This window comes from Acipenser ruthenus, chromosome 14 (genome assembly GCF_902713425.1).
Source record: "Acipenser ruthenus chromosome 14, fAciRut3.2 maternal haplotype, whole genome shotgun sequence".
NCBI classification, from domain to species: Eukaryota; Metazoa; Chordata; class Actinopteri; order Acipenseriformes; family Acipenseridae; genus Acipenser; species Acipenser ruthenus.
The window spans coordinates 26184486-26309048 of NC_081202.1; the positions used below are offsets into that span (position 1 = coordinate 26184486).

The 124563-nt window shown below is 37.2% G+C and overlaps 4 protein-coding genes across 6 annotated transcripts; 1 reads left to right on the forward strand and 3 right to left on the reverse strand.

Annotated features, from left to right (window-relative positions):
* The first annotated feature begins 16477 nt into the window (after nucleotides 1-16477).
* On the forward strand, nucleotides 16478-79394 carry si:dkey-97m3.1 (fatty acyl-CoA reductase 1). Its single transcript, XM_034033676.3, has 12 exons — nucleotides 16478-16626; nucleotides 32225-32462; nucleotides 49070-49245; nucleotides 56956-57135; nucleotides 59611-59788; nucleotides 63349-63393; nucleotides 64113-64231; nucleotides 65317-65384; nucleotides 75042-75213; nucleotides 76152-76281; nucleotides 76704-76831; nucleotides 77076-79394. The coding sequence occupies exons 2-12, from the start codon at nucleotides 32253-32255 to the stop codon at nucleotides 77236-77238; spliced, it is 1569 nt and encodes a 522-aa protein (XP_033889567.1). The 5' UTR covers nucleotides 16478-16626; nucleotides 32225-32252; the 3' UTR covers nucleotides 77239-79394.
* Nucleotides 79395-84991: 5597 nt separating this feature from the next.
* On the reverse strand, nucleotides 84992-100543 carry LOC117419366 (endoplasmic reticulum-Golgi intermediate compartment protein 2-like). The gene is made up of 15 exons (XM_058986241.1): nucleotides 100479-100543; nucleotides 100281-100393; nucleotides 99328-99476; nucleotides 98577-98685; nucleotides 97389-97435; nucleotides 97019-97089; nucleotides 96021-96061; nucleotides 95802-95903; nucleotides 94107-94202; nucleotides 93721-93776; nucleotides 93209-93307; nucleotides 91802-91899; nucleotides 88471-88633; nucleotides 88099-88178; nucleotides 84992-86626 (listed from the first exon to the last, which is right to left on the reverse strand). The coding sequence occupies exons 3-15, from the start codon at nucleotides 99434-99436 to the stop codon at nucleotides 86561-86563; spliced, it is 1137 nt and encodes a 378-aa protein (XP_058842224.1). The 5' UTR covers nucleotides 99437-99476; nucleotides 100281-100393; nucleotides 100479-100543; the 3' UTR covers nucleotides 84992-86560.
* A 197-nt stretch (nucleotides 100544-100740) lies between these two features.
* Nucleotides 100741-110146, reverse strand: LOC117419647 (kxDL motif-containing protein 1-like). Of its 3 annotated transcripts, XM_058986242.1 has the most exons (10): nucleotides 109922-110146; nucleotides 109696-109833; nucleotides 109487-109602; nucleotides 109026-109148; nucleotides 108593-108724; nucleotides 107911-108046; nucleotides 103413-103523; nucleotides 102915-103067; nucleotides 102492-102538; nucleotides 100741-102294 (listed from the first exon to the last, which is right to left on the reverse strand). In XM_058986242.1, the coding sequence occupies exons 6-10, from the start codon at nucleotides 107946-107948 to the stop codon at nucleotides 102044-102046; spliced, it is 600 nt and encodes a 199-aa protein (XP_058842225.1). In that variant the 5' UTR covers nucleotides 107949-108046; nucleotides 108593-108724; nucleotides 109026-109148; nucleotides 109487-109602; nucleotides 109696-109833; nucleotides 109922-110146; the 3' UTR covers nucleotides 100741-102043. The 3 variants fall into 3 exon arrangements, with proteins under 3 accessions (XP_058842225.1, XP_058842226.1, XP_033888510.1); XM_058986243.1 differs by lacking the exons at nucleotides 108593-108724; nucleotides 109026-109148; nucleotides 109487-109602; nucleotides 109696-109833; nucleotides 109922-110146 and adding an exon at nucleotides 108379-108395; XM_034032619.3 differs by lacking the exons at nucleotides 107911-108046; nucleotides 108593-108724; nucleotides 109026-109148; ... (1 more) ...; nucleotides 109696-109833; nucleotides 109922-110146 and adding an exon at nucleotides 104100-104312.
* A 2261-nt stretch (nucleotides 110147-112407) lies between these two features.
* LOC117419380 (ovochymase-2-like) lies at nucleotides 112408-119561 on the reverse strand. The gene is made up of 19 exons (XM_058986240.1): nucleotides 119528-119561; nucleotides 119308-119419; nucleotides 119107-119211; nucleotides 118779-118885; nucleotides 118432-118529; nucleotides 118168-118340; nucleotides 117645-117740; nucleotides 117068-117219; nucleotides 116657-116846; nucleotides 116022-116042; nucleotides 115555-115645; nucleotides 115331-115464; nucleotides 115009-115149; nucleotides 114251-114381; nucleotides 113938-114031; nucleotides 113554-113682; nucleotides 113322-113384; nucleotides 112803-112981; nucleotides 112408-112481 (listed from the first exon to the last, which is right to left on the reverse strand). The coding sequence occupies exons 4-18, from the start codon at nucleotides 118860-118862 to the stop codon at nucleotides 112842-112844; spliced, it is 1737 nt and encodes a 578-aa protein (XP_058842223.1). The 5' UTR covers nucleotides 118863-118885; nucleotides 119107-119211; nucleotides 119308-119419; nucleotides 119528-119561; the 3' UTR covers nucleotides 112408-112481; nucleotides 112803-112841.
* Between the last annotated feature and the right edge of the window lie 5002 nt (nucleotides 119562-124563).

The following is a 124563-nucleotide window of genomic DNA, read 5'->3' on the forward strand; positions in this document are numbered from 1 at the left end:
ATTATTATTTGTTTACTTAGCAGACGCCTTTATCCAAGGCGACTTACAGAGACTAGGGTGTGTGAACTATGCAGTAGCTGCAGAGTCACTTACAATTACGTCTCACCTGAAAGACAGAGCACAAGGAGGTTAAGTGACTTGCTCAGGGTCACACAATGAGTCAGTGGCTGAGATGGGATTTGAACCGGGGACCTCCTAGTTACAAGCCCTTTTCTTTAACCACTGGACCACACAGCCTTTATACTAAATTATTTTTAAATATAAATTAATTCATCAATATTTCACAAAAGTATTTTCTTTGAATGCAGAATGACTAGGGGAAGTGCATTAATGCCGCCTAAGAGAGCCTGTGAGAGACTGAGAGAGACTGAAGCCTGGGAGTGATGTGGGGCAAGAACCCAAGGGAGAGTGAGAGCTCGAGAAAGTGAAAGCAGGGGTCAATAGGTGAAGGAAGGAGTTAGGGTCTTTATATTTTGCTCTATTTAACAATGCCAAGATATTTAGTCAGGAAGGGGGTTATGTAAGGTGAAATGATCAATAAAGGCCTCAAACCCACCAAATCCAACAGGGTAGAAATGCACACAGTAAAATGGCCGGGCAGTGCATATCCTAATGCTTTACTGTGTTTACATATTTTAAAGGCCTCTACACACCGGAAGCGATGCGACAAGCGAATGTGTCATACGACACGACAAATAAATAAATAAATAAATAAATACAAATTCTGTGTGTCAAGAGGACTTTGCTGCCCTTCCTCTGACATATTATTTTGTTTGCTTTGATTTTCGTGCTCCACAAATCTCACACAGCTCCTACTGAGTTATGTTATATGCAAATAAGATTTTTTTCTTATTTAATTTGTTGTTTCACTAAAAAAATATCACATCAATTTCTAATTTTTTTGGAACCCAAATTTGTCCGCTTTCTGTAGAATGACCCTATCACAAAGCACAAGTTCTGCCTTTGATTGGTTGTACTAATACAGGCTACAGGTCAGAACTGAAGTAATATTTTATTCCACATTCCACATGGATATAGCATGGTGGGTGGCCAACAGTTCTAATTGGTTTCATTTTCATGCCTGGAATTCAGCGTATGCAATTGACATCATATACGGGTCTACATTCTGAGGACCTGCATTTTTCTTTAGCTGTAATGTCTGTTGATTATATAAAAACAGCAGAATATGCACAAGCTCATTACTTATCAAAAAAAAAAAATATATATATATATATATATATATATATAGTAATAAGATTGCACATCACACAGGTTCGTTGCCCCTTTAAACCAGACCCAGGACACCAGAATTGAATTTTCACGCGGTTACACGCTATTTTCAATAAGCACAAACAAAACAAAAACAACACCTAGCTCCTTCGGAGCGCTAACTAAAACTCAGGAACACCCTGACTATAAAGTGGGACGGCTAAGCCGTTTCCCCACAACACAAAACACACAACACACAGGATTTCTACACTTGACATCTGCTTGGAAGCAGAGCACACCTTCCTGCCTCCTTCTCCTCAGCAGCCTTGAGCAGACTAGCTGCCTCTCTTAAATACCCTGCACCTGGTTTTAATTTAACAATAGCTACCAGGTGCAGGGGATAATTAATAATAAAACAATTAACAAATCAATTAAACAATAAAGTAAAACAATTAAACAATAAACCGAATACAATTAAATTAAACAAATGTGCATTCCGCACATGTTTGTTTCTTCAGGGAGGCTTTAACCCCCTCCCTGCTGACTTACAATATATATATATATATATATATATATATATATATATATATATATATATATATATATATATATATATATATATATATATAAATTAGAACTGACAAAAAATAGAACCACAGTATTTATAATAAATGTTTGGCTCTAGACAAGAAGCGTGTTTGCAGAATGTAGTATCCTTTGTACAGTTTTTGTACGCAGCAGATGTGTATGATCCTTTACTATTAACAGCATTAAACACATCCATTAAATTATTATATTTTATTACCAGTCTAGCCCCAACCTAATGGCATGCTGATAATTAGTGTAAACATGTGAGGAATTGATTAAAATTCAACAGCAATGGTGTAAATACTAGCTTTCTGTGATTCTACTGCAACAGAGTGTCACGGCTGACCCCGAACCAGTTATTATGTGTAGTAAGAAATTGGATTCCTTTGCATGGAGAATTTCAGTGGCTAGAGTTCACGGCTCCTCGATTGATTCAGATTCAGTTGTATTAAGTCTGCCCACTAATAATGTAGAGCAAAATAGGTATTGTGGTGTTTGCAGAGCCGACCCGAGCTGAACCCAAGACAGAAGTGGAGTCCTGCTGGGAACGAGCTGAAACATTGGACACGGACTGGATGATTTAAAAATGAAATGTATTAATGAGATGATATGTGCTGTAACCATTTGTAATGTTTGAATAATCTTTAGTCTGTAACAAATACTGTAAAGTGCTCTCTCTGTAAGACCGAAAAACAGAATCTGGTACAACTTGATACACTGGCCGGCCTTGAGCAGTCTCTTATTAAAATTGGCACGATTCCCAGAATTTAGTGCTGAAATCTCTGTTAAGACTTTTCAGCTTGAATACAGAATAATGCTGTACTAATAGATGTATGTTAATATGTTTGCTTTAAATGGTATAGATTGCTGTGGTAACATATAATCATAGGTAGTGATAATTATTGTTAGTATGAAATACTATGAACAATTTTTATGTATAAGATCATATGATTCACTTTGCTTAATATGATAGCATACCTGAAGCTGTTTTCTATCAAGATGAGCATAGTTAAAAACGGAGTCCTAATTCAAGGAAAAGAATTACTGTGTGCTTACATTCAAGAATTATAACTTCTGAATATAAAGGGAAAAGGAGTTAGGAGTATTCTTAAGGGAAAGAGAAAAACAGAAAAGGATTAAAAGACCTCGCTTTGAGTAGGTTTCTGCTTGTAATTCAGTTTTAAAATAAGTAGGTGAGTAAGAACAACCTAGAGTAAAAGCAGACTCTAACTTAAGAAAATAAGCATTGTCAGAAGATACACCACAACTAGAGAGCAGAAAAATTGAATAAAATCCTATTGTAATATTGCGGATATACTGCTGCTAGCAGAAAGTAATAAGGTTAGCAGCCATACGCTATAAGAAGTAATGTACTAGTTTGACTCTGAAGTTAAAAGACGCAGCATAAAAAGATGTTGTGTTTAAAATGCAAAATAAAAGGATTGAATAAATAATGAAGAATAAAAGCAGGAGATAGGTTTTAGGAGAGTAAACTCTATGTGACCTGTCTTCTTGAACTCTCTATCAGCCTGCCCTTGGAGAAATTAATATTAGCTGCTGGAAGGCCTCTTTGGTGGGAAGAAGCCGGAATTTTTTTATCAGAAGGCTTATAGTATCGGGCCGGACTGCAAAAATAGGGAGTTAGAACGGATGGTCTTAGCACTTAAGATAGTTAGTTGTCGGGCGGAACAAGCACGTAAGATACAGGTGTAAGGAAAGTTCTAGGGAACATTAATCACTATTAAACTTGGCAAGAAAAGAGGTGTCTCCAGCAAGCTGGTTTTAGCCAGTATGTGTATAGCTGAAACATACAGGGTCATCTGGATGTCAATTAAGTTCAAGCTACCAGGGGCCCATAGGAGAAAAACATTACAGCTTTACAGCTCAGTAAAATAGTTAGGTTTTCCATAAGGAGAAAACTCTACATTAAAAAGATATAAGATGGAAGTTCCCTATAATACCTGCTAAACACACACCTGTAAGGAAAGAATGAAATTAATTTGAGAGTGAGATGACATGAGGGAATATATTTTTGAAAGCCAAGTTCATGTAATCAATTATAATCATTATAACTATAACTGCTATATTATCATATAACTATTGGTGTTGCATATATTCAAAAAACACCACTTTTCTTATATTGGTGTTGCATATATTTAAAACACCACTCCTTTTTATAATGCACCCATATTAAGTAGTGAATCAAGGTTGCAGGGATTTTGTGAACTCTGCTTCACCTAACTTTTCAGATGAAGGAGGGGGGCCAAGAATGAGTGGATGAGAACATGGGCTAGTGTTGATTTGTTGGCATATGACTTTAATTGAGTCTGAGGAGTTGGTTGAATTCTTTAGAGATTACTGTTTGCCAAGAGATAAGGACTGTCAATATAGATTGATGACTGGATCTAATTGGGGCTTCCCATTGCTTTCAATGGGACGAAAATTGTATAAAAACCCTGGGCCGATCACACTGAGACCACCACAATCAAGCTTGGCAGGGCTATGTGTGGTCCATCCTTTGCAGATCTCTACAGAACAGTCCTTCTCTTTTGTTCACGCTACTCTTCCTTATAATGGGAGGTAAGCATATTAATGGTAATATTGTTATCTCGCATTTATTGGTTATATTGCTATGAGGTTTTGAAACTATGTTTTGGTATTAAGAGTGTTATATTGAATGTGCTAAAACATAGCAGTGGGTGCTTGTAGGCTTTGTGCTTAACCAGCCTGAGGGCTGCACTGAATACATATAATTGTATTATGTTATTGAAGTATTAAATGCTGAAGCTTGTAATAAACTTAGGATTGCTAATTATTGTTACATGTTTTTGGGTTTTGGTAGTATGCGCAAACTACTAAACCAATATTAAAGGCATTTTAATAAAACGAAGGAGCGCTGATGTTGCTCTGATTCGTGAAACTTTGAATAAATGAGTCTGAGTGATTTTCTTGATTAAATAAAAAGGTTTTAAGGACACACCGCTCGTCCAGTGCTCGAACATAAACCACTAGGAGTTTTAAACATCTCTGTCCTCCTTAACGTCTCCCCTGAGTTAAGAGTGTGTGCAGAGCAAATAATATAATAAAAGAGAACGTGAAAAGTGAAAACGTGACAGTTGGCGCCCTAAACGTGGGGCGAGCGAAATAAACGGTCCACAAAATAAACCTAATCTAGAAAACACTAATAAATACGATCGACCAATAAAAATTAAAATTGTTTAACATTTTGAAACGCGTTACTAAAATAGTTTAAACATTTTAATTCCATCACGTAATTTTGTAAGGTAAATTGCGTATGGGCATTTAAACTCCGGAAACCCGACGTTGTGACGCAACCCCAGATGCGGCAACCTCACTTGTGCACAAATCTTCCGGTAAAATAAAGTCTAGCAAAAGAGGGCGTTGAACGGGCTATTATAAATAGAAAAACGGGCTACTCTAAATGGCATCTACAGGGAGATTCATAGAAAAACTCCTTGAAATAATTTTGTGGAAGAAAGGGTTTATGCAGTTATAAACAGATTGTCTCAGACTATAGACAGAGAAATGAATATTGATGATAATCTGGAAAGCGCTTCGGATAGGGGGGAACAGGATGAGATGGAGTCTCAACTTTCCTCCTCTGAGTCAGAAATGGGGGAAGAAACTGCTAACAAAAAACGAGTATGTGAAAGTAAGCTGTTACTTGCCTTAATGTGTCCAAAGAAAGAAAGAAAAATAAGTTAAGCAAGCAAAGGAATAAATCTGATGAAAAAAAAAAACTGCAAGAGTAAATCTGCCTTGGGAAGCTGCAACTAGCAGAGAGGAGAGAGCACCGGCTCCACCCACTAATTCATGTGACTTGCGATCATCAGGTCCTAAAGGGATACGAGCACAGAAAGTAACAAACTCTGAAAAACTTAGAGCGCTGAATACGTTAGACAACCAATGTATAATTTATTGGCTGTTACAGCTAATGTCTGCCAAGAAATAAATAATAATGAAAACCTCTTACATGGAGGAGGTGTGGTTAGAGCCCTGTCTGATGCAAGCGGTTTAATAATTCAGGAAGAAAGTTACGATTGGATTTAAAAAAAAAAAAAAGGTAAAGTTAGAAGTGAGGAATGGATGTAACTGCAACCAGTTTGTTACATGCATTTCACTTGCTATGATTCATGTAGTCCTAGAGAAGGAATGCTGAATTCAGTTAAAAAATTTAAGTGAAGCAGTGTTAGCAGCCTTGATACAGCCTCTGCTTGTAATGCAAGTGAGGAATGTTTAGTTCACCCAGAGGGGCGGTAACCTGCAGGGAGAGAGAGAGAGAGCTCACAGACTGCACCAGCTTGTGAGTATAAGGAGGGGGTCTTGGAGAGCCCAGAGATCGGGAATGCACAGAGAGCAGACCTAAAATAACAGACTGAAAGACATAGCAGACGTTCGATTTTTAACCCATTAGCAGCAGAAGCAGTTGAGATTATGATAGAGAAGGTGGAAGATTATTTGAAATATTGGAATTAATAAAGATAATGATACAGAAACAAATAATTATATTACATTAAATAATTTAATACATTTAAATAAAATAAATAAATAAATAAATAAATTAGAATTAAATTAAATTAGATTAAGCATCAGGGTATGAAGCTGAGTACAGCCTTTAAAGAAAAAGTTAGCAGTATTTCTTCCCCAAAAACAATAAAGCAACTCCAAGCCGTGATGGGGTTGTTTAATTATGCGAGAAACACTGTAACAGGATACTCAGTCCTGGCAGCCCCGTTGTATCGAAAGATTTCCCACGGTAACGCTGAGGGAATAGGGGTCTCGTGGACAGAAGAAGACGAACTTAGGCTAACGCAGCTTAAGACGTTAATACAAGAAGCGCAGGATATTACCACTCGAGTCAGTGGTAAGTCCTTGGAAGCCTACTTCCATATTGGTGAACAAGCTGCAGTAGGGGTGAAAAATAAAGGGGATGAAATGCCAATAAAGAATTGGGGTTTCAATTTCACCTCACAGAACAGCAGTTTTGTTATGAAAAAAGGATGCTAACCGCTCTTGCTAGAGTAGCACCGTCCTTATTCAACCTAGCTCAGGATGATCTTATTGAAGTTTTCAGTGATACCCCAGGACTAGCTACCCTAACAAAGGGATCACTGATAAACACGAAAGCGCTTAAATTACGGTGGGATAGATGGGTCACTTTGCTAGCAGACCCTAGAATAATCTTCACTACCGTCTCCGAGCTAGCCTCTAACCTCAGAAGTAAATTCCTTCACCTTCCCTCGTTTGAAAAATGGGAGGAATGAACTGCCCCAGCAGGACAGCCGTTTGTGCCTGACTGGTTAATCTTCTCAGATGGATCCATTCCAGTTTGTGGAATAGGGATATCCGTCGGAAGAAATCGGAATGGAATTTATGAGGAAACGTAACACCACTCTGAAGTGGTATCAGGTCGATCCGCTTAAGTAGCAGAAGCTAAAGCCCTATTGAAGGGATTACAAATGGCTCAAAGTTTGGGGACGCCCAGTGAGACCATATTATTGATTACAGACTCAAGTTACTGCACCCAAGCATTCAATATTCACTCTCTAACATGGAAAGAGAATGGTTACTCTGACCATAAGGGTAAGCCCATAGCGCATGCCAATATATGGAAAGAGATTGAAACATTGAGGAGCAATAGGATCAGTGTTCAGCATGCAGCAGGTCACCAGAAGGGGAAAGAAGTAACTATAGTGGGAAATAATCGCGCTGATGAATTAGCGCAAGGAGCAGTACAAGGTCATCAGCATCAGCAGCAAAACTGATCAATTTGCTAGCTGATAGCCAGCTGTTGTCTGAGTTCCCCCCGGACGGGGACAGATACCAGTTGGAACAAGGGAATTCTATACCGACTGTTTAAAACAAGCAAAAGGATAGTACCCCCTAAAGCAAGTCGACAAGCCATAGTACACTTAAGGGAACTTTGCATCAGTTGCGAGATTAATGGTGGACTGAACTGCATGCTGAAACTGTGGAGATCTGCAGAAGATGTTTGCCCTGCCTACAACACATTCAGAAACCAAAAGGAACAAAGTAAGAATTGCACCTGGAAATATTTCATTAAATATTTTCATGAATGAGTTTTTAAGAATCACAAATACATATTTGAATTACAGACTGCATGAAAAATTAAAGACTTTATTCATTTGACAAATGATTAAGGAAAAGAAAGTATACAGTATACTATTTAATTCTAGAGTATACATTAAATAAATGAAATTCTGTTTATAACAATTTAAAAAGAAAAATGTTATTGCAGTTTACTAGTAATTCTGTAATGGTTATAAGTAAAGCCTAGCATGGTTTCGTCTTATTTTATTACATGAATTGGAAAAAACAAAAATAAGAATAAAACTTAAAAATAAATAATTAGTAATAATACATTTGAACAGTAATGAAAGTAAAAACTTTTATATTATAAATGTGATTATTTTACTGGTTACATCGTTAAAATAAAACTAAAGCTTTTGTGTTTTGTTTTTGCAAAAGGAATGTAACAGAATTATTGCCTTGACTTGACAGGTAAAGCAAAACCATGCAATGAGAATGATAGGGATTTAAGAGAGCAGTTTGGAAAGTACAAAATGCTTATGACTGTTTATTGAGAAAGTGTGTTAATATACACTTTGCTTTTGAAACACAGAAGGCAGCTTTTGTATTGCAGAACTATTGAAAAAAAAAGTACAATGAATATTTTTTTCTTTTAACACTTTCTTAAATTCAGTTTTGATGTACTCTGGGTGTTTTTGACAAATGGAAAAGATAAGAAGCTTGGTCTTTGTGTCTTAAATATATACTAACTTTTGTAAGTCTGTAACCAGAACTGAAAGGAGTGAACCTTGCTTGGAAACCATGACAACACTGATAAACAAGTCAGCTGAGAGCCACTTTAACTCTTTAGGTGCAGGTATAGTGGAAGAAGTTGATAGGTATGCTATTGCAAGCAATGAAATGTTATACGTTTGAAAAAATAACTTTTAACCTGTCTTGGTTTTAGTGATTATATATAATTGATTAACAACTATGGGTTTTTGTAACATCAATTGATAAAATAACATTAAGAAATGTGGAAGTTTATTCTTTAAGTCTCGGTGATATATTCATTTTAACAGATATATCTGCTTGTAATAAGACAAAGAAAAACTTGCACTCATATTTCAATAGAGACCTTGTGAATAAATAATCAAACGATGAAACAGGTCATTGAAGGAGAAGCAAGCGCTTTTTTCTCTGTTACGAGCTGATTTCCAAGAGAATAATAATAATAATAAAAATACATTTAAAAATTATAATATAAAATAAAATAAATAAGCAAGAACCCATAGCATAGGCATTGGAAATTGCTGAACAGGTTCCTTATGACCCGGTGATTTATAGGGATTCATTTACATAGGATGATATTTAAATACTTTTCCAGCAGACCCTACTGTATAGACAGACATATATTTATGAGCAGGGAATGACAAACATCCATTTCATAAAGCAGCAGGGATTCTGGAAACTGTTTGAAATATTTAATATAACAAGAATAATGAGAATAAAAAAAAAACATGTGAACAATGTTGTTATACTGCACCTTGGCTTTCCTCTGTTCGTGTTCTTTATGAGGAGCAGGAGCCGGTGTTTGAATCTGAGTCTCTCGAGGAACCTGAAGGGGGATCTGTCACGGCTGACCCCGAACCAGTTATTATGTGTAGTAAGAAATTGGATTCCTTTGCATGGAGAATTTCAGTGGCTAGAGTTCACGGCTCCTCGATTGATTCAGATTCAGTTGTATTAAGTCTGCCCACTAATAATGTAGAGCAAAATAGGTATTGTGGTGTTTGCAGAGCCGACCCGAGCTGAACCCAAGACAGAAGTGGAGTCCTGCTGGGAACGAGCTGAAACATTGGACACGGACTGGATGATTTAAAAATGAAATGTATTAATGAGATGATATGTGCTGTAACCATTTGTAATGTTTGAATAATCTTTAGTCTGTAACAAATACTGTAAAGTGCTCTCTCTGTAAGACCGAAAAACAGAATCTGGTACAACTTGATACACTGGCCGGCCTTGAGCAGTCTCTTATTAAAATTGGCACGATTCCCAGAATTTAGTGCTGAAATCTCTGTTAAGACTTTTCAGCTTGAATACAGAATAATGCTGTACTAATAGATGTATGTTAATATGTTTGCTTTAAATGGTATAGATTGCTGTGGTAACATATAATCATAGGTAGTGATAATTATTGTTAGTATGAAATACTATGAACAATTTTTATGTATAAGATCATATGATTCACTTTGCTTAATATGATAGCATACCTGAAGCTGTTTTCTATCAAGATGAGCATAGTTAAAAACGGAGTCCTAATTCAAGGAAAAGAATTACTGTGTGCTTACATTCAAGAATTATAACTTCTGAATATAAAGGGAAAAGGAGTTAGGAGTATTCTTAAGGGAAAGAGAAAAACAGAAAAGGATTAAAAGACCTCGCTTTGAGTAGGTTTCTGCTTGTAATTCAGTTTTAAAATAAGTAGGTGAGTAAGAACAACCTAGAGTAAAAGCAGACTCTAACTTAAGAAAATAAGCATTGTCAGAAGATACACCACAACTAGAGAGCAGAAAAATTGAATAAAATCCTATTGTAATATTGCGGATATACTGCTGCTAGCAGAAAGTAATAAGGTTAGCAGCCATACGCTATAAGAAGTAATGTACTAGTTTGACTCTGAAGTTAAAAGACGCAGCATAAAAAGATGTTGTGTTTAAAATGCAAAATAAAAGGATTGAATAAATAATGAAGAATAAAAGCAGGAGATAGGTTTTAGGAGAGTAAACTCTATGTGACCTGTCTTCTTGAACTCTCTATCAGCCTGCCCTTGGAGAAATTAATATTAGCTGCTGGAAGGCCTCTTTGGTGGGAAGAAGCCGGAATTTTTTTATCAGAAGGCTTATAGTATCGGGCCGGACTGCAAAAATAGGGAGTTAGAACGGATGGTCTTAGCACTTAAGATAGTTAGTTGTCGGGCGGAACAAGCACGTAAGATACAGGTGTAAGGAAAGTTCTAGGGAACATTAATCACTATTAAACTTGGCAAGAAAAGAGGTGTCTCCAGCAAGCTGGTTTTAGCCAGTATGTGTATAGCTGAAACATACAGGGTCATCTGGATGTCAATTAAGTTCAAGCTACCAGGGGCCCATAGGAGAAAAACATTACAGCTTTACAGCTCAGTAAAATAGTTAGGTTTTCCATAAGGAGAAAACTCTACATTAAAAAGATATAAGATGGAAGTTCCCTATAATACCTGCTAAACACACACCTGTAAGGAAAGAATGAAATTAATTTGAGAGTGAGATGACATGAGGGAATATATTTTTGAAAGCCAAGTTCATGTAATCAATTATAATCATTATAACTATAACTGCTATATTATCATATAACTATTGGTGTTGCATATATTCAAAAAACACCACTTTTCTTATATTGGTGTTGCATATATTTAAAACACCACTCCTTTTTATAATGCACCCATATTAAGTAGTGAATCAAGGTTGCAGGGATTTTGTGAACTCTGCTTCACCTAACTTTTCAGATGAAGGAGGGGGGCCAAGAATGAGTGGATGAGAACATGGGCTAGTGTTGATTTGTTGGCATATGACTTTAATTGAGTCTGAGGAGTTGGTTGAATTCTTTAGAGATTACTGTTTGCCAAGAGATAAGGACTGTCAATATAGATTGATGACTGGATCTAATTGGGGCTTCCCATTGCTTTCAATGGGACGAAAATTGTATAAAAACCCTGGGCCGATCACACTGAGACCACCACAATCAAGCTTGGCAGGGCTATGTGTGGTCCATCCTTTGCAGATCTCTACAGAACAGTCCTTCTCTTTTGTTCACGCTACTCTTCCTTATAATGGGAGGTAAGCATATTAATGGTAATATTGTTATCTCGCATTTATTGGTTATATTGCTATGAGGTTTTGAAACTATGTTTTGGTATTAAGAGTGTTATATTGAATGTGCTAAAACATAGCAGTGGGTGCTTGTAGGCTTTGTGCTTAACCAGCCTGAGGGCTGCACTGAATACATATAATTGTATTATGTTATTGAAGTATTAAATGCTGAAGCTTGTAATAAACTTAGGATTGCTAATTATTGTTACATGTTTTCGGGTTTTGGTAGTATGCGCAAACTACTAAACCAATATTAAAGGCATTTTAATAAAACGAAGGAGCGCTGATGTTGCTCTGATTCGTGAAACTTTGAATAAATGAGTCTGAGTGATTTTCTTGATTAAATAAAAAGGTTTTAAGGACACACCGCTCGTCCAGTGCTCGAACATAAACCACTAGGAGTTTTAAACATCTCTGTCCTCCTTAACGTCTCCCCTGAGTTAAGAGTGTGTGCAGAGCAAATAATATAATAAAAGAGAACGTGAAAAGTGAAAACGTGACAAGAGTGACTCATAGAAATAAGTATCTATTATAGAATAAACACATCATTTCTCATGCACATTGATCATTTGGTTTACAGTTTAAGGTATCTGCTCTATATATCTGCTCGGTATATTCTCCCCAGGAGTTAGCAGCCAGTTAAAATGCTGTATGGTTAAGGTATGCTGCTGTTTGATTTGGAGACTGTTCAACCTGATATTTTACATCTCAGGCAGCCAGATAGGTCTGAGGTGATATCATTAGAACGTGCAAGTCTCTGATTTACTGCAGTTAAACCAACATTTCTAATATGAATTGGTTTTTTATGATCTTTCCCATTTTTTGCAGCAAATTGGCACAGCAGGAATTGGAGACAAGTTGACCTTTCACACTGTCCTTCACCTGGATACAATGCTTTGCGCACTTGTCAAAAAAGAACTTTAAATCCAATCTTATACTAATAATAACTGTTCAAATTGAAAATGGAACTGCCTAAGATAAATATATTATTTTTTAAAAGTTTTTAAATTATTGTGGTGGAGTCATTTTGCATGAAAAACGAGTCAGGAAGTGAAGTGCTCAAGCCAATTAAGAGAACTGCTGTACAGTATATTACAGTGACTGGCTTTTACCAGAAGAAAGGATGTGTAGTAATTAGTAATTAGTGTAGTAAGTAGCTGTTCACTTTACAAACTAAGAATGCAACACAGCAAACATTTTCTCATTACAAGCATATTTACAGAAATGAACTCAGCAGTAACTGTAGATTGGGTGATAGAAGGTCTCCTGTATAAGACACCCCGCTTTAGGTCAGGAAAATAATAGTTATGGGAACTGATTTTCTAAACAGGACTTCTTTACAGTATGCATGAGTCATCCACCACTGTATTTCCTTTGATATGTTCATTTTGAAACCAGTGGGACGAATAAGGATGGAAAATACAAAAATAGGTTCCACTCTGGAGTAACATAGCATATAACAAAATATGCAGGTCACTTAAACAAAAATGACAGCTTTACAGGATCCTTACACCACCTTAATAATTGCACCATTTTCAGAGAAAGGAAAAAAAAATAATCTATTAAGAAACCTAGTACGAATAACAACCCAGATAGTTATTTTAAGGCCAGGAAAGTATTTGAAAGTGGTTTATTACTTACTTATCGAATGTGTTAATTGCACTTTGGTGTAAAAATCTTTATAAATCTGGACCAAAGTATCTGAAGGTACTGTGGCTGTAAAAAAGTGATTGGAACTAGCACATGCATTTCGTATTCTATGATTTTTACCACTGCGCATGTGTGTCTTTATCTTGTAACCTTCCTTGCCCCAGGAACAATGTGACTAGTCTCCTGCTCTTCTCCTTAAAAACTGAATAGCACAGGGACTGGAATCTGCCATTGCAGTGCATCACACAACACTGCCCGTTACTTTAACCAGAACTGACTGAACAAGTGTGACTCAACTGACTTGTTCCTCTGGCAGTCCTAAATAACATCACCGAGGTCACCGATGACCTTGTTAAGGCATTATGTATGGTCTGAATGCCAAAAATGAACCAAGTGAGACTTTCATGTAACGTAACCTCTATTTTAATACACTTCACATCAGCTGCATGAATGCACATCATCCACATGGCATGCTGGTTCAGCTTCTCTTCATACAGTCTCTGATTTCTTGACTTTTTTATCCCTGTAATTTTCTATGGTGATGATGACATCCATTTGCTGTGCTTACCTGTGCTTTTATCTGTGTATGCAACAACCTCAAAACATCCATGCAGTACTTACACAGACAATGCATACTGTATGCACTGCCAACATACTATTGCCTATAGTGCATATGATCCTTTTACGATACAGTTTGGCTTTGTTTTTACATTATCCAGTCTGTTCCGTTCAAACTGGAGTTTCAGTGACTGCTGTTTAATTATTCTGCTAACAACATAAAATGTACCAGATGAATTTTGTCCATTGCAGTTTGTTCATAACAAATGCTTTCTTAGTGTGTAGGACTGGTGGCACTGTGTCAGTCTCCTCTGGGTATGTCTGTGCCATGTCACTGTTAGCAGAAGAATGATGCAGTCCTTGTCAATATTGTACATAGTATGAGGTGTGTTCAGCAGGCACACTGGCATTTGACATAAAACATTCAAAACTGCACTAAAGACTGCTAAATTCAAGTGCATTTGTTGTTTTAAAACAGAGAATGCCATGGTTTTGAAGATCTGTGAAATTCCAGTCTCTTGTTTAGAAGATGTTTATTTCCTTTGTAAATTCTTGTTATATTATATTATTTGTTTATTTAGCAGACGCCTTTATCCAAGGCGACTTACAGAGACTAATGTGTGTGAACTATGCATGAGCTGCAGAGTCACTTACAACTACGTCTCAACTGAAAGACAGAGCACAAGGAGGTTAAGTGACTTACTCAGAGTCACACAATGAGTCAGTGGCTGAGGTGGGATTTAAACCAGGAACCTCCTGGTTACAAGCCCTTTTCTTTAACCACTGGACCACACAGCCTCCTTCAAGCTTCTGAATCATAAATCCAGTAATCTTTCATTTCTTTATTTATTTATTTATTATTTAAATTAACAAGCGAGACCTGGCTAAGAAAGGAGGCACTCCAATGTGCTCCATAGCCATTTGTTTTTTCTATTTGCTTTTAGAAGCAGGATTTCAACCTTTTTTGAGAGATGATCAGGGTGCATTTTAAAATTACTATCCTGCAAAAGATATACAACTTCTAGCTTTTTATTTCTACTGTCATAGACAGTAACCCTATATTCCCTTTGTTTTTTTGCTGAAGCTGAAAATCTAACTTGTGTGAAGTACTCCATTTATTATTATTATTATTATTATTATTATTAATTTCTTAGCAGACGCCCTTATCCAGGGCGACTTACAATTGTTACAAGATATCACATTATACATTATTTCACATTATACAGATATCACATTATTTTTACATACAATTACCCATTTACACAGTTGGGTTTTTACTGGAGCAATCTAGGTAAAGTACCTTGCTCGAGGGTACAACAGCAGTGTCCCCCACTGGGGACTGAACCCACAACCCTCCGCTCAAGAGTCCGGAGCCCTAACCACTACTCCACACTGCTGCCCCATTTACAGCAGCATTGTATTGAGTACTCAGGTTTTATGGCACTACAGTACACACAATAATGATGCTGTTTTATTTTGTTTAATAAGCTGGATGTCTATTGATGTCCATTAGAAAATCAATTAAAATGATTATATAATGCATTTAAGTTTTTCGATTTCTTTTTTAACCGTTAAAAGCATTATACAGGCATGACATACAGTAATTACAAAATAAGGAATAGGGTAACAATAGATGGTCTGTTTTAATGATCTAAACTGTGATATACTGTAAATACAGCCACCCTAAACCTAATAATCCAGTTCTGCTTTCATTTGTATTTCTATTGCTCACAACTGAGTTATGCTTGACTACTCTATGTTCAGTTTAATTATTTTTTATTTTTTTACAGTTCACATCAGAATTGTTATTGGAAAAGCTATTCTGAATCACATTACAAAAAATCACATTGCAAGTGAAGAAGCAGGGTGACATTTTACTGTGATGCATTACAGGTTTGTTCACAGTTCTTGCTTGTCCTGAATCCGGGCTACGTTTCATTGAAATTACATTTACAGCAAACATCATTCAGGGAATATTGACTTCAATGAAATACTTATCTGTCTATTTAATATCTAGTCGTGATTTTTCTATAACACCTGTATTCTGGAACAGGGCCACAGTAAGTTTTAAAAATGTATTTATCATATCAGACCATGTTTAAATACGGCAGCTGCTAAGCATTTTAACTTAATGATCTCTTTACTGATTTTAGTCTGTAAAAGTATTTTAAATTATGGTGGTAGTTAGATGGTCCTTGTTTCTTTTTTTCAGGTTGAGAAAGTCCCCTGGGTCGACATTGTTCATACCTTTCAGAATTTTGAATCATTTGCAATTATTCACCAATTGAACATATTTCAGTGTGAACAATGTATCATAGGGATTACACTAATACTAGAAATGTGCAAAATGTACTAATACAGACACCTTATTAATACAGTAACTGGATAATCTGACATATCTTAAAGACAATTTACTGCTGTGTCTCAAAGAAGCTCTGCCTGCTTGTTAGGGGTTGGCTGACAGCATGGTTTGACTTACACACGCGCGGAACCTAGTGAAACATACTGAATAGAGGGAGGGCGGTCTGAACAAGCCTGCAGTCTCTCAACTGCAGCATGCAAGATCTATTTCGTTTTGATCTCTGACACCTCAGTTAAAACCTATATAGGGGAGAAAGATCCCGGCCAGGAAACAACCCCAATCACACCCATGATCACGGTAAGATACAATATGGTTTTTTTTTGTTTTTTTCCCCTCTGGGCTCAGTTCTACGCGAGGAATAAAGGCTGGTTTTTAAAATAAATCTTTGCTTTTAGGGTTCATCTTGTAAATTATATTACAGAATTATTACTGTACCATCCTACAGTACATTTATATTGTTCTGTATATTCTACAGCGATACTGGGGAACTATCAAATATATACGATATTATGTTGAAAACAGATCATCTGGTAGTTCGGGTTATGGTGTTCCATTTGGAAAATGCAGAATGCCGTCGTTGTGTCTTGACATCATTAATAAAAATATTGAATGTCATTTTATTTCATAATGCATATCAGTCACAAGTATATTGATTGTTTTTTTTCAACTTGTAAATCATTGTATTCAATGCAACGGCAACATTATCAGTATTGTGCCGTAAACACTGGCATTTTCATTTGTGTGCGGTTTCAAGCGCAATACTGTGTGTGGAGTGTGCGGTGGCAAGGGCAGGGTCCTGCTAATCTACAACAGTGTATCGTGCATGTGGCTGTTTGGTATCTCGGGTCTTGAGCAAAACAGGCAAGAGATTTTTATACCCACTGTGTTCACAATACACTTACTGTACAGTTTATTATATTCAGGGAGTCTAAAATCTGGAACAAAGGGGCGCGTATATTCTTCCATTCGCTTCCCGTTTCGAATAAGACCGTGTGCTTCTAGTTTTGACAGGACACTGTGATGCTATAAAGCACATTTATATGACAGACTGAGTTTCGCATCACTGCTCAGCAACATGTAATGTAAAATACCGTAGGGCACGACACAGCACTTGAACAAGCAGTAAATTCATAATAGCCGATGTGCTCTACACTTCGAGGGCAAATATGACCGAGTTTCAACTAATGTTTGCACCTGCAATGGTCCAGCAAGAGTTCTCGTCAGTATGCATCGATATTCTGTGATTTGTCACGTAATTAGTGATGTAACGTAATTAAGCATGGAAGGATAAAACAAACAAACAAACAAACAAACAAACAAAAAACACAGACTGTTTATATTGGAACAGGTATCACCTTATATTGGGTATCTAGGTACTTATTGATGCTTCAATTAAATGTTTACAGTCCAGCAACTACTACGTTTTGAATCTGCAGATTTAGTTTAGAATAACCAACTAGCCTCAATAACATACTGTATATCTTTATACACTACAATAACTGTATGCAGCTTTCTAGCACATGCTGTGCAACACTACATGGAAACAACCGTCATTATATCGGCGTAAGACATTCGGTGGGTTGGAAACTGTTTTAAAACTGTGTGTTTTAAACAAAAAGGGTGCATTAGCATTCCACTTGTTAGCATTAACAAACCTGTTCTTGGCAGGTATGGAATTACACACAGGACGAACCTCCCACATGTAAAAACATTAACTAAGACTTTAAATAATAATATAAAACTGTATTATCTTGTTTTATTAGCACTTCTGTTGTAAATAAATTAGGAGTAGTGGCCAATATCTTGAAAAGCAATAGTCATCTCTGTGTCAGTGAGCTGTTGCATTACCTCAAGGGAGCCACCAGGGGCAGTGCAGACACTGACGAGAAATACCAAAGGGCTGATACTTTCTCCCTTGACTTTTTGAAATGGGCCATTTTATGCAGTGTCCACTGAACCGTCAAATCTCCTCAGCTGTGTGGGGAATTGCTGCAGTAAGGAGAAAACATTATTGGGGAAAATTGGGGGTAAAATAATTGGGCACGCTTTATCACAATTATGTCAGAGGAGGGAAAACGTGAGTTCAGTAGCTTGATCTACCAATAATATTTCAACTGCAGCCTGACCAAACTGAATATATATATATATATATATATATATATATATATATATATATATATATATATATATATATATATATATACAGTATATCTCTGTATATATCTCTGTACAATGTAAACTGTGTGTGAGAAGTAACTATTCACCATTACAATTTTGTTCAAGTAACTTGTAATTGAAGCAGATTACTTTTTAAAAGTAACTTCCCCAAGACTGACGGACACCTAATTTTTTCTGTATGGCAGACTCTTTGCTTGAGGCTCCGAAATGTTTAGAAACAGTCAATAAACCTTAATTGAAACATGTAACACATGAATGTTTGCTATTTGAGACATGGATAACATCTACTCCTTTGTTGCCGCCTTTATAACATTGTCCACCTGCCAGCTCTTTGTATGCAGTACATGGCAGAAGACCTGTCTATCTATGGGAGGGGCATCCTTGACTCAGAATGGACTGTATAGTCTGTTGCCATGGCAGGAGTGGAGCTCTTACTCTCCATGGGAATGTAATTGCATTTGATCGCAAGCTAATTTAAAAGCATAAATCAAGCAAAGCCACATAAGTAGGGTAAGATCTGCAGCTACTGCAGAAAGGCATATTCAAAGGAACCGTAACACACACAAAATAAAGCAAAATAACACAGTGATGTTGCAAGGTAACTGTCTGATTTGAGGACTGGTCAACATGAATTATAGACACTAGCCTAGATAACCATGCACCAAAGCCAGTCTGGAATGGAAATGTTTTAAGGATAATAAGTCTCCAGTGTTAACAATCCCACTACTCAAATAAAAGCCATGACAAAAAATAGATTTAAGATAAGTATTTCTTTTGTATCCTTTTCTCATGCAAATACATGCAAGTGTGTGATTCGCTGTCTTGTTGATGCCTGTCATTGGCAATTTCCCAAGATGTCAGAGGTTGCCACACTATATCACATCTCGATGGTTTGGAAACAGAAACATGTACAGGTGGAACTGGATGGCCCTGATGTGTCCATAACCAACTGGGCCTCGTATACACACACTGCGGTTAGCGCGACAATCGTATTAACAAACTGCACTCACTGTGGTTGTTCGTTGAACACACACGCCTTTCATTACTGAATTACTGAAGTGAGTACACTCCCTGTTTAAACTAACAACTGAATTAGACCACCACTGCATGACATTCGATAGATTTGTGTGGCGGCAGTGTGGAGGCTGTGTTTTTGTTTCTGCTTTTGGAAGAAAGTACAGTACATAATTGATCGAGAGCTCGTCAAGCACAGCTATGCTCTTTTCTGAAAACCAGCAGATATGCCATTTTGGTTTCTAAATACAGTGGTGACAGTCAGCAGTACCATGACTGTAGATCGAAACATTTGGGTGATCTTCCGACCAGAAGGCCGGTGTGAACTACTTAAGATGTCTCCAAATAATTGAATAAAAATGTACGCATGTCTAAGGAGTCGTATATAAGAACATAAGAAAGTTTACAAACGAAAGGAGGCCATTTGGCCCATCTTGCTTGTTTGGTTGTTAGTATCTTATTGAACCCAGAATCTCATCAAGCAGCTTCTTGAAGGATCCCAGGGTGTTAGCTTCAACAACATTAGTGGGGAGGTGCCAAAACACACAGATGAGTCGGTATCGGTGGAAAAATGAGGCGTTTGGGGACACGAATTGTCACAAATTGTTTTATTTAAGTTGCAGAACTATATATATATATATATATATATATATATATATATATATATATATATATATATATATCAATCAACTTGGCTCATCAAACACCTATCTCTTTTTTTAGCCATGTTTATCACATGGAAATGTCTGATAAATGATGACATCATTACTTGCGCAGAAATCCACTGAGCACCTACTGCGGTTCTTTTAGTGAAGTTTTAATACACACACACACACACACACACACACACAAACACACACACACACACAGTTGCTGCGAATAAAGTAACCAAACTGAATTAATACCAGAACTCACTACTTGACCTGAACAGGATTAGCTAGTACGGTTGTTGCTGCTTTTTGCAACCGAACTGTGTACTTAAATCGTATTAAGGGCAAAAGGTGAACTTGCAACCGCATTTAGGCTGTGTGTGTACGAGGCCCTAGTTATTAGCATGTATTAACAGACATTAGTATTTAAAATTGTCAAGGTGCTACTGTGCTAGTATTTGGACTAATTAGCAGTTTAAGATGTGGACCATACTGTACATTGGCACGTAATATATGTTTAAAAATGAATACACTCAGAGTCCTATTTTTTAGGTAGTAGTAGAAGGTTGAGTGCTTCAGTTAAATCTTGATATGATTTACAGTAGAGATGAGTCATCTTCAGTCAATTACAGCTGGCTGTATGTTATACAATGTAATCTATTGTTTACTCCAGGCAAACAGGGGTGCAAGCTTTATCTGACTATATGTATATAAAGCAGCCCCTTGTGTATGATTTTGTTGCTAATGGAACAGTTTTAAATTTACCTAAATTAAAATGTACTATGAGATAAGAAAGCGTGGTTTGTGGGTAACCAGGGTAGATGACACATTTGTTCTCTCATGGCAACTAACTAGCCTAACTTGTTTTCAATAGCTGGTCCTATAACTGCAACAACTATATGAGCAGAATTTAGATATTTTATTTAACACCATGTAATCAAAGAAACTACAAAATGATTATCAAAAGTCTACCAGAAGCTATAATAGTAGTACAGTAATTCAATGTCAGTTTTTTTTGTTAAGCTGTATGTAATTCAATATGTTAACGTAACATTATTCAGCAGGTTTCATTCGACTTTATTAAGCAAAATTAGTTAATTCTATAGGGTAATGCAAAACTTTTGGCCATAACTGTACAATGTTGAATGTTGCATGCTATGCAAAGAAAAAGTATTTGTTATTGCATAACAAATGTGCAAAATAAAGAATGAAAAATTATGTAATAGGCAGTGTTAATAATAACATAATATATACTTAGGACCTCATTTACAAAACGTTTACTGTACGCAAAACAAAAAAGTACTATTCACATTTCTGTGCAGAAAACAAGGATTTAGCAGATGCAAAATGAAAGGGGTGGAATAGTGCTGCTGCCTCATTTGCATTGAATTAATGACGTATACGTATATAAAGCAACATGTTAAACACAGATAATGAACTGCCATACATTCATGAGCTATTTACAGTCTGACAGGGATTTTGCGCGGCAAAAATGACCCAAAAGTTCTGCCGACTGCTGCTGCAAAGTGGAGAGCATAGGCGGCGGAAGCTGTGTATGATTGCTGAAACAATTCAGTTTCAATTAAAAATAATATTTGATTATCTACGCGTCCTATAACAACATGAAGCCTACAACGCATCAGGATGGTTTGTCGGACACCTTACATTTCAAGCCCTCTTGCCACATGTATATCAGCTCTTAAAACAGGATAACTATGGGGATTGGTAGAGGACAGATGTAAGTTGTTTGTATCAGAGTCTGGTCAAACTAGCTCAAATCATTTGTGCGTAATGGAGAAAAAGGTAAAAAATGTTACAACTGTCCCCAGTCTCCCCTACTTTAATTGTAGTCCTGAGAGGTACACATTATACATGTACGCAGTGTGGAGTAGTGATTAGGGCTCTGGACTGATGACCAGGGGGTGGTGGGTTCAATGGGTACCAGAATTTGTATGTAACATAAATAATTGTAACCCGCTTTGGGAAAAAAGTGCCAAATAAATAAATAAATAAATAATTATTATTACAATTATGTTAAATAGATGAGAGCACCATAGTGCTGATGAAAAACCCGCCCGAACTGACTGTTATTTCACATACTTTATGATAAATACCTACCTTTATTCATAAAACCGTCCGGAACACTCGGTTCCGAAGTTCCATTTGGGATGAAAATGGTGCACATAATAAAACTAATTGAGCATAACATAATACTACTGAAAAACCCTACCCAACTGACCTTTAAATACCTTTATTGATCAAACAGTGTCAGAAGCAAATTTCAACTGTTTGACACAATGTTACAAGATTCATCACAGTTGTAATTAAACATAGTTACTGAAACTGTACATAGTTAAAATGTACATTTTTCTGTAGGTTCTTTCTGGCTTTATCAAAGTTGTAAAGTTACATTGTAACAATGAATCTTGATGAATCTTGTAACATTGTGTCCAACAGTTGAATTGAGTTAAAATTCTGGTACCTATTTATACAGTTTTTACTGCCATTGTTTTTTATTATTTTTTTTTCCTTTATCTCCTCCCTCTTCTTACACCACTGTCTCTCATATTTTTATCCCTGCTGCCACCATTAAGTAAGCTTCTTCACCTGTTGTCAAAAGGACAAGTACCGTGTGCAACTTCAGATTTGTTGCCTCCCACAATTTGTATGCTAATTAGAATTTTATCCTGTATTTTTGCTAATAATTAGTTAGTAAATAGGGCGTGACATTTTGGGAAATACCATGTGCAGTCATCTCAATTTTCCTCCCACAATTCTGGCCAAATTAGTAAATCAGGACCTTAGCTCCTAAATGGCACAGCATTACACTCGCTATACAGTAGGTTATGCAATTACTGTACATAGTTTTCCTATGCCAATCATGGACTGGCTCAATGTCTTCCTATAATGTGACAAACCACTTGGGGGAGGGCTTAGGACTAGATGTCACACCCAGGAGGCGATCAGTATAGTTATTACAAGCTCAGTATAGTTACTGCAAGCTCAGGCTAGTTATTGCAAGCTCAGGCTAGTCATTGCAAGCTCAGGCTAGTTATTACAAGCTCAGGATAGTTATTATAAGCTCAGGCTAGTCATTGCAAGCTCAGGCTAGTAATTACAAGCTCAGGCTAGTCATTGCAAGCTCAGGCTAGGTATTATGAGCTCAGGCTAGTTAGTACAGGGAGCACCTTGTAGTCCGACTTCTATATAAAGTCAAGGTTGTTGTAATCAGAGAATGAAAAGTCTTCTCACTTGCCAAGGCTCTGCAACATAAGTAGCTGTAAAAGACTTCATTTGGTAATTCTTTGCTTGGCTTTAATCAGTCCCAGTTATTGTAGAATGCGAGCGGCATGTGGCTTGATTGCTCTCAATGCTGACTAAGGCATTCGCTTTGACAAAGCTTTGAAAACATATGCCATGCCTACAGTAAGTGGTCTAACAGAGCAGCTGATAAGTTATTGAGCACCAGGGAGACTGGAGCGGTGCTTTCTAACCCTAGTAAGAATTACCTTGTACCCGGTTGCCTCCCAAAGCTTCTTTGAAATTTTCTGCAATGGCCTACATTTACCAAGTACAGTGAATACTTCAAAAGCAGACTCTTTTATCAGGATCCTACAATTACTGTAGGTAGTAGATTACAACAAACACATTTATGTGGTGTGATGTTGTATTAATGAAGATTACTTGATTTAGGTGTGTGTCAATTCATATATAAAAAGTGGTGTGGAAATTACACTTGATTGCACCAAAGTGTTTGTTGAATAAATATGTACAGTGCAGGGTTTGGACAACAATATAGATACTTTTGCTATCATGCTATTGTCATGGGGTAGTGATACGAGGGCAGTTAGGACAACAGTAATTGAATGTAAAAATTATGCATGCTGGTACTGCATTCTCAGAATGGCTAAAAGTAATCACATTTGAGACAGTTCCAAACTTGTGATTTTGCACTGATCAACAAACGGGAATATGTACAGTGTGACATAAGTCGACAGAAGCACAATTCAACACACACTAGATTGTACATTATGTGTGTTTTAGCTCCAGCTAATAACAGTGCTGGATTATAATTAAGAAGTCACCGAATCAAACTTGATGGTATAAGAAGGTCAGTTTGCTGGTATCATTGTAGTTGTATTATTATTATTTATTTATTAGCAGACACCCTTACCCAGGGTGACTTACAATTGTTACAAGATATCACATTATTTTTTTTACATACAATTACATTATTTTTTACATATTGTTTTTTACATACAATTCCCCATTTATACAGTTGGGTTTTTACTGGACCAATCTAGGTAAAATACCTTGCTCAAGGGTACAGCAGCAGTGTCCCCCAACTGGGATTGAACCCACGACCCTCTGGTCAAGAGTCCAGAGCCCTAACCACTACTCCACACTGCTGCCCGTATTGCTGCCCAAACCCACACTGCTGCCCAAACCCTTTAATTCCTTTTTCTTTTCATTTTTACAGAATGCCATCTGTGTTTTAAGAAGCTATACATGTGAATCTCAGCATGACTTTTCTGACAGGCGTGTTAAATGAATGCGGTTTCTTTGAACACGCTGTGGCGGCTGGCAAAGATTATGATGGGATTTGGAAGTTCATGCATTTTTTCCAATATATGGTCCGATGGAGTACATAAACAAGGGTGTGGTAGACCCTTCTTTTAAATCATCTCGACAACCTTAGTCAACACTCATTTGCTTCTACTGATGGTCATTTTTGCCTGTATTTCCAATCATCATAATGCTGTAGGGAGCTACAGTACAGTAAACAGCAGAAATAGACTTGAGTAAACATATCTTTAGGCAGACTCGTGTCCTTCTGCAGAGGGCAAGCTTTGTATCCTCCAGTCGTCCGCTAACGTTTTTTGGCCATGTAGTTATAGTGCAGTATGTGTAATCCTCATGATGTCAAAGGTAGGATCATTTTGTTTTCTTGTCATTTAACTAACTACTTACTCCAAAATGTAAAACACAAAAACTGCTGATTAAACCAAAGACTAATGCATAAACCCAGAAATGTGCATGCTGTTTGACCTAGTCCACAGTCCATTAGTGACACAGCCACGCTCTCGTTCTGTCTGTAGATTGCATACTTTATAAGATTCTGAGTACTAAGAGATTTAAAAGCTGTGTATATTGTTGCTGACTCAGAAAGCTTCACAAGAAAAATTGCAGCTAAGAGCCTTAAGGACCATCTCATTTTAATTTGCAAAATCTTTTAGCATTCAGTGCCTCTAAGTGCCCTCTCTCTGCAACAGTATGATAGTCAGCGAATTCATTTTTCGATCACTGCTATGGTCTTTTATGAAGATTGCCTATTATTGGCACATAAAATGACTCACAGAGAGAGATATGTGTATTTGTAAACATGATTAGCTTAAAATGGCCACATTACTGCTGTGTATAAAGATATGCGTGTCTAGTTAAAGTGATGCATTTGTGTTAGGGGGAAACATTTTAGAAGGGTATTTGTATAAAAAGTCTAGTCAGCAACAACAGCAGATCTAAATACAATATGAATATAAATATCTATCTATCTATCTATCTATCTATCTATCTATCTATCTATCTGTCTATACATGTATTGTATGTAGTTATGTTAATCCGGAGGAGGGGGCAATAAATCATTCAAGGGTGAGGATTTTAACACCAGTATCAGTAAGTCTTTCTTGCAAGGTTTTTAGGACCAGCCGCAGAATGGCTATTTGGGGCACTTTCTCTTCTTTCCAACTATACATCTCTATAGTTATTGATACTATCTTTCAGTAGTTAAGGGAATGAAATACCTAAGGTTAGTGCATAAGCCTTCATTATTTCACAGCAGTAGCACTATACATTGAAACCCAGTCTGGATAATAAGAGTGCATGATGCCAGGGAGTCCTTCAGCTGGAAAACCACATTGAAGGCATAATTGTGTGATGGCAGCAGTATCATTTAAAGTACATTTCTAGTTTCAGTTTGCCCCTACAAATAATCTGTGTCATTGCACACTTGGCAGGGTAGATTTTCTACTTCCCTTTTTTCTCTCCAAAAAGTTCATTTCTTAATTAATTTCATCATCCTATTCCTTGGGTCATCTGTGCACAGTCATGCAGAACTGAACTAAAGGTGTTATGCATGAGTGAGTAGGACAAGCTTCCAAGGAGAAAATGAGTTCAATACCTCTGTACTTCCTTTATTGGGTATATTCACATGCAGTCTTTATGCATGCATATTTACTCAAGGAGGGTCTAACCAAAGAATATTCCTCCTTCAGAGTTTTGATACTAAAAGAAAGCATTTTCCTGTCTTTGTATCAAAACTGTCAATCAATCGGAATTACAAGGTAGGCCAGTATATTTTTTGTATTGCCGTGTTAGGATGAGAATTCCTCTTAAAGACTTGTATTTGAAGTATACTCCGAAGTCTGCATTCAAACACCAAATCAGAAACCCTAGATTTAATCAATCCTGAACTCACATCAAGCACCTTTGCAGCCATCCTACCAAGCTTTAAAAACATACCCCCTACCCCATGTACAGAAGTTGATTTTTCTGTTAGGCTTCCCTTGAAAGATAAATGAACAATCTTTCTTGGTGGCCATGTATCACTGTGTGTAGTGCGCTGAATGAGAAATCTCAGTCCTGAACCACTCAACAGAAAGCAGAGATAAATGGATGCTCATTACTCAAGCTGTTGACGTGGAGCGTCAGTTAAGTATGCTGTGTGTTCACTGTGGGGTTCACTGTGGTCTCAAGTAATCTGATTTATTTAATCAAGCAGGGTGTCCAACCATCCCCTGCAATCCAGACATATTACTTACAGAGCATGGCAAGCTTTTACACTTCTGATTAAGGGCTGCCTGCTTTGCTAGAACACATTTTCTTTTGTACGTTAATGTGTTGACAGTCTGCATATCACAGGTAATTGGGTTCAAATCTCCGCTCCGTCTGTCATTATAATTTAACCTAAAGATGCGTGTTGTTTCGTGGTTTCTGATCTGAGACACCCAAGGTTTGGAGAAGGGAGGAGCTTCTTGCACACTAGGTTAGTAGTTCTCTACTCAGATTCAATTTAAGGGAAAAATATATAATGACATATCCTGTTTTTCTTGTTGCTGTTTAGGGTTTAGCTGTCTTGCAGCTACTTTTTCCCCACCTCTAACAAAAGCAGGGATTTTGTAGAATCTACAATAGTTTTAAAATAATGAAAACATATGTATATTATTTATCATTACTATCACCATCATACTAGAAACTATTGCATTTATTTTTAAGATAGGGTAGGTAAGTTAGTTTAGGGTTAATGTTTAGTTTCCTCTCCTACAGTAAGTGTTATTACATTAATCAAATGTCTAATCAAAGGTTCTGTCACCAGCTGTGCATAATTCAGAGCTTGCATCCCGTAAAATAGCATGCAGGGTTGCTGGCCTCATTAGGAATGAGCTTTTTGTGGTGTAGCGTGAGAAGCCATCAGTCCTCCACTGTGCCACTGCGTTGTGTCATTAGCTCCATGATTGAGCAAGGCCAGGCAATAGCAGTGAAGGATCAGATACATCCTATGTTCTACATCCTACAAACACTTCTCAATAAACACATTATAAACCTGTTAGTTATTATACTCTTAAAGGAGGGAGGGGGTGAATAACCGGAGACAAGGAAATAGTGGTGGAGCCCATCTGCATGTCACAGTGGGACATATTTTCAAAGGGTTTACCAGTCTTTAATTAACTCCTATTTTTTTGAAGAGGTAACACACAAAACTAGAAGCAAACAATTAAGGTATATACCTCAAGTTCTCTTCAGCTTTTGTTTTTCATTTTGTAACATTAACATGATTTTTTTCTCCTTTCAAAAAGTAGGAGTTAATTAAAAAATGGAGGAAACACTTTGAAAATATGGCCAATGTGTCTTGTCGACCGCTCATCCAATTTGGATGAAATTTGACATGAGCCATCCTTAGCACAAATTCTAAAAGGCTTTCAATATAATTATCACATGCTGCTGCCCTCAGATTATAAGACAAATCAAGGCTGAATCAATTGCCAAAATCTTTGTGTACCATTACAATAAGTTATTTCACATACTTTGAATGTAAGAAAAAGTCTGGCAATTGAACTGTACTACATAAACTTGGGACTACCATATAATAAGTAATTGTGTTTCTTGTTTTTGTTCTGCTAGCATAAAGAGTTCCTGTTTTATGAAGACTGCTGGTCTGCCCAGGCACAATCTGATTAATTGTATTGAAGAAGCCCAAATAGCCAGGCACAGTCCATTAGTGTACTGATTGATTCAATTAAGGTACAATAAAAAAAAAATGTTGAAGGCCATCAATGTCAGAATATATAGGCCTTCCGGAATGCACCTGCTTTCCATCTCCTGGGCTGATTGCAATAATGGTCCATCATAGAGTGGAAGGGAAGAGACATAAACATTGTGAAATATATTATACCACTGTAGCAATGCAGGCGTGCCAGGATCAGTAATTGGCAAGTAAAGGGCTTGTCCTCTGAAAAATGGGGAAGACAAACAAATGAGACGTTGAAAAATGTCTGCAAACACAAATTAATTTGTAGGTTCTTAATAGAAATAATCCTTGCCCCGCTGGGGGAATTTCATCTTGATATTAATGCATCCTCTCTCTGGAATTGTACATGTTTATATACTAAGATTCACTGTACACACCCTTATAAAAGTTTGCTGTGGTATATTATGATAAAAGCATAAAGTAGCTTGTTGAAGGAGTAAAAGCATGATAAAACATAAGTAAGCATGGTAAATCAACCATAAGTATGGGAAGAACCATGGTAAAGTACAGCTGATTCATAGTACGAGCATGGGGAAAAAAAACTATGATATGAAACTGCGAAATGACTATGAACAGTAAATTACCCTTTTAAAACTTTTATAAGGGCAAATGGCTGTTTTTTTTTTATATAGATCCACCACTATTAGATACTTGAACAGTAGAGCCTTGACCTTTGTTAGTAGGATCTAAAACTCAACTCAAGAATCTAAATATAGCTGCCCTGAACCTCGGAAACTGTCTGCTGCTGCCTTCCCCCACAGTACGAAGGCTAGGTGTACTTGACAGCAACCTCTCCTTTGATTCCCACATCTCCTCTGTGGTCAAATCTTCCTTCTACCATCTTTGAAACATCTCTAAAGTCTGTCCCTACTTTTCCCTCCCGAATGCGGTGATACTTTGTCATGCATTTGTCTCCTCTCGACTCGACTACTGCAACTCTCTACATGGTGGTCTCCCGGCACACGACATAAACCGACTGCAGCTAGTTCAGAATGCCGCTGCCAGGAACCTTACCAGATGTAAAAAATGTGATCAGATCACCCCCCCCCCCCCCCTTGCCCAGCTGCACTGGCTACCTGTAAAGTTCAGGATTACTTTCAAAACTCTCCTGCTCACCTACAATGCCCTTCATCACACAGATCCTGGGTACCTCTTCAACCTCATGACCTGCTATGTCCCTGCCCGCAAGCTGAGGTCCTCCGACTCTGGCCTGCTTGTTATCCTTAAGCAAAAGTGCACCACACTTGGAGAATGCTCATTCAGCTTCATGGCTCTGACTCATTGGAACTCTCTCCCAGCTTTGGTGCGTGATGCTCCCACCGTCGCTCGCTTTAAATCAACTCTCAAGACCCACGTGTTCTCTCTTGTTTTCCATGCTCTTTAAGCCTGATATCTGCTATTAGCTGCTGTGTTGCTGCTACTATTCCATGTATTATGCTACTATCACGTATTATGCATTTCTTTGTATTTAAAGTATTATGGATTTTCTTCTTGTTACTGTGTCTTGTAAAGCGCTTTGTGATGGTGGTCCAGTATGAAAGGCGCTATATAAAGTAAAGATTGATTGATTGATTGTTTGTTAAATGCCTGATTTGAATTGCTTAATCCTTTGTCTATTAGCCTGGTATTGTAAGACAAATTGTGTCTGGCTTGATTAAGGCTTGATTACCTAGGTTAAGAAATCTGTTTTTAGCAATAACACAAAAAAAGTTTAAAGGGTCATTCAGAGAAAATTAGCCCTTGAAGTTTTATCTGCAAACTGGAACTGGGGGCTGTTGAAATGAACCACATAAAGAGTTTTGTAACCAATGGAATGTATTGTATTAAAAAGCAGTGCACTGACAGTCTTCAAATCTTAAGCTGGGTAAAATCAGCTTTTTTAAATTTCTAATACATTTATTTCCCTTTTGCAAGTTTAGTTCACACTTATTAGAGCTCCCCATACTTTATTTGCCGAACAGTCCCACTAACATACATCCTAATTAACTTTCCTTTGAAGTGTTCTTAAGAGACCATGCATTGCATTGCTTACTGTAGTAGTTTGGTTTAGTTGGACAGGTGAATGGCACAGGTTACCAAAAGGTACAAGTGCATTGAGGCATGAACCATGACCAAGGATAGGACTGTGCTGTAGAGTTACTCCTTCAGAGATGTTTCAGTGAACAGGGGCCAGTAAAAAAAAGGGTGTGGTACTGAAGCAAGTACCGGTTTAGAAACAGGTGATAAACAAGTTTGTTAAAGTTTTATGAAAATGAAACCAAATCCAACCCTCCTGATTACTACGCCTTCCAAGTGTCAGTACAATTTATCAATTCGATCTGCCGGATTTACTGCCTCCAGGTATTCAGCTACTGTAGCAAGCAGTCTAGATGAGTGATGTTACTAATTAAAACCAAGCTGATCAGGTTTTAATGACATTCTTGTCAGCTTGTAATGCTATTTCTCTGAGAGCACTTTAATTGCAACACTGACAGTGATCCCTGCCCTGAGCCCAATACAGTATGCAGTCTGTCCATAGAAATAGAGACGGGTGGTGTGAAAAAATGTTAATTAGCAACTTTTAAAGGACACGTGCTGCTAATTGTTCTCAATTATAAAAAACAAAGCCCATGACAATTGCTACTGTGCTGTCTTTTCAAATGTATTGAGTTATTATGCACTGCGCCATCTGTACTGTGCCATGTTTTAGTTTTATTGCTTGACGATGTTTTTTTTTGTTTTTTTTTTAAGCTATTCAGCAGTCTTTTTAATTTTTCATGTTTCAACTTCAAGTGGTTGCTGTTATCAGAAATATTGACAACAATACATTACCACTAATGTTCTGGTTGATTTCAAACTTCTTTTTAGGTTCAGCCTACATAAACATTCAGGAAGATGTATTATGTTATGTGTCCTCTTTCTTTGCTAATATGGCCCTCGCATTCAGCTCTGTACACAGTCTATTTATACAGTTCAAGAATAGCAGAAGTAACTGAGAGAAAGGGCTCTATTCTCTGAAGCTTTGCACAAGAAGAAACATTATTTGGTGCCGCCCAACCCCTAATGAGAGACATGCTGCATTTTTTTATTATTATTTATTTGATTAACTGTATATTGTAATGGAAAATACGTTGTAAAACACTTAAAATAACTAACCCTAACCATAAGTGCTAATATAAGATTACCTGCGTACCTCCACGTTTATCTAAGGGACTTTAATGCATTAAATAATGACACCTTTCTTTACTGTTTCTGAAGCAGGTTTGGCAGCTTCATACACTAGAGGTTTAACCTTGGACATCATTTAAAGGGGAACAATTTTTCTCTCCAGGTGAAATAACCTGGAAGTGCACATGAGAGTTTTATCAATATGATTCTAAGTACACTTCATACACTTATACAAGTTTTCTGTGGTAATATAAAAGTATAGCAAAGTGTGAAAAAAACTATAGAATAGTGATAGCACTGTAAGCATGATAAAGCATAAGAAAGAATGGTAAATTAACAAAAATTAGATTAAAAAAAAACAGGATAAAGCATTGTTCAATCACGGTAAACTGCAAAATTACTATGAAAAGCTTCTCTGTCATTTACGCACCCAAGCAACTGCTATTTTTCACACACACAGGTACATTTGAGACAGACAACCATGTCCTTGTATTTGCATCAAAAAGAAGAATATGGTGCCTGGTATTTGAAAACAAAGAGGCTGGTGCGCTAATAATGCCAGTCTGGTATTTCATTTCCTGATCCCCTCCTCTCTCTGCAGGTCCCATTAGGACAAGGCTGGGAACAGGATGGCAGAGAGACAGAACACTGTGGTATCCATTGCTGGTTACTATGCAGGAAAGGACATCCTCATCACTGGAGCGACTGGCTTCATGGGTAAGGTGCTGGTGGAGAAGCTGTTCCGGTCCTGTCCTGATGTGAAAAATATCTACATCCTGGTAAGGCCCAAGGCCGGCCAGTCCACGCAGGAACGGATTGAAGACATGGTGAAATGCAAGGTAAATAAACTGCTCTTGATTAGTGATCTGAACAGAAAGATCTTCTCAGGACATCATAACCTTTCACCAGTGAGGTGCTGTTTGAGGCACCTCTGTAGATGTGACCACGCGTTATTCACATCCATGCCATGTAAGCCACTGGAACATTTATTAAAATGTGATTTCTTATGAAGGGGTCTGCTTCCAGAACTTAACCTTAGCATATGGACAGGGCCTCTGTGTAATCTGAGTTTGCATACTCACTATTTAAATATCTTCAGATACAAATCAAACTGGATGTCTTTGATTCTTATAGTGAGTATATAGATGAAGGTGAAAGTCCATATACCAATACTGTCTGAGTTTACCTTATGAACAACTAAATCAATATCCTAAATCAATATTTAATAGTCCTTACAGATTTGACTATTATTGCACAGACTCAGCGGGAATAACCCTCAGTGTAGTTCTGAGCATGGCTTGAGTTTGCAGTTTCTAGTTTCACTCATGTAGTAATGCTTTATATCTAAAGAAGGTCAGTTTCAAAATAGCTGCTATACATACACTTGGGAATAAGGCTTCATATGAAAGATAAACTCATTCAATGCTTGTTTGCCAGTAGAACAGCTCAAACCAGACACCAACTACTTTACAAGTAGACCTGGCTGTGAAGTGAATAGGTGCTGGATGCAAAATTGGAGAAGCCAAAAGGACTGTTTATAGTATTGCAGTGAAGACTGATTCCAGATTCAGTTCTCTGTCCTTAAGTACAGTGGTATGTATAAGCACTTGATGTAAAAATTGAAGGAGACTAAGGTGTTCAGAAACTACCTTGCTATCTATTTCCAAAATGTTTCTATTCAAGTCTGTATTTAGCCTTTAAATAGACATAAAGAAGCAAATTATATACAGCTGTATAACCCATGCCAGCAGCAAACAGATTCGGTGTTGTCACCTTCAGTTTTCAGGCTGAAATGTTTGACTACTTCATGTACTAGTAGTAGTGATCTTCCAAACAAACTCTAAAAACTGGTTAATCTGCATGTAACACATTAATAGTATTAACAATTACAGTATATTTTTCATGATGGCAGTTGCCCCTTACCAAATGATCACATCAATGCAGTGGCACTACTGTGGAAATACAATGGTTCTGTATGAAGGAGAAATGATATTGTAGCACAATGATAGTGTTCATGATTTACCTGCACCATGCAGATTTAAAGGACTATCAAGGGTGGAGAAAATAACTGGGGATAATCATTTGTTGTTCTCCCACTCTCATTGACATGTGATCTAATGTCACTAACTACAGTATACACTCTACTACACATGGACATGCTTCGATCATGGGAATGGGATCTATCAAAGCTGTTTTATTCCTGACTTCCTTATTATGGTTGCCAACATAATGAATACACTGTTTTACCTTGACACAGGATACTGTCCTAAAACACATAAAACATTATGAATCACGTGCAAATGTATGGATCAACCTGTGCAAATATTGGCAGGTTTAATTCAAGAAAATAATCTGATGAAAATATTTGAATGGTCTAAAATGCATACTCCTGGTTTGTAATGTGTGCTAACTACTATATGTGTTTCATTACTGCTATATCTGTTTCATTACTTTTGTATGAGCAGTGATGCTGACTTGTCATGTTTTTGAAGCAGATGACAAGAGATTGCGTCTTTTGATCTGGCGAAACCCACCAATTAATCAAGCATTGCAATTGTTCAAAGCTATTGTTTGTCAAAACATAGCACACACAGCAAGTGTTCCGCTTGACAGGTTTTTAAAACCCACAGTGACACTAGATTCCTTTAAGTGCTTTTGGAAAGACCACATACTATACAAATTGTTGATTAAACTAGGATGTGGGTAAGTCAGTGGGGGTTTTCAGTGATGCAAAATTATGCTATTTGGTTACATTTCTTTAAAATACAATAAAAAGAAAAAATAAATCAGTACAAGCTTTTTTAAAAGCATGTGTTGAGCAAACAAATGTGTCAGGATGTCTGACCACTTTGGCAAGTTAGTCCTCCCAAGCCTATCATACTGTAATTAGCAGGGGAGAGTACTGGTTGCTTAACGGGTGTGGTTGCTGAAGGGATGTATCTTATCTGAGGTTATGCAATAAGGCCCTAAGGTCAGCAACTAGGAACAGAAAAGCCAGACAACTCTTGCAGTTTTGTCTAATCATTGCTCCACATTCAGCTAATAACAAACACATGCTGTACACTTGAAGCTGGAAAGGATGTTTGTTGCTTTTCCTTAAACTGTACGGTTTCTCTGTTTCTAAAATGATGGGTTATTTCAGGTATTTATCCGTACGGAAAGCACTATTAGTACATTGTGCCTTATGCCTGACTTACTTAAACCAGTATTAAGGCTGGCACTCATTTACAAAGTGTGGTCCAATGCAGATGAGTACCTGGAAGTTTCCAGAGTGAGAACTGGCGGAAATAAAACCCATTTGACCATCTTTTGTCCTTTTCAGCTGGTGGCCTTTTTATATTGAGACTTTCACCGCTCTGTTATACAACTCGTATGTGGAGTGAATTAAGGTTTGCTAATTGGACTATAAGAAATGCCATTGCCATAACATTGTCAGTTTGATTCAATTTGACACATGCAGTTGTACAATTAGCACAACATCATTTCATATTTGAAAACAGTGCTGAGCCCTCTGGTGATCCTTCTGTGAGATTTTTCACTCTGCAGTTGTACATTGTGCGGTGACCTTAATGAAAAGCTGGTGTTAAAATGAACCCCCGGCTTTTAAGTGAGTTTGCACTCAGTAGGATGGTGTTTGGGTAGCTAATGCTTTCATGCCACAGGAAATTTCATCATGTACAGACTGCATCACAGAGTGTTTCCTGAAGAGCACACTGTCCATCTGCCACATGAAACTGCCTTCCACTTGTTCATGCCAATTTTAAAACCATTTCCCTGCACATATCTTTTTTTAACGACAGAAAAGGCAGGGGTGAGTAGTTGTGATTAGCGTGACAGCTGAGCTGAGTATGTAATAGATTATTAAGCAGAAATAAAAGCGAGAATTATTTTATGTTTACATTATGTTGTGAGGCTGTTGTTGGAAACACAAACTCTTGAGGATTAAACAAATATTTAAGCTTTTTGCCTTGAGGTAGTTAGTGTTTAAAGTAGAAAGTACTGAACTGAAAAAATAAACAAGTAATTAACAAAAAGTTATGAAAGACAAGAGACATTAACTATAACTGCAATGCAGGATGTAAAACACTTTGCATTGACCTTGGTCTAACAAACAATCTAAGGTAATTGTTGTTCATAAGCAGTAGATTGAAGTCTTTGAATCACATAACTCAGTTCTGACAATTGTCAATCAAGTGGTGGTTTTATTGTTTCATCCCACAAGAAACACAGCGTGATTTGAACTAGCCTTGAGCTTGACATAATACAACTTCTGACGCCGGTATAGACTATCCTCTTCAATATGTACTGGGACTGTTCAAAATGTACATGTCTTTACTACAGCATGGTTCTAATAGTAAGGCTGCCTGTTTATGCAAGGGCTATGGAGAAATACAATGAGTTAAGGGAGTCATTTTGTTTTAATGTTTCTGTACAATAATATTACAAACCCTTAGCAGGCAAACGAATAATGAGCTGTACACAGTACTTTCCCCTTTTCATTCAGGGAGTCTGCAAATTAATGTGTCTTTGAATTCTTATAAAAGTTGACTGTCTTAAACCACAGTGAAGCGTTGAAAGTATAATCAAATCATAGAGAAATCAAGGTAAGTCATAGATGAGCATATCAAGTCATACATACAGTTATACAAATCTTAACTGATGTTGTCACATTATTGGGAATATACCATAGTGTCTGTTTATGATTTTGCCAACTCAGTCTTTTGCTGGAAAAGCTTTTATAAAGGATTAAGTTAACCCGCTTCTTTCTTTATTAGTTAGTGGAAAACTGCATTGCCTATACAAGTCCCATTTTTATTTGATCGAGGGATGTTGTCTTACATGATTAGGTACAAGCCCAGACAAAAAAAAAACATGTTCCTAATTATTATTATTATTGTATTTACCGTATTTATCAAAAATACCAATTGTGGTAAAGTGACTGGCGCTCAAGGCAGACAACGGCAGGAATAACACTCACCCAGAGACAGAACTACAAGTTCAGCACTTTCGTGCACTTCTACTATTTACACAAAACAAAAAGGTTTAAACAAAACACTATACCCAAACAAATAAACAAACAAAAACCTAACTCCACTGGAGTAACTAAACTTTTCCCAATGCCTAAATTATAAACCAGACACAGACCAGCCTTACACATAGCCCCCACACAAACATTTCACCCTTCTTTTACCAGCCTGCTTAATTGCAGGCAGGTGTCCCTCATTCCATTAGATCCAGGTGTAACTCATCCTGGCTCACTCCTGTGGCATTCTGGGGGATGTAGTCTTGCACCAAAACCCCCAGGACTACATTTTCTCTCTTTCCTCCCCCTGCTCTGCCACACAATATAGAAGTTGAGCTTGTTTATAAATCAGCCAGCACTTTATTCAATGAGCATAATCTCTGGTCATTATAAACCATATCAACCAATTACCGTTGTATTAGGTTTTTGGGAACCCTGTCTAGGATAATACAGCATATAAACAACATTTCCCTTTCAAACACAAACCATTCAGCATACAAAGTGGTGTGTGGGGTACTAAAAGCACTGGCAGTAACACTAAATAATAGCTACAGTATCTGTGTATGTGGGTTTTCTACATACCCAGCATATGCTAGTGTGCCAAATGTGATACAGATTGATTTTTCCAGGGATGCAGAAAGAGATCTTGCAGCACACAGGATGAAGATAATGACAGTCCCACTGAAGAACAGTGGAAAACTAATTACAGAAAAAAATAGAAAGGTTTTTCTCAACCTGAAAATTTGAAGATATCTTCAAATATTTAAAGATATTTCTAAATCATTTTAAGATATCTATAATATATTTAGAGATATCTTAAAGATATATGATGTCCATATATCTTTAAATGGAGCTTTAAATGTGCTGTATTAAATGCATTTTCAGATATCTTTAAATCATTTTAAGATATCTCAACGTGTTTTTGAGATATCTTTAAATAGTTTTCTCTAAATGAACAGGAAGTTATTTCGAGGTATCGCAAAATGATTTAGAGATATCTCTAAATGAAAAGGAAGTTATTTTGAGCTATCTCTAAATGACATTTTGACATGACATGTTAGCAAAACATTAATTAAAGATATACGTAAATCCATTTGAGATATCTTTATTTCATTTTTAGATATCTCAAAATGAAATTAAGATATCTTCAAAAGGGTTCATTAACAGATATCTGATATTCATTTAAAGATATCTGCAAATTATTTACAGATGTCTCTAAATATTTCAAGAAATCTTAAAGTGCAACTTGAGATATCTCTAAATGATCATTTGGCTTGCTATAATATTTATGCTATGTGTATTGTAGATCTGTTAGGAGTCTTAATTGTGGTGCAATTAGGGGGATGCGAAAAGCTGTTAGCTAACCACATGGCAAAGTGAAAAAAACCATAAGCCTTGGATTTTATTCAGAACTAAAGTTGATTATTTAATTTTGCAAACAGTTGACAACCTGGCATCTTTCTTGGGAGTTGTCTCCTATAACAATTAGCTGATTTGTTTTTCAATGTACCTCTGATGTCTTTGCCTCCATTCCTTGTGAAAAGTTTCCCCCTTTTTTTGAAGGAACATGTTAATATTCAATATGCAATCCCAGAAAATCTATGATGTTCAAATGTACCGTCTGATGTGTTTACAGGTATTTGAGTAATTTCCCTTTAGTCTAATAGATAAGGATGGATTTCTTGATGTTTGGGTTTTTGAGACAGTATTTTTGGCACCACACCATAACTTTAAGTGCCTCTCCTTGAAGGCTGTGAATGTTTTTTATGCTAGCTGTACTTAGGCCTACAGAAACATAACATACCTGAATAGATCATTGTCTGTTCTTAACAATGAAATACAAAATGAGTGTTTCACAGTTCGTAGTATGAAAAGAGATAGGGCTTAAGTCTTCAGGAGGGGGAAAGTGCCAGTGTGCCAGTAATATCTGAATTTATAACAGCTTTCCTAAATTTGATGAAACTTGACACGGAAGTTATTCCACATACTGTCAGTGTAGCTGACATTGATCACAGAACTGAAACTTGGCAGAGATTTTTAAGGCTATATCTTGAGAAGGACTACTCTGGTTTTAAACTATACATGGACATTTGTTATGAGATTCTATTCTAAATGCTGTTGATGATTTTTTCATTATACTGCTGTGGCACCTGCCATGTGTTATTTATATACCTGGTATGGAATATGTTTGTTTCCTTGACATACCTTGTTTCACTCATTAATACCAGATTAGCACACATTTCCCTGGTTTACCCTACTGCCAATTCTCAGACTGGCCATAAACTGCTGTCTTAATTATGGCATATGTTCCTGACGAGAGCCTGCACTGGAGCAGCTGTGAGTTATCATTCAGTCAGTGCCCATTAATGACTGTTCCTGCTTCTGCAGCACCCTCTGGATTAAAGCAGCTTTAAGCACCTGCAGTCTTCGCTTTCCTAATTTAGAGTGGACAGCCATTCTCTCCATAACCTCCTTCTCCTAGTAGTTGTGAGACAGCAGGGAGGGGGTTAAAACCTCCCTGCACAGAAAACATGTGAAAATGCACACTGGTTTTAGTTTAATTGTATTTGTTTATTGTTTAATTTAAATTGTTTAATTGTTTTATTGTTTAATTATCCCCTGCACCTGGTGGTTGTTATTAAATTAGGACCAGGTGCAGGGTATTTAAAGAGTGAAGCCAGTGTGCTCAAGGCTGCTGAGTAGAAAGAAGCATGATAGGTGCTCTGCTTCCGAGCAGTTGGGTCAAAAGGTATAGTGCAAACCTGTGTGGTTTAATTAAGTTTTGGGGCACCTATCATGCTTCTTTCTACTCAGCAGCCTTGAGCACACTGGCTTCACTCTTTAAATACCCTGCACCTGGTCCTAATTTAATAACAACCACCAGGTGCAGGGGATAATTAAACAATAAAACAATTAACCAATTTAAATTAAACAATAAACAAATACAATTAAACTAAAACCAGTGTGCATTTTCACATGTTTTCTGTGCAGGGAGGTTTTAACCCCCTCCCTGCTGTCTCACAAAGTCTATTTGTATGCTGTATGCCTTTGCCAATAGCCTCAAAGTGTATGATTTTAAAATTAATAATTTTTTTAATATATATTCTGAAGTCGTTGATGTTCTGATATGGTAACACAGGCTCCACATAGAAATAAACACATGGGTAATGTCTTGTATTTTATTGACTCATTTTATGCTGTATACAGTATTAGGTAGACCTGAGGATGCATTCTGTTGCTGAAGTTATATTGTGTAAACATCACAAAACCACAGTCAGAACCTTCAAGAGATTCAATAGGTGTGTTTACACTTGCACAAATATTCCAGAACGAGGGGCCAAGAGGATGTGTTCCTCTACATTTGCTGGTGTAAACGCTACCAAACGCGTTCCGGAATGTGTCTTTTTATCCTCTTAAAAGTTGGGTTTCGATTCCTGCAGAGCCGGAATATTTGCTAGTGTAACCACACTGAGGATACGTTCTGGAACGATTTGAGAAAATTCCCAGCAGGCACTGCACACAAGCCAGCCACTTCATCACCTTGCTGGCTTCATGTGATTAACTAGGCAGTAGCATTAAATACTGTGATTAAATATGCACTGCGTTATATACATGACCATAGTTACATAAGATGAAATATATGCAGCTTACCTTTCCAAACGTTTTTCTAATCCTCTTCATCAACGTTTACCGCAAGCACTGTAGTATTTTCAAATGATGGTGCTCGAGGATGTCTTCTTCACCTTACAAAGTGTGCAAGCTCATTCTCTTCTCCTGAGAGAAGTACCCCCTGCTGTTCCATACAAGTGTAAATCACCCTTCCAGAACACAATGTTTCAGAATCTGCAGTGGACTGCTGTAGTGGACTGCACTGGGCCTGTTACAAGACCCACATTCAGGCTCACCACAAAACCACCTGGCCCCAGACTGAAGGGAAGTATGGCAGTAGATCACAAGAAATAGATAATACATTTAACATAGAAGGGCTATTTGGGTGCTGAAGTTATTAATCAAACATTTAACAGTGGATTTGAGTCTTTTTAGTGATTTCAAAAAAATCCATTGTACTAGCATGGTACCATATCAGTACATGAATGCTACTTTATATTGTCTACAGCTAGCTCTGCAAAGGTTTCTTCAGGGTAATGCACTGACATATTAACAGATTCCCCATGGTATTTTTTTGAACTTCTCTAAGGGTTGGAAAGGTCTTTACAAACACAGGCAGGACTAGACATTGACTGACACGAAATGCAAAGGAGCTTTTGGCAACTGAAATTCTCTGCTTTCCCTAGAAAGGCTGGTATTGAAACACACCAAGGACATACTTGCAATTCAAAGGACAAATGGAACAAAGAGATAGCGATGAATCTTAGCAATCTGAACATCAGGGGACTAAACAGCACAATAGTACCATACTCCCTTATTTTTATAACCTTTTATTATTGTTCTTACAGTATAAGCCTGAAGCCTGTTACGTGGTGATAGCTGTTTTCCACTGACACTGTTAAACTGCCTGCATGCAGTAAATAAAGCATGAACTTAACTGGTATTTAGGGGGTTGTTCAGTTCCATTATTGGTATTATAAACAAGTGTGTTTTTTGGCAGAAGGGCCAAACAAAAGGTTTAAACACAAAACCAAGGCTTTCAACAAAACACTGGAACAAAATAAATCAAATTAAACCGGTCTCTAGACACATTTTTACAGACACCACTTACTCGGTATCTCTCTATAAACAAACCACTCCACCAGACAAAAGGTTGCAGCTGTCTTTTATGGTCTGTGGCTGGAGCCCAATTAACCAATAATTAACAATGAACCAATTAAGGCTCCAGCCACATTCTCACATGTATTTTACAGGGAGGAATTTAACCCCCTCCCTGCCGATCCAAAATAAACAAGAATTATAATGGAAAACATAATGAAAACACCAGTGAAAATAACAATAATAAACACAAATTATAGGGATGAGCTGGCACCCCATCACAAGTAGTTATCCCTAATATTTGGACAACTGTGGGGCCACAATGTCTTCCACAAGTGAATCTTTTCATTTGAACTGTAAGCCCATTGTTCTATGCCACAGCCTCACAGCTTTACTATTCATCCTGTTAGTCTGCACTGGTGCAGGAACCAGCAAATGACTGGCACAGCGCAACCAGCCTGTGTTGCAGTAACAGTGTATTTTTACAGGTTGAGCTTTCTGAATTGTACTGTGGAAGAAAAGAAAACATTTTTTTAATATTGAAAATCAGAAAGTTTTTTTTAGTCCCAGCATTTTTGAGGCCCATGCATCTGAGTTGTAACACTAAAATGAATTCTGAATTAATTTCTCATAACAGAGTCCTGTGGGGAAAGTTTCCAAGGGTGTCCTGTGGGGCCTACAGGACAGGTGTTTTAACATAAAACCAATTCAAAGTTGTAAACACAAACGGTGCTACTAGTCGACCCTGTTGTTAAGTGTGACTGAATGTTTTTAAAGAGTTAGCTGCTAAGTTATCCAACTTTTTTATTTCTTAACAAAGGGTTGAGTACAACGTGACCAACAGATGACTCTTGGGAACATTTTGTACCAGTATTTTGTAGTTTTCACTTTGCAGCGGAATGCATTGACCTGGTTTGAATTTGTAATTTTGCATTGAACAAAAGCTTGACAACATATTTAGATTTCAAGACTGGGATGTTATGCTCCCCTAAGGCTTTATGTAAAAAATAATAGGGTTTAAATGTACTGGGTCCCCTATGCATCACCTAATTTGTGTCATTAAATATGCAATGGCATGAGGACTCAAAGGAAATTGGTGTGACATTACATTTGCACAAAATGCATTTGAACATAAGCTTTTACCTCAAGAGGCATTCCAAGATGAGTCACATTAGTAAGAATATCTCCTTTGGAAAATTGGAAAAGATGATAGCCTAAGACTTCCATTTTCCTCTAGCAGGGCTGGCCCAAGAGTGGAAAGAAGAGACAAATGCACACTGTCATTGAGGGCTGGGTGATTCTACAGCAATGAAATTGTGGTGCTAAGAACGTTGTGTAGCTGCCCAGTTATCTAATATTTAATTTGTGCCTGTGACAGGATGAAAAACCCTCACTGTACATAGTGTTTAGTTTTGTTATTATTTGTGTTAATAACTTATTTTGTACCAGTACTTGTTTTGTCTTCCATATTCTATCTGCAGCATAAATGTGCATAATTCCACCAACTACGTCAATAACAGCATTATTATTTATAGCCTGACTTCCTGTTTTTTTTTTGCCTGATTGCTTGTGCCTAACCCTCACTGCGCCTGTCCATGTATCAGTAGAATCACAAAATGAAATCGTCAGTATCTTATATTTTCTATCTGTATATCCTCTGCGTTTCCTTTCCATTGTCCACACAGAAAGCACAATGCATTGATAAATGCTTGATGCGTTTCTGTAAACCAGCCCAAAGTATAACAGTGCTTAAAAAACAGCTACTGTAACTATAACGTCTGCTAAGAAATATAATACTGCCAGGATAACAGAAAAGAGGTTTCTTTATGGAACAGTGTGAAGTCTTCATTGCAGCTTGACATGCTGCTTGTCAGAAGTCATCCATGTGGCTTGCTGGAACTAGGTGATCTCAGCATGGTGCCATGGGCTGTCTGCACTATACTATTAATCACCTTAATACTCTGGATTTGCACGTCCAGTGCTACAGAAAAAAACTTTTTTTTTATTTAAATGAATATGTTTAGTTATTAATAGATAGGATCCCATTAATTGAAAGTGGGACGCACAAGACATTGTACTGTATATGACCTTGTTGGGAGAATTGGGGGTTACTCTAGATGACCCCCAATAGGAGGCTGTGTGGTCCAGTTGTTAAAGAAAGGGGCTTGTAACCAAGAGGTCCCCGGTTCAAATCCCACCTCAGCCACTGACTCATTGTGTGACCCTGAGCAAGTCACTTAACCTCCTTGTGCTTTGTCTTTCGGGTGAGACATAATTGTAAGTGACTCTGCAGCTGATGCATAGTTCACACACCCTAGTCTCTGTAAGTGCCTTGGGTAAAAGCGTCTGCTAAATAATAATGACTGCATTGTAGGAAGCATTACATAACCCAAGCAACCAAAACTGAATGTTATCTCTAGCTTAAATGGGAACAATTTTGAATAACAAGCCTTTTAATTTTCTATGTAACTAATAAATAATATTATTTAGCATTGCTGTCCCAACATTTGATATGTGGATCAAAGCTCTCAACTGATAGAATGCAATTGAAGATGTTAGGGAGGACTGGTGATTTTGCTGCAGTTTGGCAACCTTTCATTGATTACGTGGAGCACACTGAAAAGTAAGGCACTTACCTTCTGAATGAACTGTACAGCACATGTATTCTTTAGGTATAGATGGGTATCCCATGTTTGTACCTGTAACAATCCCTGTCTGTTGACTTGTATAAACACTCACTCCGTAGATCTATTTATTTTATTATTTTCTATTCTGTACCAAGAAAACAAAAACAGTGCCTCAATAACCCATATGAAAAAAATGGTAGCTAAATAAAAGATTTAAAAAAAAAAAGAAGTCTTCCAATTCGTGTCTGAAGAACCTGGTTACCTTGGCAATAAATGGCTTGTGTTGTGTGGCTTTGTTTTCATTGCAGTTACGGTATCTGCTGATCCCTAATTTGCAATCTGTGGTCACATCCTCAGCTTGTGTCATATCTGTTTATCATGTTGCTAGGTTACAATACTTAAAGGAGTTGATGAAATCAAAATATACTTTAAAGGAAATGGTTGCAACTTAATACCCCAGTAATTAGGGGCTCTTTTTTTATCAAACAGTCCACTGCAATTGACAGTCTTACTGTATTTGAATGTAAATGTAATGTAATGTAAAGTGGAGTTACATCTCATGTAGGTAATGTGTTTTCTGATAGGCATGGATTGTACTAATAAAACCCACTTTTCAGGTGGTTTGAGTATAACTTTCCATTTTGTAGATTCCTTCTGAGAACTTATAGAACCTTACATTAATCCTGAAAGCTTTGGTTTTAAATATATATGTTGGTCCAGGAAATGGTATCAGCATTGTTTGTACTTGCTCTTAATCTCAGCAGCCATGTTGTACGTGCAAGATATTGGACCTTATCAATCTTCTGTCATCTAGCTGGTAATGGCAGTGGTGTAAGATATTATTATTATTATTATTATTTATTTCTTAGCAGACGCCCTTATCCAGGGCGACTTACAATTGTTACAAGATATCACATTATTTTTACATACAATTACCCATTTTACAGTTGGGTTTTTACTGGAGCAATCTAGGTAAAGTACCTTGCTCAAGGGTACAGCAGCAGTGTCCCCACTGGTCAAGAGTCCAGAGCCCTAACCACTACTCCACACTGCTGCCCTAAGATATGCCCACACATGGGTTGGAATTCCATTTACAAGGTAAATGTGTTTTTTCTATTGATAAAGAATGTAAATGAAAGCTTTTGCTCTGCCTTTTTAAAATGCATTTTATTAGTTTATTAGATTTTGGATACAGAAAAGTTTAGCACTCTGATTTTCATTTCGGTTGCAATTCATTAATGCAATGTTAAATGCTTTGCTGTTAGATTTTGGTGCAGTAGATTGAGACACTTAAGTAATTTATGACTGTGGAGTAAGGGTTTGGGGCCAACTGCTGAGAAGAACCATCATTAATCCTGGCCCTGGACAGATGGTTGGGGATGCAGGATCTTAGATATAGTGTGTATACTGAAACATTCCACCAATCCACAGAGTTAAAAGATCCAGGATTACCGTCAAGTCAAAAGATTTATTTAGCCCATTTTTACTTGCAGAAAGTTTCTCAAATGTAGTAATTGAACTGCTTCCTCAACTAGGGAAGGTGCACTGCTGTGCTTATAAGAAGGATGTTAGCTTCTCACTGACTGCTGCGGTCTGGCAGTATGAGCTAAGATACTCCAGTGTAGAGCTCGATGGGAAACAAATGCTTTGGCAAGTTGTTTAACTGTTATTGATTTTGTAATATTCTTTAGCTTTTCTACAGGGGTCCAATCAGCCAGTTTCAGAGAGAGAGTTTCAGCCAGTAATCATTGACCAGTATTGTGCTGGTAGCTGATCCAACTGAACCAAACAGACTTTTATAATCAGTCGCTTAACACAATTTGCAAATGGTTGTGGAATGGATGCTAGCTGGAGATGGGTTTGGGCTCAGAGGTCAGAGCAGTGCATTTGGAAGTCTGTAGGAAGGAACTAAGGCTTGAAATGACAAGCAGCTATTAGAGGAATGAGAACGAAAGCAAGAGACTTAAGTGTTGTGGTTTTTTTTTTTTAAATTAATAAAAACAACACAGCATAATTTGATGGAAAAGTTATGCCTGGGATATGCTTACACAGTACAAATGGAAAAAGGAAGATTAATTACCCATCAAAGATATTTATGTATTACTTTGTCAGCAAGTAATTTTACCACCCTGAAGTATACAGTATTTTATCAGCCTGTCAACTAATTAGACCATTGAAATAAATAAAAGATTGCTTATTCTTATTAGCAATTTGCTTTCTTGTTACCTGCAGAGCAATTAACTGTTTCAATGATACACACTACAGGCATTAAAATTGCCATCATTGTAATGAGCCAGCTCCTTCAGGGTGGGTCATTATACAGTACGTGGTCAGACCAGACCTTCCTGAATCCTGTATGTGGATGAGAGACTGCTTCAGAATACAGGGGTGTTGTTACATTGCTGAAACTGAGCAAGTTGAGCAGCTGTTCATCTCAAAGGGGCTCACTAATAATGTGCTTTAGCAGTGAAGAAAAAACAAATAAAACCAAGGGTTAGCCTTGGGGATGCCCTTAATGCACATTCCAGATGATCTGAAGAGATTATGAGTCATTAATACACCGTGTCGTTATTTGCCTTGTTAAATCCCAATGCAGCGTTTCTGTATCTGGTTACATGAGCCTGTAATACCAACAAGGAAAAGACCTTGAATGAATACTAAAAACATGCACCTTCAAAACCCAGCAATCTCTTATCAGATCTCGAATAGTTTTCAAATGAAACTGCAACTAACCACATTTTACTGCTTTTCAAATCAGTTACAGTGGAGGCTACTGATCGCCTTTTTCTTAAAATAAATGATGTATGTACTGTACAGTACCACTCTTTGGCTGCGTGCATTTTAAAGTTCCAAATGATAGGTTAATGTGCTGACACACAATTGCTTGCTGACGTGTGACACATCATTCTTTGGAAATATGGGTCTGGTAGCTGCTTGGCTGCACCTTTTCAGATGAGGTTTACAGGGGATATAATATGCAGATAACAAGACACTTTGCACATTGTTTGAGAGTTTTAGAGGAAACACATCTCCTGTAGTAGCCTGGCCCTGGAAATGAAGTGATTCTGTGGTAGCTACAGGAGTGGTTCCTTTTGATGCAACAGGTAATCTCCCTCTTCTGTCATCCGCATTCCCAGAAAACAACAAACCTGTCCTAATATTAGCAACCATGGAACCATTTAACTTCTAGGGATTAGCATTTCTGTAGAAGTCATTGCCTGCAAGTATATGAAACATGTTTTTCCTCTGTTCAAGGTGTGTAGAGAACTTCACACACGGTGTATCATTCACATGCTCTGTACACTTGATCACGTCTGAAAAGAATTTGCAATAAACAAGGTGGACTGCTTGCAAAAGCCCCTTCTCCTGCACCGCCCTTCCTAATCCACCAGATAACTGACTAAAGGGTGATATTATGTACCCTGGGGTCATTTCTGATTTTACTCCAGTCAGCAATTTACATCTGTTAGTTTTACAAAGCAAGAACCAAATTACTCAGTAGCTTAATTTAAAGCCTCTCTTAAGCTTTCTTTTTTTTATTTTTATAAATTTAGTCGTTGCCAATTATTTTTTATTGTTTATTTAGCAGACGCCTTTATCCAAGGCGATTTACAGAGACTAGGGTGTGCATCAGCTGCAGAGTCACTTACAACTACGTCTCACCCGAAAGACAGAGCACAAGGAGGTTAAGTGACTTGCTCAGGGTCACACAATGCGTCAGTGGTGAGGTGGGATTTGAACCGGGGACCTCCTGGTTACAAGCCCATTTCTTTAACCACTGGACAACACAGCCTCCTAAGAAAACTATTAGGACAGGTTTGTTGTTTTCTGGGTTATTTTCTCCCAATTTGGAATTGCCAATTATTTTTATAAGCTCAGCTCACCGCTACCACCCCTGTGCTGACTCAGGAGGGCGAAGACGAACACACGCTGTCCTCCGAAGCGTGTGCTGTCAGCCGACCGCTTTTTTTCACACTGCAGATTCACCATGCAGCCACCCAAGAGCTACAGCATCGGAGGACAACGCAGCTCTCGGGTAGCTTACAGGCAAGCCCGCAGGCGCCCGGCCAGACTACAGGGGTCGCTAGTGTGCTGTGAGCTGAGGACACCCTGACCGACCTAACCCTCCCTCCCCCCGGGCGACGGTCGGCCAATTGTACGCCGCCCCCTGGAGCTCCCGTCCTTGGTCGGCTGTGGAATAGCCTGAACTCGAACTCGCGACGTCCAGACTATAGCGCGCATCCTGCACTCCACGTGGAGCACCTTTACTGAATGCGCCACTCAGGAGCCCATCTTTTAAGCTTTCTGAAATTGCTTGATTTGTAAAATAGAAATTGATTTTTTTGTTTGTTTTTTACTTTAAGAACAGAGCAGTGAATTACAGACTGGAATGGTGAGTTTTCAAAATAGACGTTAAAAAGTGTGGGTGGGTCTTGTGAGTGGTCCATCATCTATGGTTGCTGAGGCGCCAAATTTGCACCCATGCTGTTATGAGTCAGGTTATCTATAACAAAATGGGATAGGGCTTGTCATACAATACATTTGCTGCCAGTTGTGATAGTAACAATGATTTTTTCCCATGTCAAAATATTAAAACAATCCTTAAATACAGTAAACATAAATATATTGCTTCTTGTCAACCTGTGTGAAAATGCCAGTAATGTTTGGTCAAATTGCTTCTTATACAAACTAGTTTGACTTGATTTGAATCATTTCTACTGTTTGCACATATACATTAACATTGTATTAACTTGTTACTAGTGTTGAGGAGTCAGCTTTTCAGTTATAAAGTAATAAAACACAAAGCTCTACAGCTGAGAAAAGGGTAAACTTAACCTTTTAGATTGTTGTCATGCTGCTTTACAGAGTAGTTTGTGTAAGCATAGCATAGCAGTTTGGACCATCCAATACATTAACTGTATATTAACTATTGAATGTGTGGCCTATACCTACTGTATGGCTAAATGAACATGCAATGGCTCACGCTGCTGTGGAATGGGAGTCTTATTTCAATCCCTACAGCAAAAACAGCTGCTGTTGAAAATGCATTTATTTCTGTATTTATTTATTCATTTTGTTACTGTTTCAGCTGTTTGACCGTGTGCGGGAGGACAATCCTGACTTCCACAAGAAGATCATTCCTATCAGCAGTGAACTGACCCAACCCAATCTGGCCATCAGCCCCAAGGATGTAGAGACGCTAACTGCCTGTATCAACATTGTCTTCCACTGTGCAGCCACTATTCGCTTTGACGAGCCTTTGAAGTAAGACCCCATCCTAACAGTAGATATGGTTCAAGTTACAGAAACGGGATACCTTGGTTTTATGTGAATACAATTGAAGGGTGCAATGGAACATTGTGTTAACCTGCAAGTGTTAACCCTCATTTTTGTATTTATTTATTTTTTATTAAAGGGTTATTTAGTGAAAATACTGGCGATGAGCTTGCATCATTGTTATTATTATTATTTATTTCTTAGCAGACGTCCTTATCCAGGACGACTTACAATTGTTACAAGATATCACATTATTTTTACATACAATTACCCATTTATACAGTTGGGTTTTTACTTGAGCAATCTAGGTAAAGTACTTTGCTCAAGGGTACAACAGCAGTGTCCCCAAATGGGGACTGAACCCACGACCCTCTGGTCAAGAGTCCAGAGCCCTAACCACCACTCCACACACTTAATGGTTATCTAACCCAACCTAACTCTAAGATATGGGCTACGATAGTACTTTTCATAGTTTTAGGTGTTGGGTATTATTCATTGTCAGATTTGACTGGGAAAGCTTAGTGAAGTCAGTTGACTTAATAGTTCAGTAGCAGTGGCCTGAAAAGAAACCACAGGGTCTCGTTTGGAATTCGAAAGTACATTATCAACCAGATCAACTGCAATACTTTTATTGTATTAATTTAATTCCTTCTGGTCCAAGTGAATCACCCTTGTTGACTCAGCTGTGTGAAATTGATAAGAAGTCAATATTTTGTTTAAAGTATGAATGATGAATAATGTATCGGTTGTGGTGGGAGTGGTATTCAGTTTTTTTTTTTTATAAGCTTTTCTATAAGTAAAATAAGCATGATACTATGTTATTGCATACTTCTTTGTTTTATTTTCTGTTGAAGATAAACCCTTTTACATGCATTTTCAACTGCACTTGGAGGTTATATTTAAATGAACACAATGGTGCTTACCATTGAGTAAGTGCGTTTTTCAGTAATTTTACACAATATTTAGATTTTTAAATGAGAGTAAGTTGTAAGGTTCTGTGTAGACCTATTAGTTTAGATTTCGTAACTTGCAAAATGATGGAAGCAATATTGAGAGGTAAGCTTGAAGACTTTTGTACAGCATCAATATTATAGAGGATGGGTTCAGAAGAGGGCGGTCATGCTTGACTAACCTACTTGACTTTTTTGGGGATGTTATGGCAATGATATAATTTATCTTGATTTTCACAATAAAATGAACGGGATGGAAATATGGGATGAGGACTGTGAAAAGGATCTACAGTAGATTTGGCAAAAAGCGTTGAATATAAGTCTAGAGAGCTTATGCTAAGATTAAAAATGTCCTCGTAAGAGCCCACCTAGAATACTTTGTGCAGTTTTGGTTATCCCACTACAAAAAAGACATCATTGCACTCGAGAAGGTAGAGAGACGGGCAACTAGGCTGATATCAGGACTTAATGACATGAGCTATGAGGACAGCTTAAAATAATTAAATATCTTCAGCTAAGAAAAAAGAAGGGAAAGAGGGGATTTGATTGACGTCTTTAAAATAATAAATGGTCTAGATAAAGTTAACCCAAGACACTACTTCAAATTTATCACAGAGAGAAGAACAAGAGGGCATAAGTGGAAGCTGTAAAAGCAAGTTCAGAACAGGTAGGAAGCACTTTTTTACACAGAGTTATAAATGCACGGTATAGGCTGCCAGGTGAAGTAGTAGGATCTAAAACACTGGGAAAATTTTAAAAAAGATAGATTCTGTGCTTTTAAGTGAGTTCCCCCCAGTATGGGAAAAGGATGTGATAAGAAGGGACAACAAGCCTGAAGGGGCTGAATGACCTTTTCTCGTTCTCAAACTTTTCTTATATTCTTAAATACATAGCGTTTTTTTTTTCAACGTTTATTAAACAAAGTGCTTTATGTACACCCGTGTTTGTGAAAGTCTGTTAACAGCTCATATTACTATGAATTATGGGTCGCAATCCCATTAGGTGTGATACAATATAAATGCATTATTCATATCCTATCGCTGGATAAAAAACAAGGAGGTGTGATGAATTCAATCGTTTTTCATAGCCTGTGCATTTCAGAGTGCCTTGGCTGAAAGCCTGTGCTGTGTGCCTGATGCGTGTGCAGTGTGAGGTGTCTGACAGTGAATAACAGTAGTTAGGAAGTGCACCCTTGACCAATGTGACATGCGGCTGGGATCCATGAAAAGTGTCTATCAATAAAATACAAATTCCAAAATAAAATGCTGACTTTAGGTAATAAATAAGTGGTGGAGCAACACCCCACAACATGATTGCAGCACAGCGATTTTTTTTTTGACATTATGGTCTAGAGACACTTGGCTTCTTGGTAAGTGTACATCATATCTTTTTTGTTTTTTAGAGCGTACAGCAATGCAATCAGAGTTATCATTTTGGGCTGTGGTATGATCATTTCAAACAGTGTACCAGTATATGGTATGTATGTGTCAATCATAATAATATAGTAGGCTACTGTTAGCATCCGTGATACTTGTGTTATACTGTTTTACGTCCCTATTTTTTTTTTATCAGAGACCTGTGTGCAAATTAGACCATTTTAACAGTTTAAAGATCTTTCATTAAATTTACATTGAAGTTTATCTGCTGTGCGCTTGTCTGTGCCCACGGCATTAACCATTTCAGCTATTTCTCTCCATGTTTTGTTTTGTGTTATGCCCAACTTTACTGCTTTTCTTTCCAAATAGCACTTATTTGTTTTTTGTTAGCTAGTCCAACAAAACATGTTGCTGGCTTTTGTAAAATGTTCTTGTTACTATCGTTCTTTTCTGTTTGTCTCACCTTCCTCCTCTGTTCCACCATTCACTTCTATTACGTTTATCATATCAAGTAAATGCTTTCTCCACCCAAAATAAATATTAATTAGGTGGGTGGAGACAGGCTTCTTACGTGATAGTAGGGCAGCTTCATGGTAATGTTAAAAGACTTACTTAAAAGTCATATTACTGTACTATGTTTTGAAAATACTTGGTAATTTGAAACAAATGTGCCATATCAATACCTGCTGTAATTATAAAGACATCTATTTAGTATATATGTGACCACATTGATATAGACAGCCACACTCAGAGATTAACAAACTGAATTGTACCTGAAAAGAACTGTTGGTTTAAATCATTTGAGTGTCCCCAGTCCTGGGTTTTTTATTCCAACTGAGCTCTCAATTACTTAACTAGACCCTTAATTGAACTGATAATTTGCTTAATTAGACCTTTTAATTGTTTTCAGCTCTCAAACAGTTGCAGAGTTCAAGTTACTTATAAAATGTTACAGCTAACTTGAAACATGCAACTGTTAAGAGCAGAAAACAATAAAAAACATGTCTTATTAAGCAAATCATCAGTTTAATTAAGGGTCTAGTTAAGTAATTGAGAGCTCAGTTGGAATAAAAACCAGCAGACACAGGGGGTCCTCAGGATCGGTTTGGGAACCAGTGTTCTAATGCATGCTGTAGGTGTGTTCTATAACATCTCACACCCCATGAGAAGGTCCACTTGTGCTTTGACCTCTATCCTCCTGAATGTCATTGTATTATTTATACATAATCTCCACATAAAGTATACATACTGATTGTAGATATTTATTGTAAGTTTATTTTGTGAATGTTGAAAGGGTCATTTGCAGTTCCTATTGTATGTGTACTGATAGTGAAGCACATAACTGGGAGGGGCCCTTTCTTTGTAACTGAATGAATACACTTAGTTTAAGGTCAGTTGCCATGAGTATAAAGGTTTCAAAAAGTAATTATTTTTTCTTCCACCCCCATGTCATTATTATTGTCAGTTTGACAAATTGAAGCATCATGGCATGATGGTGTGCAGAAGATCAGGTATATACTGGTGTGACAGGATTGACCGAGGTTTGAGACTCAGAGACAGTTTGAAGTTCAAAAATAAAGTTTTTAATAAACACAAATACAAAATAAACCAGCACAAGGGCCAAACAAAAAGGTTTTAAACATAAAATACAAACACAAAACAAAAACTTACAAAATAAAGTTTCCAGGCTGGGCGTTGCCTTCACTGGAACAGAAAAACAGCACATACAAACACACTCTTGCTTCTAGAACTCTCCTTACAACTCTCCCTCCTCCTAGCCAGGGCCTCTCCCCTGGCTTTTATCCCCTGTGGCTCCAGCCACATTCTCACATGTTTTTCTGGCAGGGAGGAATTTTAACCCCCTCCCTGCCAGTCCCAACCATGATCATAAAGACTGGGCAGTCCCCCGTCACAACTGGTATATTCGTTTATGTTCCTGATAGTTTTGCCTTAGCAAAATTAAACCTTTACCATGTATCTAGCATCTAGTACGGTTAAAGCGAAAACACACTTTAGCTGTGCACACAGTTTATCAATAAGTAACCTGAGCTGAAAGCAAGCTGAGGATTTTAAAAATCAATTTAGTTTGGAGGCATTTCTTCCTGGTTGTCCGTAAGAGCAAGGCTTTTATAACAAACCGATGATAATTTAATGTAACTAAGAGCCAGTGTATTTCTGATTAATATCAAAGAGCACAATTTCATAGCACATTTAATCTGAGGGAGTGTTAATAGGATTTTTAAAAAAAATGAAATAAAAGGTCAATTGCTCCTGGCTGCCAGTAATGTTTCGTAATCTCGAAATCTCTCTGTGTCTGATCTGATGCCTTAGTGAATGTCAGGTTGTGGCTTCTCTCACTCCTATATCTAAGACATGCGAAGTGTCCTTTATAGCGTGATGATGTCAGTCCGTGTTTAGAATGGTGCACTTTCTTCGACTCTGCTTAGCAGTTATTATTTTCAAATACAGTTATGGCCAAAAGATTTGCATCACCTAGAATTTTAGGATTGAGACATAATATTTTTTTTAAACTATATGAACATAATTGAGATTGTTTGTTTAACATCATGTAGGCTTAATCAAAGAAACTACAAAATGATATCGCAAAAGTCTACTGGAAGCCATAACAGTAGTATTTTCGAAATGTCACATTTTTAAATGTGTCAGTTTTTCATTAAGTATATTGAAAACTAGGTTTCATTCAACTTTATGAAGCAAAATTAGTTAATTCTGGGTGATGCCAAACATTTGGCCATAGCTATATATGGTGCTGATTTAATCACATTTCCTGAGACAGAGGAAGGGGCTGTGAGTTGTGATTCAGCCAAATCTTTAATAATAAATGTACTGTAGCTGGCCAGACTAAATAGGGTAAAACCGCTCTGAACTACTGTGACGCTGTAATCAATAGTAGTGAGAAAAGCACATTAGGTTGAACCATGTTATGCTGGTTGGAATGTATGGTCTTGGCAAACTATTAATGAACAGATTACGATGTTAAATAATGGTGTGTCCCTAAGAACACCTAGAAAAATAAATGAAAAGACACACACACCCAACATATTTGTCTAGCTATACAAATTGAGTCATAGCATACCACAATACATTATCTTATTCTGGAGGGGAGCTGACAGCTTTAGTGTTTCTCATTAACATTTTACGAAAGGTAGATAAAAAAAAAAAACGGCAACCTTTCTGGTTGAGATTAAACATTGGGCTCTATTCACAAAGCTTTAACTCTTTAGTTCTATTTTTAAAAAGTCTATTTTGATTTAAGGGATAAAGCTTTTTATGCAAATACTGTATTTTAAGCCTACTGTCATTAAAGAACCCAAAATACCACAAACACAAAACTATATTAGAACATGATATTAATGTAATAATTAAAAAAAAAATTAAATATATATATTTAATCGTATCCTGATGTAACTATCACTGACACTGTTATCTGCTCTGATATTGATTCGTATTTTGTAATATACTTGTACTTACTAGAACTGAAGTCATTGTATTTTATCTTGCACTTAATTGTATTAATACTTGTACTGTGATTCTTGAAATGTATTTTTTGTTTATGACTGTAAGTTGCCCTGGATAAGGGCGTCTGCTAAGAAATAAATTATATGTGTGTATATATATATATATATATATATATATATATATATATATATATATATATATATATATATATATATATATTTGCGTAGCACTTTGGCGCTTATCACTAACTATCTGCCATTTTTCTTTTCCAAACTGTCAGCTGCATTTATGTGACTTTCTAGTTGTTACTTTGTTGTCCCAACAACAGCTGCAAGATTTACGTCACAGCAGAGCATAGACTGCAACTCCCAGAGTGCATTACAAAACAACTGCAACTCCCAGAGTGCATTACAAAACAACTGCAACTCCCAGAGTGCATTATAAAACAACTGCAACTCCCAGAGTGCATTACAAAACAACTGCAACTCCCAGAGTGCATTACAAAACAACTGCAACTCCCAGAGTGCATTACAAAACAACTGCAACTCCCAGAGTGCATTACAAAACAACTGCAACTCCCAGAGTGCATTACAAAACAACTGCAACTCCCAGAGTGCATTACAAAACAACTGCAACTCCCAGAGTGCATTACAAAACAACTGCAACTCCCAGAGTGCATTACAAAACAACTGCAACTCCCAGAGTGCATTACAAAACAACTGCAACTCCCAGAGTGCATTATAAAACAACTGCAACTCCCAGAGTGCATTACAAAACAACTGCAACTCCCAGAGTGCATTACAAAACAACTGCAACTCCCAGAGTGCATTACAAAACAACTGCAACTCCCAGAGTGTATTGCAAAACAGAGCGGGGGAATTTATTTTGAATGGTCCAGGTCAAGTCGCAATTAGATGCAGTACTGATTAGATGAGATGAGCTGGACAGAGAGAGAGGGAGAGAAAGACAGCTGGACAGGGTGCCTGAGAGAGAGCTGGAAAGGGAGACACATAGAGATGGAAAGGGAGAGAGAGAGGGAGTTGGGCAGGGAGACAGAGATGGAGGTGGAAAGTGAGCTTGAGAGTACTGTGCTTACCGCTTCTTTTTGTTTCCATTTCAAGCACTGATCAGATCCGACTTGAAACCAAGGTTCCATCTGCTTGGTAGTCTTTTCAGATCCTGAAGCACTTGTTTCAAAAAGGCAACACTCTTCAGAAACAATGCAGAAACAGTGAAAAGACATTTCCCAATTATGATCTCTTGAGACAGAAGTGGAAACAGACCCCTTAAAAATCTGAACACTGGCAAGCATTCTGAAATCAATGCGTTTATCAACTCAGTACAGTATGTCATTAAAATGAGTTATGTTTTTACTAAACTCAGAACCCTCTTGAAAACTACAGTAGGTTGTGTCTAATACTGAGTTATTGTATGCTGGTAATAAAACAATAAATGCTGTATACAGTACCAGAGACCAAGCACATTCAAAATGTTATGTGAACTTGGCTTCTCTGTGTTATCTTGTATTCAGAATTAATAAAGAGACTACAGCTATGGATAAAGGTTTTGCATCACCCTACAGAATTAACATAACATAAAGTCAAATCAAACCTGCTGAATAACGTTATGTTAACATTGAATTACATACTGCTTTGTAGTTTTCCATATACTTAATGGAAAACTGGCAAATCATTTTGTAGTTTCTTTGATTACATTACGTTAAATAAAATATCTAAATTATGTTCATGTAGTTTAAAAAATAAAAATCAAAATGTCTCAATCCTAAAATTCATGATGATACAAGACTTTTGGCCACAGCTGTAGATGATATACGAGCATTTTTAAAATGCAAAGTTTTGAACGATTTCCCCCCCTGTTTCCCTGTCTTTTAGGCATGCCCTGCAGCTGAACGTGATCGCGACACAGCAGCTCCTGGCTCTTGCACGTCAAATGCAGAAGCTTGAGGCCTTTGTCCACATCTCCACTGCCTATGCAAACTGTAACCGAAGACACATCAACGAGGTCATTTACCCTCCTCCCGTGGAGCCCAAGAAGCTGATTGATTCCATGGAGTAAGTCGAAACCCCTCCCACTGATTCCATGAGTCAGACGGCCATGCCCCTGTCCTGGCCCTTCTTGGAATGCTTGCTTGTCAACTCAGCAGCAGCTTTCACTGTCAATTTAATAAGGCGGGTCTTCTTTCCACAACAGCAAGAGCTGGGCTACAGAGACATTTTGTAATTGTAATTTTGATTCAAGAATGATTTGCATATCCTTCTCAAGCTGGTTATGTCTGCTCCTGGTTTGTTTTTTATAAACATGCCCTTTACTGACAATTGCTTTTTTTCCCCCCGCGTAAATACAATATACAGTGCCTTGCGAAAGTATTCGGCCCCCTTGAACTTTGCGACCTTTTGCCACATTTCAGGCTTCAAACATAAAGATATGAAACTGTAATTTTTTGTGAAGAATCAACAACAAGTGGGACATAATCATGAAGTGGAACGAAATTTATTGGATATTTCAAACTTTTTTAACAAATAAAAAACTGAAAAATTGGGCGTGCAAAATTATTCAGCCCCTTTACTTTCAGTGCAGCAAACTCTCTCCAGAAGTTCAGTGAGGATCTCTGAATGATCCAATGTTGACCTAAATGACTAATGATGATAAATAGAATCCACCTGTGTGTAATCAAGTCTCCGTATAAATGCACCTGCACTGTGATAGTCTCAGAGGTCCGTTTAAAGTGCAGAGAGCATCATGAAGAACAAGGAACACACCAGGCAGGTCCGAGATACTGTTGTGGAGAAGTTTAAAGCCGGATTTGGATACAAAAAGATTTCTCAAGCTTTAAACATCCCAAGGAGCACTGTGCAAGCGATAATATTGAAATGGAAGGAGTATCAGACCACTGCAAATCTACCAAGACCTGGCCGTCCCTCTAAACTTTCAGCTCATACAAGGAGAAGACTGATCAGAGATGCAGCCAAGAGACCCATGATCACTCTGGATGAACTGCAGAGATCTACAGCTGAGGTGGGAGACTCTGTCCATAGGACAACAATCAGTCGTATACTGCACAAATCTGGCCTTTATGGAAGAGTGGCAAGAAGAAAGCCATTTCTTAAAGATATCCATAAAAAGTGTCATTTACAGTTTGCCACAAGCCACCTGGGAGACACACCAAACATGTGGAAGAAGGTGCTCTGGTCAGATGAAACCAAAATCGAAGTTTTTGGCAACAATGCAAAACGTTATGTTTGGCGTAAAAGCAACACAGCTCATCACCCTGAACACACCATCCCCACTGTCAAACATGGTGGTGGCAGCATCATGGTTTGGGCCTGCTTTTCTTCAGCAGGGACAGGGAAGATGGTTAAAATTGATGGGAAGATGGATGGAGCCAAATACAGGACCATTCTGGAAGAAAACCTGATGGAGTCTGCAAAAGACCTGAGACTGGGACGGAGATTTGTCTTCCAACAAGACAATGATCCAAAACATAAAGCAAAATCTACAATGGAATGGTTCACAAATAAACATATCCAGGTGTTAGAATGGCCAAGTCAAAGTCCAGACCTGAATCCAATCGAGAATCTGTGGAAAGAACTGAAAACTGCTGTTCACAAATGCTCTCCATCCAACCTCACTGAGCTCGAGCTGTTTTGCAAGGAGGAATGGGCAAACATTTCAGTCTCTCGATGTGCAAAACTGATAGAGACATACCCCAAGCGACTTACAGCTGTAATCGCAGCAAAAGGTGGCGCTACAAAGTATTAACTTAAGGGGGCTGAATAATTTTGCACGCCCAATTTTTCAGTTTTTTATTTGTTAAAAAAGTTTGAAATATCCAATAAATTTCGTTCCACTTCATGATTGTGTCCCACTTGTTGTTGATTCTTCACAAAAAATTACAGTTTCATATCTTTATGTTTGAAGCATGAAATGTGGCAAAAGGTCGCAAAGTTCAAGGGGGCCGAATACTTTCGCAAGGCACTGTACATTTCCCTCAACACTATTGCAACAGTACTGGGACACAAGGTTTGAAAACACAAAAGAAATCATGACATTTAATTTATTAGGCTTCCCTGTGAGGAGAGCTTGTATGAATTTGCTCCCACAACCATGTCAACATGCAGCTTTCATGTATTCAGTGTTTTGGAAACAACACCCTTCACTTGAACCTGTGACCTAATCTTTGGAGATATTGGCTTCATATTCAGTACACAGCTGTATACTGTGATTCTATATACTGTGAGTCACTCAGTTTTGATTAAGGGTGTCATACATGAAAAAATAACCCTTTCACTACACAGTTGAACAAGACAGTAGTAATCCAGTGGAAACACAAACAAGAGATATGTGTAGAATATAGTAGATATGAACAGCAACACACATACGTTTATTTGTCCTGTAAAAGCTGATTTTATGCTATAGTCACGTAAAAAAAAAACACACATTAAAGGGAGTGTTTATGATGTCTGTTGGGGATTCACCTTCATTTTTACATCAGATGTCATACAGCCTGATAATCTATATGTTTGCAGGTGGATGGACGATGGTATAATCCGAGATATCACCCCTCGTCTAATCGGGGACTGGCCCAACACCTACACTTACACCAAAGCCCTGGCCGAGTACGTGGTCCAGCAGGAGAGCAGCAAACTGAACATTGCCATCATCAGGCCATCCATTGTGGGGGCCAGCTGGCAGGAACCCTTCCCAGTAAGTGAGACTATTAAACAAGCAAGCAGAGAGAGGTTTACTGAGTGAAGTCCAGCACACTCACTCAGAATGAAAGGCAGACACACACAAAAAAGACAAAAGCAGTGTAGAAGAAACATAATCAAATGTAATGCAGCAAATGAGACTTAAATATAATTGTAATCAGAGAATAACAAGCAAATAGTATAAGAGGTCACAAATAGATTGGGAATTACTGTATGAAAGACATTTTTATATATTTTAAAACATTTTGTGACTGTATGTTTTAGGACTGTAGTATGATCTGATTTGGGTAACTCAGAAGTGCAATTACTACACCTTATGTCACTTCAGATAAGCCATATATTATGGATTTTCTCCCGACTAGGATTGTCAAATCCAGGCAATGAATAACAGTGACAGTGAACCCCATTAATAGTCTGAATTGGAGTTTGACTTCTACAGTGATCCTTATTTTACATCCCCTGAGGCTGGTGCGGTGTAGGTCTTTTTTGATGTATTGATGTCATTTCTTGATGTATTTTTTTTCATGAGGCACACTGGAATATTCATTTATTTTTAATGTCGCACATGTCTTTAATTTATTTGTTTAGTATGCCCAATTAGTTTGCCTCCGATATTGATTATATCACCCTTTATAACACATTTATATTATTATTTATTTCTTAGCAGACACCCTTATCCAGGGCGACTTACAATTGTTACAAGATATCACATTATTTTTTACAAATTATTTTACATACAATTACCCATTTATACAGTTGGGTTTTTATTGGAGCAATCTAGGTAAAGTACCTTACTCAAGTGTACAGCAGCGGTGTCCCCCAACTGGGATTGAACCCACGACCCTCCGGTCAAGAGTCCAGAGCCCTAACCACTACTCCACACTGCTGCACACACAGAGGCATCATTAATTGTTATAACCAATTCTTACACTGTCACCTTTTAATGATACCTCTATTGTATTTTTTTATAAGCCTCCTCCGAATGGCAGATCCAAGACTCTCCTTTGGAATAATTGTTACAAAGCTGCGGTAGAGCAGTTCTGTTTCTTTATCTAATGTGTGTGTGTAAAAGGTTTAGACGCAAGCTAACACTATCTAGCATCTCTGAAAGGGCCTAACAGCGAGTTAATGGGAACGGATATAAATTATGCAGAATCTGCTTGTAAGATGTCAAGTTTAATTAATAAAAAATAAACGTGGTCTTCAATAGCAATTACTTACTGGAACTGTTAACAGAACCTTCTGTAAACTACAGAATCCACTCAGTCAGAAGTATCTAAAAATACACTGACAGCGACTTTGTCATGAATCTTGCTGTTTGAATCCATCGAGGTTTACCATACTTAAATTCATAGCATGATATAGATTCCTTGCTCCACAGATACCCTTAACCTAAAGGGTCATATTATAAGAGGATGTTTTATTGTTTTGTTTTTAATGGTTACAATAAATTTTACTATCAATGCATATTTCACATGGTGGTAGTTTTCTACAATATAATGTATTTTCTTATTATGCTTTTCTGCAAGTTTATTATCACATCCACCAGTGACACATTGCTCCTTGATGTTCTAGACAATAGTCCATCGATCTCTGCGATCAGTCTTTTGCTTCAACCCAGTTTATGGCCAGCTACCATCTCACTGCTACTGGTCTTATAAATCATGGGACATGTATATCTTTGTTTTGGATGATATTTGTTTTTATTTTTGGCAGTTATATTTGTGAATTTGCTGCTTTTAATTATTCGTGGCATCGTCTTTGTTCATGATTCTCTTTATGGATATGCTGGTTGGCATTTATTTCTGGAATGTGAGAAAGTGTTATCTTAGTTGTGCTTTTGGCTCTTCTTGGGATTCTGTACTATTAGTTTCATTCATTTGGTTTTCTGTCGTACAGGCGTAGACAGATTCCTTTCTCTGCCCCCTTGGCAATTTAAAAATAATATACCAAAAACTGTGACTAGAGCATCTGTATGGCTCACAGTGGCTGTCAGCTCCCATTATTCAAGTTCAACTATGTACTGTCACTGAAGAGAATAATTTCCCCCAGCAAGCTGCGTGGTCCGGATATCTTTTGACATTTAGATGCCCTGTGAGTTATAGTGCTGGGATTCATCGTAACGCAGTTAAATAAAGTCAGATTATTTTTATATTTTCAAATTGATTTTTTTTAATTTTTTTTTTTAGTTGCACATTTTAGTATCGTATTATTTTAATGGTAGGTTCTGTTGCAATGCCCATCATAGTTAATCATTGTAAGGCTAATCATAATAAGCCACAGGTGCAGGTAAAAGATGCTGTATATTGTTCAATCAGAACTTCAATGCAACCAAGCTGTCAGGAGAGCTTAGAAATATGACTGTGGTCCATAATGCCAACATATACTGTAAATATCCACAAAATACATACACTGGATGGGTTTATTAGAACAACACACCAAAAAAAAACGATTAAACTCAATAAGTCAGTGCAGTCCAGAACCTACAATAACAAAAGTGCCTACAAACGTACAGTTCATTTAAAAAGATATATTGCAGCCAACAAAAGTCCTAGTTTTGCAGTTTGATGGGGCCATATGCATCTGTGTAGTGGTTTGTTCCATTGCTCAGTCAAGGCATTACATGAACACACACACACACACATACACTTCTGCAGCATTACATTGGGAGGCATGCTTGAGAGGCATTCTAGCATGACTCACCATCATCGACCCAGAGGCAGTGAAATTCTCAGTTATAGGATAATTTAATTAACAGATGGATAGGACAGGAAGAGCAGGTGCTGATAGAGGTCTCTGCAGGTTAAAACAACTCCATGATCAACCATTTACACTGCTCAGCCCTACTTGCAACATTTCAACACTCTCTTTCATGGGTGACTTGGGAGTAGTGCTTACTTCAGGGGTCTGGATTTCCATAACAACAAATAGCTTAGTATATCAGAGGCCATTTTCACAGAACGTATCAGCTATCTATCACCGGCAAAATAACATAAAATAAACAAATGGACTGCAGCTCATTTAACTTGGGATGAACAGGGTAATTGGAAATACTTCCTGTGACTTGGGGTAAGCCAACTCAATTGGGCACATAAGGAATTTGCAATGTGCTATACAGTACATATTTGATATTGATGTCTGCAATTGTATATTTGTAATGTGGATATGGCAGTGGTCTATTATTTATTATAATGACATTATAGCATATGTATTTTTGAAAGTTATACCATTATTTCCAACCTGTAGATGATTTTATTGGACTATTGTGAAAAAGAATGTTGTTAAACATGATTAATAGCCTTTTCTTAATAAGTATAGAGAATTTCCAATTAATAATAACAACAATATTGAAGTAGGATGACATTGTTATAGCTATTTTATTGGGTAAAATCCATCCTAAGGAAGTCAAAGCTTGGTCTTAAACATTCTGCAGTATCAAAATCAATTTTTGAAGTAGCATTGTACATCTACTTATGTGTGATATTAAAATTGTTCTTTACTTATTCACATCAGAAGAAAGGCCTAATGATTTTTTTTTTGTTCCTATTTCATCAGGGTTGGATTGACAACTTCAATGGACCAAGTGGACTGTTTATTGCTGTATGTATTTATATTGAAATGATTCAAGTCCAAAAAAATACATATCTGTATTACTGGTATAAAAAACTGAATTGACGAGGTTCTAAAGGGGCTGAAATAGCTGAATGGGTTTGTCACTTCACAGAGACTGAAATACAATATGTACCTCCACAAATGAAATATACCATGGATCAATAAGAAAACATTGTCAAAAACAAATGTAGTACACATTTCTATAGGACTTATAGTGAGACAACCACAAGTGAATATGTTTGTTAAGGTTATTTTGCACCAGTTCCAGTAGTAAAATGTAGTCTGGTTCAATTCAGTTTGAAGACAAGCATTAGACTGTGATGTAAAAATACTGAACATAGCCTTTTTCATTTTATGTAGTTCTTTCCAGATAACAAGCAACCGTGACTTGTACTAATCCTCCTACCACATTTCATCATTTGTTTTTCTGATTTACACTGTATCTCATCGAAAGTGTGGCTTTTACAATTGATTAAAAGAAAAGCTTTGTGAAACTGTCTGCGTGGAGCATACTTAAACACATCGATATTCCTACCAACACCCTTGAAACATGCAGAGCAGTTCTTCTTTGTCTTCTTTGATGGGGAGGTAAAGCTTATATAACTATGCTCTCCAACTCTGACACTTTAAAATGATGTTTTATGATAGATATTCCATTGCTGTATTGTATTTGTATTGTATAATATAGAAGTGATTTTTTTTTCCAGGCAGGAAAAGGGATTTTGCGGACCATGAGAGCCACTAATGATGCTGTGGCAGACCTTATTCCTGTGGACATAGTTATTAATCTCACACTGGCAGCAGGCTGGTACACGGCTGTACAGAGGTAAGGGGGGTGTTGAATACAGTTGCTTCAGGCTCTGTCCACCTACAGTACAGCTATGTCAGTTTATCATTAAGTATATGGAAAACTACAAAGCGGTATGTAAATCAATATGTTAACGTAACATTATTCAGGTTTCATTCGACTTTATGAAGCAAAATTAATTAATTATATAAGGTGATACAAAACGTTTGGCCATAGCTGTATAACCAATGGAAGAAAACATTCCTCTTCTAGCAGAAATGAGTCCGCTTAGGGACCAGAGATGAATGATATTAGTCAATATTTGACATCATACAAATCCCTGTTGTGGTCCCAACGGCAAAGACAATAGATCTGACATTTAGAGGGCTGATTATAAGCACTCAGTTGGCTGGCGCTACTGGATCCAAGACAGCAAGTTAATGATGTTTCACAAGCAGCAGTCTCAAAACTGATGAATCTGTGAGTCATTCTAGAGATCCCTCTTTGCTGCAGAGTTCCACTCCAGCTTTCATGAAGGGATAAGAGACTGTGATCATTGAGCAATCATCACATATCCCTCCACAACAATTCAAATACAAATGTTCATGCCACATTGAGTCATCCTTATTTAAGGTTATAGCACATCACAGTGTAATAAGGAAGTGAAAGCATGGTAAAGCCAGAGAGGTATAGTCAAGCCTAAAACAAATAAACACATCAATTAAAATGGAAAACCACATTGTGATAAACTTTTATAAAGTGCCGTCTTAATTGACTGCCCATGGTGACTCTGTCTACACCCTTTTAATGTTATTATGCAGGTGTTTCTTTTTCCAACCAATGAAGCATTATCAGGATAAAATGTATTTAACACCATCAGCAAAATTCAAATCCACCCAGTAGTTTCAGGTTAATAGCTCTTCAAAACAGCCTTCCGAGATGGTAAAACAGTGAACAGTGATCCTTTCTAAATTACTGTAGATGTTAGAATATGCAATATTTCTTTCATAAAAGCAGATTAGAACAGGGGGAAGGCTAGTCTGTACTTGTAAATAATGCACCAGGAGGATAGGTTTTCTTTTGAGTAGCTGATTAAATTGGATGACCTTTCTTTACATTTACAGACCAAAATCAGCATTGGTATACAACTGCACAACAGGCGGGATCAACCCTTTCCACTGGGGAGAGATCGGTGAGTCTTAAATAGCAATGGCTTATTGTACTGTATTACTTGCTGTGAAAAAGGGTTGACAAGATTTTTTTTAAGCTGGTCACTGTTTTTTTTTTTTTTTAAATAAAGGTGCACCAAAAAAAAGATTACACCCAAAATGATGATTATCATTTTTATAAACAGAACAGAGTCATAATGCATCTAAAAAATAAAATAAAAAATTGGGTTTGATCCTAGCACTGCTGGTCTGATTGATATGTGAAAACGGCAATGAAAAGCAAGATGAGAGAATGCTAAGGGCTAATGCTTAACTCCAAACGACCATGCCCACTACTGCTGCTGAGTTGCTTTCAGCTGCATTTCTCAACAGGAATCACTCAGATTTATACCTTAATAAATAATAAATACAAGTTTCACTCAGGCTAAAATGGAATGCTTCAGCAGGATCCCATTTTCCTTATTCATTTTTCATAAAGGTAAATCATATTCGCATCAAGACTGACACCCCACTTTCACTTTATATACTGCCAGCCACAGCATGTAGATTATGGGAGAGACAACCTGCTAAGGGTGGAAAGGGGATTAGAATTGGAACTCATCTAAGTAGCCCACCGTGGTTCCATGTCTTTGCATAATCTGGATTTTAATGTCAATGAGTACGGAGACATGCTCTTTTCATAACCAAGTCCAATTGGCTCTTTAGTGTAGGACTGTGTATTTGAACATAGATGAGATTTAGGTCAAAATTGTGTGTGTGTGTCTTTCCAATTTGAAAAGCCTGTTGTACAAAACCTTTCCTCTGCACCCACTGTCACCAAGTACTGTATTGATTGGTCAACAGTGATAGGCCTCCTAGCATTCATTCCAACAAAATTCTCGCTATTTAATTAGCTAGCTACATATAAACTACCTAGCATTATCTTCCACGACGTCCACACTGAGCAGGCAATGCTAAGGACACCAGCTTCTTCACTGATTTAATGGGCCCGCTTTGTTTTTGCAATACAGAAGCTAAAGAACTATTTTTTTTTATCAGAAATTGAGCAAAACCTTTTTAACCTTTAGCACTACAACGAAAACTTACCAAATGGTAAAATGAAAAAAAAATAAAATAATTGATGTACAAATGTATTTGTATGTTAGCTATGCCTATGCATTTGAAAATCCTGAGTCTGGCACACTAGAAGTGCTTCTTCACTTGGCACACTTTTGTGCACTAGACAATTCTGGCAAAACATTTCATGCAGAAGAGGCAGTTCAGCCATTAAATATCCCTTTTACATAACCTCATTATCTCGGAACGCTATTGTCATTTTTCTTTGTGTTTTAAATTATATTCTGAAATTCATCTGAATTTATTTTTCAGGGCTTGTGTAAGATATGCTGCAGTAATACTGTACCTTTCTCAACTTTGAATAAGAAAATAATCCAATTTATATTTCCTCAGGACATAGAGTGTATTTTGTTCATTTATTTTTTGAAGAAAATGCGTTGTTAACCTTTTGTGTTGCACATGCATTCCTATAATGTGTTGTCAAAAACTGTTAAAATAACCATTAACTAATAATTCTAAAAGTCAGTCATGGCATTATACTGTTCCTGTGAGGGTTACTCCTGTGGGCACAACAGCTATTTATTTAAAAAATACAATAGACAGTGGTGCTCACAAACATTGAAGCATGTGTATTAACATGCTAATATGAGAGTTAATATTAAGATAATGAATTAACAAAACAAACAAAAAAATACCAGATATTTCTGTGAAATTTAAATGTTATCCTAACCACAGCATGTTATGGTTGAATATTGACCCTAAAATGAAAAAGAGATGAACTGGTGTTCTAAGCAAGAGACTAAGCAAGCCCTAGAGCAGTCATTTCAACAAATTAAAAAAAAAAAACATTAAATATACATTCATTGATTTACATTATTTTAATGCAAAAATAGTAATGTACAAAAATCTAATGTATTTAGGATTTCCAGCAGGAACTTCTATTGATCTTTGGCTCTCCGGAAGGATGTTTTAGTGTGAATGAGGGATAAGAAAATTTTATTTATGGGTAATATTAATTTCTATCGAGTTACAATAGGTAGGCATTGTGACAACAATTTATTTTTAATATTTAGTTCTATATTAAGAAGGTACCTATAAACCACTCCAGGCAGCAAAGCAGTGATTTTTGATTTTGTGTGAATCAATACTAATTACAGTTTGTGTCAGACAGTCAAACTGCCCTGCTTGGCTGTACAGAGGGGAACATCTCAGTGCCCTAACTGGGTTAAAAGGGGACTGAGACAAGGCAAACAACTCTTCCACTTAAAGAAAACAAAACGGATAGCAAATCAATAATGCTTTATTTTTTTTTACTTAGTTCAGAATAACAAGGCTGTAAGCTTACATTCCCCATGAAAACGGAAGTAGACAACCTACAGTAGCTGACTGGCAGTTATTTTGTTTTCAGCATGAGTTGCTTTTTAACTCCTTGTTTCAATAGGATTTCATATTTATTTAGTGTGTGTGTGTGACTGTTACTCTTAAAGAGTTTCTCTGATTTCATGTAAAACACCTGGAGGCTCAGCCTCCTGCTGAACTGCTTTTTGGATCTACTGCATGGTTTTGATTTTGGATTATGGTGCTACCTCAAGAGTAGCTGCATGGCTCTGAAATTAATCATTTTTATGTAGTGTAATGCTGCAGTTATCTCAGCCCATTGTCAGTGTTGCACTTTTTACAATTTATTCAGCACTTTTTCCCTTGATGTTTTGTTGATGTGGGTCCAAACCGTCAAAAGTAATCTAGTCTGGGACCTTTTTTTTCTGCCAAAGAGCTTAGTGGTGTTTGTGGAAAGTATTACCCACCACTTAATGTAATCTAAACATTTCCTTCCAATCCAAATGTATTTCCATAGAGAGTCGTCAGAGACTTCAATCTACCGGGATACATAGACCCACAAGATCTATGTACATTAAAGTTGGCTTATAAGATATCCAAACCCTTGACAGGAAATCTGTGAGATTGAATTGCCCTCGCAATATAGATTGACGTATATATCTCCCGGTCCAAGTGCGGTCTGAGTAGGGTTATTTTACGCATTGGTGGAATAGTTATCATATGCCTGTATTAATGTGTGCTATCTTTTTCACAGTTTTGTATTTGCAGTTTACTGTACTGCAGCTAGAGATAATGTCTTTTGCTCAGGCTGTACTGTAACTCAATTTTCATAATTCAAGCAGCCATGGAAAATCAGTCAGTAATGCCTAAAAGAAGGGTTTCTTTAGGAGCATGAGGATATAAATGAAAGTTTCTGACAAGAGACTGATGAACCATGGAAGATAGGCATTGATATGAATTGACTACATGAAATGGTAGAGAAACAAGTTTGAATATAGAATGCACATACTAACTACTATCTTCATTCATAGCTGAAAAGTGACCTTGAATTAAATACCACTTATTTAGTTTATGTCTGTAAGTGCTTGTGGGAAATCAATAAACAGTACATCATCTAAAGTGCAACATTTTTTGGAATAATGAACACCTGCTTTTTTAAGGGTTACAGTACTTATATCCCCTTGAACTGTATGTCCCCTTGAAGCAGAGCAATATGCAGCCCCAATTCATTTGTAACAGATTTCCTCTGGGTTTCCTTGATGGACTGTGCCTGTTTAAAATATTAATGAGAACAAAATGATCATCAGATACTTCCAGGGTGAATACCAGCATCTCCCGGCACTAACAGAAGAAGAAAGCAGATACTATGCTTTAACACTAGTGTTTTCATGGCAACAATAAAGAGTTTATTGTACATAAAACATCATCATTAAGTATTGTAAAACCTAAATGGCCCGTGCAATTAACCTGTGTTGTTTACAAATGTTTGCCTGAAGCAGGGGAAAAGTTCCTATCACAGCTCAGCCCTACAACATACTAAATAGATACATTTTATTTCCTTGTTTCTTCTGTAATAAAGATGAAAAACTATAATTTGAGAGAAAAGCAGCTTGCAGAGTAATCTGATAAATAGGGCCGACCACACTTATTGTAAAGAGCACTTGTTTTTTGGCGTTTTAAGTTGTAAAAAACTAGTTATTTTCTTACTCCTAGATTTCTCATTCCATTCAGGAAACAGGAAAGCGTTTTATAATTGTTCATGTTAAGTATAACATGAACAAAACTTTTTTTCCCTCATAAGGTTCATCATTTGCAAACTGTATCATTCTAGCCTGTCAAACAAAAAGGTATCGGTGTGATCCGGCACAAATGAACCCCTGACAAATATTAATCAGAAGAGGAGACAGTTGCTCTTACATTTGAACTGTGCATTAGTCACTGGATTAATTTAGCAGAAAGATGAATATTTCACTGTCAGTAGAGAACCTTTGGAAAAGGAGTTTTGTACCACTCAGTTGGATTTTCCCAATAGCTATAATTTTCCTCAAACATTTATTTTTATTTCCTGTCTGATGAAGTTACACATTCACTGTATAATAACACTTCCAGAGTATGCGTAATGTTACACAATGTATTAGTATAATCTGCATCTGTAACCTCTCGAGGAAGGGAATATGTATAATACAGCTTACAGTACGTGACTACGTTTTAAATTGCAATTGGATCATAATAATTTCGAGTAAGCTTTGAATCGAAAAGGTATAGTTTATGATGTTAGCGAGCTGGAATTGTTCCTACTAAGTCAGTTTAATTATGAAACGTCATCTATTCCCTTAAGATTTAAAAGCCTGACCTTAACAAATCAAACCTGTCACAGTTGCAGAACAATTAATAGTTGTGCAAGTTTTGTTGGGCTCATTTGTAGTGGAATAATGACTCCTAATTTAGCCTTTTATATATATATTTCACCTTTTAGATATAGATGATAATTCTCTTCCATTCCATAGATTTAATATGGGGTTAGATTCCAGGTATTTAGATCTAAAATAAATTCCAGTGTACACTAATGGGTTAAAATGCTGAAAAATAATAATTATTATTACTTTTTTTTTTTTTTATGTATGTCAAGAAAATCATCTATTATTAAAACCAGCCGAGTACCTATTTCTTCCTATAAAGAAGGTTAGACAGCGCTGCATATTAAATGCCAATCAAGTAACTGACAAATACACCCTCTTTCTTTCTGTGTGTCTGGAACTGTGTGCACAATTTTAAAATGAAATTGCTGTTTTGCCAGTTTAGTCTGTGATGTCTAACCTGTCCTCACTAGTCTGTTAGATGTGCATACAGTAAGCTAATCCACTGAAAGAAAACCATGCAGAGAGTGAAATCATTTCAGAGAAAGTGCAGTGTAGCAACACACAGCAAACCCCCACGATCGTACTGGCGTTCCACTCCCAATGAACTAACTCCCTGCTCTTATTACATATCACTGCCACTCTGAGCTGAGACAGGACAGCAAAAAGGGTTCTTATTGGGTCGCTGCTACCTAGCAACAGAAAATGACATCATTTTACAGGTTTAGGATTGTTTTAGACTATTGATCGGTTCTGTATAGGCTTTGCCACAAGATTTGTCCTTTTTGTTTTAATTTGACGTCCTTGGTAGCCCCTGGTGTAAAAAAAAGAAACGTAAATATAAAGCTTTCTGGCTGCACAGTGCCTTCAGTATTGATTGACTTATCCACCAGGTCAGTCTATGGCCAGCAGGCCTGCTTTCTGTAGAAAAATCCTTTAAAAGGGGAAAGGATCCACAGATATGCCTCTGGGTGCTTTGGAAAATAGCAAGGGCCGTTGTTCTATAAGCAATGATAAAGCAACACTTTCTCAGTCTTGGAGGGTGAGCCGTTCAGGCCATGATGGCTAACATTAATAAAGGCTGAGGGGGAACAAAACTGATGTGGTGATTTGTGACCTTAAAAACTCACCTGCATTACCTCACTACTCTTGTGCCTTTAAAAGGTGTACTGTAATTGCTATCGATTTAACATCTCATGTTCACTCCTTAGTTTTAGGGTTTGTTTTCACACCTGTCCGCTCATCGCGGATGTGACTCATAAAACTCTGTACTGGCCAGTACATAAGGAGGCTCTTAAACTCACTTAAATAGCCTCCCTCTGCTCAACATTCTTGAGCCAGAGCGAGAAGCAAATGTGACCTAAATGACAAGCTTAACCCTACATATCTCAGGTAGCCCTGTGGTTGTAGTGTGTGACACAATATATTCAGGTTAGGACTCAAACACCATTAAGAAGAAAAAAATGATCCCCTCTTTTAATTTCTCCTTTGCTTCCTGAGCTACAGCTGAGATGGCATCATTTATAAACTCTGATATGAAGGTGTCCCCTCCCTACAGCTAAACTTACCTTCAGGGAATGTAAAGAAACACGACTATCAACGAGGTGTGATAAGGTAGAGGGTATATTGTTGGCAAAGCTTAGGTTAGTGTATTAGAGTTATAGATCTTCATTGTGGGACCCTGCAACTAAATAAAAATGTTAGGAGGTTTGATTGTGATTTACAGGAAAAAAAAAAAAAATCTATGAGGTTTATAACAGGAGTGTTAAGAAATGCATGGATGGTACAGTGATGTATTTAGAAATAAATTAGTTGGGGAATTACATGACTAATTATCATATACAGTTGTCACAGAGGTAGCTGATGAGACATTTCTGAGGAAATGTAATCAGGATCCTTGCAAGGTCATTGTATTCACCCAAAAGCATGACAGACTCTGTGGTTTTGCTGCTTTTACTAAGTGGTTCATGCAGAATTGTTTTTGTAAGCAAGAATGTATTCCCAACCCTTTCCAAATAAATCTATTGCATTCTCTTCACTTCTTGGATGTGCTGCAGATTATTCTGTTTGCATTATAAGAATTGGATGGGGTTGGTCAGGCTGCAGAAATAGATCTTCAACAATGCGAAATGTTTACTGTCTTGTTCTTTCAATACTGGTTATTACTTTTTATGATAACCAAGATTCTTTGCTGGGGAGAGCAGTTTTATAATTCCAGGAGACAAAACCAAGCAATAAAACACTGTAGTTAGTCTCTGGCCATGTGTTCAATTAAAATGAAAAGCAGGAGAGGAACTGTATTGTGTTTTATGGCTTCCTGCGATAGTACACTGTTAAACTGTGAGGGTTTACTCATCAGACGTATCTAACTGTCAAAATATTCCACAGACTGTTGTACTTGCTGACTTACTCTTGCATGGTTTCAGCATACTGTAGTGCTGTATATACAATACATATTTATTGTAAAGCAGCCTTTGTGTAAAGATCATCTACAGCTATGTATGGCCAACAGGTTTGCATCATCTAGAATTTTAGGATTGAGACATAATTTAAAATAAAAATATATATGAATATAATTTAGATCTTCAATTTACCATTGTGTAATCAAATAAACTACAAAATGATATTGCAAATGTCTACCGGAAGACATAATAGTAGTACAATAATTCATGTTAGATTTCAAAATGTCACATTTTTCAATTTCTGTCAGTTTTTTCATTAAGTATATGGAAAACTACAAAGCAGAATGTAAATCAGTATGTTTCATTTTACTTTGTGAAGCAAAATGTGTTAATTCTGTAGGGTGATGCAAAACTTTTGGCCATAGCTGTACATACTGAATGTGTAAAAGTATGTTTTCTTGATGCTATTAGGTCGTCCAGGGTGTCCTCGGCTCACCACGCACCAGCGACCCCTGTAGTCTGGCCAGGTGACTGTGGGCTTGCCTGTAAGCTGCCCAGAGCTGCATTGTCCTCCGATGCTGTAGCTCTGAGGTGGCTGCACAGTGAGTCTGCAGTGTGAAAAAAAGCGGTCGGCTGACAGCATGTGTTCATCTTCGCCCCTCCCAAGTCAGCACGGGGGTGGTAGCATTGAGCTGACCCTAAAAAATAATTGGATATGCCAAATTGGGAGAAAATAATAAAATAATTGGCGATTATCAGTAATGCCTGATAATCTTTATTTTTTTTTGCCTATTAGAAATGTATTAGCTATTATAATCTACAGGTTTATTGAATAAAGCTGAATTTACAGGTGAAGTCCAGTAGAAATGAACCTCTAGACATAGTGTATCTATGATACAGATATCCTTTTTTCTTCATGTTTACAAACCATTTGATCAGACACGACTTCCCCCTTTGGCTGTCATTCTGAGGTGGCTTTGTTTTTATTCCTGTCTGTTTTTTATGAATAAAGTTGGATGTTGTATTCACAAAATTGTTTTAGTGTTCTTAAAGGAGGCAAAACATACATATTGTACATACCAAAACGGGTATAATCGCAGGGAAATTTAATATCATATTTCTTTAATAAATCAGAATATTTCCATAGATTTTTATAACCTATTTTTTTGTGGCTTAAAAAAAAATCTAATGCTGCAAATACAATATGCTTACCTTGTTGATTTCAGTCAGATAGTTGGGTGCTGCAGAGTCAGCACTGAATGTCTTCGTTTTACTAATTGGACTCTTTTTACAGTGTATTTGTAATCTTGAAATTAAGATAAATGGTGGCTTGTCAACGGCATCCAATTGGATGGATTACCTTTCATACTCATAAGCAGTTAATCTCTAACTTCTATAACTATGAGATCTTGTACAGCAGCACTAAGAATGAACTGCAGACTAAATGCAGACTAACGTTTCAACGTGTAGTCTTTGTCAGTGTTTTAACACTGTGTTATAAACACCAAATGGCCATACAATTGGAGAATATTCAAGTAACATTTGAAAACCCCCTAGTCTGAAATGTATATAAGTGTATGTGATTTCAACTAGACCTGTATATGATGTGTGAGAGTCCACCCAGACAGGTCTCCCAGGATTCCTTAGAATAGCAAGGTTTGCAGAAAACACCCATTGGAGAACTACAGGCAGTGGACATAAAATTGGAAACATCTGGGTAAATGAGGGACACAAAGTATATTGAAAGCAAGGGCTTCCACACAGGTATGGCTCATGCGTTAATTAAGCAAATAACACCCCAGCATGCTTAGGGTCATGTATAAAAATGCTGGACAGGCCTGGTTGCCTATAATTATGGCTAGCATGGCTGCAAGAGGAGACCTCAGTGACTTTGAAAGAGGGGTAATTGTTGGGGTGCGTTTGGCAGGAGCTTCAGTGATTAAGACAGCTCAACTTCCTGATGTTTCACGAGCAACGGTGTCTAAGGTGATGTCAGCATGGAACTCAGAGGGAAAGACATCATCATCAGGATGTTATTTGCTTAATTAACGCATGAGCCACACCTGTGTGGAAGCCCTTGCTTTCAGTATACTTGGTGTCCCTCATTTACCCAGGTGTTTCCATTTTTTTGTCCACTACCTGTATGAATTGACATGCATGTGCTTTAAAAATGGCAGACGCTTAACAGCCGAACAAAGTATTACTTGTGAAACAACAAAACGCCACACCTGGCAATACTGTGATATATAAGTTAGAGCTCATTCAATAACACTGTCAGTAGCCCTGACTCACATCAATGATGCATATGCAAACAGTACATACAATGAGGAGACATTGTGTCCAATACTATAGAATATTATAGTTCCCTTATTTGGTTTTAAATTCAGCTGATGACTGACAGAGGTGAAATAACCTTGGGCATGCCTGAGAGAAACGCATAAGCAGCTTCCCAGAGTACAGTAGATGCTGGGGATACTCAATGAAACCACTCAAAACTAATCTGTCTGTCATTGCGTTTTGTTTGTAGAGTACCTTGTTATTTCTACCTTTAAGAGGAACCCACTGGAGCAAGCTTTTAGGAGACCAAATGCCAACATCACATCCAACTACCTGATAAACCAGTACTGGATCGCTGTCAGTCACAAGGCCCCGGCATTCCTCTATGACTTATACCTGCGATTATCAGGACAAAAACCCAGGTAGGTTAAATATTACAATTCCCAGATAAAAACAAATGACGGTAGCAAATTGATACCATCAAAAGTACTTGGTTAACTGTAAGGTAGGTCAAATGTACTTGGCTGTAACATGTAACATATAACTCTTGATTTACAAGAAAAATGTTAACACTTTAGGGATCCTTTATACATGGTCATATAAAATCTATAAACATGTTATTGATTATGCTATTAAAAACTAAACATTGTGATTAGGAATAATAACACGAAAGGGGAATGCATATGTTTTTGGGGATTTTTTTTTGCTATACCATATCAAGAATCATAATATATCTGTATATATATGTATCATGACATAATTCCCATATACTGTATAACCACTTAAAAATGACCCTTTTACTACACAAATCTGCTATAATGGGTAACCAAAAACGAAACTCTGTAAGTATTAAATTATATAAAACAGCCTTTGTCGCCACCAGCTGGACATAGTAGGTACCAGTGAATTTGTGATACACACAATACATGCTACTGCTGTAAAACTGACAATCTCTCACAACGAGCATCCTCAGCAAAAATCAACATCTGCCGCAGTACACTGAATAATTTGAGCATGACATATGGTGGCTGCTAGTTAATTAATCCTGATTATATATATATATATATATATATATATATATATATATATATATATATATATATATATATATGTAATCTGACTAATGGACTGCCTGATAGGTGATGTTTTTGTCTTCGAATATCAGAGGCAATGACTGCAATGCGTGTTTACTAGTTGAATTGATCTTGAGTAGATGAATGTCCCAGTGCACAATCAATAAAGATGCCATTCTGCATGCTGTTGATATAGTTCACGTGACCTACTTTGGCAAGGTCTTGACACCCTGTTTTATTTAGGTGACATACCTTATTTACAGCACTTTCTTACCTATTCTCTTCAGGATGATGAGGATTTTCAACAGACTTCATAAGTCCATGATGTTACTTGAGTACTTCAGCAGTCAGTCGTGGGAGTGGAACTCAGATAACATGACCATGCTAATGGGTCAACTAAGTCCTGAGGACAAGAAGGTATGCAGAGATATTAAGGGTTTCTCACTCTCAACAAATGAACACTGGTTCTGACCTCAACTCACAACTAGAGCCGTCTTGGTATTTCATTTACTGTATACAGCTATGTTGCAGTAGCAGAACATTAAAAAAATATCATTTTAATGGTGTCTAAAATACAAAAATGAAACATGTCTGCCTTCCACATTCATTAATGTGGGACAATGTTCTTAGAAGTGTTTAAGAAACAAATGTAATCATCAATGTAATACAGCAGGTTTAAAAGCCAGACGTACCATGGCAGCTTTGCTGCCTAATGCTGCCTTCTAATGTACAACTTTGTGTACACTTTTCTTTTTTTCATTAATAATTTAAGCTCTTTCATTGACACACTTCAGTTATTTATATTTGTATTTATATATTTTTTAATTTTCATGTTGCAGATCTTTAATTTTGACGTGCGTCAGCTGCACTGGCCAGAATACATTGAGAACTATTGTATCGGGACTAAGAAATATGTTCTGAACGAGGACATGTCTGGGCTTCCAGCTGCAAGGCAACATCTAAAGAAGTAAGCGCAATTCCCCTATACTGCGATTGTAATTTTAAACCTAATATCTGGCACTGTGTAGTATGTGAATTAAGGGCTAGAGTGGTGGTGGCACTGTGCCCAAATGCACTGCTGATCTGCAGTTTAGAAATTCATTTTTTAAAATCTTATGGCACATCAACAGCATACCGCACTTCAGGGTAAATCTACTCAAGTCACTATTGTCTTTTCATTTTAGTTTCACTTTTTTTTTGTTTGTTTCTAGGTTGAGGAACATCCGCTTTGCCTTCAATACCATCTTCCTGGTGTTCATCTGGCGCATTTTTATTGCCAGGTCTCAGATGGCACGGAACATCTGGTATTTTGTAGTCAGCCTCTGCTACAAATTCCTGTCTTATTTTAGGGCATCCAGCACCCTCCGACACTGAACCCACAAACCAGCATTCGTTTCTGCAGAAACCCAACCTTCTGGTTAGCAGTGCTGGTTCCTCACTTCACAAGATGTTCTTCAATTTAATCCACAAGGTCTAAAGAAATGGTTGTCGGCTACATTTGAAGGGGCAGCGTTCCTTTTGTATCCTGGAATTCTTTTTTCATCACATGATAAACTTCCACTTTTTTTTTTTATACTCATTCTTTCTTATAGAGTTTTTATTTTGAAAAATATATGCAACAAATCCAATTCTGTGATCAACAATGTGTGCGTCTGTACTGACTTTTTTTGTAATTGCTTGGATATGGTAAAGTAAAATGGGACCCTTTACAGTTTCTTCAAATGTATCCTTAACTGTGCCCAGTGCAATACCTTTTACTTGAGAGGTTTCCATTGCTGCACCAGTAAAGTCAAACCATGGTATTCCATCTCTACTGTTTTTACTATGAAGCCATTAAAAAATGGCTGATTTAATCAGTCAACTTTGGGCAGCACTAATATATGTGTAGAAAGCAAAATGTGTTGTTTTTTAAAGACATCTGTACAGAATCTTAAGATTCACCTTTGAATTATCAGTATACTGTCCACAGCACAAAAATATTTTCTACTGGTTGTTTCATTATATGGCACTGTATAAATAGTAATAATATTTAAAAGGAACACGTGTAAATATTATAACTAATTCGGTATTCCTGCAGTACCAAAAAAAAGGTGTTTTCTTTATATGGAAAGTTAGCTGCTGGAGGATTCTCAGACATCAGGATTTCAGGCTCATAATTAGGAGCATCTGAATATAAACAAACAGCCTAGTATGAGTGAACATTTAAAAAAATTATTATTTTTTTTTTTTTAAATAATGTACATGGTTGCAGTGCACTCTGCCCAGTTCATTCACATTTCCCCTTCAGTATTCTTGGTTGTTTCTTTTCTACAGGCACGGCCCGGTGAGCAAACACATTTAAGAGCTTGAGCAATCAGATTGAGAGTAAGAGGGATATACACAAGCCACCCACAAGCACACTGTAGACACAGTGGCCATGAGAAACATGACACTAGATATTGATTTCTTATCAATCTTTACAACACCGTGATCACCCTATTTATACACCTGTGGCTTAATTCATTATTTATTAAATTCCTGGCACCAGCCACATTCTCATGTGTTTTTGCAGGGAGCATTTTACCTCCCTCCTTGTCACCTAGTATTCGCCCCCCACACACACATACCTGTGCATCGGCAGGGCTTTCACCCTGCCACACTACCACAGGGTGACATATTATAACATGCCGACGACTTTATAGCCAGAATCTACACTCATGCAGTTAAAATCCCTGAGCTCAAACGACTACTGCTGACACTAACCATTTAAATCCCTAACCTGTACTAATATAGCTATATTCAGAAACAACACTTTAATAATGGTACTCATTACCTTAATGCACACCTAGGTGAGCACTATTAAAAGATCTTACTTAATATGGCCAATAGACTGATGCCATCAAAATGCAATGCGACCTTACATCTTCTGACCTCATCCCATGGCCCATTTTAGTTTTAAAATCTCACATGCTCTTAAAATTGAATTTTCTTTTTGGTCTGGAAACAAAAACTGGTCTAATACAGAATTGACCTTGACAAACCTAATATAACAATGATTTGAATCATACAAAATATACAATTGAAAGACGTCTTTCACTATAAAATAAAATGCAGAATACAGCATGAAGTTTTCTATATATCTATAAATATTTGCATTTAAAGTAATTGAGTTTGTATTCTGGTCCAGGAGGATGTTTTGTGAGTACTGTGCTACATTAAAGACCAGCAATGATTGTTTACAGTACTGTGGTATGCTTTATACCATTTGCACCCGCTGGTAAGGTGTGAAATATCAAATGGAAGACAAAGTTTGTACTTGGCCTCATTGTCCATTTGCTGTAGAGAAGAATGTTTTTTGGAGGGGGAAATCAGTGAACCAGTGCCTTGGGATCATACATCTCCTGTAGATCAGAAGGGGTCAGTGCTTCCAACAGTGCATCAAGTTGTGGGAGGTGGAATGTGCCCAGGTTTCAGATCAGGCAGCATTTACAAAACACCAAACCAAGTTCAGTCGAGGATCTAAAGCAATAATATATATATATATATATATATATATATATATATATATATATATATATATATATATATATATATACATACATACACCAGGTGCTACTTATTCAAAGTGTGATGGAATCTAATAATACTCAACTTCACAGATTTGATCCTGGATGCCAAGTAGTATAAATTCTTGTAGCTTAGTCTCTCCCAGGTGTAAGCTGAGACAGGGCTTCCCAAACTTTCTTGACTCTCAAGCCCACCCCATGACGTTAGGCATCCTGACTGGGGATCCCCTCCGAACTACTGCTATATTTACTAAGAGAGGTTGTTCATTTGTATCGGTAGAAGTACTACTGCAATCAATACTGTGTGACTGCAAATGCAATATGACCCTGCCTGTAAAGGTAAGCGTGAGCGGTAGGATTTATTTTATTGAAGAAAATGTATCAATAACTTATACCATAAAAACACAGTGTATTAGCACAAAACCTGTATTTATTTGTATTTTTAATTAACAAAAACTATAATTATAAAGTACATTAATATAATTGCCTATTTTGTTCTCCTTACAATCACTCCAGCTTAGAACCAGTACTCATCAAAAAATAAACAAGTACTGTGTAAATTTCAAGTAGGGCCTTAAAATCTATACCGTACTTTTTGTAATAATATCCGTTTAAATGCATCATGAAAGGCTGATAGACAAAAGGTATTTGTATATAAAATAACTTACCAAAATAGTTCTAATGTGGCAGTCATCCTTTCGTCACTATGTTAACATGTGGGGACCTCTTCCAATTTTGCAAGGCCCAGTCTTGAAACAGAAAGATTTTCAATAATTTCCAATGTGGCAAAGAAGACATTGAGCGTCTGTCAGTTGAATTTAATTTTAAATTCACACCACTTCAGTGTTTGCAAAAGGTGATATCTATCTATCTATCTCTACACATACACATACTGTTTGAAAAGGCTAATGTGCCAACTTCTGGTGCTACACTTTGTGAATTGGTTCATAAGTCGTTGAGTGTTTTACACTTGCAGATATATAAAAAAAATGTATTTAACATAATGTTGGATGTCTTAAAATATTTCTTCCTAAAGCATAATCTTCTTTGAGAAACATCACATCAACAGCATACCGCACTTCAGGGTAAATCTACTCAAGTCACTATTGTCTTTTCATTTTAGTTTCACTTTTTTTTTGTTTGTTTCTAGGTTGAGGAACATCCGCTTTGCCTTCAATACCATCTTCCTGGTGTTCATCTGGCGCATTTTTATTGCCAGGTCTCAGATGGCACGGAACATCTGGTATTTTGTAGTCAGCCTCTGCTACAAATTCCTGTCTTATTTTAGGGCATCCAGCACCCTCCGACACTGAACCCACAAACCAGCATTCGTTTCTGCAGAAACCCAACCTTCTGGTTAGCAGTGCTGGTTCCTCACTTCACAAGATGTTCTTCAATTTAATCCACAAGGTCTAAAGAAATGGTTGTCGGCTACATTTGAAGGGGCAGCGTTCCTTTTGTATCCTGGAATTCTTTTTTCATCACATGATAAACTTCCACTTTTTTTTTTTATACTCATTCTTTCTTATAGAGTTTTTATTTTGAAAAATATATGCAACAAATCCAATTCTGTGATCAACAATGTGTGCGTCTGTACTGACTTTTTTTGTAATTGCTTGGATATGGTAAAGTAAAATGGGACCCTTTACAGTTTCTTCAAATGTATCCTTAACTGTGCCCAGTGCAATACCTTTTACTTGAGAGGTTTCCATTGCTGCACCAGTAAAGTCAAACCATGGTATTCCATCTCTACTGTTTTTACTATGAAGCCATTAAAAAATGGCTGATTTAATCAGTCAACTTTGGGCAGCACTAATATATGTGTAGAAAGCAAAATGTGTTGTTTTTTAAAGACATCTGTACAGAATCTTAAGATTCACCTTTGAATTATCAGTATACTGTCCACAGCACAAAAATATTTTCTACTGGTTGTTTCATTATATGGCACTGTATAAATAGTAATAATATTTAAAAGGAACACGTGTAAATATTATAACTAATTCGGTATTCCTGCAGTACCAAAAAAAAGGTGTTTTCTTTATATGGAAAGTTAGCTGCTGGAGGATTCTCAGACATCAGGATTTCAGGCTCATAATTAGGAGCATCTGAATATAAACAAACAGCCTAGTATGAGTGAACATTTAAAAAAATTATTATTTTTTTTTTTTTAAATAATGTACATGGTTGCAGTGCACTCTGCCCAGTTCATTCACATTTCCCCTTCAGTATTCTTGGTTGTTTCTTTTCTACAGGCACGGCCCGGTGAGCAAACACATTTAAGAGCTTGAGCAATCAGATTGAGAGTAAGAGGGATATACACAAGCCACCCACAAGCACACTGTAGACACAGTGGCCATGAGAAACATGACACTAGATATTGATTTCTTATCAATCTTTACAACACCGTGATCACCCTATTTATACACCTGTGGCTTAATTCATTATTTATTAAATTCCTGGCACCAGCCACATTCTCATGTGTTTTTGCAGGGAGCATTTTACCTCCCTCCTTGTCACCTAGTATTCGCCCCCCACACACACATACCTGTGCATCGGCAGGGCTTTCACCCTGCCACACTACCACAGGGTGACATATTATAACATGCCGACGACTTTATAGCCAGAATCTACACTCATGCAGTTAAAATCCCTGAGCTCAAACGACTACTGCTGACACTAACCATTTAAATCCCTAACCTGTACTAATATAGCTATATTCAGAAACAACACTTTAATAATGGTACTCATTACCTTAATGCACACCTAGGTGAGCACTATTAAAAGATCTTACTTAATATGGCCAATAGACTGATGCCATCAAAATGCAATGCGACCTTACATCTTCTGACCTCATCCCATGGCCCATTTTAGTTTTAAAATCTCACATGCTCTTAAAATTGAATTTTCTTTTTGGTCTGGAAACAAAAACTGGTCTAATACAGAATTGACCTTGACAAACCTAATATAACAATGATTTGAATCATACAAAATATACAATTGAAAGACGTCTTTCACTATAAAATAAAATGCAGAATACAGCATGAAGTTTTCTATATATCTATAAATATTTGCATTTAAAGTAATTGAGTTTGTATTCTGGTCCAGGAGGATGTTTTGTGAGTACTGTGCTACATTAAAGACCAGCAATGATTGTTTACAGTACTGTGGTATGCTTTATACCATTTGCACCCGCTGGTAAGGTGTGAAATATCAAATGGAAGACAAAGTTTGTACTTGGCCTCATTGTCCATTTGCTGTAGAGAAGAATGTTTTTTGGAGGGGGAAATCAGTGAACCAGTGCCTTGGGATCATACATCTCCTGTAGATCAGAAGGGGTCAGTGCTTCCAACAGTGCATCAAGTTGTGGGAGGTGGAATGTGCCCAGGTTTCAGATCAGGCAGCATTTACAAAACACCAAACCAAGTTCAGTCGAGGATCTAAAGCAATAATATATATATATATATATATATATATATATATATATATATATATATATATATATATATATATATATACATACATACACCAGGTGCTACTTATTCAAAGTGTGATGGAATCTAATAATACTCAACTTCACAGATTTGATCCTGGATGCCAAGTAGTATAAATTCTTGTAGCTTAGTCTCTCCCAGGTGTAAGCTGAGACAGGGCTTCCCAAACTTTCTTGACTCTCAAGCCCACCCCATGACGTTAGGCATCCTGACTGGGGATCCCCTCCGAACTACTGCTATATTTACTAAGAGAGGTTGTTCATTTGTATCGGTAGAAGTACTACTGCAATCAATACTGTGTGACTGCAAATGCAATATGACCCTGCCTGTAAAGGTAAGCGTGAGCGGTAGGATTTATTTTATTGAAGAAAATGTATCAATAACTTATACCATAAAAACACAGTGTATTAGCACAAAACCTGTATTTATTTGTATTTTTAATTAACAAAAACTATAATTATAAAGTACATTAATATAATTGCCTATTTTGTTCTCCTTACAATCACTCCAGCTTAGAACCAGTACTCATCAAAAAATAAACAAGTACTGTGTAAATTTCAAGTAGGGCCTTAAAATCTATACCGTACTTTTTGTAATAATATCCGTTTAAATGCATCATGAAAGGCTGATAGACAAAAGGTATTTGTATATAAAATAACTTACCAAAATAGTTCTAATGTGGCAGTCATCCTTTCGTCACTATGTTAACATGTGGGGACCTCTTCCAATTTTGCAAGGCCCAGTCTTGAAACAGAAAGATTTTCAATAATTTCCAATGTGGCAAAGAAGACATTGAGCGTCTGTCAGTTGAATTTAATTTTAAATTCACACCACTTCAGTGTTTGCAAAAGGTGATATCTATCTATCTATCTCTACACATACACATACTGTTTGAAAAGGCTAATGTGCCAACTTCTGGTGCTACACTTTGTGAATTGGTTCATAAGTCGTTGAGTGTTTTACACTTGCAGATATATAAAAAAAATGTATTTAACATAATGTTGGATGTCTTAAAATATTTCTTCCTAAAGCATAATCTTCTTTGAGAAAACAATAAATAACACACAGAAATAAACTATGTTACTATTGACTGCAGACTTTGGCAGTAACACAGCACAATGATTTTTATCAGTACAAAATAAAGGAATTGCCATGTATACATGTATGTATTTGGGGTTTATTTAAATGAATGTATAGTCAAACCCATTAAACATCATTTCCAGGCTTGCTCTCTGTAACACTCTCTAAAAGGGATACTTTTTAGTATTGCTTGGTATGGGTAGACTATCTTCACATGTGGGTCAAATAATTTTGCAGGCGTGATGTTTGTAGAGGAAAAGCAAAAACAGGAAAAAAATACAGCTTTCAAGATACCTCTTTGCGCCTGTGTACTGAAAGAATAGCAAAGTTCATAGGCAAGAAGAGACACATTACATCTTTTCACTATTATCAATGACATGAGCTTTAATCTTAACTGTCTCAACAGCTATAAGTTATGATTAATGTTCCAAAATGTTAGTTTCTAGGACCTTGTCAGCATTGGTGGTTTGCTGTAGATCACTCCAGTTTCATTTGGACCCAGACAGACCTACAGGACAAAATGTTTTCTTTTTTATATATCTTACATAAATAATCACTCAGTACACAGTTGAAAACATAAGTACACTATTTAAAAAATGTTATAAATTGTATCATTTTCCATACAGTTACTGTGTATGATAATTTCCAAGACTGCCACTTACTTTATATACCATGTGGATATTTGGTGAACAACGTAAAACTGGATTTTTTTTTTTGGAGCAACCAGTGACTAGCTCACTTTTTAGAACATAAAGCACTCTGACTAGTTTTACTGTTACCAATTTACCAACTTAATCATTGACTGCTTCTTCAGGGAAGGTAGTCCACGATTAATGCATGTATTAGTTAGAAAATTTAAAGACAATTAAAAAAAGTTTAAATCCATCCTCAAAATATGTTTATCTGAAGCAATTATATTGCTTTACAATACAGAATGAAAAGGAATAGGAAAAAAGGTTCTACAGAAAACTTTAAAAAAATAAAAAATAAAAAAAACCAGACAAGTCAAAATATCGTCAGGATATCATTTTTTTTCCAGTGTCAATTTTACTGTTCCAAAGTTTTTTCCATTTAATAATGTATCGAACAAGAGATTCACTACTACACACTGAGAATTGTACAAGCTAAAACCTGAACAGCACTGTCCCTTTTTTGTTCCTAATTTAGGCTCTGCATAGGAAAATAATAATAAATTAAAAATAATAATAGAACACACACACACAGAGACATGTATTTTTAATATAAACCAACTTAAAAGAATGTATTCACTTTTGCGTACAAGAGCCCAGTTCTATAAGGAAAACGCTATACGCATGTTTATGAAAAACAGGTAAGAAAACAAATATTGGGCAATATTTTCCTTGGTAAAACAGCAACATTAATTTTAATAGTGACCCAGTACACAAGAATTAATTCTAGGGGGCTTTTGTTTTTGTAAGCACCAATGGGTACATAAAACATGGACAAGGGCAACAGGCTTTCAAAAGAACCAGTACAAAAGAATCCAATGAAGTCAAAACCAGGTGTGGAAAAGGTTTCCTACCTGGAGGGTCATTTAAAATCCTGGACAAGATGCAAGTGAAACAGACACAAGAATCACCACTGCGCATTGCAAACTCCTCACCATCACTTTCTTTCTAAAGTTTTGTGTATGTGTTTTATTTTGAGAAATGATTCATCCTGAAACTTGAAAATGATGCACTTTGTTCTTTGTTCCTGGTTCTACAGTGGGGCAGATAGGCCCAAGGAGGTGGAATGAACTGCTCAAGATCATGCTGAAGGCTGCCATGCTGTACAAGGACATTGTTTTTCAGAAGTCAAGCGGTTTGTCCTCCAGGTCCTTAGGTTCAGGTTTAGATCACTTGTGTTCTGGCACCTCTTATGTGATGTTGGTATAACTTTTGTGAAAATTCTCTTTTAAGTCATGACATATCACTACAGCAGAGACAACTACTTAGGAGATTTTGAGACTTACTTTCAAGGACTGTTCTGTTCAACCTGTATTACACTTGGCAAGTCAAACTGATAAGACTTGACAATACTGTTCTTTTTTAAAAGGTAAAGATGCAGCCATCATTTTTCAGACTATTCTTTGTAACCTTGCATATGTACATTTCGGTATGTTACCATTAAAATCCGTTTTATATCAACAGGCTGCCTTGTGGATAATAGACCTTTGTATCTACAGCTTGTGGTGATACATCCAACTGCTTATTAAATACATTATTATGAACATGGACAATATGATATGCTTTATCTTGGGTGAAAAACAAGATGGAAGATTCCCTATTCTGTTAAAGATACATCCATACATCTAAAAAATTCTACTGAAATACGACATTAAATGAAATCTGTCTAGCAATAGTATGACATAATCAGTTATTTTTTCAGTGGTGGTTCCACCCCCGCCCCAAATTAAAGATCATTAGAAATTTTCAATCTACAAAAAAGTATCCAAATGTTTTCTTTTTCAAAAGTTGTATTTCTTTGTAGCCCACCAGGGTCTTGTGAAACCATTGCATTGCATATAAAAATGTGAAGAAATTTCCGACAAGATGGAAGGGAATGATGGTTCATAAGCTAGTGCTTGTTGTTTTCTGTTATCAGAGGCGTGTGGTTATTGACATGCCCATCCAGGAGACTGACCTAATAAAACAAGAAGAGAACAAGTAAAACAAATATGTTGTTGAAATACACTGTAGGTGTACATCACAACAAGGTTCTTGTTGTATGACCGCAGCCATCAAAAAAAGGCTAATTTGCGATGACATCATTTAGACAATAAGTGCACAGTACAGTTTTCCTCGTTCACTGAGAACACTTTCACCCTGATTGACCACTTAACTAGGGAGCATCTCAAATTTCAGCCTTCTGAAAACCATGCTGATGTGAATATTTGACTACACCTTTTAGATGTACAGTGATCTAATGCTGGGCAAGCACTAAGAATTTGTAATAAGGTGATAATAGAAAATGAATAATAATTTAAACCAACACTCTGAAGTTAATTTATTGATTTTGCTGCTGCAGTTTAACAGTGGAAAATAAATGACATAGATGTTCAATACAGAGGTCGCTTGCCATGTAACAAGTACTTCAGATAGATGGTGCCATTATTATTACTATTGAACATGTACGTAATACATAGTGGATCAAAGCACAGAAGGCATTATTATTTGCCATATACTGTACGAAAACCATTATGGTTTCTTAGCTTCTAGCTTTGCATCCTTTAGGGGCAAAGCTATCATAACATTATTAACAGATTTACAAATTATCATTATCATTACTGTTACATGACTGATTACTGTCTTGTTCACAGTCTTCTTAAAATAACGATAGAATATGTTTTGTTGGAAAATTAAGTTTCTAATCTAAAGAAAATACGTTGATAAAATATATAAACCAATGTGCAATGTATAGTCTCCCATTTTTTGCAAAAGGAAAGAATATAAGGCTTTTAACTTTTACGTCTTGTTTTGTAACATTATGGTTTTATTTTCCCTGTAATTTCCACCCCATTCCAAAAAAACAAAGTTCATCGTGAAACAAAAACCTATGAGAAAAAACATTATATTTACATATATTTAAATACAGTGGAGGTCCATATCAGTTTATTTACAAATGAATGGGGTCCTGGCTCAAGCAATTATGGATAACAAAAAATAGCCTATAACAACCCATTGCATTTTTGTGAACCATTTCAGAATGTTCAATTTCAAACAAAATGGCTGCACAACTAAAATATCATCACCGTTCATTTTCAAAATCTTCATAGTGTATAGCAACGTTTTGCGATCGTATGGAGTTGCACAATGCTTGATCAGCATTAGGCATATCCCGATTTAAAACAGCAAATGTGGGAAGATTAACAGTCAGAAATATGACGTAATCCTCACAAGAAGTTTTCCCAATTTTTTTCGCCTTCATTCCTCAGTTGATTTATGACCAAGATATGTGAATTCAAATATCAAAACAAGTCGATATTATGTTAAATATTTATTTTAGCAATAGATTTAGCAAAGGAGACAGCAATGGCTAGAGGTGTGTTTGTTGTAAACACTAAAGGGTGTTTTGTAACACTAACAAAAAAAATCACAAAAAAGAATTATACTTACATCTTTAGGCTTGTAAGTACCTAGCTTAAAACGACAGCAGACGATGTCCACTAAGAAGCCAACAAGTCCATGTACCATTCCTGAAACAAAAAAAGAAAATTAGAACTAAAACACACACAAACAGTAAACAACTGTAACAGCACAACACTAGCAAGAATAAACTTGAATAAGCTGCAGGAAGGAGCAGTAAAATTATTGTTCTGAGCAGCTTCTATAATATTTTAACATGTTAGTTAGACCAGGATCTCATTATAATATGTACTGTAGATTTTTGTGGAGATACTATAGAACAGTCATGATTTAGCAGCGCTAAAAAAAAAAAAAAAAAAAAAAAAAAAAAAACTAAAACAAAACTTCAATTGAAAAGCATACCTGTTGTTGAGAAGATCCCTCCAATAATGCCACAGAGGCGGACGAGGAACTGCCAGAACGGCATGTGCTGTTCTGTCACTGTCACCATGAGTGAGCTAATGTCGTATTTCATGAATATCCCTGATACACCATGACTGCCTGTTGCATGGTTTATTACACGTTCCTGGGGGTAAAACAAATATGTTGTTCTTGTTCTACTCTAGTACTTGTCTTGAAGTCCCTGCTCTCCCTGAACATGCATTTTACACTAAAATATAATTCACAGATATAATATACTGATAGCATTTTATAGGGAACATCTAAAAAGTATTGAGCTTAATATTGTAAATTATTTTTAAAATCATACAAGACACTACACCTTCCCCATCTTTTCTCTAATGTGTAAATTATCAAAACCAATAAGAAGAACTAGCGTTAAGCATAAATTCTCATTTCAATTAAATGAATGCAACAGTAACTTGCAATGTACTGTATATGTCGGGGCATTATCAAACTAGCTACAGTACATCATCGTATTCTAAACATTTCCAATATGTCACACATGTTGGATTTATATGTAGCTTTGCACATATCTATGTACAGTTAAGTTGAAAAGATCAAAAAATAGGTTGCATTAATATAGTTGCTTTGCACTTATATTTAACATTATTTCTCCAATGTACAGAAAAAGTACCCTTACGGTACACTAACCACATTTAATAGGAACCACTGTGCATAGATTAGTAGTAAGCATTATATACACAAACTGGTATGTCTGTAACACAGATCCCCACCACAGCTGTAAATTTAAAACTAGTGCTATCAGTATGATGACCATGACATATCAACAGTATGTACAGAACCAGATGGTAACTTTACAAGTAAAGTTGTTGGGCTTGCTTTAGCTCTTTAAAAGTATTTTTGTGGTAGTGGAAGAAGTTTAAAAAGCAAAGCAGTTACATACAGTCAAAGTTAAATTTAGTAAAATAATTGATGATTACTTTGATAGGACTACTATATCAACCTTATTACTTTGGCTTGTGGGGCAGTTAGATCACACATTTCATCAGACATGTACCGCCTGATTGGTAGAAGATATTAAAGTATTGAGCTTAATATTGTAAATTATTTTGTAAATTGTTGGGAAAGTGGTCAAAACAGCAGTTATTTCTAAAAGTTCACAGAAAACGTAGTTGGTGCGGTTACTAAAACAGGTGTACCTCTTGATTGGTAAAAGTTATTTCTGTTTTGATTTCTTGAATAGATTTTTTTAAATAGCAGAGAAGTAGAGGAAGATGTCATACCCTCTAACTTTTTGTCTAGCGTGTTGGGAAAGTGGTCAAAATTTCAGTTGTTTATAAAAAGTTAAGAGAAAATTTAGTTGATGCGGTTACTAAAACAGCTGTACCTCTTGATTGGTAAAAGTTATTTCTGTTTTGATTTCAGATTTGAATAGCAGAGAAGTAGAGGAAGATTCCATATGCTCTAACTTTTTATCTTACTTGTTGGGAAAGTGGTGAAAGTAGTTAATTTGTGTCAAAAGTTACATCGTTTACAGTAAATAGAATGTTAGAAGTCTGGGAGTTTTTAAACAATGGGGAGCTTTAGAATGTTGACAAAGTTCCATTAAAGTGAATGAAGATGGACAAAAAAAGGACAAAAAGCTTAATATTTTAAAAATTATGAAATATATCAAATAGTTGTATACAAGCACACTATTCCAGAGCGGTCTACACGTTTTAAAGTTTGAACGGCGTTTGTAGCTTAAATGGTGTAAGAGGAGTAGTGTGCCAAAGAATAATAAGAAGAAGTAGTATGTCTAAGATTTAAAGTGGGGACTCTTGCTTCGCAAGCCCCACTAATAATATAGAATACAAATTATCATGACATGCTTTCAGGATATTAATTTGTCAAGTGTGTTCATAGAATGTTGTTTTTGCTTACAAGTTGTATTGAATGCACTTGTACTGTTTTGAGATGCAGACATGTATTTTTTATAGAAATGTTTTCATACTAACCTTTGTACTTGATAGCATTCATTTTAAAATCCAATTGATGCCTATGATTAATACATTTTTGTGACTAATTTGAAGCTATGAATATGTTTCAATATTAACTAGAGTTATCAATTATGTAACAAGATTAATCTTGTTACATAATTGATTCATTAAAATGTTTGGATATACTGTTACATGACTGATTGCTGTCTTGTTCACAGTCATCTTAAAATAACAATAGAATAGGTTTTGTTGGAAAATTAAAAATGAAGTTTTTGACCGAGTAAATCCTAGTGCCGCCATTGTACAGAAATGTACTGTCACATTAAGATGGATGGAATAACAGAGACACATACACCCCTACACTCCCAGAATCTGATACTCAGTAATTAATGCAAAATAACATTAAGATCAAGCTTCATGACAAAAGGATGCAGTTTTCCAGATATAAGGAAAAGTGTGTGAAGTGTGACAGACCACCTCCACTATATTCTTTTTGCAGGGATTTCCTCGTACGCAGTGGATAAAAAAAAAAAAAAAAAAGTGTCTCAAGGGCAGTTACAATTCTACAATTGCAAGATTTTGATATCTACTAAGGCTCACAAGGTTGTGACTGTCCTGGATTTGTGGAAAGTGCATCAGTTGCCTTAGCTGACAAACAGGCTGCCAAACAGAGCATGCTGAGGAAAAGCACATCCAGCTAGAGATAGAGAGATAGGAGGTACTGGTGTACAAGCAGCAGTAAAACTGTAAATGAGATCGGAAGCAGACGACAGGCAAGCGTAAACATTATAAATCACGTCGTAACTTACACAGTCTGGTAATAAACTAAGTTGGCTGCACTGAACCAGAAAAGACACACGCTATAGGTCTTTCAATGTCAAACCTTTATTATAATATATATGAAGGACATACCATTCATGTGAGGAGGCGTATGGAACCTCAAATTGGAAAACTGCTTCTATCAGCTTGTCTATGCATAAATGCATACATTTCAGGGTGTGCTGTCAGAATGAAAAAGTCTGTACAGGAGCTATAGTCCTGTAAAGATTGTGGATTACATGCCGTTTGATGATAACTACATTTCTCCTGGGTATTTTTTTTTTTTTTAAATCAGGGCAATACTACCACATACAGGCCGATGTAATGAGTTTGTGTCCAAGCTAAATCTGCAAACAATACTAGGTCTAACACTAACTTTACTCAACACAGCTCTATATTGGAGAGGGGCAATTAACACAAATACTGTAACTGTTTCACAGAGACAAAAAGATAATTTAATTCTCTTCATTTAAATCGGAACAAAACGTTTTGCACATAATAGCACACACATCTGATCCTCTCCTTTCACGTACCTGTTCTGTGACTGAAAACTGGTGAGTATCTGCGGAGATCTTGTATGTTTTTAGCTTCGTCGGCACAATTGTGATGAAGTACTGGAACATGTGATTATCTGAAACAGCACAAGTAAAGGCATGTCACTGAGCTCATGCAATAGGACTCACATTCATAAGGTTTACACAGGTATTGAGTTGACAGTATCGACATACACAAGCAAGAGCAAAAGCATGTTCTTTTTATTCCTCTGTGGTTGATAAAGGGTTAAAACAGATCCTACTACAATTTTTATCATACCCTATAAAAAGGATTATGCATCAAAACCGACGAGTTTGTTTGACACGGCAGTCTAATAGATGAATATTACACTAAACCACATTCAACATCTGAATATAAATTAGGTCTTCCCCTAGCAGATTGTTGCATTATTATTACTTTATCGGTGTTAAGTTTTTAATTAAGTTATAACAGAGTTTATTTATTGAGTCGAAAACTTTGCAATCTTTCAGATTTAATTACATACTGGTAATGCTTCGTGGCGAGAAGTAAGCTTTACATTTTTAAACCCTGACTGCCCATCAATAAAGCTGTGTTGTGTGTCACTCAGGGTTAATATAATCACATCTGCACCACTTTGTACAATTGATTTAACCACAGCAGCACATCTACAATACAACATCTGGCGACATTGCTTGCTACAAACAATCTAGTCAATCCATTTGACTGACAAAAGCAGTTCCGCTTTTAAAAAGTAATTTGCAACGTAAAAAAAAAAAAAAAAAAAAAAAAAGACACATCGATCCTGCAAGGTTTCATAAGATTGCTTTTCCAGCGGTGATGAAGGTCTAACTTGTCTGGACTCTGTTTTAACACTTTTTTGCCTCAGGCACTAAAGTGCAGACAAACATATGCATTTATATGCAACAAAGTGTCTGATCAATTAATACATAACAATATTAGCATAAATGAACATATATCCCTCCTCCCACAAACTAGACAAACATTTCAGTCAAATTAATGCGATGGGGCTTTTAATAGGATTCTACTGTGCTCACCCAACTAACTCCTTTATTACAGGGTTATAAGTCTGTGTACGGCGGAATATCTTCACAAGTAGAAGTGAAAAGACAGAGGTCAGCACTTCTAAATCAGGCGACGTCAACCACACAGGTTCAAAAGTGTACGGCTGATGTCATGATTGGGTTTCCTTTGTGATGAGTCACGGCATAGAGCAGTTGAAAAAATAGGCATTCTGATCGGCTGAAAGATCCTCAGCAGTCTAACCTCCCTTTGATCATCTTATAAATTCTACCGACTTCCAAAGGCTCTTTGCCACTGCCCATTGCCCCACTCTGTTTCAGAAACGACTAAAAAGGGTTCCTCCCTGTCCCAGTTGGTTTGTTTTTAAAATAATACAAACTCACGTTCTACTGAGATTTTTTCTGTTCCATCCAAAGGATTAATAATTCCTGGAATTTCCTCCCCGAAAGACAAGTGATCTACTCGATGTGAGAAGTTGTAAGCTGCAACACAAGAACAAATCAAGAGAAGGCTGTATATACACACACACACACAAAAAAGGATCTTTGCAGCACATAATTATTAGAATTTTGATACAGAGCTGGTTGTTGTTGGAAAGCCCTTGCAACATGTTTTAAAATGAAACCAGAGTCATTTAGCCTCGGTTGAAGTTAATTTAATTCACAGAAAACTCCCCAACCCATAATCTTTGAAAAATATTTAGATATTTAGCGACCGAAAGCTCCATCAAACACTAACTTATTTGGCTTTAGAGTGCATCTGAATCACTTAAATGCTCTGTTATAATTACAAGCTCTTTTTACAAAGTATACTTCTCCCTAATCAATAGCCCTGCAACAACCTTCAAAAATATCATCTAATACAAAACACTGTACTTAATAATGAGCCAACTTACTATCATGGCTAATAAGAGCCGCTAAATGAGCATGGCCTCGCGGGTGAGGAATTGCCCTGCAAAAGAAAAAAAAAACTTTAGTGAATGAAAGTACATACTGGCATACAATTACACAGCACCAAATATTTGGATTCTTACTGACCACTGTGGCATAGTATACCAGGATTTACAACAATTATGTAATTAATTTGATTTGTTATGGAGTATGGAAAGGAACAGAGACAAAATGCTTTTCATTCAGGTTTGTTTCAAAATGAGCATGGTGCTACTTTGTGCAGTGGTTTTCTTTTAAAGGGTAATTCAGCTATACACTATGTGCAGCCCAGTGTCAAGCTTGAAAAGAAACATGCAAGTTAAAATAAATGGTATCTTGAAAAACAACATACTTGCCCACTGTTATGTGAAAATTCCCTGCAACTTTGTTGACATACAGGTGTCCATGTATCCTGCAAGCATTGGGGGGCTGTGAAGGATTATCTTCCCTGAAGGAAGATCAACATGCAATAGAAAGGTTAATACGTTTGCATACTCTTGTTTTCAAAGTGGGAGAAAGACCCTTTATCCCTATCTTCCACTCTTAACACATTGTCTGGTACTGTGGCAGGGCAGGAGAACCTTTTATTTGAACCTTTCTTTTGTTCCTGTGTTTTGTTTGCTTCTCTGTTTATTTTGTTCCCACCGTGTGTAAATAAGCATTAGCGCTTTAATTGCAGCTTTCCACTGGGTCTGCTTCCTGCCACTCACCAGCCTTGGCCGTGACGCTATCCTGTCACAGGTACATTCAAATGTAAATCCAAAAAAACATTAATGGCTTTTACCAGTTGTGGCCTTCAGGGTTCTCCCCAGGACAAAACTGGTAAAAGGTTTTCCCCAGTGGCTGAAAAAACCCGATCTGCCCGTCTTGCAGATGCTACTGTGCCTTTAACAATAAGGTTTGATTGCGCTTCCAGCAGATTAGATCAGTTGTGGTTACTGGGAACCACATGAGAGCTGTGTTAGGGGTCTTGACAATCAGAGAGTTGAAGGGGCGGGTTTTCTGTGTTAACCACTTCGAGAGGCTAAACGTTAAAAATGACTGCTAAAAAAAGAACCAATTGTTTTCAAAGCAAAAATAGTGACAATGAGTGCAGGGGGTCAAAATAAGCCGGCGATCAGCACAATCCACCGCCTATTACTATATTTGCGCCGGCTACTTTATTAAAAATATTAAGATTATTTTTGGGTATTATTATTGTCATATTATTGTACTCTAAGGTGATATAAAGTACATAATAGCTATACATATGCACCAAAAACAAAAGCGTATTCCTTTTGTTGTGATATCGTAACAATATGTACCCAGGTACTTGTGAGAGATATTGGGGGTTCATTTATAGATGCTGTATGCCTTTAAGAACAAAGGCGTGATGGGATATCAGCTGTTGTCAGCTGACATACAAATGCTTAAGTGCAGAGGTGCTGGATTATTACACTCCGGTTTCATGCAACGGTTATGATCGTTATCAAACATGCGTGAGTACGGTTGTGTTAAAAAAATGGTTAAAATGAACAGTTGCTTTAAAAAAATGTAGAATGGCGAAAAACAAAAATTGGCTGTTCTAAATTGGGAGAAAAATGATAAAAATTACAATTGGCGACTATAAATTAAAAAAAAAAAAAAAGAAATAAAGGAGCTCAAGAATGTGTTTTGTTACATTATATAAGAACAGGCAGTGAGCCGGTTTACATTTGTCATAGTATGGTGATCTCTGGTAAAGATTCAAATCAACAGAACAGTCAGGTAGGCAATGCTAAACAGCGGCTGCATTGCTAACTTTGCAATTCTTATTTTACAACATATTCCTAAGCATTTATCAAGCACAGCTCAAATGAGCGGCTATGCTTGTGCAACACTAAAAAATATAGTGCAGATGCGGTGACTGCAACTTCAGTAAAACCTGGACTCAACGTGGCATGCAATGGAATATTTCCATCCCTGTAATCCAAGGTCACAAGATAACACAATGATACTTAAGATTGGCCAACTGAATTAGCAGTCAACTGCTGCTATTTTTAAACTGCTGAACTGTGTGGGTACCAACCTTGGAGGCAAGGATGTTGGAGCTCCTTTAAAAACACTTTTAAATAAAACATCTTGAAGCGAATGCTCTTCTTGCAGTCGACTCTGAATGTGTAGCAGTGTTCTGAAGGATATTGAGAAGAGATATTAGTCCGAAATTCAAGTGATACTTCACCCAAACGTTTTTGGAAGTGTGGAAACCAACAATCTGAGGATTAAATAAATAGTATACATTCCTTACCTTTGCCAAATTCTTTGCAGAGGCGATAGGTCAAAATGAACCTGTTATTAAAAATACACAATTAGTAAAGGTTCATTTAAACAATGATTAAAATATTTACATGTATTTATCTGAACAGGGTGCAGCAGTTGCTTCTCAACTTAACCAAAGTATAATTTACAGCAAGGCCCTTTCCATTTTTTCCCCCCCAAAGCAACAGGGATACAGATTAATCTATTGTATTGTTACCCATTTCACAAACATCTTCACAAGTTGAGTTATAAACTCTGTATACGCTGTCACAAATTGTAACATGGCTTTGGTGAACAGAGCTCTGCTACTGTCTGAACAAGAGCATAAACAAATTATCATTGAACAATAGCACACTAGTTGGATGCCTTTAGTTTTTCTTTTGGAATGGGACATTGAAACTCTTAATGAACACATTGTATTACAAATATACAGTATCTGACTTGGTCATTACAGTACGTGGTGCTGTATGTAAGAGAGTTCAATTTGATTCCTATTTTCCTTTTACCATGGAGTTCCTGGTTATTTCCTTACCAAATACCTTTGCAGTCATAGAAGAATTCTCTGTGACACATTACTCTACACAAAAAAAAAAAAACGGTTTGCTGTTCCAGGCATGAGTCACAGACAGCATACGACACACACAGTACAGGGGTAAAATGACTACTAATTTGACAGTCTAATAGTCGAGGTAAAAATAGTTGAACAGGTTGAATCGTTTAAAAGACGATATTATTAAATCAGTTATGTCTCACAATGTCCGATGCTCAATTTGTGAAGGTACTGTTTTATAACACTTTGCTGTTTATGCACAATGTTTTAAAAGTGCTTGGAATTTAACAAATGTTCTAAAATGTCATTGCTATGTTAATGATCGCAACAGCACTTTCGTCCACACAAAGCAGTTTCTGAAGTGGGCTGTCACTTTTGTATTCGACGTTTCAGCGCTTCCTCGAATAGTCTCTGGTTTTGCAGAGATGGTTACTTACTGGTTCATATGTTAGACCATCTGATGCTGCTACCATTGTTTCTGCTAAATCTAAAACATCTGCACCAATATCTAGGGGAACAAAATATAATAATGTCAATACTGTGCATTCCTGAACTCATTTTCCCAGTTACAATATAGGTGTAGGCTTTTACTTCATTACAGTTTAATGAAGCATTTTGCAGTTACAAACTAGAAACATTTTTAAAAGTAGTTGCTAAACACACAATACTGATAAGACAAGTTAACGTAGTGGTATTTGTACTTTATTTAATATAGTAAGCTGGAGTCATCTTTAATGTTAACACCATTTTACTTTGTTAATCCTAAGGAAATAAACATATTATATTTGTACAAATCAAAGTACTTACATTGGCATCTCATAGCAACGGTGACATCTATATTTAATCTTAATTTACTGTAAATGAGAACAAAAAAAAAATTATATTATATATATATATATATTACACACACAGACACACATTCAGAGAAACAATAGTAATAGGTCATGGAAAATGCTACAAGCAAGCTTTGAAAATACTATAAATTTGACGGAAGAAATTGGTTCTCTCTCCCCAATAACGTGCAGTATTACACGTAGGAATTTTCAAACATAACGCAAATAGTGAACTAATAATGGTGTGGCATGGGCTCCCGAGTGGCGCATCCAGTAAAGGCGCTCCGCGAACAGTGCAGGATGTGCCTTATAGTCTGGACGTCGTGAGTTCGAGTCCACGCTATTCCTTTGCCGACCGAGGAAGGGAGCTTCCAGGGGGCGGCGCTCGGCCAATCGGTGGGAGAGAGGGTTAGGTCGGCCAGGGTGTCCTCGGCTCACCGCGCACCAGCGACCCCTGTTGTCTGGCAGGGCGCCTGCGGGCTTTCCTGTAAGCTGCCCGAAGGCTGCGTTGTCCTCCGACGTTGTAGCTCTTGGGTGGCTGCATGGCGAGTCTGCAGTGTGAAAAAAAGCGGTCGGCTGACAGCACACGCTCCGGAGGACAGTGTGTGTTCGTCTTCGCCCTCCCGAGTCAGTGCAGGGGTGATAGCGGTGAGCTGAGCATAATAAAAATAATTGGCCATTCCAAATTGGGAGAAAATAATAAAAATAATTGGCAACGACTACATTTATAAAAAAAAAAAATAATAATAAAAATAATGGTGTGGCATTAATGTATATGTATTCTCTAGACAATCGAACCGGGCACTGTTAGTAAACAATAGTGTAATTCTTCTTAGGAGTGCGACCTTGTCTCTACTATGTTCTACAGGGTTTAAACAAATAACGCAGTGTGGGTCAGATTACGGGTGATGCTGCAACTGCTAAATTACTTAGTTCTTTAAAAACAAATCAGATTATGCCCTGTGGCTACCAATGTGAGAACGTGGTATAGCCTAGATATTGTCAATGGAAAGGCCTGGATGGGCCAAATCATAGACTCTTCTGTTCCCATTGTTTATGTACAAAAGTAGTGTGTAAAGTACGACTTTAAACGGATAAAGTCGCCACACCTCTCACCATAGGAGACATATTCAATACAAAATGAAGCAGTACAAGAAGTTACCTGGAAAAATCTTTGTCAACTTCATATTCATATTTCATCCAGGTATGCTGATACACAAAGAACTCCAGAATGGCTAACACAGCCATGGTTGTAAAAGCGATTAATGAAACTGGAAATAAAAAAAGGAGACCAGTTCATTTTATTACCAATTTTTTTTTTAAAAACACCACAATTACTTCTACCTTATTTTCTAGTTCTGGATCTTTGCAACTTTGGATCCTTAAACGGTCACCTCTTAGCATCATGGGCACATGTCTGCATAAGGTGCACTGCACCAAAGCTGTGCTCACTCTACTCGGGCAGCGAAACAGAAATATGCTATTTTTATGGAGGGTTTGGTTGTACGCTAAACAGCCACACAAACTACTGTACTGGAACTCAGTACAAACTATCTGTCATGATATACTGTGCTGAACATTAAAGCAGCCCCATTGTAACAACTTGTTTTCCACAGAAATATTTAACAAAATTGTACTTCTTATACAAAATGAACGTGGTATACCCTAGATATAGTTAAATAACAAATTAAACATCTATTTATTTGTTTTAAACAAGAAATAAATAGATGAACAAATAGGTGAACCCAAAAGTACAATTTTCACCTAGGCTGAAATTAATCATGACTGGACTTGCATGAAATCAAGTTTTATCCAGCTATATAGTTAATATAACTATAGCTATACTTAATATAGCTTCCACTGATCAGCCCCTGGCTGTATCTCCCCGAATGAAGTACAGTATCTGACAGCACCTGTTCCTCCACTTGCTGTTGTCTCCACATAGCTTTCAGGAACTTTAGGGAAAGCATCCAGCTCTTGAACCAAATGGAGGGCCTTCTTCCGGTTCAGTCGCCTCATCATCTTCAGGGGAACCCTCCACCTCTTCCTTCATATATTCCACCTGACAAAAAAAAGATCAATTTGTTCTGAATTATAAAGAATCTTGAAGTGGATTGTAGCATTTGAAGGCCTATATTAACAAGCCAAATAAAAGAGGTGAGGAAGTAGGCCCTGCATGGTGTCTGAAGCCACCTTTGAGGAAAGTAAACAAACTGATAGATCAACACTGCAGGCTCCATGAAAAGTGCACACAAGAATGTTATAAAGCCATAACAAGGATTTTTTTTTTTAAGCTGTACAATACTGGACATAATATAGTGGGATCCAGAAACTATACATTTGACAACTGGTGTTACGAAAACTCAGAATAGCTTTAAGTTTCACATTTTTAAGATCCATTTGTTTTCTTTGTACTTTGCATAAGTCCACGTGTAAAAGTTAGTAATAGCTAGTACAATTAATTATAAAAAAAAAACCGTAATCATATGATAAAAAACAGAGTCTCTGTCTTATTTTAATGTTGTAAGTATAGCAAATATATACAGTATAAACAATGTACTTATACAGTCTAATATATTACCACTTTTGTTGTATTGCCATACTAGTATATGCTCCACTGTGCTCATGCATTAACAATACAAATACAAAAACATGTTTAATTCATGGGAGCTGTGTTAACCCAGCAAATGGATAGCGGCAATCAATGACTTGCAAGCTGTGATTCTGTGTACAAACTCAACGGACAAATATCTAAAACAAATGCAAAGGATTTCCAGATGTGTACCGCTAAGCTCCCCAAACCAAAGGTTAGTATCACCAAATGCTACAGGCAATAATTAACAAAAACGGTTATATTTTTTTTTACCTTTGTTGCATGTATTTTCCACGTCGTATGTGCCTTTCGAACCCGGTCGCTATGATACTAGATTCATCTGTTTTGGATAAGTATAACTCGGTGGTAAACCCAGGACGACAGACCTTAAATTATAATATTTATTGTACAGTGAGTGCAACGGTTATCTTCTTCCTGGGTAAATCCTACCGCTGATAGCTACTTACTCACCGTTACCTCTAACCTTTCGACTCCACCATAAAATACAGACTGAATCAAGATACGACAAAATCAAACAGAACGGAAGCATTTGGAGGAGTAGTTTATGTTTTGAGCGCCCTCTGTGGGTGAAAAAAATTCAGTATAGCAGGTTAATCTAGATTCCAGAGAAGTTTAAACCTTGCGCCCTGGAGTAGTTTCCGTGTTTATATTGGGCTCGGGTTGTTTCTGCACCCTTAATAGGCATTTGCTGTAATGAATAAAAAAATAACAATAACAATAAAGAGATAAGCTTTATTAAGAGGTTTTACCTTAAAAAAAAGTTTGAAACAAACCGTTAAATTAACAACAAAGCAGCCCATAAATGGCAACTCTTACAAGCTTGTACAGGTATATGGGCATTTCCTCACTTTAAAAATACACGTTACAATACTCAGTTATATTTGCAGTGGGGTGCTGTGCTCTGTGGATTAAAATTTTTTTTTTTTTACGTATCTAGTGTTTTCAGTCTAGAACCCGTCACTTAAATTAATATGAAAAATAAATCTATTTACACTCCCTTAACATAAAATGCAAGACTAAATGTACACGTTTTTTATTTTATTTATTTTGCTGTACCTTGACTGTTGAAATACAAGGAAAGTAGAAGGCTTTACACTTTTAATGGTATGAAGACATGGTCAGAATTGTATATTACAGACAGCATACCATCAAAAACCGTATTACAGTATTTTTTTTCTGATCTCAGGATCAGAAGACAGCTCAGATACACACACAAATGTAGTTGACGCATATATTGGTAGGGTTTTAAAGCCCTAATGTTGCTCTGAATATGCAACAGTAGTGTTGGGTGGTACTGACCTGTAATAAATAGAAACATTAAGAAGGGCCCGTACTGTTATCTTGTGTAAGAGAATTGGTTTTTTTTGTGTTTTTTTTTTTTTTTTTTACAAGAGTTGCAAATGCCATACCAGTGATCATACCACTGCCATAGCAGTGTTTCAAGTCAATCAGTGGTTGGATTTAGTGTCACCTTTTGCCACAAAACCTCTTTCAGTACATCTATCTTCAGTATTTAAAAATAAAACAGTAATCTATTTAGTACTTATGAACACATTCATTGTACCGTGTATGACTGTATTGTTAATGAATACACAGATATTAATAAAACACAATTTACTTATACAACTGTTTATATTGTAAAACCAGCATCCTCAATGAATACCTTTTGTGACAAGCTGGTCCTACAACCTATCCAATGATTTTTCACATTATGGGTTCAAGATGGCAATGTTTAAAAGAAGACAGCACTTCATTTAAAGTGTGTTCATCTGCCTTTGGATCTTGAAAAAGCTTAGGCTACTTAATGTAAAACAGCATGGTCTCTATTAGGAGTTATCCTTCTTGGTTACAAGCAGTAATGTTCATATATTAGCTTTTATCTTGTTAGTGCCAATTAAGTATGCGATATTAACTAGTGTCCATCCCCAGGTTAATATTAACAGCACATTTGCAATACATCTAATGTCAGGATAGATTTAGTTTTAAAATCTAATGCAGTCCTCCCCCCTCCTCCTCTACTCCTTCTCTGGATCATGTTCTTCTTCATTTTCATCGTAAGGTTTCCTCTGTCCATTAGAAGTAGGCGTTTCTGGCAGTTCTTGAGAAAAATCTTCAGAGCAGCGGCTCATCGACAGGGATAAGATATCCGGACTGGTGTCACAAGATTCTGTGCTCTGTTCTGATGTGGCTGTTGTGGTTGCTGTGCTTGGAGGTATGGGATCAAAATCATCATCATCGTCTTCAAGAATTGGAGATTCGTGAACATCTAATTAAAATAAAAAAAAACATTTACAGGTGAATTCACAGTAAATGTTCCACTGAATCCAATAACTGTAATCTACATTAAGTTCAACTAAGAACTTTTCTGTCAAACAAAAACTTGTGTATTTTTTAAAAGGTGTATTAGCCAATACAGTGTAGTAAGTCACAAAGAGTCATCAAAACAATTGAAAGCGCACTTACTGTTAAAGGCATCTGGGTACTGTTTTGAAATCTTGCCCTTAAGTGTCCTGCAGATTCAAAATTGTCGGTTAGACCATAACTGGATTTCCACCTTATCTGCTTTAAAGAAAACAGCAACAATTTGTTATGTGTTTGCAGGTGCACAATGACTGCCACATTCCATCCTAGAAGTGTCTACACTGTGTGGAAAGGAGCTTCATAAAGTTCCACCAGAATTGTACCATGGTATCAGATTGGTACTTTTACTCAGTGTGTGAGTTTGATCTGCCACTTAACTTCCATTCCACTGTGCAATTATAATACTTTTAGTTTATTTTCACTTTCATGTGTTTTTTATACTGTGTAATTTAGCCCCTTCTATTCTGCCATCCCCACCAGAGGCTGCTACTCAGCCATGCCTTCCCACTGCAGTAGTCGAGGCACCTGATTCGCCTGAAGATGCTGTCGAGGTCCTTCTTCATCTCCACCAGCGTCCGCGTGTGGTTCTGAAACCGGTCGTTCATCTGCTGCAGACGCACGTTCGACAGCCCATTAAAGTTTAGGAGCATCTCATTTGTCTTTTCAAACCGATCCAGCCTGCAAGATTCAAACATGTAAAATGAATGTGTCCGCAGGCAACAGAATCTCACAATTCCAGCTTAAAGAGGAAGTAGCTTCAAATGTCTTCCAGTCCCACCTACTCTATAGATACAGTACATGCAGGGCTGAATGGTCACATTGTCATGTGATTTGTATCATCATCCACAGATGGAGGAAAAGCCACGCCTTTGGTCCACGAGCTGGACTCCTAGGTTAAAATGTATTTGGCCAAAGAGTTTTTTCAACCTATTCCTTAGTAAACAAGTACAAGTCAGGTCATACTGTAGGTGGGCTGGTTTCACTTCAATATAGTAGCAAACACCTTATTTAAATATTACTCACATGTGCCTCTGAGCTTGGATAATGGCATTCACATCCTCTGAGTTCACCATGCTCAGCATCCTCCCACAAAACATGCCAGAAGCTGTGGGATCCATAATGCTCTTCTTTGTACTGCAATAAAGAAAAACACCCAGTTACAATATCCACACTGCACAAGCAGGACATTAAACAGGGTATGAGGACATAGGCCCTATCCTGTAAAATACCCCCAGGTAAAATCTTCTGGTTTAGTAACTTCTGTTCTTACAGCAGAAACTACCGTGTCAACACTGCATTTCTGGTAGAGAACACGTATAACTAAACTATTTGAAAGAATGGAGTAAACATAAAAGCCTAAAATGAATATTTATATATATATATATATATATATATATATATATATATATATATATATATATATATATATGAGAGACACTGGCACAGTGCATTTTTAAGACAATATCATAGATAACCCGTTTATAAATGTATACAATTAATGAACATGAAATAAGTGTAGTACAATGTGTTTGCTCGCAGGTTACACTGTGCATATTGTTGTCTACGAGGCTTTAAAAAAAACCTGTCAACTTTTTATCACACAAATGTGCAACTTCTCTCTCAAACAAACAGTAAACACTTTGAAAATAAAGAAGCTAGCTGGACACACACTAAGAACAACAAATCGGCTCGAGCACACTTAACAATTACCAATTAGCGTATATACGTCCTAATAATCCTTTCTTTCACTGTTTTGAGTATGCAGCTGTAACAATCCGAGTTAGTTCCTCTGTTTAAATTGGTTAATAATAGTCCATATATACTACTGTCAGTATAACTTAAATCCAACCACAGTGGTAGGCGCAGTGTACTTCCGTATTGTGGAACTTAACAAAGGTACTTCCTGCTGCACAGGGAAACCACGTGGGAACCGAGGAGGCTGTGGGTGATCTGATGTCACACGGATTTTCTTTTATCTTGCTGTCCAGATAGTTCCAGTGCGTGTAAATAAATAACAACGTGTTGTTCTTTTATGCACATAACAGAAAGCCTGATTTGTGGGTGAAACTCGGGGTAGACAGTTGTTACAGTAGGCCTACTGTAAATAAGAAGTTCTGGACAGCAGTCAGATATGACGTTATATTGATCTTGTGTGCTACTAAACTATTTCGTTATTATAATAATGATAATGCTTAATTGAATGTGTAATTATTATTTTTGCATAGAGGGTGTACCGTGAACCCCATATTGAAAATCTCTAGGTGTCTAGGGCAGTCTTGTTCATTATATTCCCTACAGATAATAGCAGGAGCGTTTATGTTAAGTGTAAGCCTATTGAGCAGTAGGGGAGAGACAGGTGGTAGTGTGCATGAAGGAGATAGCAAATTCAGTATATATACAGGGTAATTAGAAAGTGCGTTTACCACATCAACGCACCATATCCAATGTGTTAAATTTACTTTCTAATCACCCTGTATGTGTAATAATTTCTGAGGTAGCAGGAGAGCAAAAAAATAACCTAGACCAGGAGTAATCAGTTAGTGAAATGAATTAGTCCTTGGGCTCATCTATTGACCAATACCATATCTCAGCACTGCGTGGCATTAATAATGCTAGCAACAGTCCCTGACGGTGTAGATTGATTGGATTGAGTTGTACTTACATGTTACAGACAGTATATAATATGCATTTTTGTGTCCAAATCATTAGTAGTGCTATTAGCTGGTTTTTGAAACATGTGTAAGGTGTAAACTTTATATTCAGCATATTTATTTTATATTCCACTTAATTGTATTAATACTTGTACTATGATTCTTGAACTGTATTTTTTGTTTACGACTAAGTCGCACTGGCTAAGGGCATCTGCTAAGAAATAAATAGTAAACCTGTGCAAAAGGTGACAGAGGGATAATACACTAATTGATGGCTAGTTGATCCCTCGGTCACCAATATAAAAGAGCTGCAGTTCAGCTACTTGAGGAAGGGTTCAGAGTGGAGAACGGCAGTGGAGAGTTGGGAGGTAAAATTTTTGAAAAGAAGAAAACAATTGCGAAGCGTGCTGGCTTATAAACCAGCACAGTATTTGTTATTGTTTATTCTTTTGGCCAACAAGCCGTTCTGTTTTAAATGTGTTTTGTTTTATAAACCTGCTTATTTATTTTTGTTAATAAAAAGCGGAGCGCCTTATCGTCTCAGTTTAAACCCCAGTCTGCTGTGTTGTGCTGCAATTACTTCCTGGTCTGACATCACCACACACATCATCCCGATCACAAAAGAAAGAACCAGGGCAGTATTTGGCTAGAGAAAGTTGAGACATGCTGGACACCCCTTGAAACATGCCATACAGCAATGGTACTCAACTCTGGCCCTTGACAAATTCCAGACCAGGTTTTTACTCCAAGCAGGTTCTAATGTAGTTAACTGAAGCTGCCAAGAGGAAACATTTTATTTTGTCCCCCCCCCCCCCTTTATATATGCAAAGCAGAGACTTTGATTTTTCCATTAATATTATTGTTCTCTTCACCCTCCACCACCACCTAGAACTGGCAGGCCGTTTTACAGCTTAAGCTCATACCAGTTGGAAATTGGCAAGCTGTAGCATTGCCGTACAAGTGTCAGCAACAGATCAGTTTTATGGAGCAGTTTAGATTCAAAATACTGCATTAGTTCATTCTCTCAATGCTTTAACACCACAGTAACCATGACCCTATCTACACACTAAAAAGTTAGTTTTACATTTAACCTTAAAAAGGGAGAGGTCACTATAAAGAATTTTTGAATAGAGCATGTATGGGTTCCTATGTGTTCCATAGTAACCATGACCCTCTCTGCACTTTAAAGAGTTAAGCTATTTTTTCATTTGACCTTTGAGGAGGTCATGTCAAGGACATTTTTTGATCGAGCATATATGTGGGTTCCCATGTGTTCCATTTGGCTCAATACAATATGGCTTCCCAACCAGGCGCAATCAACTTCATTCTTTCGTTAACATGAATTCCCATAGACCTCTACTACAAGTTGTAAATTGACCATAGGTGAAATGCAACTGTTTGCAGCTGCCATGTTTGTTGAAGCAGTAACTTGCCTCGAACAAGCATGAAACACAGCCTTACCTAGTTCATGTATGCTTAGTTTTGCTTCAATTGGTGTAACTGGTTTCAGAGAAGACATTTGACAAATTTCAATATGGCCACCAAACCAAACTACCGAGTCGATCTAAATCTAGGCCATAAGGGTAGTCTGCACCAAATTTCAAATCTCTGATGTAAAACTGTGTGAGAAATAGATTGGCAATTGTCCAAAATTATCAAAATCCAATATGGCTACCAAACCATGTGACCCCTGACCTTTGTTTTCACTCTACATAACTTCCCAAAGGCCTCTACCACCCTACCAAGTTTCGGGAGTTTGGGCAACGGTGTTGACATTTTATTATAAAACCAACACACAATTAACCGACTTCCCAGCCACGGGCTTGGAAGCCAAATTGTATAACTGAAGTCTCCAGACAGATTGATTAATGTTTGACTGCATTAAGCTGAAAAACATCTTTTTTTTTGCCTTGAAACCAGTTTGGTGTAAATAACCAATGGTAGGGTGTTAAATGCAATGTTTTTTGGCGTGACTTGTCATGGAATAAACAGGCAAGACCACTTCTCTCTGAAAATGAGCATCTGCACACCCAAAGTATAGAACCCACTGTAGCTTCCAAACACTCCCAAGGTAAAACTAAGAAACCAAAGTAGACAAAACTATTTTGGTTAGTGCCTTTGTGTACTATTGCCTACTTGACCCGTTTAAATATAGAACCTACGGACTACAAGAGGCAGTTCTAGGGGAGTTGTGGAAAGCAACCAGTCATTCATTCTAATGGAGGCATGAAACACTGTATTGGTCTCCCCAGGATATCCCCATTAAAGTACTCCACTTTACTACTCCCAGATATCCAACACACTTGACAACCATTAAAATAGAACTGATGTTGCATGTTCGTCAAATTGTATTTTATTCACATAGCAGTCAATATGGGCACAAGGGAAACGCGTACGTAAATCTCCAACTTCCTTCAAAAAAAAAAAAAAGACCGATCATGTAGTGTAAATACAAAAAACAAACAATTACACAATTCATTTACACATCTCCATCTGTAATTTTGCTGATCCATGTCCTGTATGCAGACACCTTGGTGCAAAACTGCAGGAGCCTCGGTCACACTTGCCTTGTTGCTCCAGCTTGCAATACCAAACAGCAGATACAGAGAATCTTTGGCATTCAAGAGTAATCTCCCTGCAACACAGTTCAAGTATACAGCATGAAAAAAAACCCAGAAAAAAAGTTGGTCATGCCTGCACAACATTGTTGTATAGCACCATAGGTGCATCAATGGAGACAACAAAAGTAAATGCCCCGATTTCCAATAATGCCATTGGATAAAATTCCACATCAAATGCTTGGAATTAAAAGACATGTGTTGGACCCAAACAATTTAGAAAATACTGTAGGAGGAAAATTCAGTACATACCCTACAAGATGTAGAACCAGCAGCCCCTGCACACACATGGGTAGATTTTATACACAGTCACTCCAGTAATCTGCACCGCTCTTTGTACCAATAGTAGGAAGCGAAGCCTGGTTCAGCTTTGCCGGAAACACCGGATCTGGAAAAAATTAAACATGGATTCAGTTACTGTACAGTCAGTCTACCAATTATCACTACTATTCACATATTAATATACAATATAAACCTTTGCAGGTTATGCAAAAATTCAGGTTAAATACAATAAATGGGGTTTGCCTAACTGAAATAACATCCCACATAAATAGATTCCTCACATTATAGAAGCAGTGCTAGACCCCGAAACCAACACCTAGCAAAGGTTGACAGACGGAGAGCATGTGTTTATACAATAAAAAAAAAAAAAATCAAAGCCAGTTCTCTGCACCATATGGTCCTCCTGTGATCCAAGAAACAAAGAAAACCAATACTTACTAACTGGGTCTGTAGACCTCTCTCCTCTCTCCTCTCTCCTCTCTCCTCTCTCCTCTCTCCTCTCTCCTCTCTCCTCTCTCCTCTCTCCTCTCTCCTCCCCCCCCCCCATCCCAAAAACACACAAGACTAGCTGGCATCTATTTTTACACCCCCATCTGGCAGGCAGATTGGAATATGTGTTTGTATAAACGTGACAAATCCAACAATTAATTACTTGGTTGCATCTCTATGAAGGAATACTCCAGTAGAAACCCTTTACTTGTTTCTTTGCAAGTGGCGATGAACACAATTGTTAAGTCAGGCCCAGAGGACTAAACAGATGGAGGCAAGTCATGTCCAAAGTGGGCTATAGAGAAAGGATACACATCAGAAGCAATTAAAATGTCATATTTACACATTACTTCAAACATTGGCTTTTCATTGTACTTCTGAACATTTAAAAAAAAAAAAAAAAAAAACGAAATATTCCTAGTCTTAGGACATCATAATGTCAATTAATACTGCAAGATAGTAAGCTTTCTTAAACATTCTGCATTTCATAAAGCCCAGATTTGGATCAAGGGTAGCAACACATCAAAATGAAAGGTCTTGTTCATGCTAGTGTTCAGACTAAACTCTACAGTACTCCCCAGATAATTGATACTTACCCAACTCCTTTGTGGCATCAGTTCCTTCATAGAGATCTACATGATCAGTGCAGGAATGCTGTGCTGAAGATCTTAAAATCACCTCTAACGAAGTTCAATGGCGCTATAATTCTCCAATAGCAGCTATACAAAGAAAGTTGATATTTGACTCGGCATGAGTTATTGTTTATGGATACATAAAGTTCAGAGGGACAGTCAAGTGTATTTGTATGCAGTTGACAGATTTGAAAAGCGCAGGATGCATGGCAACAAACTGTCAAAATGTATTGACCTGCATAAGTCAGAAAAGCAGGACAGCCAAAGCATAAGGACTCCAGTTCCCTGCCAGCTTTTCCATGCTTTGGCAGTTGTACTCCGGACCAAAACCTTGCTAGGACTGCTATGTTGCATGGATTCAATGCCTGTGGCAAACGCCAACCCCCCCCCCCAAAAAAAAAAAAAAAAAAAAAAAATCTCCTTACCTGGCATTGTTGGGGTAGTTATTGGGATATCCTGGAGATCTAATCTCACTGCCACTTGGCCCCATCAGTAACACATCACCGCAATTTTGCTTGAAAACCACTTCCGAGACCATTTCCTTTAGGTCACATGCGGCATAAACAGCTGTTAAATATAACTGAAGTGCTTTGTACCAAACAAAAAACTATTGAATATGGCACACACAGCTTACCAATGTTTTTGTTAACTGTATAGTTCAGAGCAAAGCCTTTCTCCACGTCCGGTTCGTCGGTTGTGAACTGAAACCTTACTACTGACCCAGCACTTGACTTGACCACCGATGGCTGGGAAAATGTCCCACAGTACTGGCCTTCAAATAGACATGCACAGTGTTACTACAGGTCAAAAACATTTAGGACTCACATTAGCCAAGTTATAAAATTAATTAGTCCTGTTACCTAGAAGAATACTTTGGCTGCGTATGTCTTCACTGATGCGGAGGAATGCTTTCTCACACTTGTTTGACTCCGTTATAGACAGATTGTATATGGAAATCTGCACTGTGCTGCTTGGCCCCAGATTCAATACCCAGGAGCAGTTTAGGTAGCCAGCATAACCAAGAGGATATCCCGGGGATGTAAAGGAACCTTGCATGCTAGCAATCACCTTGTCAGATGGACAGTCTGTGGAAAGCAAGTTATTAGTAAGCAGAACATTTAAATCCTTAAACTGCTCAAATACAATCTTTGTCTCCACTAATTAAGGAAAGGTACCCCACTAACAAAGTAAAGGGCAATAATTATGGATTAATCTTATTTGGAGGAGATTATCCATTAACAGATTCATACAATTTACTGTAAAATGGAAGCAAACTGGTTTACTATATGCATATCAAAAGCATTTTGGCAATGCTTACCCATTGGATTTGGTTGCAGCACAAAATACAAATAAAAACCTACCATTGGTGCCAATGGACATTGTAGATTCACCTGCAGAAATCCCAGTCACTTTTTCCAGGTTTATAATCTTGAAATATATTAAAAAAAATAATAACACACACACATTGCATCAGATGATTCAACAGATCTACAGTATCTTAAATTCATTCATCACCACACATTGAATATACATGCTCACCCTTTAAAGATCTAATCCAGTCAATTAAGCCTCGGATCCGAGTGTATACTCCAGGCTTGGTTCCACACCCAATACCCCAGTTCTGCAAACCATAGAGGACATATCTGCCATCTTCCTCGCACACCAGAGGAACACCAACATCCCCCTAACAAACAAAAAAGTCAGCTTAATGTACTTCAGACAGATGTCCAGCACGGGAGACTTCCTGGTTACTTTACACTACATAATTGCATTAGGACCGGACGAGTGTAACCTGCACACAGTTCATTGATACTTTTCTGGAAAGAGAAATTTGCTTTGAAAAACAGAGGCAGCTAAGGGCAATGTACAAATGCTTCAACCACTGCACCACCTACTGTAACCCCTTTCACCTGGTGCACCTACATAACAGGAAGCACCACCAGCCGTGGGGAAGCCAGCACACAGCATTCTGTCTGTGATGCCACCAGGGTGCTTGTAGGAGTCCTTGCAGACATTTGTGCTCTGGATTGGGATATACTGCTGCTGAAGCCTGGTGGCAATCATGCCTTGAAAAGAAAGTAATCTATAAAAAACTCAAGCACAAGACACTGAAGTACAAAATAAGTTTACAGAAGTGTTAATATGGAATTACATTAAAATTGTGACTGACAGAACATGCAAGCTATTGCAAGGATTTGTTTTGCAACAGTTAGACAAATGTTGCATTATACCAATTAGCACATCTTGCATGTATTTCAGAATACATCCATTGAGAACAGCCAAAATGGTCTAGGACAGATATTTTAAAGGCTTTCAAGAAGTCATGGTGAACAGGACTTCATATCAATTAAGTAAATAACAGTTAATGTACCAATATAGCATGACAAAGCTCTTTACACTTTAAAAGTTCATACTGGCTTATCTGAAGATTGACCTACAAAAAAAAAATGCAACAGTAACTGCCTTCATTGAAACTGTACATGGCAGATTCACAACTCAAATACTAGGAATCTGAATCTTCATTGTAATTTGACAATTGGATAGATTTAGCGTGGCTGAGATCTATTAACAACTCATTTTAATATACTGTAGTATAATGCCAAGGTTATTGCTGCTACATTACTTGTATAGTATCAGTTACATAAGAGAAATTTTATTTACAGTTGATTAACATATTAAACCTTGAAATATGCATCAAATGCCATAACCATACCCACTAAATGCAAGTCATTGAAGAAGTCTATCACCAGCAGGGCAGATAAATTGAAAGGCACACAATTAGAATATGGCCCAAGCAACAAAATTGAAGTTTATTTTAAGACTTTCAATCAGTAGAGAAGTATATTTTCAATTATGCCACATGTTTTCAGCATACCCAATGCAAATGTATTTAAATAAAGCCACACCCACTTGGTCTTAAAGCGTCTACAGACAGCATGGCGCCATAGAGAAGTTCACGCCCATTGCCAATTGATAAAGGATGTACCTTCATGTATGACCCCCCAGCCAGAGACAACACAAACCGAGGAGGGCTCCACTGGACTGGATACATGGGGCAAGCAGACGGGTCTCACATAGTCATTGAAGATAAAATCCGAGACCTGGACAAGAGCCAGATCATAGTCTTCTGTATACAAATTATAACTTGGATGGAATATGACCTTTATTACTTCCCTATCCTTGGAGAAAAGGATACAAAAAAATAAATATATCATTGCATTGACTGTGGCATAGGTCAGGCGGTACTGCATGTAGAATAACTTGCTGTAAAACGGCTAGTACAGCAATACCATTTCAGTGCAGAGGCCACGATATAAAAAATATCCTCAAAAGGCCATCTTGCTTACTTGCTCTGTTCCTTCAGCTAGGTTTCGGTCGTGGTCTCCAGTAATAACTCTCCAATACTTCCTTAGGGGAGATCTGAAATTGTACAAAAGCTTTGATCAAAATGGTAGGCTCACATCACTGCAATTTTAAACAATTAACCAATGACTAAACTTCCTGGCATGTAAAATCTTGTTTTCATGCCTTGATAACATATTACTATATAGTTCTACCCACAATTGCATGCAATGGAACCAACTAAATAGAACATCTAATTGGGAGAAATTAAATATAAATAAAAGTACCAAACTTCAGTATGACAAAGTACAACATTTAGCTTGATTGTGTCCCACCCCCACCATAGTCTGCACATGTGTATCAACCAGTTACATAGATGAACAAGGAGAAGCAACTTGCATATTAAAGCAGCTGGCAGCAGTCACGATCCAGCTTGGGTCAATGACAGCGCCTGCACAGTACGGAGTGCCCTGGTACATGAGGGTTGCCTGCCAGGGCCAGGAGTGTGGCACAGCTTCCTCTCCACCAACAATGTCTGTTCTTCCACTGCGGCTCAATTGGTGCCACACCACAGTCCACTATAAAATAAATGAGGGTTTAATAAAATAAGCACCAACAGTTTGTAAGCCATTAATACAGGCTGCATACCACACCCCATTACATTTAAGCAAGAATTATAATATGGATAGAAGTACATTAATTATCAGAGGGATATTCCATGAACATGCAAGATGTATTTAGTTGGATAAACACCCAGTTAGTGGCAAGCCCACATCTTTTGTGCATTTGAAGAGACACATTACTAGATATAATCTCTATTGCCATTATAACCAATATTACCAGCAGCAGATACAAGACAGGGCAATATTGGTCTTGTATATTTTTCATAAGATGCATGTTAAAATAAGTGCAGCTTACCCACAGGCACAGGTTTTGGAATTGTTTCTGCAACATGTTGCCAGGGTTTCATGATCTGAGATCCTATAGGTTAACACAAGTTCAGATTTCAGGCAGTTGGGACTAATTGTATGAATGCCATACTCCAGACTTGTATATTAAAATATGCAAAACACTGACCACAGAATATCTTCGGAAATACCACCATCAGCTTTATCAGATGTCAAACATGTTTTAAAAGACACATCCTTACCAGCTGGCAAAAACAAAACTTCAGCTTTAAATCCCCTGAAGTTGTTCTCTTGATCACTCTTGAAGTGAATTGACATGGTGTTGCCTTTACTCCAGACAGGGCCAGGGACCAACAATCCACAGAGCTTAGCTAAAATAGAGGTCCATTAGTAACACTGTTCATACCTACACTATTTAAAAAGACACCAATGTCTTATTGAATTTAAGCATTTTGCTTCCTTTTAAAAAACATTTCTGCAGACTTCAACACTGGCCCTTCATTAATTGATCTTCTTTCACACAAATGAATACCGACATGCCAACGTGAACCAATTAACCAAACCATATAAATGGATCCAAGCGATGAGGGATCTGGACAAAGGTGGAATACAATCCAATACATTACCTATCAGTTCTCGTTGGTTACGGTCATTGAAAACCAACACAGAATCATACATGCACTCTTTGCTTTGTTCCACTTCAAAGTCAAGGAACTGCAACTGGGAAAATAAAATTTAAAAAATAACTAGTTCCATTTCAATTAAAATGAATGGGGTATTAAATGGAGTACCAAATGTTTGTTCATGCCAACCTGACCCAATACAATTTAGTTTTGGGTATTGCCAAGTAATATTGCGCATAGGATTCCCCCTGTACTAACACTATGAAAAAGTAAGAGCTATACAGACTAGGAGCAGATACTTAAATATTCCATTTACCTTTATAATAGTATTAACCGGTGCTTTGATGAGCCAGTGACAATCTGCATTAGCAGGGTATGGAAGTGGATAGTTGGCAGTATCTATCTTGCTTTGTTCCACCAGAACAGCAGTGCTTCCACAACCTGAAGCTGCACAGAGAAGTAATGCTAGACTGGCAACAAAACCCTGGACTCACGGCGGTTTGTTAAAAGGCATAATAACCACCAAGAACATCAAGTAACTCTAGAGGATTACTGTAACCCTTTAATATAGGAGGCATGCTTGAAAATGACCATCTACAACCATATTTATTTTTTCAGTACAACAAATGGCCCGAGAAGTGCTAACCAACTGAAGGGAAAGAGACAAAAAGCATTGCCATCGTATCCTGGAAACAAAGTCCACATAAAAGCAACTTTATAAAACAGTACATCTGCCAGAGGATATAGGAAAAAAAAAACAAAAAAAACACAACCCACTAGTAACATTAGGTCTACTGTGTAAACACCACATAAGGACAATTGCCATGCATATACCTCTAGTTTCATACACAGGAAGTTGTACTAAAGCATTAAACAAGCTCTTACCTAGATACATTTACAAGCTGACACAGAAGGAAGACTACCTCCCCTTGCACAGTATGCAAGTGAAGGAGCAAGAAAAGCTACAATGCATTTACTTTGAAACTTGAATATTTATAGGCACCCAGTTAGAGTATTCTTATTTTATCAAATAATTAAACTTGAACATTTCTGCATGTAGTGCTGTACAGTTACCTTTCTGACTACTTTCATCAATGGCAGAGTAATTCAGTTCAAACCCCCAGCCACTATTACTGCTGTCAGAGATGAACTTTATTTGAGCTTTATCAGTGTCAACCAGGAGTGGAGCAGGCAGTTCCTTCCCACAGAGTTTTCCTAAAGGCAAAGACCATCTTTAGTTCATTTGTTTCCTTTCAGATATTTGATAAGGTACTTTAATACATTGACTAAATTATTTCATATTCGCAACTTATTTCAAATGAACAGCAGTTTAAATTTGTCAATCTGATGTATAGCAAAATGAACTTTGGTGGTACTCTGACAATTGGTAGCTTACCAACAAGAATCCCTTTGTTGGAATATACTGCCAGGTAGTCATGGCCACAGGTGACGTCCTCCTCTATGTCTATCTGAGTGATCCTGATCAGAATGTTCTGGCCAGCAGGCACAACAATATCCCACACACACAAGCTACAGAGAACAGTTTAACACTCAATTTTGCATGTCACATATGAAATATATAAAACAGATTGTCTATCAGCCTAGTACAATACTGTATACCTGTTCTCTGAATAATTTCTTCCTATTGTCTGAGGGTATTTAATACTTCCTTGCACTCCACTTGAAGTGATTCCATTGGAACTGCATTCTTCTATAAAAAGAGTAATGAATAGAAGTTGGGATTTGAGGAACAGATTCACACACTCTGGCACAAACATTGTGAGGACAGGTGCACTAGCCACAAACACCAGATCTAAAATAAATTGGTTGCTTATATGCAGCATCAGCCTTCGATCATTCTAGAACAGTGGTGCACAACTCTGGTCATGGAGGGCCAGTGTCCCTCCTGGTTTTTGTTCCAACCATACCCTAACTTAGTTAAATGGACCATTTAAGTGTCTAATAAGTTCCAATAAAGTACTTTAGGGTGCAGTTGGAATAAAAATCTGCAGGGACACCAGCCCTCCAGGACCAAATTGTGCACCACTTCTAGAATAAGCTCAGTAGGTCAACAAATTGAACCTTACCTTCAAATACAAATGCTCTTCCTGGGGGGGGGGGGGGTAGGGGAGAAAAAAAAACCAAAAACTTAAATTTAGTCTAAAAGAGTGCAACAGTGTACAAGACTTAAATTGTTTAAGCTATAGAACAGTTGTGGTGCTCTCGATCCTACCAATATCCTATAAACATGGGCTGACATTTCCAAGGATATGTTCATAGGATATATTACAGCAGGTACCCAGCTCACCATGTTGCTATTGACATGCAATCTAACTAAACCAGCAGATGGCACCAACAGCCAAGAAACAAAATTACAGATGAACCATCTTTATCATGATTGCGGTACAGGCATAATTTGTGATCTAAACCTGGTTTCACATTTGCTTACAACAGCACAGAGTCCAAGAAAAAAAAAAAAAAGCTTTAGAACTGTACATTTAGTCGTTCTTTACATTTAAAAGAATGCAGAGTTTACTACAGTGCAAATTCATTGTGTATCATTAACTGAAACGAAAGAGTTTGTCATCAAAAAAAAAAAAAGCATGAATTCGACAAATGAGCTATCAATTACGCGTTGCACTTTTTGTGTGAATAAGACAGACAAAGAAATTTGGCAAGTTGAGTCACACTTCACATTTAGTTTATAAATATCTGAACTTACCAAAGCTAATTTTTTCCAGGATAAAAGGCAAGAAGCTTGATACTTTGGCGTACACTCCCGGAGTTCCTAGATCAAAACCTTTTGTATAACCTGCCCATTTTCTGGCACATCCAACTCCCCAGGAGGTGACTCCTATTAGGGTCCATAGACTATTGTCTCTCTTACACACAAGAGGTCCCCCAGAGTCACCCTAACATACACAATATATAAATATATTGTATATAAATTAAAAAAAAACACACCACACATTAGAAGAAAAGATTCTTGTGCAAGCATCAGATTTTGAACCAGGCTATTTAAAATTTAGATTACCCCACAATCGTTTACATAAAGATATTTAAATGAAAACACCAGAACCTCCCTCCCCCCTCCCGAACAATTCTGTGGTTTACAATAACAGCGATGGTGTACCTGGCATGCATCACGCCCTCCTTCTGGAAAGCCAGCACACACCATAGTCTCATCCATGGATGCAATCTTTAAGGTTGTCAACACTTTATTACACTGTTGGGGTGAAATGAGGGGGAGATCAACCTCTTGGAGAATCTCAGAGACATCACCACCTGCACAACCAAAGCAGTTCGTTGAAGCACAAAGTTGCTTGCATACTAAGAGATGTAGTGTAATCAAGTCAGCTATTCCATGCAAAGTGATCTTGCATTCTACACACAATTCTTCTGTCCACTACTTTAAAACACATGAGCAGTCTATACAGTAAAGCACAAGGCAGAATTAGGCCATTAGTCCAACAGTCTTGTAACTGACGCCCTCCGTAATTAGTGCTACATGCTGCAACTTCAAAAGTTAACTGAAGATTTGACCAAGGCTCAGGAGACTCGTGCGGTCAGGCCACAAGAACAGACTGTTTAATTACAGCTCTGTATTTCCTTGACTCTTGAGTTGTCACACTTTACTTCACCAGCACTCAAATAGAAAGTGCAATGGCTTGAATAGAGGATTCAAAGAAAACCAAAGTAAAAAGGCTCACCTTCCAATGTCTTTCCCCATCCGCTTCCTATACACATGGTCCCAGCTGGAAAGACTTGCGTTTCATCTGGAAGGCAGACTGGCTGAACTCTTGTTCCTGAAACAAAGGGAAGTAAAGGTTTTTGGAATGGGACGATTCCCTGTCCCAATTTTTAAGCAGTAGAATATGCCATTCAGTAACAAATACTCAATTGGGGGATGTTAAAAGCAAAAAACTTATGCAGTGGAATAAACACCTTCATAACAAAAAGGTCATCTTCCCTTTGATGCACATTTACAAAACTACAATATTTCAGCACAAACTACAAATCAGAACACATTTCAGAGTCAAGGGGTTAAATAGTAAAGAATACTACAACATGACTTCTGGATAGGTAAAAGCTGTAATCATGCTGGCAGGGAGCAAGTCAGCTGACCCCTTCTGGAAATAGATTATACATGTGCTTCAACCAATTAAATTACCCCCCACCCCCCAAATCAAGAATCATTTAGCTAGACTAAATTTTATATATTAACTTGCTCACCAAACTTAATTTTGCCTTTCAGGCGCACCAAAGCAACATCGAAATTGACAGGGTTTTGGACATTAAACTTAGGGTTAATGAAGTAATCCACGACTCCAAATCGCTGTTCTTCAGAATCTGGGAAATGCAGTTTGTATTCGCCAACCGTTATGACCAGGTCATTTATTTGGGACCTGAAAACGAATAGATGATTGCAAGAAGTTATGGCACTGCAGCTGTCAATCAGAAAATAAATCTGTCCACACAAATGAAATGGATGCTCACTTTTTATAGCTGGCAAAGCAATGTGCTGCTGAAATGACCCATTCATCGTTAATGATGCTACCACCACAAAAATGATAAGTCTTCCGTTTAATGGAAACCTAAAAAGAGATAAGGCAGGCATAGTTTTGAGGAAAGAAAAAAAAGCTAGCATGTACAGGTTTGTCCAAGATGCAGGGCGGCAATACTATACAGACTTGGACGCTTCAATATGACAACAAATCACTTCCATCAGCTTCAAAAAATAAAATGTTCAAACTCTTCTGCTTCATAGTACCTGGCCAAGATTAAAGAAAAGTGTAACACAAACTTACAATGATGATTTATTAAATTGAATTTGTTGTACATACCTGCCAGGGATTGCCTCCTTCCACAGAGTTTCTTCCTCCAACAATCCTGAAGGAACCAATACCAGGAAAGCCAGACACTTCCATTAGCCGAGATCCACATTTAAATCCTACAGGCCACCCCCAAAAGTATAAGTAAATAAATATTTAAATGCCACCTCCACCAGCTTTAGATCGCTGTGGATTATTTTCCAATTCAGACCTAGGGTATGCAAATTAAATGTGGTTCTAGGACAATTAATACAAAATCACACTTAAGTTCAACTTGTGAAATTGCTATATGAAGATGGATCGAATTTTTTGAAGTACGAAAAAAAGCTTAAGTTCTTACCAGGCAAATCTTTTTTAATTACACCCTTATTACTGGTGTTAACTGTGGACTCCAGTACTTGCTCAATTACATCACCCTCTTTGGATTGAAGAGTCCTAGGGCAAACTAAGTGTAAAAGAAAAAAATAGTTTCGAAATAACTTGCAAACAGTAAGTGGCATAAATATAAAAATATATATGACCGTTTTACACGTTGTCTTACCACGCACAATCTCTATTGCAAGCCAAATCCCTACAGTAAACGATTTTCGAAAAAATCTTCATGGTGAACAGTTTTCCAAAAATTCAATACCAGCGTGGTCCAAATTCCATGCCTGTAAAACAAAACACAAAACCACACTTTAATTTACAAACGTATAGAAGAAGAAGAAAAAATAATAATCCCTAGACAAAACATGATCTCGGAAGTCCATTTTATTTACCCTTTGATTTTTTTTAAACAAGAGCTGGAAGTAGATTGAGTTCCCCCCATGTTCTATAAATAGTTTACTGACGACGTTCAGTGAAAACACCTGACTGTTATCACCAGCTTGTTTAATTGCGTATTAGAAGAATTATTTTGAAAAAGTAGGTTATTTCAGATACTGTTTTGTTATTGAATAATTAGCCCTATGTCTATAAAAATTAATAATTAATCAGCAATGATGAATTCCGTTCACGATAAACCCAATAATCTAAATTGAAGTACTCAAATGATATAAAAACAGCAATTGTTCGGAAGGATTTAGCAGCATAGTTGCATTTCTAAAATGACATTAATAACCGACACCTAGGATTGAGGTGTCTATAGTTAGTCACAAGACCCCACTATTTTACACTGCATTCTTGCATTTCATTGTTAGACTATACTGAATCAGTGCATTGCCGTTGCCTTCTGCTAAGTAAAGGAGCACATTATTGTTTTCTAACCAATTCGTTTCTACATGCAATGAGAGATGATTTTCTTAAATGTGTTCAGACTGTCTTATTTTTAAAAACGTTTTTTTTTTTTTACAGATTATTCCTTTTTTGTACTGTAACTTAAGTTTTTAGTTATTTCCATTTACTTTCTTTAATATATCATGTATGTAAATCAGATTCAATTTGTATTACATTCAATTGAAGGGAATATAAGCTCCAGGCATCGTACGTCTCATCGCATAGGTCAGCTCCACCTTGAGAAATGACCCTACGCTCTTGCGTTTTCTATGACAATCACATTTTACTTGAGTTCTAACGTGAACCATTCGTGTTTGTTAAACACTTAACTGAGGTTTCCAAATACAGGTATGAAGTATTTGAAATAGCTAACCAGTCAACAATACATAAATTACAGTATATGATTTACAGAGGTTGTGAAACGTTTGACAAAGCTCTTTCATCTCAACAAAATACCTCTCATTAAATTAAACTGCTTTTTTATTAGCGTTATTTTCAAAGTTCACATTTTAAGCTAACAATTAGCAGATAGCAGCGACACTTTATGGTAATAAAAAAACCCGATTTAAATAGATTTATTGTGCAAGGGGTTGAGGATTGCTATCCTGGGATTATCCCTAAAACAATGGATCCAGTAAAAAGTTTTAATATAATACAACTGTGGCTTATCCTGGTGGGGCATACAGTAGGCTGATTAGCCCATAAATGACTCATTGACCTCTCTATGACATCCTTTGGTTCTGCAAAAACAATTCTCTCATCCAAATTCAATATACATTTTACCAGAAAACATACAGTGTAAAAGACTAATATAACCAAAATAACAAATGCTGTTCATTAACATTTTGTATCTACAGCTATGGACAAAAGTTTTGCGTCAACCTAAAGAATTAACTCATTTTACTTCATAAAGTAGAATGAAACCTGCTGAATAATATTACATAAGTATATTGAATTTCATATTCTATATTCCATATACTTAACGAAAAACTGACAAAAGTTGAAAAATGTGACATTTTGAAATCGAACATGAAATACCGTACTACTACTATGGCTTCCGGTACACCTTTGTGATATCATGTTGTCGTTTGTTTGATTACATGATGTTAAATGCAATATCTAAATTATGTTCATATAGTTTTATTTTTTATGTTGCAATCCTAAAATCATATTATTATTATTTATTTCTTAGCAGACGCCCTTATCCAGGGCGACTTACAATTGTTACAAGATATCACATTATTTTTACATACAATTACCCATTTATACAGTTGGGTTTTTACTGGAGCAATCTAGGTATAGTACCTTGCTCAAGGGTACAACAGCAGTGTCCCCCACTGGGGATTGAACCCACAACCCTCCAGTCAAGAGTCCAGAGCCCTAACCACTACGCCGCACTGCTGCTCCATCTCAACAAAATACCTCTGTTTAAATTAAACTGCTTTTTTTATTAGCGTTATTAGCGTACAGTATTTGAAGAAGGTGTGAATTTTTATTGAGGTATACCAAGATATCAGAAAGGGGTAAGATGGGGTATAACTGCACCAAGCCCATTCCTTCTTTATTTATATACATGTCTCAATACATAGAAGGTTGTGTAGATTTGCATTTACTGAGAAAAGCATTTGCCGTCCGTTTGTTAAAGAGTTTGGAGCTCATGGGATTTACTTGAGATCTGCTATGACAAGCAAGCATGGAGTAAAACGATTTGTAAATCAGGCACATGTCATCAAATTCCCAATCGGGAGAGGGTTTGCTTTGACGTTTTTAAAGTGCTATCTCTATCATCTTTTAACAAGCATGTCTTAAGTTTGAATGTTTGGAATAACCCAGCCCCAATATGCTTGGGAGAGCATGGTTATGCCTGAGCTGTGATTTCACATGTTTATAATCCATCTCCTGTTTACTGATGTGGGTGTGTATTCTGGGTACACAGGGTTATTAGTATATATGTTATGCAAACCACAAGGGTGAGCATAAAAAAATGAATGAACACTGGATAAAAAATGAACTCCCTGCAACAGTGCCTCTAACAGGGACGCTTTCATCCTGTATTCACCTTTCAAATGTTCAGCAACATCAGTTTCTTTTTTTTTTTTGTGGATAAGGCGTGATATCTTCCTTTCATGTGGAGCTGTTCATATTTTACACACACTCTCCCAGATCAGTCTGAAGGTGCTTTTGGCCTCTAGTCTAAAGCTCTTGGGTTCCATTATTTTCCAAAGTGGTATTTTGCACTTAATTCTAGTAGAATTGCAGTACTATTTAACACCCTTTGCACCATGATATTGAAGAAACTACTGACAATAAGTAGATTGATTGCTGTCGTATTCTGTCATCCAGGGAAACCCTGTCCTCAACATGCGTGCATGTTCACTAAATCAGGTATGTGCACTATATCATGTTTTTTTTGTATGTGTCTTTTTGGCATACCTCTGCCTTTAATGCACTTTAACTTCTGCTCCCTATTTTACTTTATTTAATCCTGCACTTAACCCAATCTGTAGTATTTTGTATTTCACCTGCACTCATATCTAACCCTGATGCAACTATCAACACTGTTTTCTGCTCTTCAACTGCCCTGATATCAAATCGTACTGTGTTTTGAATTTGCTCTTATTAGGACTGAAGTCATTGTATTCTGTATCTTACTTATTGTACTGTATTTCTTGATATGTATTTTTTGTATACAACTGTAAGTCGCCCTGGGTAAGGGTGTCTGCTAAGAAATAAATTAATAATAATAATAATAATAATAACTCCTCAGTAGCTATGATCTTAGCCATCGTTACACTTTAAGATCTACCTGTCATAAAACGATAAATGCCCCAGTTAATAAATCTGTCTCTGCAGAGTAAATTAGCTTTTGTTTCAAGGACTTCTTTCAGTTGAAATGTGCTGCATAACCACATTAATTAACCTAATTGCTTCAAGCCATTGAATAGCTGATTGTGTATATTAATGTGGTTTAATGAGTGTTCAGGTATTACAAATGTGTAATTCTACAGTTGATTCTGTTCCACTGCTAAAAAAAATAAAATAATAATAATTAAAACACCATACATTCATTTTGTCCCCACACCCAACTGACAATAGGTACGCAAGAACCCCAGACTGTAATGCATTTTAAACATATTCCTGATAATGTTATCATCTAAAAGTGCTATACATTTTAGCAAATCAATAATTATAATTATATTTAACTGAAGATAGAAAAGTAGTGCAGGTGGGAGGGGGATACAACCTGCTCCATGTATTGATGTATGTGTTTCTGGTACGTTAACCCCCCGTGTATTTAGTGAATTACAGATCTGAATGCTTTTGTTTGTTTTTGTAAATAACTCCATATTCTGCATACATCAATAGATTCAGAGAGTCCATAAAATAAATGCTGCTTATTATTAAAAGATTTAATAATTGGGTTAATTTCACAAAAACACATCAGTTAATGGAATAGAAAGTTACTGTGCAGGTGTGGCGTCAGATTTGTTCCACTGGGTTACATATTTACACTTCTTATGTACAGATGTACTGTAATTAGACATATGCATTTCATTTACACAAATTCACAGGAAATGCAAGCTTTTATAAACTGAAATCTTAGTGGTCTGAATTGAAGTCAATATCTAAATAAGACAAAGGCATACAAAGTATTCAACTTTATTACTTTGTAGAATGATAGACTGTGATACAGTGCTCCTTATAATTGCTTCAAAAAAAAAAAAAAAAAAAGCATACCGTGGTTCCATGCTTGCATATCCTGCAGGGCGAACATGCCCCACAACGATGGGCATATTCTGTGTGTGCGGTGCCTGTGTGTCCAGCACGCCACTTTGGCCCATGGGAACGAGAATTTTTTGACATCTGCGTGACTTTTCAGCCCCAGGTTTGTCAAAATAGACTAAAGACGGCCACTGGGGCGGACGATCCGTCCCCTGTGGACCAACCATCAGCGACCCTGGGGGCCCCAGTTCCCCCGGTCCTCCAGTTGTCCCAGAGCCTCTCGCAGAATATTCCCTTCCCACAGACTCGAAAACCATCCCCTCGTAGCCACTCCCCATCTCCGCAAGCGAAGTGGGTTTAGTACTCGAGGCAGGCGAGGGATATACTGGACCTCAAGACACAGATGGCCCAGGTCCTAGAGCTTTTGGCAAGGCAGCAGGCATCTGCTGTCCTGGCCGCAGCTCCAGCTCCGCCATCACCTGCCCCAGTACCTGCCCGTCTCCCCCCAGGGGAGCTCAGGGTGAGCCGGAAGCGCCATCAATGATGGCAGAGGAGGACGCGCTATTGATAGCGGCCAGCCTTGGCGCCAAGCGTGCTGAAGCAAGCGATCCAGCCTACTGCCTACATGCATGCTGACTGCCTAAAAGGATGGTATACTAAGGGAAGTCCCGCTCTCCGAGCTGATAGCTTTCGAGTTACGCCTCCTTTCAGGCACGCTGCTCCAGATTTGCAGCCTTCAAGGGCAAGCCCTAGGCTGGAGCCTGGCAGGCTTGGTGGTAGCTCGCAGACAGCTATGGCTGTCACAGGCAAGGGTCCC

Excerpts from the sequence above, each read along its gene's own strand:
- si:dkey-97m3.1 (XM_034033676.3), top strand. The coding sequence starts at position 32,253 with ATGGCAGAGAGACAGAACACTGTGGTATCCATTGCTGGTTACTATGCA. Across the intron at positions 57,136-59,610 it reads AAGCTGATTGATTCCATGGA|GTGGATGGACGATGGTATAA; the intron begins GTAAGTCGAAAC and ends ATATGTTTGCAG. Across the intron at positions 76,282-76,703 it reads TAAGTCCTGAGGACAAGAAG|ATCTTTAATTTTGACGTGCG; the intron begins GTATGCAGAGAT and ends TTCATGTTGCAG.
- LOC117419366 (XM_058986241.1), bottom strand. The coding sequence starts at position 99,436 with ATGATGAGGCGACTGAACCGGAAGAAGGCCCTCCATTTGGTTCAAGAG. Across the intron at positions 98,686-99,327 it reads AACAGCAAGTGGAGGAACAG|TTTCATTAATCGCTTTTACA; the intron begins GTGCTGTCAGAT and ends TTTTATTTCCAG. Across the intron at positions 88,179-88,470 it reads AGGGATCTTCTCAACAACAG|GAATGGTACATGGACTTGTT; the intron begins GTATGCTTTTCA and ends TTTTTGTTTCAG.
- LOC117419647 (XM_058986242.1), bottom strand. The coding sequence starts at position 107,948 with ATGTGTGTGCAGGGGCTGCTGGTTCTACATCTTGTAGG. Across the intron at positions 103,068-103,412 it reads ATCCAAGCTCAGAGGCACAT|GCTGGATCGGTTTGAAAAGA; the intron begins GTGAGTAATATT and ends TGAATCTTGCAG. Across the intron at positions 102,295-102,491 it reads GTACCCAGATGCCTTTAACA|ATGTTCACGAATCTCCAATT; the intron begins GTAAGTGCGCTT and ends TATTTTAATTAG.
- LOC117419380 (XM_058986240.1), bottom strand. The coding sequence starts at position 118,862 with ATGGAAGTGTCTGGCTTTCCTGGTATTGGTTCCTTCAGGATTGTTGGA. Across the intron at positions 116,847-117,067 it reads GAGGGCGTGATGCATGCCAG|GGTGACTCTGGGGGACCTCT; the intron begins GTACACCATCGC and ends TGTGTATGTTAG. Across the intron at positions 116,043-116,656 it reads CCTGGAAAAAATTAGCTTTG|GAAGAGCATTTGTATTTGAA; the intron begins GTAAGTTCAGAT and ends CCCCCCCCCCAG.